The sequence below is a fragment of the Callithrix jacchus genome, chromosome 4, assembly GCF_049354715.1.
Source record: "Callithrix jacchus isolate 240 chromosome 4, calJac240_pri, whole genome shotgun sequence".
Lineage (NCBI taxonomy): Eukaryota > Metazoa > Chordata > Mammalia > Primates > Cebidae > Callithrix > Callithrix jacchus.
In genome coordinates this window covers 35909718-36049351 of record NC_133505.1, presented here as the reverse complement: position 1 = coordinate 36049351, position 139634 = coordinate 35909718, and the positions used below count along the sequence as shown (strand labels likewise).

The following is a 139634-nucleotide window of genomic DNA, read 5'->3' as shown; positions in this document are numbered from 1 at the left end:
CTTTTTTTGTTGTTGTTGTTAAAGAAAACACTTCTTTTTTTTTTTTTTTTTTTTTTTTTTTTTTTTTTTTTTGGGGGGGAGGAAGGCAGGAAGGAAGGGAAGAAGGACGGTAGGGAGGAAGGAAGGGATGAAGGAAGGAAGGAAGGGAGGAAGCGGGGAGGGAGGGAGGGAGGGAGGGAAGGGAAGAAAGGAAATCAAGCAATGAAAGAGACATTGCCGACCTGTATCTAGAGGTTTACAAGTTGATTTCTTTTTTTTTGAGAGAAGGAAAGAAAAAAAAAAAAATAAGTAAAGGAGAGGAAGAAAGAGGAAGAGAAAGAGGGAGAGTAAATGGAAATATTGCTTTATTTTGAAAAAAATTGGGTATTAATAATGGCCAATCAATGTTTCATTTAAACTAATGGGTAGGTGTGATGTGGTATTGACAAGAATGTATATTTTGTGTATTTGAAGTGGAGAGCTCTATAAATATTTATTAAGTTTACTTGTTCTGGATCTGAGTTTGAGTCCTTGATATCCTTATTAATTTTCTGTCTCATTGAATCTAAGTCTCCTATCTGGGTGTTAGGATCGTTAGCTCTTGTTGCATTGATCCTTTTACCACTATATCTTTGTTGCTTTAAAATCTATTTTCTCCTATACGAGAATTGCACCTCCTGCTTTTTATTTATTTATTATTTATTTTTGCTCTCCATTTGGTTGGTCAATCTTTCTCCATCCCTTTGTTTTGAGTCTTTGTGTATCCTTGCATGTGAAACAGGTCTGGATGTAACATGCCGTTGGGTTTTGGCTGTGTCTTTTGATTGGGAATTTAGTCAATTTAAATTTAGGGTTACTGCCATTTGATGTTGACTGGCTGTTTTATCCATGTGTTGGTGTAAATTCTTCTTTATGTTGGTGCTCTTTACTTTTTGGTGTATTTTTAGAAAGGCTAATACTGGTTGTTTCTTTCTGTGTGTAATGCTTCTTTCAGAAGCTCTTGTAAAGCAGGCCTGGTGGTAATAAAATCTCTGAGTTCTTGCTTGTTCATAAAAGATTTTATTTTTCCTTCAGTTGTGAAGCTTAGTTTGGCTGGATATGAAATTCTGGGCTGAAGGTTCTGTTCTTTGAGGATGTTGAATATTGGCCCCCACTCTCTTCTGGCCTGTAGAGTTTCTGCCGAGAGATCTGCTGTAAGTCTGATAGGCTTGCCTTTGTGGGTAATCTGACCTTTCTCTCTGGCTGCCCTTAGTATCCTCTCCTTCGTTTCAACCCTGGTGAATCTAACGATTATGTGCCTTGGGGTTGCTCTTCTTGAGGAATATCTTTGTGGTGTTCTCTGTATTACCTGGGGTTGAATGTTGACCTGCTTTGCTAGTTTAGGAAAATTTTCCTGAATAATATCCTGAAGGGTATTTTCCAGCTTGGATTCATTCTCTCCGTTGCATTCAGGTACACCTATCAAACGTAAATTTGGTCTTTTCACATAGTCCCACATTTCTTGGAGACTTTGCTCATTCCTTTTTATCCTTTTTTCTCTAATCTTTTCTTCACGTTTTATTTCATTAAGTTGGACTTTGACCTCTGATATCCCTTTTTCTGCTTGAACAATTCGAGTGTTTAAACCTGTGCATACTTCTCGGAGTTCCTGTATTGTATTCTTCAGTTCCATTAATTCACTCATACTCCTCTCTAAGTTGTCTATTCTCAATAGGATTTCATCAAGCCTTTTGTCAAAGTTCCTAGTTTCTTTACGTTGGGCTACAACATGTTCTTTTAACTCACCGAAGTTTGTTATTATCCATTCCTTGAAGAGTGATTCTGTCATCAGGAGGCGCTCGTTCTCCATCAAGCCTTGTTCCATTGTTGATGTGGAACTGTGATCATCTTTAGAGGGAGAGGCGTTCTGACTTTGAGTATTCTCAGCTTTTTTACGCTGGTTTCTTCCCGTCATTGTAAATTTATCCTCCTCTCGTCTTTGAAATTACCAACTTTCAGATTAGGTCTCTTGAGTGGACGTCCAGGTTGTTAGTTCCCAGGGCCAGAGCAGCGGCGTTAAAACTGATGGTGCTTTTCTGCCCAGGATTCTCCTGTCGGGCTTCCTTCTTGTTTCCGTAGTAGGCGACTCTGCCTTCCCGGGGCTCCAAACCTCGGTCAGAAGGGGAAGCGGTCCCGTTTACTCTGCTCCGAGAGCTGCCGCGCCGAGGTGCCGGCGGAACCGCTGCGCCGACCACGAGAGTCGCGCTGGCGACCCGTGTGTTTCCACCACTGGGGGATCTTCTGCTCCGTGAGCGACCAGACTTTGTCTGAAAGTGTGGCGTCCTCTAGTTCTCCGCGCCTTCCCTGAGAGCTGCAATCCCGGGATGTTAGCGATCGGCCATCTTGGATCCGGGCAAGAAAACACTTCTTATATGTATTTTGTGCCTGTGAGGTAGGGATTGCAAGAGGAATGAATATGTCTTGATTCCACCTATCTCTGCATTGCTGCAGCCCCAGTGTCTACTTATTTCATGGACCCAGGTGATCACCACAAAGAAATATGTGGATTTTTTTTTTTTTGAGATGTGCTTTTGATATGTTTCTCTGGTGAACTCAAATGTTGCTCAGGCTAAACTCTAACTCTGGACTCGAGACATCCTTCTGCCTTAGCTGCTCTCAAGCTGGAATTACAGGAGCACCTGGCAAAGCCTTAGAGATAAATTCTTGTAGATTTCAATCACCTTTAAACCTGGAAGGGAGTTATTCTGAGGGACATTGACCAGCACAGAGAGGATGGTGCTAAACCATTTATGATAAACTGCCCTGCCCCATGATCCATTCATCTCCCACCAGGCCCCACCTCTAATGCTGGGGATCACATCTTGACGAGATTCAGGCAAGAACAACATACACTCTATATCAGGCATCAGGGTGTTTTATGTTAATGAACCTCTCAAATTACCATAGTGACTGCCATAGGACTGTGTCTCATACAGGTATTCTTTTCATAGGCAAGTTTTTCATTGATCTCCTTAATTATACGGCCAGGCCATTAGTCACTGCCTGTCAGTCAGTAAAAACCAAAACATAGGAGCTTTATCATTGTTCAATTCCTCCACCAGTGCTAAGAAAACACCCTGCAATTCAGTCCACAAGAGGTGTTCTGTTTTATCTTCTTTAATCAAAGTGGTGGACTTCCAAACAGGAGGTTGTGCATTCATTTTGCAAATGCTGTACACAAACAAACCAGCTATGGGTCTTCCTTCCCATAGGAGAATCTGCCACATAGCCATATGCTGTCTCTGTCTCTTTTTTTGTTAAAGAAAACACTTCTTATGGGTAAAGAAAACACTTTGTGGGTCAGATGACTGATATTGCAGTTCAAATCCCAATGTTGTCTGCTGCAGAGTTCCATCTTCCTCCAGGAAGGTCAGTGTTTTGTTTAATTTATACCTTCAAGGAATTGAATGAAGCCCACCCACATTATAGAGATCAATCTGCTCTACTCAAAGCCTAGCTATTTATGCATTAGTGTTATCCAAGAAACATCCTCACAAATCATCTAGAATAATACTTGATCACCTATCTGGGCACCATGGTTCAGCCAAGATGACAAATAAATTGTTTATGACATTCTTCAAGATAAGCATATTTTGAGGAAATTAGCCTTTGACCTAATAAAGCAAGGAGCCAACAACCATTTCTAAAAATGTGCAACCAATAGTCAAAAAGCCCTCCCTGGTCGGGCGTGGTGGCTCAAGCCTGTAATCCCAGCACTTTGGGAGGCCAAGGCGGGCAGATCACGAGGTCAAGAGATCGAGACCATGGTGAAACCACGTCTCTATTAAAAAATACAAAAATTAGCTGGGTATGGTGGCGCGCGCCTGTGGTTCCAGCTACCTGGGAGGCTGAGGCAGGAGAATTGCTTGAACCCGGGAAGTGGAGGTTGCAGTGAGCCGAGATTGCGCCACTGCACTCCAGCCTGGCACCTGGCAACAGAGCGAGACACTGTCACAAAATAAATAAATAAATAAATAATGCCCTTCCTATAGATTGTTGCTCAAGTTCACTCTATAATTGTGGATGAAAAAAACATGCATTGGTCGAAAACCACAGGTGAGAAAATTTAAAGAAAAAGAAAGCTGGGCACGGTGGCTCACGCCTGTAATCCCAGCAGTTTGGGAGGCGGAAGTGGGTGAATGATAAGGTCAGGAGTTCAAGACCAGCCTGGCCAAGATAGTGAACCCTCATCTCTATTAAAAATACTAGCTGGGCGTGGTGGCAGGTGCCTATAATCTCAGCTACTGGGGAGGTGGAGGCAGGGAATTGCTTGAACCCAGGAGGCAGAGATTGCAGTGAGCCAAGATCACACCACTGCACTCCAGCCTGGCTAACAGAGCCAGACTCTGTCTCAAAATAATAATAATAATAATATAATAATAATAATAAAAAGAAAGAAAGTGAAAAAACGACATAAGAATAATAAAGATGACAGCAGTTATTTCATTGGAAACAATGCAAATGAGGAGACAGATGAGCAACATCTTTAAAGTCCTAAAAGGAAAGTGCTGTGAAACTAGATTCTATTCCCAGAAAATAATACCTTTTTCACACATATACATGTACAATTTTAACTGACAAATCATAATACATTCATGAGATATTATGTGATGTACTGATATATGTATACCATATATAATGATTCAATCAAGCTAATTAACATATCCTGAATATATCTACCAAAAAATAAATGGATTTTAGACATATAAGGAGTGAAAAAAGTTATAACCAGCAGGCCTAAACTATAATAAATGTTTCAGTCTTTCAGGCAAAAAGAAAATTAAGGGACTAGTTGGCACAGCATTTAATGATGAAGAGACAGTTTCTTTGCCCCCTCCTACTGAGACAGAGAACACAGCCGAGGGTCCAGGGAATCTCTCAACACAATCCACCACCTTGGGCACCTGAGCACTCCTCCTGGGTACCTGAGGTTGAGTGCTATCACCTTAGCTGTCACCTACCTACAAACATCATCTATGAGCATCCCACCCAGTATATCACAGCTGCTGTTAACAATGAGCACTGTGGCCGGGCGTGGTGGTTCATGTCTGTAATCCCAGCACTTTGGGAGGCCGAAGTGGGTGGATCACGAGGTCAAGAGATCGAGACCATCCTGGTCAACATGATGAAACCCCATCTCTACTAAAAATACAAAACATTAGCTGGGCACGGTAGCGCGTGCCTGTAATCCCAGCTACTCAGGAGGCTGAGGCAGGAGAATTGCCTGAACCCAGGAGGTGGAGGTTGCGGTGAGCTGAGATTGCAGCATTGCACTCCAGCCTGGGTAACAAGAGCGAAACTCTGTCTCAAAAAAAAAAAAATGAGCACTGCTTGGGACCCAGAGAATTAGCCCACCACTGCTACTGCCAGGCTAGCTGCATAGAAGCCCAGGATCCCACCCACCCACCCAGTCAACCACTTCCACCACTGGCATCCAAGCAAGCCACGTGGAGGCCCAGGAATCAGCCCTTCAGTAACCACCAACACAAGTGCCAGCATACACCACCTTAGACACAAAGATAGAAACACACAGCACACCACTGCCACCACTGGAGCTTGAAGACTGTCTCATGTGGCATCCCAGTCCCCAGCACATCTTCACCACAGCTTCACTAATAACCACATCCTAATGCACAGAGGGAATCACAGATACCATTAACACTGTCTACAGTCAAAGAAACTATACAAAGACCGTAGTACTCTGCTATGTATTATACTCAAAATCAAATCCAAAGTACCTCACACAACCAACACCATAGATTTATCTTCAGGAAAATGTTTTACACTATGAAATGAAATTCAAAAATAGGAAGAACTGACTGTTACATCAGATGCAAAAATATTAACATTAGGATACTGATACATGAAAAAGCAAAAGAGAAAAAAAAAGACAGCCCCAAAGGAACACAATAGATCTTAATCAAAAAGAAATGTTCAAGATTCCAGATAAAGGATTCAAAACATTTATTTTATGAAAGTTCAGTAAGATACAAAATAATTCTGAAAAAAATACAAAAAGATCAAAAAATAACTCAGGATATGAATAAGAAATTTACCAAAGATAATAGATTTTTTTAAAACAAAAAACCAAACAGAAATTCAGGAATTAAAGAATTAATGAAATGAAATACCAAATGTATTTGAAAGCTGCAATAATATAGTAGGTCATGTAGAAGGAAGAATTCCAAAGCCTGAAGACAAATCTTTTGAAATAATTCAGTCAGACAAAAACACACAAAAAAGGATGAGCAGAGCCTTTGTGACATTTTGTACAATGTAAACAACCACATACTCAAATTACTGCTATCCTCAAGAGCAAAGAGACAAAGAACAGATCAGGAAGCCTATTTAATTAAAAAATAGATTAATAATTCCCAAGTCTACCAAGTGATTTAGACATTCAGACACAAGATGTTTAACAATCCTGAGAAAAACACAATGAAAAAAGTTCTCCATGGCACATTATTAGTCAGACTTTTCTATAGTCGAAGGGAAAAAGCAAATCCTAAAAACAGTGAGAGAAAAGCGTTTAGACACCTATAAAGGAAATCCCATCAGACTAACAGCAGATTTCTTAGCAGAAATCTCACAGGCCAGAAGAGAATAGGTTAGTATATTCAAAGTCCTGAAAGAAAAGAACTGCTGAGTCAAGAGTGGTAATAATCAGAACAAAATTATTGTTCATAATTGAAAAATACATCATCTTTCCAAGACAGGCAAATGCCGAAAGACTTCATTGCCACTAGGCAGGCTCTGCAGGAAATACTAAAGGGAGTCCTAAACCTGGAAGTGAAAGAACAATATTTTCAACATTTCAACATTATCATCATAAAAACATACACAAGTATAAAACTCACTGGTAAAGCAATCACACAAAAGGGTAAGAGAAAGGGCTCAAATGGTCCTACTACAGAAATCCAGCAAACCACAATGACAAGCAATAAAAGAAAAAGAGAGCAACAAAGAACATAGAAAACAACAATATGACAGGAACAAAGCCTCCTGTTAACCTGGAATGTAAACAGATAAAATTCTCTACTTAAAAGATATAGAAAGGCTGAATGGATAGAAAACATGATCCAACTGTATTCTGCTTACGAAAAACTCCGCTTATCTGTAATACCACTTCATGACAATCCATAGCGACAGAAGGTAAAAGGATGACAGAGATAATCTGTACAAATGGAAACCAAAAGTAAGCAGGAGTAGCTATACTTATAACAGATAACATACACTTAAGTGAAGAACAGTTTTTTAAAAAGGTAAGGAACGCCATCACATAATTATAAAAAGATCAGTCCAGGAAGAGGATAGAACAATCCTAAATATATATGCACTAAACATGGAGCACCTAGATTCATAAAACAAATATTACTACATCTAACAAGGGAGATAGACTCCAATACAATAAGAGAGGGGGACTTCAATATCCCAACCTCAGCATGAGAACATCTACACAAAAAATCAAGAAAGAAACTTTGGATTTAAACTGAACTTTAGACCAAATAAAGTGAACAGGTATTTACAGAGCATTCTATCTAACACTAGAGAATATACATTCTGTTCATGAACACATGGAACCTTTTCCAGGAGAGAGCCTATGTTAAGCCACAAAACAAATCTCAACAAATTTTCAAACTTGAAATAATATTAAATATCTTCTCTGGCCACAGTGGAATAAAACTAGAAATGTACACCAACAGAAACATTGGCAACTAGACAAATGCATGGAATTAAACAACATGCTCCTGAATAACTATTGAGTCAACAGGGAAATTCAGATGGAAATCAAAAAGTTTCTTGAAACAAATGAAAATGGAAACCTAAGTCCAGTCACGGTGGCTCATGCGTGCAATTCCAGCACTTTGGGAGGCTGAGACAAGTGGATCACCTGAGGTAGGGAGTTTGAGACTAGCCTGACACGAAGAAACCCCGTCTCTACTAAAAATACAAAAAATTAGCCAGGTGTGGTGGCACATGCCTGTAATCCCAGGTACTTGGGAGGCTGAGGCAGTAGAATCACTTGAACCTGGGAGTGGGAGGTTGCAGTGAGCCAAGATGATATCACTGCACTCCAGCCTGGGCAACAAAGCAAAACTCCGTTTCAAAAAAAAAGATTAGCAGCTATTTAGGAAAAAACAAAAGAACAAATGAGGCTTCTGCAGGACAACTGACATGATACACTAATAGCAATCCTTCATGAAAGTAACATATAAGCCATCTGAATTTCTGCTTTAAGTTATGAACTCCAAAATGGACTGGCCCCCAATAATTACAGTAGATAGCCCTAAGCCGTAGACCAATAGAGTGGATTTTGGCTTTGTTCATCTGCAAGAACTTAAAGTGCTGAGCATTGGGTCAATTCAAGTCTATTGGATGAGCTGTGAATCTCATAATCATGGAAATGTAGTAATAAAGATAAATATACATAAACCACAGATTACCTAATGCTAAGGTTTTGCTACAGGAAAGGGATCTCGATCCAGACCCCAGGAGAGGGCTCTTGGATCTTGCACAGGAAAGAATTCAAGGCAAGTCCACAGAGTAAAGTGAAGCAAGTTCATTAGGAAAGTAAAAGAACAAAAGAATAGCTACTCGCCGAGGGCTGCTGGTTGCCCATTGTTACGGTTTTTTCTTGATGATGTGCTAAACAAGGGGTGGATTATTTATGCCTCCCCTTTTTAGACCATATAGGGTAACTTCTTGTCATTGTCATGGCATTTGTAAACTGTCATGGTGCCGGCGGGAGTGTAGCGGTGAGGACGACCAGAGGTCATTCTCGTGGCCATCTTGGTTTTGGTGGATTTTAGCTGGTTTCTTTATTGCAAACTGTTTTATCAGCAAGGTCTTTATGACCTGTAGCTTGTGCTGACCTCCTGTCTCATCCTGTGACTTAGAATGTCTTAACCATCTGGGAATGCAGCCCAGTAGAGTTCAGCCTTATTTTACCCAGCTCCTATTCAACATGGAGTTGCTCTGGTTCATATGCCTCTCACAGTTTGAATGACCCCTCCAAAACTCATGTTGACACTTAATTGCTATGCTGATAGTATTAAGAGGGGAGACCTTTAAGAGTTGATTAGGTTGAATAGATTAATGTCATTATTATGGGAATGGGCTCCTGATAAAAAGTATGTTTGGCCCCTTTGCCCTACCACCTTTCACCATGGGATGACACTCTAGGAAGATTCCCCACAAGATGCTGATACCATGCTCTTGGACTTCCCAGCCTCGAGAACTGTAAGAAATACATTTTTAAATAAATTGTCCAGTCTGTGGTATTCTGTTATAGCAGCAGAAAATGAAACCTAGTTTTATGTTATCGTGTTTATTTACTTACGTTCGTTATTCCTGAGTCATAATAGAGTCTTACTTAGATGTGCATTCATGCTTGGCCTCTGCAGGAGGGGCCTGTCTTCAGCCAGGGATAAGCAGAAGAGTATGGTCAGCATCATCCACAAGGTCAAGGGGCCACAGAGCCCCCTAAGGCCAGTGTACTGATGGCCCCTTCAATATTGTATCCTACCCAGCAGGTTAGTAGGACTGCATGACTGACAGCAATCATTTTAGCCTTCATAGGAAAGTTTTATGGAAATGGGAATAAGGAATATTGAAGTCCAGCCATTAGATTAATGTGAGGGCTTACTAACTGTCAGAGACCCTGCTGGGTACTTTTTGTTCCTGTCACAGATGACCTTCACAACAACCTTTCAAGAGAGCTCTTTTTATTTCACTTTTATTGCATGTGAATGTCTAGTTTTTCCAGGTCCAGTTATTGAAAAGACTGACTTTTCTCCATTGTATTGTCTTTGCTCCTTTGTCTGTATTTACATGGGTCTATTTCTTGGCTCTCTATTCTGTTTCCTTGATTTATTTGTCTACGCTTTTTCCAATACCACACTGTCTGTTTTAAATTAAATTATTTTGGTTGACAAATAAAAGTTCTATTTCTGGTGTACAGCATCATGTTTTCATATATGTATACATTGTGAAATGGCTAAAGCAAGCCATTAACATATACATTACCTCAGATCCTTTTTCTGGTCATGTTGGAGAAAGTGAGTTCCTCTTCAAAGGTTCCACTTTTCAACTCCCTCATTTTTTGTTCTCTGTTTTCAAAGCCTAACTTCCCTGCCTCCTTGCCCCTAGTTATGGTAAAGAATCTTCCAGCCATTCCCAATCTGTAACCCACATCCATCCCCAATCTGTAACAACCCACATCTGTTTCTTTCTTTCTTTTTTTTTTTTTTAATATAAGATGGGGTTTCACCATGATGGCCAGGCTGGTCTTGAACTCCTGACCTCAGGTGATCCACCCACCTCAGCCTCCCAAAGTGGCGTGAGCCACTGAGCCCAGCCAACCCACATCTGTTTCTTATTTGGCATCCTTAGTTGCAAAACTACTCTTCCTGCTGCTGTAGCCCCCACCCCTGCTCCATTTGAAGTAGCCAATCGGAATCAGCTTAGATTGTGCAGCCAAAGGGGACTGTACACAGTAGCACGGACTGACTGTGTTAGGGATAAAAAAAAACCCTTTTCTCCTTTGTTCGGTGTGCTCTTGCAGCAACCAGAAGAGTGAGCAGCACCCTTGTGCAGGAGTAAATTTGCTTTGCTAAGAAATCCTTTATTTGATGCTCATTTTCTTTGTGACTCCAAGCTCTTATTTCCAACAGTAATAATGCTTCAAATAATTTATCTTATAATTTTGAAATACACAATATGTGGTTATTAAGTTTAGTCACCATAAAGTACAATAAATCTCTTGTCTTCCTATCTAACTAAAATTTTATCTTCCTATCTAACTGAAATTTTGTGTTGGCTGGGCATGGTGGCTCATACCTGTAATGCCAGCACTTTGGGAGACCAAGGCAGGTGGATCACTTGAGGTCAGGAGTTCAAGACCAGCCTGGTCAACATGGTGAAACTAAAAATATAAAAAATTAGCTGGGTGTGCTGTCACATGCCTATAGTCCCGGTTACTTTGGAGGTTGAGGCACAAGAATAACTTGAACCTGGGAGACAGAGACTGCAATAAGCCAAGATTACACCACTGCACCCCAGCCTGGGTGACAGAGACTCTCTCTCTCTCTCTATTTTCTTTTTCCTTTTTTTTTTTTTTTTTAAGAGATGGAGTCTCAGCTGGGCATGGTGGCTTATGCCTGTAATTCCAACACTTTGGGAGGCCATGGTAGGCAGATCACTTGAAGTCAGGACTTCAAGACCAGCCTGGCCAACATGGTGAAACCCCATCTCTAAAAAAAAAGAGAGAGAGAGAGCGAGAGAGAGAGATGGAGTCTCACTCTGTCATCCAGCCTGGAGTGCAGTGATGCAATCTCAGCTCACTGCAACCTCCGCCTTCTGAGTTCAAGCAATTCTTCTGCCTCAGCCTCCTGAATAACTGGGACTACAGGTGCAAGCCACCACACCTAGCTAATTTCTTTTGTATTTTAGTAGAGATGGGGCTTTACCATGTTGCCCAGGCTGGCCTTGAACCCCTGAGCTCAGGCAATCTGCCTGCCTTGCCCTCCCAAAGTGGTAGAATTATGGATGTGAGCCATTGTGCCCAGCCAAGACTCTGTCAAAAAAAAAAAAAAAAGGAAGGGCCAGGCACGTTGGCCCACGCCTATAATCCCAGTACTTTGGGAGGCCGAGGCGGGTGGATCATGAGGTCAAGAGATCGAGACCATCCTGGTCAACAAGGTGAAACCCCATCTCTACTAAAAATACAAAAATTAGCTGGGCATGGTGGTGTGCGCCTGTAGTCCCAGCTACTTGGGAGGCTGAGGCAGGAGAATTGCTTGAACCCAGAAGGCGGAGGTTGTGGTGAGCCGAGATCGTGCCATTGCACTCCAGTCTGGGTAACAACAGCGAAACTCCATCTCAAAAAAAAGGAAGGAAGGAAGGAGGGAAGGAAAGAAGGAAAGGGGGGAGGAAAAGAAAAGAAAGAGAGAAAGAAGAAAGAAAAAGAAAAAGAAAGAGAAAGAAGGAAGGAAGGAAGGAAGGAAGGAAGGAAGGAAGGAAGGAGGGAAGGAAGAAAGAAAAGAAATTTTGTGTCATTTGACTAACACTTCCTCAGTCCTCCCACCTCCCAGCCTCTAATAACCAACAGTTTACTCTCCTATGAGTTTGGCTTTTATTTGTTTACTTATTTATTTTTGAGACAGAGTTTCACTCTATAGTCCAGGCTGGAGTGCAGTCGCACAATCTCAGCTCACTGCAACCTCTGCTGCCTGGATTCAAGTGATTCTCCTGCCTCAGCCTCCCAAGTAGATGGAATTACAGGCACCTGCCACTGTGCCCAGCTAATTTTTGTAATTTTAGTAGAGGTAGGGTTTCACCATGTTGGCCAGGCTGGTCTCAAACTCCTGACCTCATGATCTGCTTGCCTTTGCCTCCCAAAGTGCTGGGATTACAGGCATGAGCCACCGCACCCAGCAGAGTTTGGCTTTTTTTACACTCTACATATATGTGAGACCATATTTGTCTTTTTACACCTGGCTTACTTCACTTGACAAGTCTTCAAGATTCATTCATGTTGTTGACTGAATAGTATCCCATTGTGTATATATACCACATTTTCTTTATCCATTCGTTCATCCATGGATACTTAGGTTGATTCTGTATCTCACTATCGAGAATAACACTGCAGCCAGGTATGGTTGCTCACACTTGTAACCCAGCTACTCAGGAGGCTGAGGCAAGAAGATCACTTAAGGCCAGCATTTTGAGACCAACCTGGGCAATGTAGTGACACCCATCTCTAAAGAAAGAAGAAAGAATAAGGCTGCAATGAACATGGAAGTGCAGATGTCTCTTCAACACACAGATTTGATATCCTTTGGATATATATTCAGTGGTAGGATTGCTGGATCATTCATGTTGTTGGTAGTTCTATATTTTAATTTTTTGAGGAACCTTCATACTTCTTCCAACAAAGACTATACCAATTACCTGTCTGGATTACTGCAACTTTACAGACAGTCTTGAAGCCAAGTGTGGCAGTACTTTGACTTTGTTTTTCTTCTATACTGTTCTGGCTAGGTCTTTTGCCTCTCCATATAAACTTTTTTTGTATATAAACTATTTATTAACAGACAAAGTCTATAGACTTATTTCTTCTTGAACACACCCACAAAAGAGCCATGGCAGCCAGCGATCTTGTTGTGCTGGCCTCGGACACAGAGTCTCCCATGGGCTCAAATCTTCTTCAGTCACTCCAGGTCTTCATGGAGCTTGTTGTCCAGACCATTGGTTAGGACCTGGCTATATTTTCCATTTTTTACATCCTTCTGTCTGTTCATCCCAGAACTAGTCTGGGATCTTGTACTGGTGTGGATTCTGCATAATGGTGATCACACGTTCCGCCTCACCCTCAGTGAGTTCTCTGGCCCTCTTGGTGGGGTCAATCTTTGCTTTCCTCAACACCACATGAGTGTATCTTCCGCCCACACCCTGAATGGCACTGATGGCAAAGGCTATTTTCCATTGCCCATTGATGTAGGTGTTGAATGCTGGCAAAATGTGCTGGAACTTTTCAGGGATCATTAGAGACATGGCGGCAGCACAAGCAGCAGCATGAAGGCTTCCCATGGAAGCCTTTTTTTTTGAGACAGAGCTTCACTTCTGTTGTCAATGCTGGAGTGCAGTCGTACAATCTAGGCTCACTGCCAAGTTCAAGTGATTCTCCTTCCTCAGCCTCCTAAGTAGCTGGGATTACAGACATCTGCCACCACACCTGGCTGATTTTTGTATTTTTAGTAGAAATGGGGTTTCACAATGTTGGCCAGGCTGGTCCTGAACTCCTGACCTCAGGTGATCCACCCACCTTGGCCTCCCAAAGTGCTGGGATTACAGGCATAAGCCACTGCACCCAATCTTTCCATATAAACTTTTAAATCAGCTTTGAATATACACAAAATGGCATCCTGGGGTTTCAATTGGAATTGCATTAATTCTATAGATCTGGTTGGGAAGAACTGACATATTAACAATATTGAGTCTTCCTGTTCTTTTTTTTTTTTTTGAGACGGAGTTTCGCTCTCGTTACCCAGGCTGGAGTGCAATGGCGCAATCTCGGCTCACCGCAACCTCCGCCTCCTGGTTTCAAGCAATTCTCCTGCCTCAACCTCCCGAGTAGCTGGGACTACAGGCACGTGCCACCACGCCCAGCTAATTTTTTGTATTTTTAGTAGAGACGGGGTTTCACCATGTTGACCAGGATGGTCTCGATCTCTTGACCTCGTGATCCACCCACCTCGGCCTCCCAAAGTGCTGGGATTACAGGCTTGAGCCACCGCGCCCGGCAAGTCTTCCTGTTCTTAAATCTAGCATCTCTCTCTATCCATTTATTTATTATTATTATTATTATTATTATTATTATTATTTTGAGACGGAGTTTCACTCGTTACCCAGGCTGGAGTGCAATGGCGCAATCTCGGCTCACCGCAACCTCCGCCTCCTGGGTTCAAGCAATTCTCCTGCCTCAACCTCCCAAGTAGCTGGGACTACAGGCGTATGCCACCATGCCCAGCTAATTTTTGTATTTTTAGTGGAGACGGGGTTTCACCATGTTGACCAGGATGGTCTCAATCTCTTGACCTCGTGATCCACCCGCCTCAGCCTCCCAAAGTGCTGGGATTACAGGTGTGAGCCACCGCGCCGGGCTGATTTTATTATTTTTTTTGAGACAGATTCTCCCTCTGTTACCCAGGCTGGAGTGCAATGGTGCAATCTCGGCTCACTGCAACCACCATCTCCTGGGTTCAAGTGATTGTTCTGCTCTCAGCCTCCTGAGTAGCTGGGATTACAAGCATGTGCCACCATGCCCAGCTAATTTTTGTATTTTTAGTAGAGACAGGGTTTCGCCACCACACCTGGCCTATCTCTCCATTTATTTAGTTCTGTGATTTCTTTCATCAGAGTTTTACAGTTTTGTTCACATAGATCTTGTACATCATTGGTTAGATTTGTATTTCACTTTTGAAGGGTACTAGTGTACATTGCATTGTGTTTTAAATTTCAAATTCTACATGTTCATTGCCAGTGCATAGGACAGTGATTGGCTTTTACATATTAATTTTCTATCCTGCAATCTTGCTATAATTGCTTGTTAGTTTCAGGATTTTTTGTGTGTGGATTTTCCTTTTTCTACATAGAAAATTATGTCATCTATGATAGTTTTAGTTGTTCTTTCCCATAATGTATATCTTTTATTTTATTTTCTTACCTTATTGCATTAGCTAGGACTTCCAGTATGATGTTGGAAAGCAGTGGTGAGAAGGTCATCACTGCCTTGTCCTGACCTTAGTTTCTGCATCTATTGATGTGATCATGTGATTTTTCTTCTCTAGTCTGTTGATGTAATGAATGACATTAACGGAGTTTCAAATACTGAACCAACTTTGCATACCTAGGGTGTATATTTGTTTTTATATATTGTAGATCTTGTTTGCTTGTGTGTTGTTGAGGATTGTTCATGTTCTTGAAAGACACATGTCTGTGGTTTTCTTTTCTCAGTAAAGTCTTTGGGAATCAGGATAACACTGGCCTCATGAAATGAGTTAGATAATATTTCCCCTCTGTCTATCTTATCTTTTTCCTCAAATGTTTGGTAGAATTCATTAGTGAAACCAAATAGGCTGATACTTTTGGTTTTGAAATGTTACTAATTTACTGGTTCAGGCCGGGCACAGTGGCTCACACCTAAAATCCCAGCACTTTGGGAGGCTGAGGCAGGTGGATCACGAGGTCAGGAGATCGAAACCAGCCTGGCTAATATGCTGAAACCCCCATCTCTACTAAAAATACAAAAATTAGCTGGGCGTAGTGGCGCACACCTGTAGTTGCAGCTGCTTGGGAGGCTGAGGCAGGATAATGGCTTGAACCCAGGAGGCGGAGATTGCAGTGAGCCAAGATCATGCCACTGCACTCCAGCTTGGCAACAGAGTGAGACACCGTTTCAAAAAAAAAGGTGGGAAGAGGTGTTACTAGTAAGCATGTTCTGGGTGGTCCTCTGGGTGCACATGTACAGTCGCTATACATGCTTGTTCATGCGGCTCATGTCTCATAACCATCTTAAATCTCCATCCAGGGATGTGTTTCTTACTATCATAATGAGCAAAAGGTCAGTCTGAGGACAGGTGAAATCAAAATGCGCATGCTCTCTACACGGTAAATTCCTTACTGGAGATAGCTTTGCTGGTATGAGCTGGTCTACATTGTGAATGCTGGAGCTTATTGTACTGACTGCATGGTTGTCACTGTTGCTGTATCCCAAGGACATAGTTGCTTCCTTGACTCCCTATCCTGCCTCAATCCCCCCTAAAAGATCTTAGGAGCCATAATCACATGGGAGGATGAGAGGCTAGGTCATTTCTCCCAGAGCTGCTTCCTGCTGAGTGCTGCATTGTCCTTGCCTAACCTGGGCCCTGAAGTCTTTTCCTGCCTAACAATGTGGAAGCCATGTCATTCAGGGGACTGGTGGGCAAGATGTGAGATAGCTCTTTAGCAGCCAAAGGTTGGAAGCTTTGCAAAACCATTACATGAATCAGGATTTGCTATAAGTGACAGAGCAAGAAATTAGCAATTTTTTTTTTTTTTTTGAGACAGAGTCTCACTCTGTCACCAAGGCTGGAGTGCAGTGGATTTCAGCTCACTGCAACCTCCACCTCCTGGGTTCAAGCAATTCTCCTGCCTCAGCCTCCCAAGTAGCTGGGATGACAGTCACCCACCACCACACCCAGCTAATTTTTTGTGTTTTTAGTAGAGATAGGGTTTGGCCATGTTGGCCAGGCTGGGAAATCAGCATTTTAAACAAAGTTGGACCAAAAGTTAGAGCTAAATATATGGTAATGACAGGCATTGTTAAAGGGAGCAAGAGAGAAAGTAACCATTGCTTCCAAGTTCCCATGGAAGCTCCTAAATATTCAATTTTGTCTGCCTGGATAATGATTTTCTTGTTCCAAGAAAATACTATTGGCCAGGCACAGTGGCTCATGCCTGTGATCTCAGCACTTTGGGAGGCCAAGGCTGGTGGATCACCTGAGGTCAGGAGTTTGAGACCAGCCTGGCCATCACGGTGAAACTCCATCTCTGCTAAAAATATAAAAAACTTAGCCAGGTGTGGTGGTGGGCACCTGTAATCCCAGCTACTAGGGAGGCTGAGGCAGGAGAATCGCTTGAACCTGGAAGGCAGAGGTTGCAGTGAGCCAAGATTGCACCATTGCACCCTAGCCTGGGCAACAAAAGCAAAACTCCATTTCAAAAAAAAAAAAAAAAAAACACTATTAATTTTTATTTGAATAACATTAATTTGTATTTGTAATTTGAATTGATGCAGTAAACCACATTCTTTTAGATACAAACATGTTCCTCACTGTCCAGCTGTGAGATCTAAGGCTCTTGGGTTTTGTAGGACTACAGCTGCCAGGAAGTCCAGCTGTTGCTGAAGTCTAGCGAAGCTCTCTGCTGTTTGTCAGAGGGCCAGTGTGGGCTCCTCATGCTCGATTCCCAAGGCTCCGTTTCTGTGGCTGGCTCTACTAGTCCCGATAGAGAGGATAGCACTAATCCCAAGGGAACAAGGAATCTGATTTGGAGGTGGATCTTGTGATGTTAGTACATGGGGAAGGGAGAGATTTGCCAATACAAAATGTAGATAAGGGGAAATGTAAGTGATGGGACATCATTCCTTCCATCGTGGAGGGTGTTGAGATATGCTAAAGATCCACAAACACAAACAAATTCTATGTGATGGTGAAATTTGTGCTGCACAAGTATTTTGCATTGAGGTGGTAAAAGTAATGGAAATTCCGTGGTCACAGACTAATTAGAGGATGGTGGAATGGAGTGGTGTTAAAAAGTTTTTGAAATAAGGTTCTGCTTCAGGGTTCTATCATGAGGTGTATAAATGATTCTGTGAGAAAGGTTTAGATATACCGACTCTCTTGGAGTTTTTCTATAAAAGGAGTGAAACTGGCATGATTGCTATAAAGGCAGAAAGGAATTGCTCCAGGTAAAAAGTAAGGTAAGAAGCTGGGCATGGTGGCTCACACCTGTAATCCCAGCACTTTAGGAGGCCAAGGCAGGCAGATTATCTGAGGGTGGGAGTTCGAGACCAGCCTGACCAACATGGTCCCCAACTCAAAGGGAGGAGGGGCTCCTAATTCCTTAGTGTTCCTAGCTAAAGACTACAGAGACCCAAGGCAAACAACAGCTCCTATGGGGCAATCAGTCCCAATCACAGCAATGGAACCTTGGGTGACCCTGAACATGACAGGCAAAAATATCAATCTTTTTTTTTTTTGAGATGGAGGTTTGCTCTTCTTGCCCAGGCTGCAGTGCAATGGTGCAATCTCGGCTCACTGCAACCTCCACCTCCTGGACTCAAGCAATTCTCCTGCCTCAGCCTCCCAAGTAGCTGGGATTACAGGCATGTGCCCCCATGCTCGACTAATTTTTGTATTTTTAGTAGAGACGGGGTTTCACCATGTTAGTCAGGCTGGTCTCAAACTCCTGATCCCAAGTGATCCATCTACCTCGGCCCCGCAAAGTGCTGGGATTACAGGCATGAGTCACTACACCTGACTGGTATATTTCTTATTATAAAGTCATTAGTTATGTTAGATTTCCCCAAATTATTTTGAATAACATGGGCATAATATATTTGGTATTGGTCTTTAAGAGACTTGTCTTACTATAGAGCTGTCTGGTTAGTAGGTGAAATAACGTCAGGTTCCCCTGGGCCCTTGGGGAATTCCTGATCATCTTCCTTTCTTTTTATTTAAAAAAAAAAAAAAAAAAAAAAAACCCGGCCAGGTGTGGTGGCTCACACCTGTAATCCCAGCACTTTGGGAGGCCAAGGCGGGTGGATCACGAGGTCAACAGATCCATACCCTCCTGGCCAACACGGTGAAACCCCCTCTCTACTAAAAATACAAAAATTAGCAGGGCATTTGGCACACACCTGTAGTCCCCACTACTGGGGAGGCTGAGGCAGAAGAATCGCTTGAACCCAGGAGGTGGAGGTTGCAGTGAACCAAGACTGTGCCACTATGCTCTAGCCTGGCCACAGAACAAGACTCTGTCTCAAAAAAAAAAAAAAACCCTCTAATTCTAAAACAGTATTGTTTGGGACCATGCAGTGTTGAAAAGACCTAATCATGGAACATTTATTTATCTTTTTTTTCAGGTAAATAATGGCCAACCTTATATGTGCCTTTAATGTTTTAATTTTGGCCTTAAAATAACAGCGTAGGAGGTGTAAGTAGCTGTGTTCATTAGGCTTTCTAGGTCTCATAAGGGGAATTTGGTAGAAAATATGTTTCACCCAGCAATTAAAGTTTTCTTCCAAAGCCAGGCACGGCTGCTCATTCCTGTAATCCCAGCACTTTGGGAGGCTGAGGCGGACAGATTGCCTGAGGTCAGGAGTTTGAGCCAGTCTGACTAACAAAGGGAAACCCTGTCTCTACTAAAAATACAAAAAAATTACCTGGGCATGGTGGCATGCGCCTGTAATCCCAGCTACTCGGGAGGCTGAGGCAGGGGAATTGTCTGAACCAGGGAAGTGGAGGTTGCAGTGAGCTGAGATCACGCCACTGCACTACAGCCTGGGCAATAGAGAGACTCCATCTCAAAAAAAAAAAAGTATTAGAGTAAATCTTTTTGCTCTCACCAAAGGCAGAGGAGCCCTGACATACACAGCAGAAAGAAACTTGGGAGGGAGGACGGATGGAAAAAAAAAAGAAACTTTAGAACATTTTCATCAGCCTTAAGGGTTAGAGATAAAAAGAAAGCAAATGAAAGTGTATGAGAGATAAAAAAGGAAAATAAATTTTCATGGAAGGACAGCACTCAAAGGAGGTGAAAAGCCAAGAAGTGCAAACATAACAAGATGATCATCACTAGCAAGGAAAATTAAAATCTCCAGACATTGCAAATGAGGATTTCCAGACTGTGCACAGCCTGGACTGAAGCCCTGCCCCCTCACAAGCCTCCTGTCAGGGAGGGCCACAGTGACTCAGATCTACTTGGTGTGGACTTCGAAGTCTTCTCACCTCTGCTTGTCACCCGTCAGGACATTAGGATGAACTGAGAAATCAGCCAAAGGGAGCAAAGTCACAGTGAGTGAGAATCGTTCTGGAGATTTTTAAATGGAAGAACAAGAAGAAAGGGAGAGACTCAGAGATGGAAAAAAAACCTTCATCTTTAAAGTGGTGCGGATAGTATCAAGAGTTTTATTCTTTGGCCATTGTTTATTATCTTTGAATTTATGCAGTTTTAAAATATTCCAAATTTTAGTATACATGCTAGAGGTGTTTCAGTGAGAACAGAGGAGGGGGCTCCTTAGGTGCCATGTTTCAGTGAGAACAGAGGAGGGGGCTCCTTAGGTGCCGAGAGAATCCTGCAACGACAGAAACATGTACCAAAATCCAGGAGGTCAAGGGCATCCCCATGGGCTCAGCTGGACAACGATGGAGTCCAGGGTGTTCCCTTGAATCCCCATGAAACTGAGGCCCTAGGAGGTCATGGGCATTTGTCATGCACCATTCTAGGTCTCCCTGGTGCTGGACATCTCCAGGCTGAGCTGAAGTGGCACCTGCTGCCAACAGGGGGGCCAGGATGTCTCACCAACAAGCCCTTCCTTATTTCACTGATTTACCTTTTTTTTTTTTTTTTTTTTTTTACATTGAGCCTCGTTCTGTGGCCCAGGCTGGAGTGCAGTGGAACAATCTCAGCTCACTGCAACCACCACCTTCTGAGGTTCAAGCTATTCTGCCTCAGCCTCCCAAATAGCTGGGACTACAGGCACCTGCCACCATGCCTGGCTAATTTTTGTATTTTTAGTAGAGATGGGGTTTCACCGAGTTGGCCAGGCTGGTCTCAAACTCCTGACCTTGTGATCCGCCCACCTCAGCCTCCCAAAGTGCTGGGATTACAGGCATGAGCCACCACGCCCAGCCCTGACTTGCCATTTTTAATGCCCGATCGTCATGCTTGGAATGCCTGGTTGTAGTCCTCACAACTACACATCCATGTGGCCACACATCCTGCACTCAACATGGATGCCCTCTTGAAACGTCTCCTGAAGGAGTCTCAGAACACACAGAGCCTGGAGGCATGGGGCACTGTTGGCAAAAGTAGATCTAAAGTGCCCCTCAAGATAAGCAAAAATATTTGAAGAGATTACTTGATTAGCAAACAAGTTACAATAGCCAATAAGTACTGATCAGATGCAGTCCTGGGAGGGACAGCAAACAAAAGGTGAAACAGAAGCAGCAAAAGAGTCCAGAGGCTGAATAATCAGGGCCTTCCATCCAAATGTGGTTATTATTAACACTGCAAAAGCAGAAGCCAATTGGAAAGCAATCACAATTAGTTGCTCAAAGAATGTGAGTGATTTGCTGGGTGCGGTGGCTCACACCTGTAATTCCAGCACTTTGGGAGGCTGTGGCAGGCGGATCACCTGAGGTCAGGAGTTTAAGACCAGTCTGGCCAACATGGTGAAACCCCATCTCTAAGACTCAAGAGAATGAATTTAAATTTAATCAATAAAAAAAGAGAAAGAAACCTCATCTCTACTAAAAATACAAAAATTGGCCAGGTGTGGTGGCACGCCCCTGTAAGCCCAGCTACTCAGGAGGCTGAAGCAGGAGAATTGCTTGAACCCAGGAGGCAGAAGTTGCAGTGAGCTGAGACTGCGCCATTACACTCCAGCCTGGGGGACAAGAGCAAGATTTTGTCTCAAAAAAAAAAAAAAAAGAAAAAGAAAAGAAAAAAAGAATGTGTGTGATTTAAAAGGTCCTCCCCAAAAACCTTAATGGATCTGGGGAAAGCAATGATAGTCAATCAAATAGTCTGCGGCTGCCGTAGTTCTCACCACGAGTGAAAGGAAACTGAAACCATGAAGCAGACAAACCTCTATCTGAGTCATGGCACCGGAAATGTTGATTGCCGTTGTAATACCTTGGTCCCTGACTTCTTCATTTAAAAGGATTTAAACAAGAGGCATGCAGCAAAGGAGATCAAGTACAAAGCAATTTATTTATTTATTTTGAGGAGGAGTTTCCCTCTTGTTGCCCAGGCTGGAGTGCAATGGCGCGATCTCAGCTCACCGCAACCTCCGCCTCCTGGGTTCAGGCAATTCTCCTGCCTCAGCCTCCTGAGTAGCTGGGATTACAGGCACTCACCACCATGCCCAGCTAATTTTTTGTATTTTTAGTAGAGGCGGGGTTTCACCATGTTGACCAGGATGGTCTCGATCTCTTGACCTCGTGATCCACCCGCCTCGGCCTCCTAAAGTGTTGGGATTACAGGCATGAGCCACCGCGCCCGGCCCCAAAGCAATTTATTACAAAGGAAAAATAAAAAACAACACAAAAAGAAAGAAAGAAAAAATAACATTTTGAAAGTTAAGTCCAAAATAGACCGTACCCTGAGAGGGAAAGGATTGAAGGCAGGCTGCTCCTAAGGATGAGTCGGCATTGACTGCTGCTGGAGAAACTCCCTTTACAGGAGTCTTTTTTTTTTTTTTTTTGAGACCGAGTTTAGCTCTTGTTACCCAGGCTGAAGTGCAATGCCACGATCTCGGCTCACCACAACCTCCACCTCCTGGGTTCAGGCAATTCTCCTGCATCAGCCTCCTGAGTAGCTGGGATGATAGGCACGTGCCACCATGCCCAGCTAATTACAAAAAATTTTTAGTAGAGACGGGGTTTCACCATGTTGACCAGGATGGTCTCGATCTCTTGACCTAGTGATCCACCCACCTTGGCCTCCCAAAGTGCTGGGATTACAGGCGTGAGCCACTGAGCCAGGCACAGGAGTCTTACATGATTATTCATAGGAGGTGGGTGGGAAGAGAAGTTACTAGCAAGCATGTTCTGGGAGGTCCTCGGCATGCACGAGTGCAGTGGCTGTACATGCTTGTTCACACATCTCATGTCTCATTAGCATCTTAAATCTCCACCCGGGGGTGTGTTTTTCACTCCTGTGATGAGCAAAGGGTCAGTCTGAGTACAGGTGAAATCCAAATGCACATGTTCTTTGCCTGGTAAATTCCCTGCTGGAGATAGCTTTGCTTGAATGAGCCGGACTACAAGGCGAATGCCGGAGCTTACTATGTTGGTTGTATGGTCATCACCATCGCTATGTCCCGAGGACATGGTTACTTTCTTCATTACCCAACCTGCCTCAATTCCAACATCTGCTTGAACTCACACAGGCAAATAAATGTCATTTCAGCACTAATTTAGAGCTTATTCAGTGCAGCCTTTGACATGCCTTAGAGGAGTTTTGCAAGCATGATTTTATTCTGTAAAGCTTTTGCTTTTTCAGTCTGCAGAGCTGAGATATTGATAATTTTATTCTCAAATATTTAGGGACTTTCTTATAATAAGATTTTCATGTCACCATGAACTTCATATGGAACCAAAAGAGAGCCCGCATAGCCAAGTCAATTCTAAGCAAAAAGAACACAGCGGGGGGCATCACACTACCAGATTTCAAACTATACTATAAGGCTACAGTAATAAAAACAGCATGGTACTGGTACCAAAACAGAGATATAGATCAATGGAACAGAACAGAGGCATCAGAGGCAACACAACATAGCTACAACCATACAATCTTTGATAAATCTGACAAAAACAAGCAATGGGGAAAGGATTCCCTGTTCAACAAATGGTGCTGGGAAAACTGGCTAGCCATGTGTAGAAAGCAGAAACTGGACCCCTTCCTGACACCTTACACCAAAATTAACTCCAGATGGATTAAAGACTTAAACATAAGACCTGGCACCATAAAAGCCCTAGAAGGAAATCTAGGCAAAACCATCCAGGACATAGGAGTAGGCAAGGACTTCATGAACAAAACACCAAAAGCATTGGCAACAAAAGCCAAAATAGACAAATGGGACCTAATGAAACTCCACAGCTTCTGCACAGCAAAAGAAACAGTCTCTAGTGTGAATCGGCAACCAACAGAATGGGAAAAAATTTTTGCAGTTTACCCATCTGACAAAGGGCTGATATCCAGAATTTACAAAGAACTCAAACAGATTTACAGGAAAAAAACAAGTCCATTCAAAAGTGATCAAAGGATATGAACAGACACTTTACGAAAGAAGACATATATGAGGCCAACAATCATATGAAAAAATGCTCATCGTTGCTGGTCATCAGAGAGATGCAAATCAAAACCACATTGAGATACCATCTCACGCCAGTTAGAATGGCGATCATTAAAAAATCTGGAGACAACAGATGCTGGAGAGGATGTGGAGAAAAAGGAACACTTTTACACTGTTGGTGGGAGTGTAAATTAGTCCAACCATTGCGGAAGACAGTGTGGCGATTCCTCAAGGCCTTAGAAATAGAAATCCCATTTGACCCAGCAATCCCATTACTGGGTATATATCCAAAGGACTATAAATCGTTCTACTACAAGGACACATGCACACGAATGTTCATTGCAGCACTGTTTACAATAGCAAAGACCTGGAATCAACCCAAATGCCCATCGATGATAGACTGGATTGGGAAAATGTGGCACATATACACCATGGAATATTATGCAGCAATCAGAAATGATGAGTTTGTGTTGTTTGTAGGGACATGGATGAATCTGGAGAACATCATTCTCAGCAAACTGACACAAGAACAGAAAATGAAACACCGCATATTCTCACTCACAGGCGGGTAATGAAAAATGAGAACACATGGACACAGAGAGGGGAGTACTAAACACTGGGGTCTATAGGGGGGAAAGGGGAGGGCCAGTGGGAGGGGGAGGTGGGGAGGGATTCCTGGGGAGAAATACCAAATGTGGGTGAAGGGGAGAAAACAAACAAAACACACTGCCATGTGTGTACCTATGCAACGGTATTGCATGCTCTGCACATGTACCCCAAAACCTAAAATGCAATAAAAAAAAATAAATGAAATAAAATATAAAAAACCAAAAAAAAAAAATTTTCATGTCTTGGTAACAAATTTCACTTACAAATTTGCCAAAATAGGCAAAAAAAAAAAAAAAAAGAGAGAGAGACAGCTGGAGGGATTACTTATATTTTTCTTTCCTATGGAGTATTTCACTGTTCCTGCTTCTCTTTTCACTTCCCGGGGCCTGGGGAAAGGACAGTTCCCTTGGACCATGAAAGAAAAATGATATGGAAACATCTGTCTTTATCGCCTCCCCCAACCCTTTCACTTCTGCTCTGGCTGTGCCCATTCTCCCTCCCACGACCTGACCCATAAGCCTTCTCCTTCTCCTAACCTCGCTAAGAGTCCAGACTCTCATCTAGAGTTCACTCCTCAGTGGGAAGTGAGTCATTACCCACTAGAGGGTAGAAGAGGAGAGAGAGAGGCCAGAGCTAGGGGCTGGGGCAGAAGGTGCAGAAGGAAGGAGGTTAGAGCAAGAAAAACTTCCAAATGAGGAGTGCTGCGTGAGTCAAAGGGTGACTGAGGACATCCCCAGTATCTCAACCCTGGTCCTCTGAAAACACCTCACCCAGTCACACTGAGGAGCCCCTCCAGGCCCAGGAGCCCCTCCAGGCAGGTGTATCTCAGCTCCTCTCTGGAAGGACTCCCACAGCTGCTCAGACTTGGTATGTCTCATCTCCCTGAGTCGGGTCCCTTTGGGTCTTGAGTCCAGGGTCAGTTTCTTCCCTTCCTGCAGCTAGGTCAGTGTGAGGTTGGCAGATGAGAAGCCAGATGCTTCTGGTGTGGTGGCCCTCAGGGTCCTCCTTGTCAGGCAACACAGGCCTTGGGGAGGGAGGCACTCGATAAAGGAGAAGAGAGAGCAGAGAGCTGGAGTGAGTGTGGGGCGCACTTCATTCAGCCTCCCCTCCTCTCCTAGTCTTCCTCCACACGCCAGTGCCTTCCCCACCCCAACTCCAGGACTTGTAAGAGCCACTGCAGGAAGGGGAGACCTGGGTCCCCACCACTCTCTGAAGAAGTCTTTCCATAAGTGTGTCCACCCCCTTCCCACTCCAGCTTTAGGGTCTGCCTCAGTGCAGAGCCCTGGGTATGTACAGAGCATGGGTGTACATGAGGGTGATTCTGGGAGGTTCTTCCTTCACACACATCGGCATGGCTCCGTTTCTCTCCTCTCGAAGTCTGCTCAAATGGCACCTTCATGAGGCCCATCCTGAACACCCTACTTAAAATGCTGCCTGTATTACTTTGCATTGGCTGTCAACTTCGCATTATTTTTTCTATCACTTATCAACTTTCTAAGTGTAAAAGTCCTTTTCCAAAGATGGCCTCAACAGTATCTCCCATCCCACATGCTCTTCAGCAATGTGACCCTGTCATCCCCTATCAAGAGCTGATCCTAATCCCCCTCTTTTTGGATCTGGGACTTGCTTTGGTGACCAGAACATGAGGAACATGATGCTGCCTGACTTCTGAGGTTTCAGCATAAGATGCTTTGAGGCTCTGGCTTGGCTGCTTAAAACACATGGACCCCAGCTGTGGAGCCAGAAGCAGCCAGGTCACATGGAGCAGCAGGTGGATGAGAACCCAAGTCACCTGGTTCATAGCCTCAGTGAGTTCCCAGCCAACAGCCAGCGCCAACTGCAGCCCTGTGCAGGAGCATCCTGAATGTGTTGCACCAGCTGGGCTCCAGATGATGGCAGCCCCAGCCCATGTCACATGGAACAGAAGAGCTGCCCAGCTGAGCCCAATCAGCCCACAGAATAAGAGATAATATAAAGGTTTTTCTTTGAGAAAGAATTATGCTCTTGTCACCCAGGATAGAGTGTGATGGCGCGATCTCGGCTCACCACAACCTCCACTTCCCAGGTTCAAGCGATTCTCCTGCCCCAGCCTCCCAAATAGCTGGGATTACAGGCATGTGCCACCACGCCAGGCTAATTTTTTGTATTTTTAGTAGAGATGGGGTTTCACTGTGTTAGCCAGGATGGTCTGGAGCTCCCGACCTCAGGTGATCTGTCCACCTCGGCTTCCTAAAGTGCTGGGATTACAGGACTGAGCCACCGTGCCCATCCAAAGGTTGGTTTTTATATGTTAAGATTATTTGTTACCCAGCAATAAATTGCTGGAACACATCCATAGAATCCACTACTGTTATTGTATTTTTCTTTGTTGTCTGTTTTTCAGACTGTAAGCACCAGGGAGCAGGCGTTAGTGTCTTTTGATTAAATGATCACCAGGCCTAGAAAAATATCTGGCACAGAAGCACTTACTAAATATTTATTAAATGGATGAGTAAACGCTGTGATCAGAATTCCTTAATACTGGGTCTGAGACTGGAAAGGGGGAGTTGCTGGTTTGATTTTGGTGCTTGTTTAGTGAGCTTGGGCTACCATAACACAGCACCACAGATGGACTGGTTAAACAACAGACATTTGTTTCTCACAATTCTGGGCCCTGGAAGTCTGAGGTTAGGGAACCAGCAGATACAGTTCAGGGCAAGGGCCCTCTTCCTGCCTGGCAGACAGTTGCCTTCTTGCCATATCCTCACGTGGTGAAAAGAGTGGGAGCTCTAGTCTCTTCTTCTTCTTTTTTTTTTTTCTGCCTATGTTTCAGAGGATCTCCCTCTTCTTAAAAGGATACTAATCCCATCATGGGGGCCCGGACCTCTCAACCTCATCAGAATCTAATCACCTCCCAAGATGCCACCAGTCTCAAGGAGTTTACTGTCAAGGTGGAAGCAAAGATGCTATAGCAGATTGTAAAAATAGGTGTCGGGCCGGGTGCGGTGGCTCACGCCTGTAATCCCAGCACTTTGGGAGGCCAAGCCAGGTGGATCATGAGGTCAGGAGTTCGAGACCAGCCTGGCCAATACAGTGAAACCCCCTCTCTACTAAACATACAAAAAATTATCCGGGAGTGGTGGCAAGCTCTGGTTTCAAACCAGCCTGGTTTCGAACTCCTCACCTCAAGAGATCCGCCCACCTCAGCCTCCCAAAGTGCTGATATTACAGGTGTAACATTACAGCCACCTGGCGCACCCAAACTCCTATTTTTAAATCACTGCATAATAGTCCATAGTTCATTGAATGAACTATAACAATAAACATTACTACATATTTTGAACCTCAACTGTCTCTTTTTCTTTCTTTCTTTCCTTCTTTTCTTTCTTTTTCCTTCTCCATCTCAAAAAAAATAAAATAAAATAAATACATGTATAAATAACAATAATATGTAAAGTTTCTACCAAGGCATTTTGAGGTGATGGCAGGCAGAAACAAAATCATTCCCACCCTTTCTGGGCTAGGGAAAGCCGAGATGGTCTTCGGCTCCCGGTGAGCCCACTTGACCGGCTCCTTTTCCAGCCTACCTCCAGCCCCTTCTGTTCTGACACATCAACTACTTTTGCTTCCTCAGCGCTTGCCTTAGACACCCAGACTCACGAGCACAGCAGCGACTTCCTCCTCACAGACTTGAGGCTCCACTGCTGGGTCCGGAAAAGAAAGAGAAACAGCCCAGCGTGGTCGCTTAAGTAACCCAGGGCGGAGCTGCGCTCGGCGTCCACAAGCGTTTAGAATTCTGCAGCCTGAAGTTCACTGCGACGACTGGGATCACCCGTCACCCCGCCCTGGTCTACGGAAAATGACAAGTTTTACTGACACAGAAACGGAATAACTGCGCTGCGGGCTGGGGAGGGTGGAGCTGCCTTTCGACTTCTGGTCTCCAGCTGCGGGGCACTCACACCTAACGCTGTAAAATGCAGACCCGCGAGCAGGAATTCCGAGTCCAGGATGGAGCGCGATCTGGAATCCAACTCGCTTGAAACAGCACCACGGTGGATTCGGAACCCGGCAAATAGGGAAATGTGCCTCAGCCCCTCCCACCAGCCGCCCACGGATTCTAGGATCCGAAAACACTTCCTGCTGCTTTGTCACCCCAGGAAGGCAGCGCCCGCCTCTGGGTGGTTCCGATGGAAACGGGCTCCGCCGCGCGGATGAAAATCCAAGACCAAGGGGCCATGAAAAAGCCTCCCATGGTCCCGCCCCTTCAGTGAGGATCCTAATTTACACCCCCGAGTGTGGCCCCCATCAAAGTCTGGAGTGACAGCCGAGCGCAGTGGCTCATGCCTGTAATCCCAGCACTTTGGGAGGCTGAGGCGGGTGGATCACTTGAAGTGAGGAGTTCGAGACCAGCCTGACCAACATGGTAAAGCCTTTTCTCTACTAAAAAAGACCAGAATTAGCCAGACGTGATGGTAGGCGCCTGTATTCCCAGCTCCTCGGGAGGCTGGGGCAGAAGAATCGCTTGAACCCAGTAGGCGGAGGTTGCAGTGAGCCGAGATCCCGCCACTGCACTCCAGCGTGGGGACTGAGCGAGACTCTGTCTCAAGAAAAAAACGTCTGGAGTGGCTTTCACTGAAATGATACAAGACCAGCAGGGCCAAGGGCGCTGCGGCTCACAGAATGAGGTGACAGCGCCTCCTCGTGTCCCTTCCCTTACCTGCCCCAGGCGGACGTCATCACGTGTGTTGGCGTCGAGTCTGGAATACACCGAGGATCAATGCAAAGAGTGGAGAGAGGATCTCATGAGACTACCACGAGAGAAATTCAAATTTTTTTGTTGAGACGGAGTTTCACTCTTGTTACCCAGGCTGGAGTGCCAGGTGCGATCTCGGCTCACCGCAACCTCCGCCTCCTGGGTTCAAGCAATTCTCCTGTCTCAGCCTCCTGAGTAGCTGGGACGGACCACAGGCGTGCGCCACCATGCCCAGCTAATTTTTGTATTTTTAGTAGAGACGGGGTTTCACCATGTTGACCAAGATGGTCTCGATCTCTTGACCTCGTGATCCACCCGCCTCAGCCTCCCAAAGTGCTGGGATTATGGGCGTGAGCCACCGCGCCTGGCCCAAGAAATTTAAATATTTTTTTTAAAGGCTGGGCGCAGTGGCTCACGCCTGTAATCCAAGCACTTTGGAGGCCAAGGCGGGCGGATCACCTGAGGTCGGGAGTTCAAGACCAGCCTGACCAACATGGTGAAACCCCGTCTTTAAAAAAAAAAAAAATTTTTTTTTAAGTGAGAGTGGAGAAAGGAGAGAAGGATGGGAGGACGTGTTGAAGAAAGGAACAGCAGGCGCTATGGATCATACCCTATAAAATTAGCGTTTTCTATTTTCTCATAATGCAAAAAGAAATTTTAAAAATTAATTTTAAAAAAACTAGCGTTTTTGGGAGGCGAGACAGAAGGCTCCTCTGATTCCAGGTTGCAGTGAGCCACGATCGCACCACTGCACTCCAGCCTGGGTGACAGAACGAGAACCTACTTTTATATACTTTTCATATTTTCTGTAATTAAGCAAGTTTTACTTTATCTTAGGATAAAATATCTATTGTGAATTTTAAAAACATTTAAAATAAAATTTTAATTAAGGCCAGGCGTGGTGGCTCACACCTGTAATCCAAGCACTTTGGAGGCCAAGGCAGGCGTTATCACCTGAGGTTGGGAGTTCAAGAGCAGCCTGACCAACATGGTGAAACCCCATCTTTAAATAAAAAGAAAAAGAAAATTTTAAAAATGTTTTTTTAATTAAAAAGCCCAAATGTCCTTTTCCAACATAGCCTGAAGGAAATTCCTGTTAACGGCGCCTGTAGAAGGAGGAAAGGAACTCTTCCTTACAATGCCTGACTTATCCCTGGGTTATAGACATCAGCGGAGGGATAAAGGCAACACCGAGAATACCATCAACATAGAGATTACTGATTGTCATATAAAAGTAATCTCACTACACCTGAGAAATGGAATAGATTGTCTCATTTTCACAGTTTGGGCATCTGAGTCCCTGAGATATGAATACCTGACATGGATTCCCCAAAAATGTAGGTCGTGAGACTTACAGAGCACTCGGTCTCCTGTGAAGCCCTCTATGGGTGCATCACACCCACAGAGGCTCCACAACAGCAGAAAGAGCACCCAGGGTCAGAGCCCAGGCAAGTTCACACTCAAGGACCATCCACATCCAGGGCGTGCAGAGGAGGGGCTGAGGTGAGAGCCCAGCCCCTGCCTAGGCTGTGGGTGACAGGTGGGCGGGACAGTCATCAAGTGAGTGCAGGTCCCATTGCTCCTGGAGTTATCAACCTTGTTCATCCCCTGAAGACCTGAGCCCTGAGCATATCAAAACTGTACATTCCTTGTGGAGCAGTCTTCTTTTTTCAAAGTAAACACTACTTTTCTAATCTTAAAGCCAGCCATTGTCACTCCTAGTGACACCTCCATTGGACAAGCTCCTAACTCCCACTGAAATTGGCCTCAGAGTTGCAGCTGAGTATTGGGAGCCAAGACAGGAAGTCACTGTGGGTTCTGCACCTGGCTGATGTGGAAGGTGGTCCTGAATGGTAGTGTGTGACGAGGTGAGCGCTGGAGGGCTGGGATGTGCCTGGTGAGAGAAGAACAAGACAAATAAGAAGGTTTCAAGCAAACTTCAGGGGTGCCCAGCACCAGGATTTAGAAAATCTTCTCCCAGCCACTTTTGGCCTGTTTCATTCTGCTTTCCTATCTATCAGGCCATTGAAGGCAGTCCCTTCATTGAGTAATATTTCTCAACTATCTACCACGTGCCAGGTATGTGTTTAAGGAGCTGGGGCTGAGGTAAGAGGAAACAAACCTTCCTTGTGCTCAAGGTTGTCCCAGTCTTGCTCAGGCAGAGTTCAGTAAGGAAATTATAACACTAATGGTTGGCAGGACATGTACACATGCTTTGCAAACTCACAAGTAGACCATCTTCTCTCAAGTAGGAGTCACATTCATAAAAGAGACAATGTTCAAGCTATGTTTTGAGGTATAAGTAAGAGCCCAACAAGCACCTGGGACAAGAGAGCATTGCTCAGAATCCAGGACATGAATTTCTTTCCCTGGGCCAGGTTAAGAATCAGACTAAGCTGATTGAGAAGCCAGGTGCTTCCTGGCAAGAAAGGGTGTCCCACATCTGACTATTCCAAAATCACAGCTACTCAATATTGAGACTTAAGACAGAGAGAGAGAGGACTGATTTGAAAAGCAGAATTTTCCAGGGGTTTGGGGGGGAGGTTAAAATGCAGTTTCTGATACAATATATGTGGGCAGGGCCAGAAAAATTGCACTTCTAACAAGTTTCCAGGTGATGCCAATGCTGTTTGTCTACAAACAGGACTACAATTTGAGAACCACTGCCCTAAAGCAATCTGGTTTGATCTCTAATATCAGAAGAGGACTGGGAGAGTGCTATGAGGCAGAGGTGTAGGATAAACAAGACCATGCCTGGCCTATCCTGGAGAACTCACAAGCCCAAGGCTACAGCGTTTGAATTCCATGGGAGTCTGGGGAATGGCAGACACCCAGGAAGAAGCTGCATGTGGTTCAGAGGGTAATGCATGTTCTCTGCTTCACACAGCACCTGGGGTTCCTGCCACTCCACAATCTGGCCCCAATACCCTCAGTCTTTCCCACCCCTCCTCAAAGCTTTGATCCACAGGCCTTGCTCTATTGCTCTCAGCTGTTTGGCGCTGGGATATGACCCTAGGAGCTCCTAGTGTACCTTCTGATCCAAATACAGGGTGACCTAGTATGACAACTACAAGCGTACTCATAGGGATAATAGAATGGGCCAAGAATGAGAACCTTTGGTGGTGCACGCCTATAATCCCAGCTACTTGGAAGGCGGAGGTGGAAGGATCACTTGAGCCGTGGGAGGTGAAGTTTACAGTGAGCCGAGCTCAGGCCACCAACACTCCAGCCTGGACGAAAGAGTGAGACTCTGTCTTAAAAAAAAAAAAAAAAAGAGCTCAGATGTAGTGATTCACGCCTGTAATCCCAGCACTTTGGGAGACTGAGGCAGGTGCATCACCTGAGACCAGGAGTTCTAGACCACCTTGGCCAACATGGCAAAACCCCATCTCTACAAAAAATACAAAAATATGAACCTGTAGTCCCAGCTGCTCCAGAGGCTAAAGCAGGGAATCGCTTGAACCAGGGAGGCGGAGGTTGCAGTGAGCAAAGATCGTGCCAATGCATTCCAGCCTTGGTGACACAGCAAGACTCTGTCTCAAAAAAAAAAAAAAATGAGAATCTTGAAAAGTTGGAAATGGCTTCAATTACTCATCCTCCAGAATTACTGGTGTTTTTTCTAAATACCACATCCTTGACCCCATATGGACACCAGAGGGCGACTTGAACTCACTGAAGCCACAATTGTTGCATTAGGCCATTAGAATCCCTTATAAAGGCCGGGCAGAGTGGCTCACACCTGTAATCCCAGCATTTGGGAGGCCGAGGTGGGAGGATCATCTGAGGTCAGGGGTTCGAGAACAACCTGAACATGGTGAAATCCCATCTTTACTAAAAACCTGTAATCTCAGATACTAGGGAGGCTGAGGTAGGAGAATCACATGAAACCAGGAGGCAGAGGCTGCAATGAGCTGAGATCACACCATTGAGCACCAGCCTGGGCAACAAGTGCTAAACTTCATCTCAAAAATATAAAAAGAATCCCTTGTAAAGATTGAACTTTGGCCAGGCGTGGTGGGTCACGCCTGTAATCCCAGCACTTTGGGAGGCTGAGGTGGGTGGATCACGAGGTCAAGAGATCGAGACCATCCTGGTCAACATGGTGAAACCCCGTCTCTACTAAAAATACAAAAAATTAGCTGGGCATGGTGGCGCGTGCCTGTAATCTCAGCTACTCGGGAGGCTGAGGCAGAAGAATTGCCTGAACCCAGAAGGTGGAGGTTGCGGTGAGCCAAGATTGCGCCATCGCACTCCAGCCTGGGTAACAAGAGCAAAACTCTGTCTCAAAAAAAAAAAAAAAAAAGATTGGACTTTGTCTGGGTGCATTGGCTCACGCCTGTAATGCCAGCATTTTGGGAGGCCGAGCGTGGGCCATGGTGGCTCACTTGAGGTCAGGAGTTCAAGACTAGCTTGGTCAACATGGTGCAACCCTGTCTCTACTAAAAATACAAAAATTAGCCAGGTGTGATGGCATGCACCTGTAGTTGGGCATGGTGGTGTGCCCCTGTAGTCCCAGCTACTCAGGAGGCTGAGTCAGGAGAATCACTTGAGCTCTTAAGGCAGAGGTTTCAGTTAGTTGAGATCATACCACTGCACTCCAATCTGGGCAACAGAACAAGACTCCATCTCAACAAAAAAAAGGAGTGATAAAACTTTTAGACAATTTTTTTTCCTCTTAATGAAGGTAAGAGAAATCTATCAGGGTGAGTTATTTTTCCTTGAGTTTTCACTATGAGTTTTTTGGTTTTTTTTTTTTTTCCTCCTTGGAATTATCTTTCACTTTGTTTTCATTTTGTTCAAAATTCAAAAGGCAAAAATTCTGTCTTGGCCAGGGCGGTGGCTCATGCCTGTAATCCCAGCATTTTGGGAGGCCAAGGTAGGTGGATCACCAGGTCAAGAGATTGAGACCAGCCTGGCCAATACAACGAAACCCCATCGCTACTAAAAATACAAAAATTAGCTGGGCATGGGCACTTGCCCATAATCCCAGCTACTCGGGAGGCTGAGGCAGGAGAATTTCTTGAACTCAGGATGTGGAGGTTGCAGTGAGCTGAGATTGTGCCATTGCACTCCAGTCTGGGCAACAAGAGCAAGACTCAGTCTCAATAAATAAATAAATAAAAACAGACATTTGGCCGTGCGTGGTGGCTCACACCTCTAATTCCAGCACTTTGGGAAGCCAAGGTGGGCAGATCACCTGAGGTCAGGAGTTGAAGACTAGCCTGGGCAACATGCTGAAACTCCATCTCTACTAAAAATACAAAAAATTAGCCATACATCATGGCAAGAGCCTGTAATCCCAGCTATTTAGGAGGCTGAGACAGGAGAATCACTTGAACCCAGGAGACAGAGGTTGTAGTGAGCCAAGACCGCACCATCTATTGCACTCCAGCCTGGTGACAGAGTGAGAATCCATCCAAAAAAAAAAGTAGATCTTTTATGCATATGCAAGGAAATATAAATGTGTGTATATATGTGTGTGTGTATATATATATGTAATTTCCCTCTTTTCACATACATTTTAGCAAACTACATATCCTTTCCTGCATCTTGCTTTCTTTTTTCTTTTTGACACAAGGTTTCACTCTGTCACCCAGGCTGTAGTACCCTGGTACAATCACAGCTCACTGCAGGCTTGAACACTTGGGTTTAAGGAATCCTCCTACCTTGGCCTTCCCATTAGCTGGGGCCACAAATGTGAGCTACAACACGTGGCTTTTTTTTTTTTTTTTTTTTTTTTTGAGACAGAGTTTCACTCTTGTCACCTAGGCTGGAGTGCAATGGTGTGATCTTGGCTCACTGTAACCTCTGCCTCCAGGATTCAAGTGATTCTCCTGCCTCAGCTCCCCCCATCTCTGCTAAAAATACAAAAATTAGTTGGGCATGGTGGTGCACACCTGTAGTCCCCACTACTCAGGAGGCTGAGGCAGGAGAATCATTTGTACTCTGGAAGAGGAGGTTGCAGTGACCTGAGATGTCACCAATGCCCTTCAGCCTGAGCAACAGAGTGAGACTCCATCTCAAAAAAAAAAAAAAAAAAAAAAGCTGGTCACACTGGCTCACACCTAGAATCCCAGCACCTGAGGTCGGGAGTTCAAGACCAGCCTGACCAACATGGAGAAACCCCATCTCTACTAAAAATACAAAAAATCAGCTGGGCATGGTGGCACATGCCTATAATCCCAGCTACTTGGGAGGCTGAGGGAGGAGAATTGCTTGAATCTGGGTGGAGGTTGCAGTGAGAGCAGAGATTGAGCCATTGCACTCCGGCCTGGGCAACAAAAGCAAAACTCTGTCTCAAAAACAAAAAAAATGGTGCAATAACATGGATGGATCACATAGATATTATACCAAATACAAAAAGCCAAACACAAACGAGGCCATACCCTATGCATGCATTTATAGGAAGGTTTTTTTTGTTGTTGTTTATTTTGTTTTTTTTTTTTTAAGACAGAGTTTCGCTCTTGTTACCCAGGCTGGAGTGCAGTGGCGTGATCTCCGCTCACCACAACCTCCGCCTCCTGGGTTCAGGCAATTCTCCTGCCTCAGCCTCCCGAATAGCTGGGATTACAGGCACGCGCTACTACGCCCAGCTAATTTTTTGTATTTTTAATAGAGGTGGGGTTTCACCATGTTGACCAGGATGGTCTCAATCTCTTGGCCTCGTGATCCACCCGCCTCAGCCTCCCAAAGTGTTGGGATTACAGGCATGAGCCTCCGCGCCCGGCTTCTTTTTTTTTTTTAAGACAGGGTTTCACCATGTTGGTTAGGCTGGTCTTGAACTCCCGACCTCAGGTGATCTGCCCGCCTTGGCCTCCAAAGTGCTTGGATTACAGGCATGAGCCACCACACCCAGCCTTATAGAAAGTTTTAAAACCAGCAAAACTTCTCCATAGTGATAGTCATCAGGATCCATGGCTACAGAGGGGTAGGGCAGAATCGAAGAGGGCAAAGGGAACTTTCTATATCTTGAGAGGGGTGTGAGTGACATGGTTGTATTTGTCAAAATTCATTGATAGATTTGCTAAAGATGTGATTATTTTACTATATGTAAGTAGTGCAACTTTAAAATAAAATTTTAATAAATTTAATAATTGTTTAAAATGAAAATATTTTCATAGGGGTGGTGGTTCACGCCAGTAATCCCAGCACTTTGGGAGGCCGAGGTGGGCAGATCACTTGAGGTCAGAAGTTTGAGACCAGCCTGGCAAACATGGCGAAACCCTATCTCTACAAAAGATACAAAAATCACCCAGGTGTGGTGGTGAGTGCCTGTAGTCCCTGCTACTCAGGAGGCTGAGACAAGAGAATGGCTTCACCCTGCGAGGTGGAGGTTGCAGTAAGCCAAGATAGCATCACTGCACTCCAGCCTGGGCAACAGAGAGAGACTCCATCTCAAAAAAATAAAATACAGCGGGGGACAAGCGGAAGGAGAGGATTAGGTCAAATACCTAATGCATTCGGGGCTTAAAACCTAGATAACACATTGATAGGTGCAGCAAACCACCATGGCATATGTATACCTATGTAACAAACCTACACATTCTGTACATGTATACCATAACTTAAAGTTAAAGAAAAAATAAATAAAATATTTTCATGTTAATAATAAAAAATAAAATAATTGGGCCAGGTGCAATGGCTCACACCTGTAATCTCAGCACTTTAGGAGGCTGAGGTGGGAGGATCACCTGAGGTCAGGACTTCAAAACCAGCCTAGCCAACAGGGTGCAACCTCGTCTCTACTAAAAATACAAAAATAATGGTCAGACACAGTGGCTCATGCCTGTAATCCCAGCACTTTGGAAGGCTGAGGTGGGCAGATCACGAGGAGATCAAGACTATCCTGGCTAACACAGAAATCCTGTCTCTACTAAAAATACAAAAAATTAGTCAGGCATGGTGGCACATACCTATAGTCCCAGCTGTGAAGGAGGCTGAGGCAGGAGAATCACTTGAATTTAGGAGGTAAAGGATGCAGTGAGTCCAGATCGCACCACTGGAGTCAAGCCTGGGAACAGACACTGTCTTAGGAAAAAAAGAGAGTGAGAGAGAGAAAGAGAGAGAATTAGGGGCAAAGTAATGTATGAAGACACCTGTCACAACACTGTAAAGGCAAAAATGAAACAGGCAAAAATTCATTAATAAGGGGCTGGTTAAGTAAATTAGAATACAATGGGTTTCTCAATTTATGTACCTTTTTCTTTTCTTTCCTTTTTTTTTTTTTTTTTTAGACCAAGTTTTTGCTCTTGTTGCCCAGGCTGGAGTGCAATGGCAAAATCTCAGCTCACTGCAACCTCCACCTCCCAGGTTCAAGCAATTCTCCTGCCTCGGCCTCCCAAGTAGCTGGGATTACAGGTATATGCCACCATGCCTGTCTAATTTTTTTTTTTTTTTTTTTTTTGAGACGGAGTTTCGCTCTTGTTACCCAGGCTGGAGTGCAATGGCGCGATCTCGGCTCACCGCAACCTCCGCCTCCTGGGTTCAAGCAATTCTCCTGCCTCAGCCTCCCAAGTAGCTAGGACTACAGGCGTGCACCATCATGCCCTGATAATTTTTGTATTTTTAGTGGAGACGGGATTTCATCATGTTGACCAGGATGGTCTTGATCTCTTGACCTCGTGATCCACCCGCCTCGGCCTCCCAAAGTGCTGGGATTATAGGCGTGAGCCACCGTGCCCGGCACCTGGCTAATTTTGTATTTTTTAGTAGACATGGAGTTTCTCCATGTCAGTCAGGCTGGTCTTGAACTCCCAACCTCAGGTGATTCACCTGCCTCGACCTCCCAAAGTGCTGTGATTACAGGTGTGAGTCACTGCACTTGGCCTACCTTCTTTTCTTTTCTTTCTTTCTTTTTTTTTTAAATGAGAGACCGGGCTTCACTCTCTTGTCCAGACTGAAGTGCAGTGGCATGATCATAGCTCACTGCAGTGTCTAACTCCTGGGCTCAAGAGATCCCCCAGCCTCAGCCTGTGAAAGTGCTGGGATTACAGACCTCAGCCACCATATCCAACCCCACTTTTCTTAGAATGTATCCTTGTATTGCTGTGTATCTTGATAAACAGTTATCCATATCCAGTTGGCTACAGACTCTGTGGAGGTAGGTACCACCCCATGCTTTGATAGCCTAAAAGTCATCATTTTTCTTTTTTTCTTTCTTTTTTTTGAGACGGAGTCTTGCTCTATCGCCCAGGCGGGTGTGCAGTGGCTCGATCTCGGCTGGCTGCAACCTCTGACTCCTGGGTTCAAGCCATTCTCCTGCCCCAGCCTCCCTAGTAGTTTGGACTACAGATGCACACCACTATACCCAGCTAATTTTTGTCTTTTTAGTAGAGTCAGGGTTTTACCATGTTAGCCAGGATGGTCTGGATCTCCTGAGCCTGCCTCAGCCTCCCAAAATGCTAGGATTACACGGGATTACAGACGTGAGCCACTGTACCCGGCTCTTTTTTTTTTCTTTTCTTTTTTTGGGGGGTGGGGGTCGGATACAGTCTTCCCTGTTGCCAAGGCTGGAGTGCAATGGCGCGATCTCGGCCCAGTGCAATCTCCACCTCCCGGATTCAAGTGATTCTCTTGCCTCAGCCTCCCGAGTAGCTGGGATTACAGACATGCGCCACCATGCCCATATAATTTTTGTATTTTTAGTAGAGACGGGGTTTCATCAATTGGTCTCCAACTGCCGACCTCAGGTGATCCGCCCACCTCGGCATCCCGAAGTGCTGGGATTACCGAGCCCGGCCAAACCCCAAATTCTTCTTCCCCCAACCCCAAGACGGAGTCTCACTCTGTTGCTCAGGCTGGAGTGCAGTGGCAAGGTCTCGGCTGACCGCAACCTCCGCTTCCCAGGTTCAAGCGATTCTCCTGCCTCAGCCTCCAAAGTAGCTGGGATTACAGTCTCCTGCCACCACACCAGGTTCAGTTTTATATTTTTAGTAGCGATGGGGTTTCATCATGTTGACCAGGCTGGTCTTGAGAACTCCTAACCTTAAGTAATCCACCTCTGCCCACCCTCGGGCCTCCGAAAGTGCTGGCGTAACAGGCGTTAAGCCAGCGCGCCGGGCCCCAAAGGCCAAATTCTAAGTATAGGTGAGCCAAATCACCCCCTCCCCTTGCAAAGAAGAGACTCCTGTCTCGGACTAGACTTAACCCAATAGAGTTCAAGGAAAAGGGAAAGTCCCGCCTCCATAGCAGCTTCGGTCCAATGGGAGCCTCCCCATACGCGCAGCTTGGAGCAGCGCAGGACTACGCCGGGTGGGAGCTCGGCCTGTGATGTCTGCGGAACTGGTTGCTGAGGAGCTGCAGCTCAGCGAGAAGCACTACCCGCGGTGGCCCGCCCTCTTGCACACCCTCGTCCTACTGCTGTGCTTGCTGGAAACGGCTCGTTCGGGAAGTCAGGCCAGTGAGTGCAGGGCTCTGCTCCGCCCTCCATAGCTGCTAAGTGTGCCCCTCCCCCACGGCGCCTGACCCCCGTCCCCCCTCCCCACCTCCCACCCCCCACCCCCACCCCCCACCCCCGCCTTTCAGCGAGAGTCCCGTCCTCGAGGGAAACTGAGGCCGGATGCCACCACGACCACCACTGTAGGCCTGACGATGCCTCACGCTGCTGCTGAGTCTTATGGGGACTTAATTATGTAGCACCTCTCCCCTTCCTGAGTCATAACTTTCCCCAAACTGTGGCCTTTATCAGGCTCCTTGGGAGTGCTTTCTGGAGCCCAGGGAGGTCTGGGACGATGGAGATTGTGAGATAAGGTCAGGAGTAGGGGGTAGGGCTTCCTCTGAAACTGGTTGCCTCTGGTAAGCAATTCTCCCATATCTCCAATTTAAGCTTAAACTTGGCCAGTAATCACAGGACTTTGGAAGGCCAAGATGGGCGGATTGCTTGAGCTCGGGAGTTTGAGACCAGCCTGGGCAACATGGTGAAAACCTGTCAATACAGAAAATACAAAAAAAATTAGCCAGGCTTGGTGGTGCATGCCTGTAGTCCCAGTTACTCTGGAGACTGAGGTGGGAGGATCGCTTGAGCCCATGAGGCAGAGGTTGCAGTGACCTCATGATTGTGCCACTGCCCTCCAACGTGGGTGACAGAGTGAGACCCTGTCTCAAAAAGAAAAAAAACAACGAGAAGCTGGGCGTTGTGGTGGCTCACACCTGTGATCCCAGCACTTTGGGAGGCCAAGGAGGCCGGATCACCTGAGGTTGGGAGTTCAAGACCAACCTGATCAACATGGAGAAACATTGTCTCTACTAAAAATACAAAATTAGCCAGGCGTGGTGGCGCATGCCTGTAATCCCAGCTACTTGGGAAGCTGAGGCAGGAGAATCGCTTGAACCCCGGAGGCAGAGGTTACGGTCAGCCAAGATCATGCCATTGTACTCCAGCCTCGGCAACAAGAGTGAAACTCAGTATCAAAAACCAAAAAAAGAAAGAAAAAGTACCAATGATGGCTGTGTGTGTGTGTGTATTTAGAGACGGAGTCTCTGTTGCCCAGCTGGAGTGCAATGGTGTAATCTCGGCTCACCGCAACTTCCGCCTCCCGGATTCAAGTGATTCTCCTGTCTCAACCTCCTGAGTAGCTGGGATTACAGGCCTGCACTACCACGCCCAACTAATTTTTGTATCTTTTAGTAGAGATGGGGTTTCCCCTTATCGCTATTTTTTGTTTTTTGTTTTTTTTTTTTTTTTAGCGGCTTTTATCTCCCGACTTATTGCTGTTTTTAACTGCGCCCGGCTGTTAAAAATACATTTTAACATTACTACCAGCTATGTTTTTTGGTATGACCGCCAATCCCCTAAAACTGGTGTGATTTTCTCACATATGAGGAATGTGAGGCTCAGAGTTAAAACCTTGTCCAAGGTAGTATTTCTTAAAAGAATCATCTGAGGTGATTGTTAAAAATACAGATTCGTGGCTGGGTGCGGTGGCTCAAGCCTGTAATCCCAGCACTTTGTGAGGCCGAGGCTGGTGGATCACGAGGTCAAGAGATCGAGACCATCCTGGTCAACATGGTGAAACCCTGTCTCTACTAAAAATACAAAAAACTAGCTGGGCATGGCGGTGCGTGCCTGTAATCCCAGCTACTCAGGAGGCTGAGGCGGGAGAATTGCTTGAACCCAGGAGGCGGAAGTTGCGGTGAGCCGAGATCACGCCATTGTGCTCTAGCCTGGGTAACAAGAGCGAAACTCCTTCTCAAAAAAAAAAAATACAGATTCGTGCCGGGCGCGGTAACGCGTGCCTGTAGTCCCAGCTACTCGGGAGGCTGAGGCTGGATGATTGCTTGAGCCCCGGAGTTCTGGGCTGTAGTGCGCTATGCTGATCGGGTGTCCGCAGTAGGTTCGGCATCAATATGGTGACCTCCTGGGAGCAGGGGACCACCAGGTTGCCTAAGGAGGGGTGAACCGGCCCAGGTCGGAAACGGAGCAGGTCAAAACTCCTGTGCTGATCAGTAGTGGGATCGCGTCTGTGAATAGCCACTGCATTCCAGCTGGGCAACATAGCGAGACCCCGTCTCTATTTAAAAAATAAAAAGAAAAGAAAATACAGATTTGTGGTTGGGCACGGTGGCTCACGCCTGTAATCCCAGCACTTTGGGAGGCCGAGGTAGGTGGATCACCTGAGGTCGGGAGTCCGAGACCAACCTGACCAATATAGAGAAACCCCGTCTCTACTAAAAATACAAAATTAGCCAGGCATGGTGATGCACGCCTGTAATCCCAGAGGCAGGAGAATCACTTGAACCCAGGAGGCTGAGGTTGTGGTGAGATGATATTGTGCCATTAAACTCCAGCCTGGGCAACAAGAGTGAAACACCATCTAAAAAAAATAAACAGGGCCGGGCACGGTGGCTCACGCCTGTAATCCCAGCACTTTGGGAGGCTGAGGCGGGTGGATCACGAGGTCAAGAGATCGAGACCATCCTGGTCAACTAGGTGAAACCCTGTCTCTACTAAATACAAAAAATTAGCCGGGCATGGTGGCACATGCCTGTAATCCCAGCTACTTGGAAGGCTGAGACAGGAGAATTGCCTGAACCCAGGAGGCAGAGGTTGCGGTCAGCCGAGATCACGCCATTGCACTCCAGCCTGGGCAACAAGAGCGAAACTCCATCTCAAGAAAAAATAAAAATAAAAATAAAAAATAAAAAAAATAAACAAATAAACAGATTCTTGGCTGGGCCTGGTGGCTCACGCCTGTAATCCTAGCACTTTGGGAGGCCAAGGCTGGCGGATCACTTGAGGTCAGGATTTTGAAACCAGTGGTGGCCCACATGGTGAAACCTCACCCCTACTAAAAATACAAAAAAAAAAAAAAAAAATTAGCCTGGGGCGGCAGTGAAGTTTGTGGTGACACGTTATGGCACCACTGCACTCCAGCCTGGCCAACAGAGCAAGACTCTGTCTCAGAAAAAGAAAAAAAAAATGCCGGGCATAGTGGTGTGGCCTGTAGTCCCAGCTACTTGGAAGGCTGAGGCTGGAGGATCCCTTGAGCCCAGGAGTTCTGGGTTGTAGTTCACTTTGCTGATTGGGTGTCCGCACTAAGTTCAGCATCCATATGGTAACCTTCCAGAAGGGCAGGACCACGATGTTGCCTAAGGAGTGGGATCACGCCTGTGAATAGCCACTGCATTCCAGCCTGGGCAACATAGCAAGACCCCGTCTGTAATAAAACAAAACAACAAAAATAGGCGGGGCATGGTGGCTCACGCCTGTAATCCTGTAATGCCAACACTGTGGGAGGCCAAAGTGGGTGGATCGCAAGGTCAGGAGCCTGGCCAATATGGTGAAACCATGTGTCTACTAAAAGTGCAAAAAAATTAGCTGGGCATGGTGGCTAGCCTTTTTTTTTTTTTTTTTTTTTTTAGATCACTGTAACCTCTGCCTCCTGGATTCAATCGATTCTCCTGCCTCAGCCTCCCAACCGAGTAGCTGGGCTATAGGCGTCTTCCACCACACTCAGCTAATTTATATATGTGTGTGTATATGTGGTGTGTGTGTGTATGTGTGTATATATATATATGTTTTTTGTTTGTTTGTTCTGAGACAGTCTTGCTCTGTTGCCCAGGTTGTAGTACAGTGGTGCAATCTTGGCTCACCGGGAGTAGCTGGGTAGCTGGGATTTCTTTGAAATCTCATGTGTGTCTTGCACTTAGGAGCACATTTGAATTTGGACTAGCCACATTTCACATGCTCAGTTGCTGCATGTGGCTAATGGCTACCATATAGGACAGCACAGACCTACTGCAGAGTTTGAGAGATCTTAGCAACAAATACTCATCTTACATCACATGTGTCTCAAGAATATTATTATTATTATTTATTTATTTATTTTTTGAGACGGAGTTTCGCTCTTGTTACCCAGGCTGGAGTGCAATGGCGCAATCTTGGCTCACCGCAACCTCCGCCTCCTGGGTTCAGGCAATTCTCCTGCCTCAGCCTCCTGAGTAGCTGCGATTATAGGCACGCGCCAGCATGCCCAGCTAAATTTTTGTTTTTTTAGTAGAGGCGGGGTTTCACCATGTTGACCAGGATGGTCTTGATCTCTTGACCTTGTGATCCACCCGCCTCAGCCTCTCAAAGTTCTGGGATTACAGGCTTGAGCCACCATGCCCGGCCTTATTATTTTAAGATGGAGTCTCTATTGCCCCGGCTGGAGTGCAGTGGCGTGCTCACCTCACTGCAACCTCTGCCTCCCAGGTTCAAGCAATTATCCTGCCTCAGCCTCCCAAGTAGCTGGGATTACGGACATATGCCACCACGCCCAGCTAATTTCTTGTATTTTTAGTAGAGATGGGGTTTCACCCTGTTAGCCAGGATGGTCTGGATTTCCTGACCTCGTGACCCCTCTGCCTCAGCTTCCCAAAGTGCCAGGATTATAGACGTGAACCACCGCGTCCAGCCAAAAAAGACATATTCTTGAGCTAGGTACGGTAGAATGTCCCTGTAGTTCCAGCTACTAAGGAGGCTAAGGTGGGAAAATTACTTGATCCCAGGAGTCCCAGGCTGCAGTGAGCTATGATCATGCCTCTGCATTCCGGCCTGGAAAACATAGCAAGACCACATATTTTTTTAGAGATGGGGTTTCACCATGTTGGCCAGGATAGTGTCCATCTCCTGACCTCGTGTTTCGCATATCTTGGCCTCCCAAAGCGCTGAGATTATGCCACTCTGGCTTTTTTTTTTTTGAGACAGTGTCTCTCTGTCGCCAGGTGCTAGGCTGGAGTACAGTGGTGCAATCTTGGCTAGCTGCAACCTCCGCCTCCCCGGTTCAAGCAATTCTCCTGCCTCAGCCTCCCAGGTAGCGGGGACTACAGGCGCATGCCACCACACCCACCTAATTTTTTTCTTTTTTAAGAGACAGGGTTTCACCATGTTGGTCAGGCTGGTCTTGAACTCCTGATTTCAGTTGATCCGCCCACCTCGGCCTCCCAAAGTGCTGGAATTACAGGCGTGAGCCACCACGCCCAGCCCCCCCCACTAATTTTTTTTGCAGCCTGGTCTTGAACTCCTGACTTCAGGCGATCCACCGGCCTTGGCCTCCCAAAGTGCTGGAATTACAAGCGTGAGCCAACACGCCCAGCACCCCCCCCACCCCACTAATTTTTTTTTTGTATTTTTAGTAGAGACGGGGTTTCACCATGTTGGCTAGGATGGTCTCCATCTCTTGATCTCATGATCCGCCCACCTCAGCCTCCTAAAGTGCTGGGATTACAGATTTGAGCCACCACGCATGGCCCATCTTTATTTTATTGTATTATTATTATTATTTTGAGATGGAGTTTTCGCTCTTGTTACCCAGGCTGGAGTGCAATGGCGCGATCTCAGCTCACCGCAACCTCCGCCTCCTGGGTTCAGGCAATTCTCCTGCCTCAGCCTCCTGAGTAGCTGGGATTATGGGCACGCGCCACCATGCCTAGCTAATTTTTTGTAATTTTTAGTAGAGACAGGGTTTCACTATGTTGACCAGGATGGTCTCGATCTGTTGACCTCGCGTGATCCACCCGCCTTGGCCTCCCAAAGTGCTGGGATTACAGGCTTGAGCCACCGTGTCCGGCTATTATTATTATTTTTTAAAGACGGGGTTTCACCATGTTCGTCAGGCTGGTCTTGAACTCCCGACCTCATGTGATCCGCCCGCCTTGGCCTCCAAAGTGCTTGGATTATACGCGTGAGCCAGCACGCCTGGCCTCTTTTTGTTTTTAATGGAGTTTTACTTTTGCCCAGGTGGAGTCACTGCAACCTCTGCCTCTTGGATTGCAACCTCTGCCTCCCCAGTTCAAGTGATTCTCCTGCCTCCGCAAAACAAAAAAATAGGCTGGGCACACTGTCTCACCCTTGTAATCCTAATACTTTGAGAGTCTGAAGTGGGTGGATCGCCTGAGCCGAGGAGTTTGAGACCAGCCTGGCAAACGTGGCAAAACCCCATCTCTACAAAAAATATGAAAATTAGCCAGGTATGATGGCACACATCTGCAGTCTCAGCTACTCAGGAGCAGAGGTGGGAGGATCACTTGAGACCAGGAAGTGGAGGTTACAGTGATCCGAGATCTTGCTGCTGCTACACACTAGCCTGGGTGATAAAGCCAGACCCTGTCTCAAAAAAATAAAAATAGGCCAGGTGTGGTGGCTCTCTCTCTCCCCTGTGTTGACCTACCCCAGCACTTGCCTCCTGATTCTCAGAACTGAGCATTTAAATTTGATTCATGAGCTTTTTTGTTCCACGACCTCTCAGATAGCTTCATGCTATTGTCCCAGGAGAGTACATGACATCAGGTGGTTGCCCACACCTCAACCTAGTTATGGCTTGAGTAAGCAGGCGAGTGAGAGGATGATGCCACCCACCAGAAGTACAGGATGAGAAGCAGGTTGTTCCATGGCCAGGGCCAAGAGGAAATGCTCAGTTTGGGATGTGTCAGATTTGAGGCCATATGGAACCCTAGGTCCAGATGGCCAACAGGTAGTTGGATATACCAATGTGAAGAGCAGGGATGTAGAGATATGGGAGTCATTACTATTTAAAACAAGATGAGGCCTAGATGAGGCCCTGCAGGGAAACAGGAGGTGCTCTTGCTCTTCCCATTGTTGAGTCTGCATTCCCCTTTGGTGCCCTCAAAAACGGTCACTCAGCCTCACCACATGGGCACCTCTAGTATCTCCTAGGCAAGACTCTTGTTGGAGAATAACTCTTTCCCATCATTCTCTTTTCCTCAGCAACCCACTCTCTGCGCTATGACTTCATTGCTCTTTCCCAGCCCAGCCCTGGGCAAATCCCTTATGAAGTCTCAGGCTACCTGGATGACCAGCCTTTCTTATGGTGCTGCAAGGAGGGCAGGTGGGCAGAGCCCCGCACATCCTGGGCTCAGGCCAGGGACCCAAGAGCTTGGGAAAAGCTGGTTCTCAGACTGAAGGCCAGAGCCCAGCACCTTGTCACCATCCTGAGGAGCATCATGGCACACAACAACCAGAGCCAAGGTGGGCTTGGGGGCTCAGGAGGAGGCAGGAAAGAGAGAAGAGCTCAATGGAGGCCTGAAGATGTACAGCTGCGTTCGTTATCGTTCAGCTAAGATGCATTCAGCTCTGCACGGGGCACTGTGCTAGGCACTCTGGATACCACCCTGCTTCCTTGACATCCTAATGCTATCTCCTCCTGCCTGGGAGAATTCATCTCTGACTCAAACCTTGTTTTATGTAACCAGTGGTACCAAAAGGACTGGGTCTTAGGTATTAGCAAGGGTAGGACAGAAGTATAAGACTCTCACCCTTTCCCCACGTCAAGGAATAGGTCTCTAAGATAAAAGCCACTGTCAAACTCCGAAGCCTTCTCTTCAGGTGAAAAAAAATTTTTTTTTCTTTCTGAGACAGAGTTTTGTTCTTGTTTCCCAGGTTGGAGTGCAGTGGCGTGATGTTGGCTCACTACAACCTCTGCCCACTGCAACCTCCACCTCCCAAGTTCAAGCGATTCGCCTGTCTCAGCCTCCCCAGTAGCTGGGATTACAGGCACCCACCATCATGCCTGGGTAATTTTTAGATTTTTAGTAGAGACTGGGTTTCACCATGATGGCCAGGCTGATCTCAAACTCCTGACCTTGTGATCCCCCTGCCTCAACCACCCAAAGTGCTGGGATTACAGGCATGAGCCACCATGCCCAGCCAGGTGAAAAAATCTTACCCAATTTTCTCAAATCCAGGAAATGGGAAAAACTGGCCTTTTTGTGACAGTCACCTGCCACCACCACCAGTAGTTAATAAGAACCCTGGTGACCTGAGCAAAATATATTTCTAACCAATATGATTTTCTTTTCATCTAGCAAACATTTGAGCCTAATAAGTGCTGTTTATTTTGCTGTTACCAATAACATACCTTACAATAGCAGCTACTTTTTTTTTTTTTTTTTTTGGAGACGGAGTTTCGCTCTTGTTACCCAGGCTGGAGTGCAATGGCGTGATCTCAGCTCACTGCAACCTCCGCCTCCTGGGTTCAAGCAATTCTCCTGCCTCAGCCTCCCGAGTAGCTGGGACTACAGGTGTGCGCCACCATGCCCAGCTAATTTTTGTATTTTTAGTAGAGATGGGGTTTCACCTTGTTGACCAGATGGTCTCGACTTCTTGACCTCGTGATCCACCGCCTCGGCCTCCCAAAGTGCTGGGATTACAGGCTGAGCCACCATGCCTAGCCCTTGAATTCTTGTTGGTAGGTCCTACATTAACACTGGCAAGGATTATCTCATGTAATCTTTACTCCTCTGGTAGAGACTCTGATTATCTCCAGTTGCCAAATGAGGAAAGAAAGCAAGGCTTGGAGAGGTTCAATTATATTTGCCATGGGCATCTAGCCCGTGGCTGGCATTTAGATCAGGGCGGAGGCTGCGGTGAGGCCCTGTGTTGGGCCTTCAGCAGGGTGGGTGGGTGTATATGGAAGGAGGAACTGTGGCTGAACAGTGCGTGCTGGGTACATGGGAGGGAGCCGTTTGCTGCAGGGGAGAGAGGGTGGGTGCAGCGTGACTTTGGTGGGGATGTACATGACAGAGAAGATATGTCTTAGAGAATGAGTGAAGGTTTATCAGTTGGAGAAGGGAATTTCAGGCATTTTGGGAGGAGGTAGGAATAGAAGTGGAGAGAGCCACTGTTTTACCCTCTTGTAACTTTGGAGTTCTGGGATTTTGGCTTTTCAGAGTCACACACCCTCCAGACCACAGTGGTCTGTGAGTTGTTGGGGAACCAGAGCAGCTGGGGACACTGGCACTACAACTATGATGGCCAGGACTTCCTTCTTAGCACACTTGAGTCTTTCAACGCCAGCAAAAGCCAACCAGAACCAAGCAGAGCTGCAGAAAGGGAGAAGGGAAGGGAGCAATCCTTCCTGACCCAGAGCTGCATCTACCCTCTCTGGAAGTACCTGGAAGCTGGGGTGGGACCATGGCCCACCGTAGCTGTGATAGGTACGGACTGATCAGTGTGGAGAAGGTGGAGGAGCTGAGGGCACTGTGGGAGGGACAGAGTGCAGGCCCCTCCGCCAGCCTTCAAAACTCCATTTCGGTACCCATGTCCTAAATGAACGCAGTTCTGTTGCTGACCATCCAAGCCACTGCACTTTCCATCTCTCACATGCTTGGTCAGCCCTTTTTCCACTTGGTGTTCAAGTTCTGACCCAGGGCTGAGCACTCAAGTGTCTCAGGGTGGGGCATCACCTACAGTCACCATGGAACACAGTGGAATGGTGCCTAATGGTGGCCCCGACCCTGGTGTGGAGGATGTACGGCAGCTTGATAAGACCAGAGGCAGCCAGTTTGTCTAGGAGGTCTTGAGGTCTCCTTTGCCACTTTTCCCTGTCCCACCAATCCCCTTGGTGCATGGGACTCTCTGCAAAGCCCCTGGAGAGGAGCCCATAGGTCCTTGACTTCTATCCTCCAGTGTCCAGCTAACTTAGCAGAGGGATGGGCTGCCCCAGCCTCCGAGTCCCTGGGGCCCTAAGACACTTGCCCCTGGGGGCAAGGTGCTGCTCAGAGCCAGCAGTCTGCTGTGATCCCTTTGACATGAGCGTGGGCTCTCCTCTGTGGTGATATGCCAGGCTGATGCTGAGTCTCTGTTTACCCTCAGATGAGCAGCTAGGGTTCAGAGGCATGCAGCAAAGGTAGGGAGCACAGCTGGTCTGACAGAGACCCACATACCCTCTTGCCTTTCAGAGCCTCCCCACACAAAACACCCCCCAGTCTGGATCTTCTGTGGGCTCCTGGCTTCTGCAGTGGTTGCTGTGGGAGCTGCCAGTGCCTTCCTCTGGAAGAAGTGGAGAAAGAGCAGGACAGCAGGTATGCTCTGTATATTAGAGCTGGAAGCAACCTTAAACATTGGACATCTCTCTCTCTGGGAGACTGAGGTTTGAGAAAAGAAATTTCAAGAAGAGCAGCCTAGGGAATATTGAAAAGAGAAGGGAGTGGGTTAGCAGTCCTGTTTCCTCTCTAGCTGACCTGGGTTGCCTCCTCCCAATATATACACACATTGGGTCCATCTCTCTCTGTCTTTGTTTCTCTCTCTCTCTTTGTCTCCTTCCTCCCACATCTTACCCATGAGAAGTTTTGCCTCCTGAAATATGTTTCTTTTTTTTTCTTTTTTTTGAGACACAGCCTCACTTTGTCACCCAGGCTGGAGTGCAATGGCATGATCTCACCTCACTGCAACCTTCCCGTCCCGGGTTCAGGTGATTCTACTGCCTCAGCCTTCCGAGTAGCTGGGATTACAGGCACCCACCACCATGCCCAGATAATTTTTATATATTTTTTTTTCTTTTTTTTTTACATGAATTTCACATGAGATGGCTGATCAATTTTTGTATTTTTAGTAGAGATGGGTTTTCACCATGTTGGCCAGGCTCATTTCGAACTCCCAACCTCGTGATCCACCTGCCTCAACCTCCGAAAGTGCTAGAATTACAGCACTTTACAGGGATTACAGCCACCACGCTCAGCCTGAAGTATGTTTCTTATAAACATCCAAGCAATGAAAACCAAATCAAACCAGGCTCCCAAACCCCTCCTATCTCTCTCTTTTTTTTCCTTTTTTTTAGAGATGGGGTTTCACCATGTTGGCCAGGATGCTCTTGATCTCCTGACCTCATGATCCACCTGCCTTGGCCTCCCCAAGTGCTGGGATTACAGTTGTAAGCTACTGCGACCAGCCAGCATTTTTTTTTTTTGTTAGAGTCTTGTTCTGTTGCCCAGACTGGAGTGCAGTGGCTTGATCTCAGTTCATTGCAACCTCTGCTGCCCGGGTTCAAGAGATTCTTGTGCCTCAGCCTCCTGAGTAGCTGGGATTACACGCATGCACCACCACATGCAAAAAAATACGACAATATTTTTGTATTTTTAGTAGAGTTGGGGTTTCACCATGTTGGCCAGGCTGGTCTCAAACTCTTGACCTCAAGTGATCTGCCTACCTCAGCCTCCAAAGTGCTGGGATTATAGGCATTAGCCACCACTCCCAGCCTGGCCTCCTCCTATATCTCTTGACCAAACTTCAGGGGAAACCCTCCAAGATTTCCCAGGAAGGCTTCTTGGAGGTAGGTGGTGGGTACAGGGAGGTCTGTGCCAAAATCTCATTGAACAGCACTCCCACCTGTCCCACCCCCATTTCTCTTCACAGGTATGCAGAGAGACGTCTACATTCCCATGTCAAGTAAGTGGGCTGGGTAGATGGGAGGGCATATGAGAGTGGGGCAACAATTTTATGTCTGAGTTGGAAGGAAATTTAGAGTTCATTTAGTTCAAATCCTCTTTACTAGGTGAGGAAACTGAGGCATAGACGGGGGAGGTACCATTAGCCGGGGAATCAGAGCCAGGACTTAGAACATGGTCCTTGGCCTCCTAGTTTGTTCCCCACTTTTCCCAGCTCATCCACCTCTCTTGCTCTCACCTCTGACACCCTGCAGGCTACAACCAGAGAGCTGATTCCTCTGTTTGAGGTAAGAGTGTCTTTGGGATAAGATGACCTCAGGGCCGGGCACGGTGGCTCAGCCTGTAATCCCAGCACTTTGGGAGGCCAAGGTGGGTGGATCACCTGAGGTCAGGAGTTCAAGACCAGCCTGGCCAACATGGTGAAACCCTGTCTTAATTAAAAAAAAAAGAAAAGACGACCTCACTTTGCACATCTCATGGAGGAGATCAGAGGGTCCGTTGTTGAGAAGAGGGGATTTGGTTCACAGTGAGCAAAGGAATCTGTCTAAATTGTTGTTAAGGGGGATCATCTCCCAAGGTGGGCCAAGCCTGAACCCTCACTCAGCCCTCCATTTCTTCCCTTTCTTTTGCCTTCAGATAGACAAACCTCAGATGTCAAAATAAGTGGTTTTCTAGACCTGGTCGAGAAGTCTCCATTGGGCCCAACTGAGTTTTTTCAGCTGGTTTCTCAACCAAACGGCACCCCATCTCCGAGTGACGGGAAGGAAGGCTGGGCTGACAGCAGCAAGTCTGCTCCTTTCAATTCTCCCCACCCAGCCATGCCGGCCTCCACACCTGGTGGGGAGAGGTGTACATCATCTGGGTCTCCTGGCAGTGCTCTGTGAAGAGTCTTGACATTGTACTGCAATAATAAAGGTGTGCATGGCTGGGTGTGGTGGCTCACGCCTGTGATCCCAGCACTTTGGGAGGCCAAGGCAGGCAGACCACCTGAGGTCGTGAGTTCGAGACCGGCATAGCCAACATGGTGAAATCCCATCTCCCCTAAAAATACAAAAAATTAGCTGGGCTCGGTGTGCATGGTTGTAATCCCAGTTGCTCGGCAGGCTGGGACAGGAGAATTGCTTGAACCCAGGAGGGAGAGATTGCGGTGAGCCGAGATTACAGCACTGCACTCCAGCCTGGGTGACAGAATGACACTCTATCTCAAAAATTTTAAAAATTAAAAAAAAATAAAGTTGTGTGTGTGAAGTATCTGTTTATGGTGACATTCTAAGACCCAGGGAGTCATGGGACCAGTTCTGATGACTCATCCTGACTTCCAGATTCCTCCAGGCCCAGTGGTGGCCCTCAGAACTGGTCAGGGCCTCAGAGAGCTGGCCTTAGTAGAAGTGAAACCACCTACCCTTCAGATGTAACAGGACAGTGAGAAGGAAGGAACACATGCCCCAACCTCCGATCAGCCATGAGCTCCCCAGCAGGGGGCCGGCTAGGACTCCAGGCATGCAGAGGCTGACCCGTCTCATATCCAGCTACAAGGCAGCCAGGGACCCAGGCACCCACCCCTTGTCTGCGTCCCTCTCGGGAATAGGCCAGAAACACATCACCTACAGTACGAATTGTAATTTAAAAACAAGGGTGGTGTTGAGTGGGGAAATTGAGGAAGGTGTTTTAGGAGCCACTAGGAAAATGGGCAGCAGGGACACTCTTGACTGGCTTGGGGAGAGCAGTTTTGGGGAACCTGGACAATGGCAAGCTGAGAAACACTGGTGTGGAGATTCCAGCCAAATCCCAGGCCTGCTCCTCCCCCTCCTCTGGAAGGCTGTCTTCTTGGCAGACAGCAGAGAGATGCATGACAAAGGTGCCGTGAATGGCTCTGTCCTGGGGGTTGAGATGGCTGGGCAGGGGCCCCCTCCGGTTCTGAAGCCTGTTCCTCCCACCCCCACTAGGCCCCATAAGCTACCTGCCTTTTGAGCAGTAGAGGCTGAGAGATGAACACAGCTCCAGCTCCACTGCCTTGTAGACCTTCAGGCAGACCTATGGCAGGTATTGAAATGCACGCATACAATTAGGCTCGAAAAGTCTACAGACAGGAGATGGGTGCATGACACAGTCAAAAGACTCACAGATGCCACCAAGATTGAAGACAGCTGGCCACGGGACACCCAGCCCCTCAGAAGGCAGAGTCGCTGACCCCAGCAGACAAGCCCAGGCAGGGCTGAGCCTGGAAGCCTTACTTAAGTGGACAGAGGTCAGTGTGCCCAGTGCAGACTTGGCCTTCAAAGCTGTAGGAGCCCCCAGACTTACCCCAGGCCCTCCACTGGGAGCGTTTTGGAAGCAGACAGACAAACGTCAACACTCACAGACAGGCATTCCTTGGTGCTATTCTCTTGCAAACAGAATCAAGCACTAGGCCAGCAGCATGAGCCTCAGGATACTCAGGCCAGACCCAGAAAAACAGACCCTGAGAGGGAGCTTCAGGCAGCCTTCTTCACCCCTCTGCATCTTTCTGCCAGCCAGCCCCTTAGTGGGCACATCACTCAATCTGGGAGACTCGGGGAGGAATGCACGATGAGGCTGGACGCCTGAGTCCCCCAGAGGAAGGAGGAACTAGAAACCTAGGTCCCTGTGGGGGGCCGTTGGTGCCCGTCTGAGGCTCAGCCTTTGAGGGGACTGCAGAAGGGGGTTGCTGGAGCTCCTTTTAGTGTCTCTGAAGGGGATTCTGTGTGAGGGGATGGGGACTGGGGGGTTGGGGAGCAGGAAGCAGTCCCCAGGGGAGCCATCCAAGCCCATTCAAGGGTTGAGCACTTGTTTAGGGTTAGAGCTGCCCCCTCTGGGGACAGGGATTGTCCAGCCAAGGCCATTGTCCTGCCCCCTTCCCCCAGTCCCTCCCAGGCTTCTTTGAACCTGAAGTCAGATATTTTTTTCTCTATACCCCCACCCCTTGGTTTTCCCCACCCAGGGCCTAGGGCTAGAGGCCTGGGCCAGGGAGGTGGGGGAGGGAGAAGGTGTTTTAGGAGCCACTGTGATATTAGATGTCTGAGTTTTGGTCGAGAGGGGAGCAAGGAGCCTGAGGTGCTGCAGTGAACGGGGCCCGGAGCGGGTGTCTGATACCTCTGTTTGAACAAAGGTTGGGAAACTCAGGCCCAGTCAGTCCAAAGCCTGGTCCCTTGAAGGGGAAGTAGGGGCCAACTCCTCAGTCTGTTAGATGAGGAGACTCCGGAGTCTGATTCTGGAAGACGGGGATACGGCATAGAGGCTTTGTCTGGCAGTCTACTCTTGGAGATAGGGTGGAATTTGGCAGGGTGGGCAGATGGTGCCGGGCACCCACACTTCGGGGTGGCTGGGTTTGGCCAGTATCTGGAAGGGAATGCCTAGGGTTCAGGATGGATGGGTCAGGGGGAGGGCATAAGGGAGCAGCTGGCCAGGATGCTTATGGCTACTGATGCATTGAAGGATAGCCTCACACACACGTTCAATAAATTTGAGGAGCTGAGAGGGTGACTGGGCCTCAGTGAAAGGACAGTGCCAGAGGTCTTTAGAGAGGGGGTCAAGCACCTGGGTTCCTGAAGAAAGCGGAGGTGTAGGAGGGATTCCAGACAGGTGGGGTGAGCAGAGCCTGAGAGAGTGCCTGGGAGCCTGTTGGGAGTTTAAAGTTGGGTGTGGTGGCCCACAATCCTGACACTTTGGGAGGCAGAGGCAGGAGCATCGCTTGAGAACAGGAGTCCAAGACCAGCCTGGGTAATATAGAAAGACTCCCTTCTCTACTAAAAATAAAAAAATTATTTTTATTTTCAAGTGCTATTTGAAAATTTTCCCAGCCACTCAGAAGGCTGAGGCAGAAGGATTGCTTCAGCCCAATAGATAGAGGTCGCAATGAGCCATGATCATGCCACTGCACTCCAGCCTGGGCAACAAAGTGAGACCCTGTCTTTTAAAAAAAGGGGGAAAAAAAGTTTCCGTGGAAGACCTGCACCGAGGTCCTGGAGGGGCACTCACTGTGTCTCCCGGTTTTCCCCTTCCACAGACACCACTGCCACCACCATTAGGCAAACACCCTTCGCCTCAGTTTCTCCCCCCACCTCCCTCTCCTCCACCCATCCAGGGGGCGGGGCCAGAGGTCAAGGCTAGTGGGTGGGATTGGGGAGGGAGAGAGGGGTTGAGCAGTCCCTTGGCAAGCCCTCATTTCACCAGGCCCCCGGCTTGGGGCGCCTTCCTTCCCCATGGCGGGACACCTGGCTTCGGATTTTGCCTTCTCGCCCCCTCCAGGTGGTGGAGGTGATGGGCCAGGGGGGCCGGAGACAGGCTGGGTTGATCCTCGGACCTGGCTAAGCTTCCAGGGCCCTCCTGGAGGGCCAGGAATCGGGCCAGGGGTTGGGCCAGGCGCTGAGGTGTGGGGGATTCCCCCATGCCCCCCACCGTATGAGTTCTGTGGGGGGATGGCATACTGTGGGCCTCAGGTTGGAGTGGGGCTAGTGCCCCAAGGTGGCTTGGAGACCTCTCAGCCTGAGGGCGAAGCAGGAGCCGGGGTGGAGAGCAATTCCGAGGGGGCTTCCCCGGAGCCCTGCACCATCCCCCCTGGTGCCGTGAAGCTGGAGAAGGAGAAGCTGGAACAAAACACGGAGGAGGCAAGTGAGCTTTGACGGGGGTGGATGTGGGGACGTGGTCATGGCAGGGCAGCCTGAGTGGGAAGTGGTCACCTGCAGCTGCTCAGACCTGGAACCCAGGAGAGGAGCAGGCAGGGCAGGGAGGGGTGTGTATCGACTGCAGGCAGCCCTGGGAGGCAGGGGCCAGGTGGGAACTGGAAGCTGGAATTTGAAGAGACAACCGCAGGTGAGGGCCGGGCGGCCTGGGGGAGTCGGAAGCTGGCCCAGCCCTTGTCAGGATCGCTCTCATTTCCTAGGCCTGCCCAGGGTCAGGTCACTCATTACTGGCCCAGCACTCAGCTTGGGATTGGTTTGAGCCTCTTCTCCCACCCTTAGTCCTGCTTGAAAATTTGACCCTTATCAGACCCAAAATCTTGGCCTTAGGGTTAAGTATGGCCTAAGGGTAAAAACAGTGATTGTCAGGGGTTTTGTTCCTGAAAGTCTAGGGTGTGACTGGTTTCTGATAGGAGCTCCTGTTTGGTCTGTGTGTGTGCACGTGTGGCGCTGAGTTTACTTCAGTCCAGTATAGGGCTTGTCTTCCCTTGACCTCTGCTTGCCTCAGCCTGTGACTCACCACTGTTTAAGGTGCACACCCTGGCATCCCTTGTAGAGAGCTGGATTTTTATTGATTTCATAAGTTGTAAACAAGAAAAAGAAATGGTGAGAGATTTCTCCAGGCCATTCCCCAGATGTAGAGCTGCTGAGGGATTGAAGGCATCCAGCCCTGCTGAGGAGTATTAAAGATGTATCTTCCAGTCCTCCAAGGTGACAAGTGTAAGCAGTTGGAAATCAAGTACTAAGCCTTGAGACCTCACAAAAAGGTGTGACTGGTTTCAGGAGTGACCGAGAGGCCCCAACCTCTTCGCAGGAGGTCACTGCTGGGCCTTGAATGATAATGGCTGCCAATTGCAGTCCACTAACTAAGTGCCTGGCTGTGTGCTCCGTTTATACATCATTATCTCATTAACCAGCACAAAATCTCCTAGGGGGAGGTATTATTATCCTATTTAACGGGTCTTAACTGCTAAATGATGAAACAAGGATTTGGACCGGTGTTTACTTTATTCCAAATCCCCAGAACATAATTTGGAAAATCCAAGGTAGCAGAGGGCAGGTTTGAGTTACTGGCTGAGCACAAGTTGAGAATGAAAATCAGCCTATTTGAAATTGATATGATTGAGCACCATTGAAACACTTCCTTGAGCCCTCAGGACTACACAGACATTGTTTTTTTCTTGCTAGCTGTGCTCCTCTGTCCCCCAGCAGCCTCACTGGCGTGCCCCAGGGCTCAGTCCTTCAACCTCTCCTCTATCTACCTTTCCTTCCTGTCACCCACCCTCAAGACTTAAATGCCATTTAGACACCAGATGACTACTACCGAATTTTCTGTCTCCAGTGATGGCTCCCTCAACTGCTCCACCCTAATATCCCAGTTGCTCAAGGCCAAGCCCAGTCATCCTCAGCTTCTTTAACGTCCTACGTCCTATCCTTAAGAAACATCCTGAATCAATCACAACGCAATCCCGTGCCCCCATCACCTCTGCTGGGATTACTGCAGTAGCTTCTTGACTGCTTCCTCCCTACTGTCTGTGGCCAACATGTCAGAGTTAGTGTTTTTTATTTTATTTATTTATTTTTATTCATTCATTCGTTCATTGATTTATTTATGGGACCGAGTCTTGCTTTGTTGCCAAGGCTGGAGTGCAGTGGTGTGATTTTGGCTCACTGCAACCTCCGCCTCCTGGGTTCAAGCGATTTTCCTTCCTCAGCTTCTCAAGTAGCGGGGACTACAGACATCCATAACCATGCCCAGCTAATTTTTTGTATTTTTAGTAGAGACAGGGTTTCACCATATTGACTAGGCTAAAGTTGGTCTCAAACTCCTGACCTTGTGATCCACCTGCCTTGGCCTCCCAAAGTAGTGAGTGGGATTACAGGTGTGAGCCACCACACCTGGTCAGTGTTTTACAAGGTGAGGCTGGGCGTGGTGGCTCAGGCCTGTAATCCCAGCGCTTTGGGAGGCCGAGGTGGGCAGATCACTTGAGGTCAGGAGTTCAAGACCAGCCTGGCCAACATGGTGAAACCCCACATCTGCTAAAAATACAAAAAAATAGCTGGGCATGACGGCAGGTGCTTGTAGTCCCAGCTTACTTGGGCAGCTGAGGCAGAATAGCTTAAACCCAGGAGTTGGGAGATTGCAGTGAGCTGAGATCAAGCCACTGCACTCCAGCCTGGGCGACAGAGATTGTCTCCAGAAAAAAGAACAGGCGAGAGATCATTTCACTTGGACTAAACCAAAGTCACTAGGTCCACAACAGGATCTGCCCAGCCGCAAGACCAGCTTTGGGCTCTTGCAGGCCCACTTCAGGGCCTTGCCACTAGACTCTTGTCCTTTGCTTAAGTAATCACCTTTTCTGTCTTTAAAATTGTCACCCTCCCTCCTACATAATCTCCTTACCTCCTTTACTCCATTCCCGGAGACTGCTTTACTTTTTTTTTTGAGATGAAGTGTCACTCTGTCCCTCAGGCTGGAGTGCAGTGGCATGATCTTGGCTCACTGCAACCTTCACCCGCTGGGTTCAAGCAATTCTCCTACCTCAGATTCCCAAGGAGCTGGGATTACAGGCCTGTGCCACGATGCCTGGCTAATTTTTGTGTTTTTAGTAGAGACGGGGTTTTGCCATGTTGGCTGGCCTGATCTTGAACTCCTGACCTCAAGTGATTTTACCCACCTCAGCCTCCAAAAGTGCAGGGATTACAGGCATGAGCCACCGCACCCTGCCTGCTTTACCTTTTTCCATAGCGCAGAGGGAGGAGGCAGCACGGGTCTCACTATGTTACCCAGGCTGGTCTCAAATTCCTGGGCTCAAGCAATCTGCCTGCTTGGGCCTTCCAAAGTGCTAGGATTACAGATAAGAGCCATTGTGTCTGGCCACTTTTTATTTACTTTTTTATTTTTCAGAGCATGAGTGGAAGTTTATTATTATTGTTATTTTCCTTTCAATTGCATTTATTCTAATGCTGAATTTACTCCATGCCATGAGTTTTTGTTTCTTCAGTTTCTTCCTGGACAACCTCCTCTTCTGGTTTAGGAACAATCTGTTCCTTTTCAGGAAGGATCATCCCAATGTGGCAGGGAGAGCTCATGTATGGGTTAATCCGACCGTGAGCTCTGTAGGTCTGTAGGTCCAGTGGCCCATCTTAGGTGCTTCGTTCCCTTGGATATGCTCAATGTCCAGAGAATCTACATCTAAACCCTTAAGTTTGGCATTACTCTCCACATTTTTAAGCATGTGCAGCAAAATTTCAGCACTCTTTTTGGGCCACCAACCTTGTGTCCAGCCCCACGGCTTGGCCTGAGCACACCTGTCAACTCCACCATTGTAACATTGGAATGCTACATATTGTTTGTGTAAAGTGACATCTTTCAGATACTTAGTGGCTTTTCATATATGCACACCCTTGATGGCCTGGGCAGTTCCACAAGTGTTCTTAAAGTTAACACGAAGATTGGAACCTCTTGATTTGCATGATTTTGTGGGTCAAGTGAAGAGCGAACCATTTTCACGAATTACCTCAGGCTGCTTAGGGAAAGAGTGGAAGTTTATTATTAAAAAGCTTTAGAGCAGGAAAGAAAAGGAAAATGCACTTGGAAGAGATCCAAGTGGGTGACTTGAAGAACAAGTGCCAAATAGCACTCTGTCATGCTGGATGTCAGGGCTCTTTGTCCACTGTGTATAGCCGCTGGCTTATAGAAGGTGCTGCATAAATCTGTTGAATTTAAAAATCAATGAGGATGCCTCTATAGTGAAAAAGATACAGTAAAAATGAGGGATAATCAATTTTTTAAATGAGCATTAAGTACACACAAAGCGTGTTATTCATTCTGCTGACACCTGTTCCTTTTTTGCTGTTTGGGCATATGCATGCCATGTCACAGTGTGTGGGGCCCCAAAGCAAGCTGCGGAGAGTAAATTGGATTTAGCTTCAGAGACATGATGCTCTTTCTTTTTAATTAACCCAGAACTTAGCAGCTTATCTATTTCTCTAGTCACAAAAGGTCCTTAAACTGGGGGTAATACTGAACTGAAAGAGACTTTTGCAAGTAACAAATGAGCTAGTCAGGTGGGAGCTTCTAACCTTCATAACCTGACTGGTGTTTCCATCCTTTCACAGTGCTCTGCATCCCCTGGATTTGCAGTTTCTGGGGGAAGAGCAGTCCCTTGTTACAGGCATGAGTCAATGAACAGGGAATGATGGGTGAATGACATTTGCGGATGGGTTATTTCTAGAAGTTAGGTGGGCAGCTTGGGAGGCAGAGGCACTCCTACAGAGCATTCCTTGGGGCCACAGGCATGCTCTTGAATCTCAAATGAAACAGGGATTGATAACTGGTGCATTTATGTTCTTACATGTCTTCTGTCTTTTAAAATCCAGTCCCAAGACATCAAAGCTCTGCAGAAAGAACTCGAGCAATTTGCCAAGCTCCTGAAGCAGAAGAGGATCACCCTGGGATATACACAGGCCGATGTGGGGCTCACCCTGGGGGTTCTCTTTGGTGGGTTCCACTCTGCTTGTTGTGACCACATCTCCCCTCTCAGGAACATTCCTGACCCTAGGCCTTTCCTCCCCATCAAGGGAGTGGGGGAGGAGCAGGGGCAGACGCTACCATCACCCATGAAGAGAAGGGGGGAGGGAGATGCTTGGGCTTTGAGCTCCCTCTGGGAAGAGGTGGGAAGTCTGGATCTTGGAGTCAACAGGGGCCTGCGTGTTCCCTCATTTTGCTTCTCTTTTGACTTGCCTCCCCCAGGAAAGGTGTTCAGCCAAACGACCATCTGCCGCTTTGAGGCTCTGCAGCTTAGCTTCAAGAACATGTGTAAGCTGCGGCCTTTACTGCAGAAGTGGGTGGAGGAAGCTGACAACAATGAAAATCTTCAGGAGGTAAGGGTGGGAGGGGGATACACGAGGACCTTCCCTTTCTTGGCCCAGTTTCCATTGCTTCCATTCCTGGCTTGTGGCTCTCCCTCTTTGGTGCAGTTCTCAGTGAGATGGAGTAAAATGCCTCCCTTCTGCTTGGAGAAGGTCCAGAGTCAACCTTTCCAGGATCCTGCCTTTACACACCACCTGGCTCTGCTGACACATCTAGTCACAGACCCCGGTGACGCTGTTACTCAGCAAGTCCAAAGCTTGCCCTTGTACCCCCTTCCCACCTGCACAGATATGCAAAGCAGAAACCCTCGTGCAGGCCCGGAAGAGAAAGCGAACCAGTATCGAGAATCGAGTGAGAGGCAGCCTGGAGAATTTGTTCCTGCAGTGCCCGAAACCCACACTTCAGCAGATCAGCCACATCGCCCAGCAGCTTGGGCTCGAGAAGGATGTGAGTGGCGAGCCTCTCCATCTCTTTCCTCTGTCACCACCTCTGCTTTCTCTAGCTCTGGCTCCTCCTCCACTCTAGGGCTGTTGGCTTTGGGCAGAATGACCCGGTAGGGTCAGGCCCGTCTCTCCGTTCATTGTCTAATGTCACTCCTCTGTGTTGTCCACTCGCAGGTGGTCCGTGTGTGGTTCTGTAACCGGCGCCAGAAGGGCAAGCGATCAAGCAGTGACTATGCACAACGAGAGGATTTTGAGGCTGCTGGGTCCCCTTTCTCAGGGGGACCAGTGTCCTTTCCTCTGGCCCCAGGGCCCCATTTTGGTACCCCAGGCTATGGGAGCCCTCATTTCACTGCACTGTACTCCTCGGTCCCTTTCCCTGAGGGGGAAGCCTTCCCCCCTGTCTCTGTCCCCACTCTGGGCTCTCCCATGCATTCCAACTGAGGTGCCTATCCTAGGAATGGGGGACAGGGAGAGGAGAAGCTGGGGAAAGAGAACCTGGAGTTTGTGCCAGGGCTTTTAGGATTAAGTTCTTCATTCACTAAGGAAGGGATTGGGAACACAAAGGGTGAGGGCAGGGGAGTTTAGGGCAACTGGTTAGAGGGAAGGTGAAATTCAATGATGCTCTTGATTTTAATCCCCACATGTATCACTTTTTTCTTAAATAAAGAAGCCTGGGACACAGTAGATAGACACATTTATCTTGGTTTGGCCTCCTTTAGTTACTGAGGTGGGGATGGGAATATCCAATGCTCATACCCAAGTGACCCTAAAACCAAGATGCCATTTAAACTCCTTGAGGTCACACAATGTCAGAGGAAGAGCTAGGATTGGAGCCAAGTTTATCTGCATAGGATCCCTTTATAGCTAGTTCATGGAAGCCTGTGACATGGGATCTGGACACCACACTTTTGCCCATATTCATCACCATGTAGCTGTTACGGCTCAGAGCTGGCTTTTTGCTTTCCCCACCCTACTCTGGAATTCTTAAATGGCTTTATACTTATAATCAAGTCTTATTTCTGTTGTACCTAAATCACCCCAACTGGAAACTTCTATTAATATTTTGTGCTTTCTTGGTACCAGGGTCTATCTGGTTTCCACTTAAGGTTTTTGCATACCCTGCCCATAAGTGACTCACCAAATACATAAGGCTTTATTTCTGTACAAATGATGCTTTGACAATAGCTTGGCTTGGTGTAAGGCTCACAAAGGAAAATCACGTGTACCACGTGTGGGGTAAGCAGTTGGATTCATACTGGACCAGGCCAGCCCACTTGCCCTCTGCTGTGTCCACCCATGGAGTGGAGCTGTCACAACAATCATGCTGGTAAACTGCTATAGCTGGTTTACCAGGCTTTCTCTTGCCCTGATGGTAAGGGTGAAGCCTGTAAAACTTCTGCTATCTTTGTGAACTTGACCAAATCCTGGCTACCTTATTTAAATGGCAGTAGGTCTGTTTAAGGGAAAACTAGAAAATTACCTGTATTCCTACCTCCCGCTCAGCCCATATATTTGTACCTTTCCAATAAGCAGGTTTGAATTTGGCTGTTCCTATCTACTCCCCTTCCACTAAGATTCTGAATTAGTTCTCCAGACCTTGCCAAGTGCATTCTCCCTGGAAAGCAAGGAATACCACAGACCCACAAGAAGAGTAAATACCCAGGAATGAAGCTGCTTGTCCTTGACTTGGAAATAAAAGCAAAGCTCTGAAAAGCCCAGTCCTTATGATTTAGTCAGTGGCAAGACTAGCCACAGAGTAGGGAAGTTTTGGGGCCAGGCTCTAGGTTTTCCCAGAATGCCTTAGGTGATGCCACCAAGAACCTTAAGAACTCCCTCTTGCCGGGCGCGGTGGCTCACGCCTGTAATCCCAACACTTTGGGAGGCTGAGCAGGGTGGATCACGAGGTCAAGAGATCGAGACCATCCTGGTCAACATGGTAAAACCCCGTCTCTACTAAAAATACAAAAAAATTAGCTGGGCACGGTGGCATGTGCCTGTAATCCCAGCTACTCAGGAGGCTGAGGCAGGAGAATTGCCTGAACCCAGGAGGCGGAGGTTGCCATGAGCTGATATTGCGCCATTGCACTCCAGCCTGGGTAATTAGCAAAACTCCATCTCAAAAAACAAAAGAACTCCCTCTTACGGCAGGAAAGATAATTTTTTTTGAACTCCCTTAGTTTTCCATCAGTTGCAGGCATGGCTTTTGCAACTGTTCAGTGCTCTGACTACAGATATTTTGGTGTCCATGGCAACATGGTCTTGTAGCTTGTAGCAGTGGGAACTTCCAGGTCACTGGCAATTTCCTGGAGGTGGCAATATCTTTGGCAGGAAGCCATTTCTTTGTCACCTTGGCCACCAGGCTCTGCTCCAGGCCCTGAATGAGTCACATCAATCCACCCTTCGTCCCTGTAATCATTCCATCCTGGGAAGGGACCGGGGCATTTATCAGACACATTTGCTCACTGCTGTCTACTGATGGGCAGCTGTGTCCGAGGGTGCCTTCATGGTTGACCTTAGGTTTGGATGCCAGCACAGCACCCTGGGCATCGAAAGTCAGCCTCCCTTGCAGCCTGGATGCTGCAGCCAACACAGACCACATGGAACCAGAGGTCACAGCCATCACACTGAACCCAGGCCACTGTCTCTTCCTGGGGCAGGCAGCAACAAGGAGCTGCACAGGGCTCCCCGCCCCCAACAGCAGTTGGAGCCATGGGGGCACTCGCTGGGTACTTCCAAGGACGAGGATGGCCACATCGATTTCTGAAGGAAGTAACACAAATACAAGAGTCACTGGAAAACTGTAGGAGACGACCTAGACTTTGCCACCCTATGGCTGGTCATAGGGTGAGTCCACAGAGGCACAGTGGTCTGAGGACTAAGGTTAGTCTAGACCCTGTCTTTAAAAACACATAGGGTGGGTCTAAAAACCTCTAGTGTGAGCCTGGAAGTTCCCCATCCTTAGGCACTAGAAGAATGGGGTTAAAGCTAGATGAATGTAAAAAGTAGGATGTGCCCACTCCAGCTGTTATAACCATTGCCCCACCCACCTCTCATTTTCTCCTGCACATATTTTGCTTTTCTTATCAGAGCTAACCCAGGTCTTGCCACTTCATCTATTCCACCTCCCAGCCTAGGGATAAAAGGAATCAAAAGGCAGTAAAATACTATGAGAGCCAAGTGAGGTCTCTACTTACCCAGTGGGAGTCAGAGGGGCTTTGTCTACACGGAGTTTCTTCCTGGGCTCCATAAGGACTGGTGGTGGGCTCTCAGGAGGCTCACTCTCATCCAGTTCTGCTAACACTTGGTGAGCAGATTTCCTCCGATTGCGTGGGGGTGGAGCAGAAGGTATGATACCCACTTCCCCAGGTGGGGCGGAAACAGGCAAGATCTTTGGTCTACCCCCCCTAGGGGAGAAGGTGAGGGGCTGGGGCCGGAGCTTGCTGAGGCTGCCAATGGAGTTCAGGATCAGTGTGGCCTTGGGGGTAGAGGACAAGGTGCTAAGAGGCCGCTGTGGAGCCCCGAGGGAGGGCAGCATAGGGCGGAAGCCAGCCCCAGCCCCAGCCTGGGCTTCTCCCCTAGACCGTGGGATGGTAATGGCAGCAAAGTCCTGAGGTTTGACTCGTACTTGTTGGAACATGAAGTAGAACTCTGAGGGGCTGGTCCCTGGGGGCCCTTCAGGGCCAAAGGTCAGGAGGTCTCCATCACTCAATTCCAGCCTGTGACCTCTTGGGATTCGGACATTATTGACCAACGTCCCTGTTGATGGTGGGGCACCAGACAAATATGGAGAACAAAAACAGAAATAACCAGAGTCAGGTGGGGAGAAATCTGGCTCTTGTCTGATTTCTGGGGAAGAACCTGAAATGGTGATCAGATTCTCCCTCACATCCTAAGCCCCTCAGCAGGTGGTAGGTACCAGGTAGTATGCTCCTTGTCAGTTGGGAACAAGTCTGTATTTCTTGTGCTTTCCTACAAAGGATCCCTGTCCTCACTCTCCTAAGGTCCAATTCTTCTTTTTTTTTTTTTTTTGAGACGAAATCTTGCTCTGTTGCCCAGGCTGAAGTGCAGTGGTGCAACCTCAGCTCACCGCAACCTCTGCCTCCCAAATTCAAGCAATTCTCCAGCTTCAGCCTCCTGAGTAGCTGGGATCACAGGCATGCACCACCATGCCTGGCTACTTTTATATTTTTAGTAGAGATGGAGTTTCTCCATGTTGGTTAGGTTGGTCTCGAACTCCCGACCTCAGGTGATCGCCTGCTTTGGCCTCTCAAAGTGCTGGGATTACAAGTGTGAGCCACCGCACCTGGCCCCTAAGGTCCAATTTTCAAACATGCTGAGTCTCCCCCAGCTCCAGCTTGTTCAGATCTTAGCTCTACCACTTATAAGCTATGTGACCCTGAGCAAGCCTTTAGTTTTTAAATCAATTAGTTAATTAATTTTTTGGTAGACAGAGTTTCACCATGTTTCCCAGGATGGTATCTAACTCCTGAGCTCAAGTGATCCACCCACCTTGGCCTCTCAAAGTGCTGGATTACAGGTATGAGACACCATGCCCAGACCTGGACAAGTTTCTTAACCTCTTTGTGCCTCATTTTCCTTTACTGTAAATGAGGATAATATTAGTGTCCCTTACATTCAAAACACTTAAAATAGTACCTGGCTCATAACAGTAAGCACTAGACGAATGTTGGCTACTAATACCCCCAACACTCCTAAAGCAGACCTCCAAGAGGCAGAGGTTTTGCCAGGGGCCAGTGGCAGAACTCAAATGTGAATCTAGGCTTTCTGAGGTTAACTGCCTCAAGTCAGGGAGAAAGACACAAGCCCAGATTATTAAAAACATTATTCAACATAGAACTGCCCTAATCCAGGAACAGAGTGCCTCAGCAAAGCTGGAAACTGAATCAAGTCTAAACTTGGCCTCTAGTGGCCCCAGAACATCGCTGCTGTGACACCTTTCTGATGATACCCCAGGTCTTGTATGAGCTAAACGCGACCAACAAGGGTCAGTCTTTCAGAGAGCTTCTGACTGTGCACGCTTCTCCCCCCCGCCCCCCACCCCAGTGACTTTCTTTTAACAGCAGACTGTGCACACTTCTGGTGGGAAGATGAAGGTCTGGACTGTGACTGTCCATCCAATCTGATGGGAGTATGGGAGGCAGGCAGCAGGGTCTTGTGGAGACCCTTCCTAATTCCAGCCTGGAACTTCAACAATACAGGGGCAAAGCTGCCCTGCTTACTGCTCACCTTGGCTGCTGTGGTCTTCCAGGCTGACCCTCCAGTCATCACCCCGGGGCTCGGCATGCAGTTCGGCATGGATGCCAGAGATGAGGCCAGGCTCCTGCTGGGGCCGCAGAGCCACATCACACAGGTCGGCCCTGTGGCCCAAGCGGTAGGTGCAGCCAGCCCCGGCTGGGGGGTGAAAGGTGTAGAGATCCCCGCCCCTGCCGCCCCCTATGCGCAGCAGTTGGAAGCAGGGCAGCATGGGCGGTGCCCACTCTGCACCACCCTTTCCACTTCAGGCATCCATTTCCTTTCCCACTCCTGGGCCACGCACCACTGGCTTAAGTTTGCTTCCCAGTCTGATGCAAACTTGAGTTGTGCTGTGTCCAGTTTCAACTTTGAGCACACTACCTAAGTAGTCCAAATTCAGACTGCAAGCAGTCTAGGACTCAATGCAAAATTTGTTGTGAAGCTGACTTGCTACTGAGAGATTCCAGAAAAGTCTCCATACAATGCAAACTCAGGAACGCATCCTATGGCACCTCACTTGAGCTGGATCCTCAGGTCACAAAATATTTGGAGAACCTCCAATCTGCAAGGCAAGGATATTTTAGGCAGCTCGTTTGTGTGTCGGGGTGGCAGGGCGGGGAGGTCTTGTTACACAAACAGTCTACGTGCAATACGAACACATCACCTCTCTGTAATTTGGAGAAGAGCAGCTTCTTCCTATCAAACTTGCTTATCCTAACAGAGCATTCCTGCTGGCCTGCGCCCCGATCTTCTGGCCAATCCCTCACTCATAACTAGTTTGAACCCCCGAGGGCAATGAATCCACTGTCATCCTCCAAAAGGAATTCCAAACAAGTCCTTAAGTTCTCCAACAAATTGGACCTAAACCCCTGCTTCCCGGCTTCTCTAGGTGGGATTTAAAAAGGAAGGCGCTCCCGCGATCATGCATGGCATACCCGGCCTTTTCCCTCGGCCTCAGCCGCGTTTCGGATCTCCTCTTGCAGTCTCCGAGTGGCCTCCTCTTCAAGCAGTGCCAGCCTGTGCGGCTGCCCCAGGACCCCTTGGGCTCCTCCGCGGGAGCCAACACTTCCGCAGCTGTTTGACAGCCAAGAAGCCGGGGCCTGGAGGGGCGCGGCCTTGGGGCGCAGGCAGCCTACCCCTCCTTCGGAATTCCCGGGCCCGAACTTCGCGCCGAGTGAGCCCGCCCCTGTGCCGTTTCTGATTGGCCAGATTATTTGTTCTCTTCTGCGCCATTGGACGGTGACCCAAGCTCCCCTGACTTCCGCTTTTTCTGATTAGTTCACAAGTTTTCCCGGGTTCCCGCAGTGGGGAGGAGCCGCCTGGGCGCGGAGACTCTCAGACGCATTGAGCCCAGCTTTCGACGCCATTGCGCCTGCGTGGACCTTTCCTGTCCTCTGAGTGAAATGGGGGCTTCAGAGCGCCCGTCTTGCGCAGGCGCGGTCGGGGCCGAGGCGGGGCCGGGAGCGAGGCGGAGGGGGTGTGGCCAAAGCGCAGTAGGGTGCTCTCGCGGTGGGTAAGGGACGTTCGGGAAGAGTCGGTTAGGGGCGGGAAGGGTCTGAGAGAGGGTGCTGGGAGGGTGTAAGGGGTCCAAAGGGGAAGGGGGCACAGGGGTCCGGTGAAGGGACAGATGAGGAGATCAGAACAGCCTTAGAGCTCAGGGGCCAACAGGGTGAAGCCTCGGGTATCTGAGGGAACGGTGCGGGGAGAGCAGAGCCGGCTAGCGTGCCGGGGATATTGAGAGATGGGGGTGAGGGTGAGGACCAGAATAATTCCTTCAGAAAAAAGTAGATTAGGATGTAAAAAGGGACAGGAGTAGGAATTCCAGATTCGGGTAACAAATAGATGAATGAGGGTGGGAGGAAGATCTTAAAGTACCCGCTGTGTTAGGACTCTAGAAGGAGGGTTTGGGCGGCGGGCATGGAAGCTGAGGGAATAGTAGAGAGAAGCTAAGAGGACAGCTCCAGGAAAGATTTGGATGAGATGTCAGGAAACTGGCTTTTCTGCTTGGGGATCTAGGCTGCCTGGATTCCCAAGGTCCTGGGGAGGGGTCTAACCCTGCATGTGGCCACATTCAACTGGGGCCAGGCCTTGGGCCAGCGCTTTAATAGGGAAGGACCCAAGAGTCATGGCCTGGTGGTGTCTGGATGGGCTTCCCCCAGGCCTTGCTGAGCCATGGAGAGAATTGTGGAGATGGCGCTCAAGACCCCTGCACTGTGTACCTCCTTTCTCACCTTTGGCTAGGAGCAGCAGGGACCATAGAAACTTAAGGAGGATAAAGGCATTGCCCAGAATCCTGAAAGTATGAGTAAAGCCTCAGAGCCCCTCTCATTCTCTCTTTCAGTAAATTCTCTCCACTGTGTAGTTAGTTGCCTGAGTTCTATCAGGAACCAGGTTGAGACAAGCAAGTGAATTTGGGGTATCTCCTACTTCTTTGGGGAAGTAGGAAAAGAGCTGAGCATTGGGTGTAATTCAAGGATTACACCTGGCTGTAATTCTAGGATTATAACTTTGTTATTGTAGGGGATTTCTCTTTGGAAGGTGGCCTGAAAATTGAATTGGAGTGTCCATGTTTCTCCTATTGTCCAGGGGAATATAGATCGCTGGAGACAGAATCTAGAGCCTTCAAATAATGTGAAGATGTTTCCACCTTCAGGTCAGTGGGACCAGGCAAGGGGAGTGGTGGTTGCCTCTGCCTGGGAAACTAACCATCTTTGCTTTTGTAATTCCTCAGGTTCCACTGGGCTAATTCCCCCCTCCCACTTTCAAGCTCGGCCCCTTTCAACTCTACCAAAAATGGCTCCCACCTGGCTCGCAGACATTCCCCTGGTCCAACCCCCAGGCCATCAAGATGCCTCAGAGAGGCAGACAGACACCCAAAGACCTCAAGTGACGATGTGGGAATGGGATGTTTCCAGTGACAGACAGGAGCCAGGGCGGAGAAGCAGGTAAGGATCCATCCTTGCCATTTTCTCAGGCTTGCTTGCTGGTGAGCCTTCCTCACTGGAATATCTTATCCTGTTTTGGCCCGTGTTTCCATAACTTATTCATTTTTATGTAAGCAATTATTAGTTCCTACAGTGCATAAACAATAAAGCAATGTGCTAGGTGCTAGGGATGGGGATGACAATAGTGAATAAGACAAACTTGACTTAAATTTGTAATTAATAAGGAACCTAAAACCCTAAGAGGGGAGATAAATTGACCACCAGCTGATTGTAAAGCATAGCATGAGGCAAGATGAAGAAGCGCAAACTGGAAGTAGAGATCCAGCACTGTGGCAGTGTGGGTTGATTCTGATGGAAGAAAGCCTTTGCAGAGGACATGCTATGGGAGCTGGCCATGCTGTCCGTCATACTGTCTGTAAACATTCTTATTCTTGCTTCATGTGCCTTTTCCCAGATGTACTAGGATATCATTCTGCCATTTTGCTGCAGAGTAGGATTACAATAGAAGTGGCAGCATGATTAAGAAAGGAATACACCGGGCGCGGTGGCTCACGCCTGTAATCCCAGCACTTTGGGAGGCCAAGGTGGGTGGATCACAAGGTCAACAGATCGAGACCATCCTGGTCAACATGGTGAAACCCCGTCTCTACTAAAAATACAAAAAATTAGCTGGGCATGGTGGCGAGTGCCTGTAATCCCAGCTACTCAGGAGGCTGAGGCAGGAGAATTGCCTGAACCCAGGAGGCGGAGGTTGCAGTGAGCTGAGATCACGCCATTGCACTCCAGCCTGGGTAACAAGAGCAAAACTCTGTCTCAGAAAAAAAAAAAAAAAAAGAAGGAATACTAGACTGGGTGTCAGGAGACAGAGACTGTTTCTAGTTTGGCTACCAGCTAGAGGACATCTGGCAAGTCAATTTACCTAGACTACAGATCCCTGCTACTTTTTAAAAAAAAAGAAGAAAGAAAGAAAAAGCCAGGTATGGCAGCTCACACCTATAATCCTAACACTAGCACTTTGGGAACTGGGGCAGGAGGATCCCTTGAGCCCAGGAGTTCAAGACCAGCCTGGGCAACAAAGCGAGACTCCATCTCCACAGAAAATAATTAGCTGGCTGTGGTTACATGCATTTGTAGTCCCAGCTACTTGGGAGGCTAAGGTGGTAGGACTGCTTGAGCTCAGGAGTTAAAAGAGGCAGTGACTTACGATCTAGCCATTGCACTGAAGCCTGGGTGACAGTGATGCCCTTTCTCTAAAAACAACAATCTGCTGTGGTCCAGGGTCTCAGAGAAAGAGCTGCGTCAGGAGCCATGTTCCAAACTGGATTAAACTTTCCGTGACATTGGTAGATGATATTCTCCAAAGGTTGGCACTATGTTATTTATATACTGTTCTCTCAGACACCTCATAAAGTATACTTAACACTCGATAAATGCCTTTAACTAGCACCTGGCCTCACCATATTGATACTGGAAGCTCGTGACCTTTTTATTTCCATTCCTCCCTCAAACTTCTTGCCTTTAAATCAGAATTCAGAAGTCTCTGTGTTCGTCCAACTTTTCCACTTAAAATATGTGGCCTAAAAAATAAAACAATAAATAAGACAAACACCAAAAAACAAAAAGAATGTGGTGGCCTAATGGTACACACATTTGATGTTGAATCTGCCTGTATGTGGCGCTCTCTAGAGAGATCATGTTTCATGATCTCAGCCAGACCTTAGGTCCTGTGAGTCCAGGCACTGGACTTAACATGCTCAATAGGGCTTTGATGAATGATGATGGTGTAAGTGCAGACATCCCCATGCCCCAGCTTCAGCACCCCCTTCACCTCCCAACATGAGTGCAGAGGGGTCTTTTGCTTCTCCTGACTATGTTTATGCTCTCAACTATCCTTCCATCTCTGGAGACAAGTTTCATCTGCACTAACCTGTCTTTGAAGGTGCCGGGAGTTGGACGGGTCACAGGCCCTGAGCCAGCAGGCTGAGCTGATCTCTCGTCAGCTGCAAGAGCTGCGGCGGCTAGAGGAGGAGGTCCAGCTCCTGCGAGAGACCTCACTGCAGCAGAAGATGAGGCTAGAGGCCCAGGCCATGGAGCTGGAGGCTCTGGCACGGGCGGAGAAGGCTGGCCGAGCCGAGGCTGAGGGCCTACGTGCAGCTTTGGCTGGGGCTGAGGTTATCCGGAAGAACTTGGAAGAGGGGAGCCAGCGGGAGCTGGAAGAGGCTCAGAGACTGCACCAAGAGCAGGTGAATCCAGAGGTGGAAAGGATTCAAATTCATAATGGAGAGCTGGGCAGTAGCTTCCAAGCAGGTATTGCAGAAAAGACCCCCCGCCATGAGTAGTAAGCAGTGGAATGATGAGACCTTTTGGTGAAAGGAAACACACATGGCCTAGAGAGATGGAGAACTTGGGTGCTTTGATCTTAATTCAGATTCTACTTTTCCCCCAAGACTCAGGTGGCCTCCCACCACTTGAAGCCCTCCTTTCCTTTCTAGTAGGAAGTAATTTGCCTCCCTACTTTACTGCAGGTACCAATTCATTGGGGGTATTGTGGAGGGCAGTGTGGAAGGTGGGTAAGGAGGCTGTGGTGGACTGGGATAGAGATTATTCAGTCCACAGTGCTTACTCTTTGCCATCTATGAGACTTAGTGACCAAATTAGCCTGAGTCCTGCTTTCATGGATGGAGCTGACAGCCTTGTGGGGGATACACTCGTCTATATTTAATTTAATCATAAGTAATTGCAATTGGGGGAGTGCCTTGAAGAAGGACTAGAGAGCGCTAACTTGGTCTGGGGTTCAGGGAAGGCCACTAACCTGTCGGCATGTCAAGAAAAGTAACCATAGGGCTGGGCATGGGTGGCTCACGCCTGTAATTCCAGCATTTTGGGAGGCTGAAGTGCGTGGATCACAAGGTCTGGAGTTTGAGACCAGCCTGGCCAACATGGCAAAACCCTGTCTCTACTAAAAATACAAAAATTGGGCCGGGCGCGGTGGCTCACACCTGTAATCCCAGTACTTTGGGAGGCCAAGGTGGGTGGATCACGAGGTCAAGAGATCGAGACCATCCTGGTCAACATGGTGAAACCCCGTCTCTACTAAAAATGCAAAAAATTAGTTGGGCACGATGGTGCATGCCTGTAATCCCAGCTACTCAGGAGGCTGAGGCAGGAGAATTGCCTGAACCCAGGAGGTGGAGGTTGCAGTGAGCCGAGATCGCGCCATTGCACTCCAGCCTGGGTAACAAGAGTGAAACACGGTCTCAAAAAATAAAAATACAAAAATCAGCTGGATATGGTGGTGCGTGCCTGTAATCCCAGCTGCTCGGGAGGCTGAGGCAGGAGAATCACTTAAACCTGGGAGGTAGAGTTTGTAGTCAGCCAAGATCATTCCACTGCACTCCAGCCAGGGCAACAGAGCTAGACTCCATCTCAAAAAAATAAAAAAATAAAGAAACCATAAAGGAACTGGGAGAAAACAAGGGAGAATTAAATTCCTTATAACCTTGTAGTGTACAAGGCCTTTCTACCTATGAGTCAAAATCCAAAATCTTGAAGCCATAAAGGAAAAGATTGACTCATCGACTTTATAACATGAACATTACGAATAGCAAAAAAAAAAAAAAAAAGCTATATTTATAGCTCAGATTACAAGAAAAGGGTACTATCCCTAATATATAATGTGTGTATAGAATTTGGTAACGGAAAGACCAGCAGTCCAATCAGAAAATGGACAAAGGAGATTCATGAAAGAAACTTAGCAATAAGAAGTTAGGCCAGGCACGGTGGCTCATGCCTCTAATCCCAGCACTTTGGGAGGCCAAGGCGGGTAAACCACTTAAGGCCAGGAACTCGAGACCAGTCTGACCAACATGACGATACCCAGTCTCTACAAAAAATACAAAAATTAGCCAGGTATGGTGGCAGGTGCCTGTAATCCCCCATCTTCTTGGGAGGCTGAGGCAGGAGAATTGCGTAAACCCAGGAGGCAGATGTTAGGATGAGGTGAGATCACTACTCTCCAGACTGGGCAGCAGAGCAAGACTGAAAAAACAACAAGCTACCATTTGTGCTGAATAAGGAGTTGGCCAGTGAAGAGGTGTGTGGGGTGCAATGGTAGCTGGTGGACACTCAGCAGGACAGCAGATGGAGATGGGGACAGGAGGAGGCTAGAAGGCTGGAGCACAGAGATAAAGGGCCCTGAGTGTGTTGCAGAGCACAGGACCCAGGGTGCAAGGCCTTGGTCAGTTCAGAACTTGATACTTTCCCTTAAGAGTAATGAGCAGGCGGCCGGGCATGGTGGCTCAGGCCTATAATCCCAGCACTTTGGGAGGCCGAGGCGGGTGGATCACGAGGTGAGAGATCGAGACCATCCTGGTCAACAAGGTGAAACTCTGTCTCTACTAAAAATACAAAAATTAGCTGGGCATGGTGGTATGCGCCTGTAGTCCCAGCTACTCGGGAGGCTGAGGCAGGAGAATTGCTTGAACCCAGAAGGCAGAGGTTGCGGTGAGCCGAGATCGTGCCATTGCACTCCAGTCTGGGTAACAAGAGCAAAACTCTGTCTCAAAAAAAAAAAAGAAGAGTAATGAGCAGGCTGGGCACAGTGGCTCATATCTATAATCCTAACACTTAGGGAGGACAAGGCCAAAGGATCACTTGAGCCCAGTAGTTTGAGACTAGCCTGGGCAACGAAGTGAGATCCCCGTGTCTATTTTATAAAATAAGTTAGGGCCTGGCACGGTGGCTCACACCTGTAATCCCAGCACTTTGGGAAGCCAAAATGGGTAGATCACTTGAAGTCAGGAGTTTGAGACTAGCCTGGCCAACATGGTGAAACCTCATCTCTACTAAAAATATAAAAATTAGCCAGATGTGGTGGCTCATGCCTATAATCCCAGCTACTTGGGAGGCTGAGGCAGGAGAATCGCTTGAACCTGGGAGGCAGCGTTTGCAGTGAGCTGAGATCCAGCCTGGGCAATGAAGTAAAACTCTATCTCCAGAAACAAAAAAAAAGAAATTAAAAAAATTTTTTTTCCTTTTTTTTTTTTTTTGAGACGGGGTTTCGCTCTCATTACCCAGGCTGGAGTGCAACAGCACGATCTTGGCTCACTGCAACCTCCGCCTCCTGGGTTCAAGCAATTCTCCTGCCTCAGCCTCCTGAGTAGCTGGGACTACAGGCGTGTGCCACCACGCCCAGCTAATTTTTTGTATTTTTAGTAGAGATGGGGTTTCACCATGTTGACAAGGATGGTCTCAATTTCTTGACCTCGTGATCCATCCGCCTCGGCCTCCCAAAGTGCTGGGGATTATTGGTGTGAGCCACCGTGCCGACCCAAATTTTTTTTTAAGTAGTAAGTAACTGTTGAAAGGTTTTATGCAGGGAAATGATATGATTAGATTTATATTTTATGTCTTAAAACTTTTGTGATTTTTTTTTTACTTTTTTTTTTTTTAAAGACGGGGTTTCACCATGTTGGTCAGGCTGGTCTTGAACTCCCAACCTCAGGAGATCTGCCCACTTTGGCCTCCAAAGTGCTTGGATTACAGGCGTGAGCCACCACACCCAGCCAAGTTTTGTGATTTGTGTCACCCAAATTAACTTTATTTTATGGAGACAAGACTAGAGGAGGGAGACCAGGAAGCAGGGTGGCCACTGTGCTCTCATGGACTATCCCATGACTCTTGGTGGCTCTGACACCCCTACAACCCTTTGAGGTATCATGAGCAAAAGACAAAATTCTTCCTTTTCCTTCCAGTATGGCCCAACAGACCGTAACACATACACATAAGCAAGACACAGTCAGTGCTAAGTGCTCGGGAGTACATGAACAGCTGATGGGGCAGAGTAGGGTGGCAGGGGGTATTAGAGAGTCCAGCGAGGCCATCCTGAGGAGGGGCTATCGCTAGGGGTCTGTAGAGCAAGGAGGGGCCAGTGTCTGGTTCTCAGCAGACTCCCTGCAGCTGGAGTGGAGAGCAGTGGGAGAGCCTCCAGGGGTGAGCTCAGGAGGCAGGCAGAGGCCGGGTCACCCAGCCCGCAGGCGTGGAGAGGCGCCTGGGTTTTGTTCTGAATGCTGTAATAAGCCACCGAGGAGATGGTTGCTGTCACCCAGGCAAGAGATGAAGGTAGCTTACCTTGGGTTGGTGGCAGTGGAGACAGAGAGAGGTGAAGATATGTTTTGGGGGAGATCTGACAAGAACTGCTGATGGGTTGTGGGGCAACTGCGGAGAGTGAGTTACCAGCTCTCCATTTGCTGTTGTTTTTTCATATTTTTTGAGACAGAATCTCACTGCTGCCTAGGCTAGAATTGCAATGGTGGGATCTTGGCTCACTGCAACCTCTGCCTCCTGGGTTGGAGCAATTCTGCCTCAGCCTCACAAGTAGCTGGGATTACAGGTGTATACCACCAAGCCTGGCTAATTCTTGTATTTTTGGTAAAGACAGGATTTCACCATGTTGGCCAGGCTGGTCTTGAACACCTGGCCTCAGGTGATCCACGCACCTCAGCCTCCCAGAGTGTTGGGATTACAGGCGTGAGCCACTGCACCCAGCCAACAGCTCTCCATTTGCTATGCGCAATAGGGTGATTGGTTGGGTCCTTCTCTAATGTCACAGAAAGTGGGAGTGAAGGGAACAAGGAAGGCCCCCATGTGGGGTCAAGCCGCTGCTGAGCCCCCTCTTCTTTCGGTAGCTGTCCTCTTTGACACAGGCTCACCAGGAGGCCCTTTCCAGTTTGACCAGCAAGGCCGAGAGCTTGGAGAAGTCTCTGAGTAGTCTGGAAACCAGGAGGTCAGGGGAAGCCAAGGAGCTGGCCGAGGCTCAGAGGGAGGCCGAGGTGCTTCGGAAGCAACTGAGGTAGGTGGGCAGACACCAGGGGGACCAGCAGTTGGTGATGTGGTGGGTCTGCAGGGTGCCCCACTGATGGCTGTTCCATTCCCACCCCGACGCTAGCAAGACCCAGGACGACTTGGAGGCTCAGGTGACCCTGGTTGAGAATCTAAGAAAATACGTCGGGGAACAAGTCCCTCCTGAGGTTCACAGCCAGACGTGGGAACTAGAGCGACAGAAGCTTCTGGAAACCATGCAGGTGAGAGTGCAGGAGTGCATCTGTGTGGGGACTTGGGGATCAGGTTGGGGGGCAAGCGTGGCCCTTGGAGGAGTGTGTAGAGTATAGCCCCCAGGAGAGAAGGTGGTACCTGAGGTGGCATGGATGCCCTACAGAGGCGCTGCTTCCCTCCGCCCACAGCACTTGCAGGAGGACCGGGATGGCCTGCATGCCACTGCAGAGCTGCTGCAGGTGCGGGTGCAGAGCCTCACGCACATCCTCACCCTGCAGGAGGAGGAGCTGACCAGGAAGGTACAGCCTGACCCCCAGCCCCTCACCCTCAGCTGCATCCTGCACCTACTGTCCCCCTGCTCCCTCCCTGTGGGCGGGAGAAGTCTATATGCCCCAGAACCTGCTTGAATCTCTTTCTTCCTGTGAACTCCTTGCTATAGCTAATATTGCCCAGGCAGGACAGGAGAAACAAAGACACCACCTCCTTCCTCTCCTTCCCCCTCAGGTTCAACCTTCAGATTCCCTGGAGCCTGAGTTTACCAGGAAGTGCCAGTCCCTGCTGAACCGCTGGCGGGAGAAGGTGTTTGCCCTCATGGTGCAGCTAAAGGCCCAGGAGCTGGAACACAGTGACTCTGTTAAGCAGCTGAAGGGACAGGTCACTGCACTGTCTTTTCTCCCTGTATTCCCTCCCAGCACCTTGCTCCTTCCATGAGGGTGGCATCCATTCAACCAGTGTTTATTGAGTGGTTACCACATGCTGGGCACACAGCCCTGAACAAAACAGAAATGTGGAGCTTGCATTCTAGAGAAGACACACAGAACATGCAAGTAAGCAGGTAACACTGAGTAATTAAGTGTGTTATATACAAAGATTCAAGCTGGTGCAGTGGTCACGCCTGTAATGCCAACACTTTGGTCTCAAACTCCTGATCTCAGATGATTTGCCTGCATCAGACTCCCAAAGTGATGGGATTACAGGTGGAGCCACTGTGCCAAGCTGAGTAATGGCAACGGTTTGGGAGACTGAAGCAGGTGGACCACTTGAGGTCAGGAGTTGGAAACCAGACTGGGAAACATGTGAAATCCTGTCTCTACTGAAAATATAAAAGTTAGCCAGGCATGGTGGCTCATGCCTGTAGTCCCAGCTACTATGGAGGCTAAGGTGGAGGATGACCTGAGCATAGGAGGTCAAGGCCACAGTGAGCTGTGATCCCATCCCTGCACTCTAGCCTGGGTAACAAAGTGATATCCTGTCTCAAAAAAAGAGAAAGTAGTAAGAAAGAATCAAAAGATAATGGGATGGAGAGACCGTGGGGTGGGACAGCTTCAGGTAGGATGGTTGGGGACAGCCTCTCTGAGGAGGTGACAGCATCTGAGGAGGATGGCATGGTCAGTTGGGGGGTCCTGTGGAGTGGGTCAAGGGCTAGTCCCATGTTCAAGGAGGCACATGGAATGTGAAACATGGAAGGAACACTGGGCTCAGACCTAAGCTTCGGTCTCCTGCGTGGCATTCTTTCTTTCTCTTTTCTTTCTTTTTCTTTTGAGAAGGAGACTCTCTCTGTCACCCAGGCTGGAGTACAGTGGCGTAATCTCAGCTCACTGCAACCTCCACCTCCTGGGTTCAAGTGATTCTTCTGCCTCAGCCTCCTGAGAAGCTGGGTCTACAGGCAGGTACCACCACACCCAGCTAATTTTTCTATTTTTTGTAGAGATGGGGTTTCACCATGTTGTCCAGGCTGCTCTTGAACTCAAGTGATTCATCTGCCACAGCCTTTCAAAGTGCTGGGATTACAGGCATGAGCCACCTCGCCTGGCCCCTGCATGGCATTCTTGCAGAGATCTCTGTACCTGCCACTTTGCTTCCAGTGCTCCCCTCAGCTTTTAGCTCTAGAAGGCCTTGCCCAGCTCCCTCTCCTCTCCCAGGTGGCCTCACTCCAGGAACAAGTGACAGCCCAGAGCCAGGAGCAGGCCATCCTGCAGCAATCCCTGCAGGACAAAGCCGCAGAGGCAGAGGTGGAGCGGATGGGTGCCAAGGTTGGTGTCTAAGCCCAGTAGAGACTCTGGGAGGGCAAGGGAGCCCCTTGTCTGGGGCTGCACCCAGGACTCAGGGAGAGACCCTGTCCTTTGCTGCATTCTCCCCAGGCCTTGCAGTTGGAGCTGAGCCGTGCTCATGAGGCCAGGCGCTGGTGGCAGCAGCAGACAGCCTCAGCCGAGGAACAGCTGAGGCTTGTGGTCGATGCTGTCAGCAGGTATCAGGGATGGAGGGGTGGATGGAATACTGTTTCTGCCACTTCAGTTTTCTGGAGCCTCAGACAAGAGGGGCTGGAAAGCTGGCCACTGGAGGCTACAGGAGGCTACAGCGCTGGGCACATTTAGCCCTATCAAAGTTCCTGTGTTTGTTTCTTTTCCTGGGGCAGCCCCCTCTGCATTCATACCTGATTACTTGTTATGAATTCCCCATTGCATGTTGGGCTGGAGGTGAGACCTTACTTCCTCCTGCAGTTCAGTCTAGTAATAGCTTGAGCTACATAGAGCACCTGGGAGGATCTTCACTTGCAGCATTGTTCAAGGATGGAGAGTGTGGACACTTCGTCATATTCCTTTCCTTCTCTAAAATTTTACAGGCATTCCCTGTTTCACTGCAGAAAAATTTAGTCTATTTATTTATTTACTTATTTTGAGACAGAGTTTCGCTCTATCATGCAGGCTGGAGTGCAGTGGTGCAATCTCAGCTCACTGCAACCTCCGCCTCCCAGGTTCAAGTGATTCTCCTGCCTCAGCCTCCTGAGTAGCTTGAGACTACAGGCGCCCAGCACCGTGCCCAGCTGATTTTTTTTGGAGTTGGAGAGTTGCTCTATCACCAAGGCTGGAATGCAGTGGCATGATCTCGGCTCACTGCAACCTCCATCTCCCGGGTTCAAGCAATTCCCCTGCCTCAGTTGCCTGAGTAGCTGGGACTACAGGCATATTCCACCATGCCCAGCTAATTTTCTTTTTTTTTCTTTTTTTTCGTATTTTAGTAGAGATGGGGTTTCACCATCTTGCCCAGGCTAGTCTCAAACTCCTGAGCTCAGGCAGTCCACCCACCTTGGCCTCCCAAAGTGATTACAGGCATGAGCCACCGTGCCTGGCCTAATTTTTGTATTTTTGGTAGAGACAGGGTTTCACCATATTGACCAGGCTGGTCTTGAACTCCTGAACTCAGATGATCCACCTACTTCTGGCTCCCAAAGTGCTGGAATTATAGGTGTGAGCCACTGTGCCCGGCTTAGTCTATTTATTTAAAGCTTTGTACTTACTTGGTTACTAGATATTCCCTCTAAAATGTAAGCCAGTTAGTTTCCTTCTAAATCAATTGCCAGCCTTTGTCTCTCATACCAACTGCCTAGCTGTTTCATTACCAACAATTGTTCTGTGACCTTCAGAAAAACCTCTAAGGAAACAGCAAAGCTTCTTTGTGCTGGTGATGACTTCCCCTCAGCCTTAGACATTGAGATGCCCAAGGCAGGCAGTTCTTAGCACAGTGTCTGGCTTGTGCATGTTTACTGTTATCTTTGAGGCTCTTCTTTATGGGTTAGATAATTGAGATAAAGATAATTTTTGGTTTAGTGAAATTAAGATGCAGGATGAGTTCTTGCCCACCACTTCCTTCTCTTGGATTTGTACCTTGGGAACTGATTCAGCTTAAAAAATTATTGAAAAATTTCAAACATGCACAGAATTAGACTAGTTATGATGACCTGCCACCCAGGTTCAATCCGTTGCATGTGCCTCCTATCTCCAGAACAGAAACATGTTCTGTGGACAGGGTTTGACTTTGGTACCATGAGATCACAGAAGTGGTTGTGTGTAATGATGCACTGCCAAAAGTCCTCCAGGCTTAAAGCAGTCCAAACTTGGATTGTTTCTGGGTTTATTAGATTGTCTCTAGGTAATTGGAGACTTCATTAGAAAATGGCTTTAATAAGAGCTGTGGTAGGTGTTGGAAGCTATTCAATTTCCAGATCAAAGTGATCTTTGCTGTGCTGCTGGGAATACAACTGCCAGCCTTCGTCATCATGTGTTTTTCTGTGGATGCAGACCTGAACTCTGTGAGGAAACCCCAGCCGGGCCCTAGACACTCCCTTGGCCTCCTCCCACGGTCTGTTTAAGCTGCTCGGTTTTCGTGAGCCAGGTTGGTCCTGCTTTTGGCACAGCCAGCTGGTAAAAGCTGGTAAAGCACGTGGACCTGCCCATCATTGGTGCTAGAGGATCGACACCCTGGGCTTGTTGGAGAGGATAACTTTGTTTTGTTTTTTTGAGACAGAGTCTTGCTCTGTCACATAGGTTTGAGTGCAGGGGTGCAATCTTGACTCACTGTAACCTCTACCTCCCAGAGTCAAGTGCTTCAGCCTCCCGAATAGCTGGGATTACAGGCGCACACCACCATGCCCAGCTAACTTTTGTATTTTTAGTAGAGACAGAGTTTCACCATGTTGGCCAGGCTGGTCTCCAATTCCTGACTTAACATGATCCTCCTGCCTCAGCCTCCCAAAGTGCTGGGATTACAGGCGGGAGCCCCCACCCCTGCCAAAGAGGATGACTTTGATCTTTGATGCATAATAGTGTGCAAAACACAGGTTGTAAGAAATAACCTTAACAGTTTGCTTGAAAAGATACAGTCATTTAATGCATTCTTGGGGCAAGGACCCTTTAGAAAATTGACAGAAGCTGTGCATTCTTTACTTGTATAACAGGATAGGATAAAGGGAATTGTCTATACAAGACACAGCAAGTCCTTTGGGAATGAGGGAGGCATGGAGGGTCAGTGACCTGTGCCCTCTCCAGCTCTCAGATCTGGCTCGAGAGCACCATGGCCAAGGTGGAACAGGCTGCTGCCCAGCTTCCCAGCCTCAGCAACCGACTCAGCTATGCTGTCCGCAAGGTCCACACCATTCGGGGTGCGTAGGGCGACTGCGAGCCACATCCTGCTCCTGCCCCACCAGCTCAGACTTCCTTCTTCCTGGCCCAGCTCTCTGATCCCATATCATCCACCTTCTTCTTTTCACCAGTCCTTTCATCTCTTTTTCCCTTACTCCCCAGTCCCCCACTTTCTCCCATGCAAACTTCATGTGTTTCTCCCTGCCTTTTCCCTCCTAGGCCTGATGGCTCGAAAGCTCGCTGTTGCTCGGTTGCGCCAGGAGAGGTGAAGTTTGTGCACTTTGAGGATGGGGCTTTAGGGTGGGGTGGATGGGGCTTTAGGGCATTGGCTGCTGGGACCCCTAAAACAATGAGGACTGAGGCGGGATGGGGGCTTAGGGGTCAGGAAGCTGGGTGACTTCTCCTGACTCTTTCTCGTTCCCATCCCAGCTGTCCCCTACCCCCACCCGTCACAGACGAGAGCCTTGAGTTGCAGCAGCTTCGTGAAGAACGGAACCGCCTGGATGCAGAACTGCAGCTGAGCGCCCGCCTCATCCAGCAGGAGGTGGGCCGGGCTCGGGAGCAAGGTACACCTGGTTGCCAGGGGGTGAAGAGGATGAAGGATGACCTGGCATCCAGGGTGCCAGGAGAGGCCTGAGCCAGCACCCCCTCCTTTTAGGGGAGGCAGAGCGCCAGCAGCTGAGCAAGGTGGCCCAGCAGCTGGAGCAGGAGCTGCAGCAGACCCAGGAGTCCCTGGCTAGCTTGGGACTACAGCTGGACGTGGCACGCCAGGGCCAGCAGGAGAGCACAAAGGAGGCTGCCAATCTGCGGCAGGAGCTGACCCAGCAGCAGGAACTCTATGGGCAAGGTGTCCAGAGGGGAAAGGGGTGCTTCCCTTGGAGGGTGGAATGGGAACTGCAAATCAAAGTTCCTGCTGATACGCCCCATCTTCACCTTCACCCCAGCCCTGCAAGAGAAGGTGGCTGAAGTGGAAACTCGGCTTCGGGAGCAACTCTCGGACACAGAGAGGAGGCTGAACGAGGCTCGGAGGGAGCATGCCAAGGCCGGTGAGCTTTGCCAGGGTGGATAGGGCTTTCCAGGAAGAAGGAAGTGTTCAGACATAAGGTTATTATTTCCCCCTCAACGTTTTTTCAAAGCTTCATTACAGGAGGTAATGAAGGTATCCAGGAATGACACAGATGAATTCTCACATCATAAACACACCCATGTAGCCTGCACCAGATTAAGAAACAGCATATGAGGCCGGACGCGGTGGCTCACGCCTGTAATCCCAGCACTTTGGGAGGCCGAGGCGGGTGGATCACGAGGTCAAGAGATCAAGACCATCCTGGTCAACAAGGTGAAACCCCGTCTCTACTAAAAATACAAAAATTAGCTGGGCATGGTGGTGTGCGCCTATAGTCCCAGCTACTCGGGAGGCTGAGGCAGGAGAATTGCTTGAACCCAGGAGGCGGGGGTTGCAGTGAACCGAGATCGCGCCATTGCACTCCAGCCTGGGTAACAAGAGCGAAACTCTGTCTCAAAAAAAAAAAAAAAAAAGAAACAGCATATGATCAGCTTAGGACCCCCACTTCCATACCCCTTCCAGTCATACCTCTTTACAGAGGACACCACCTTTCAGATGTCTAACACCAGCAATTACCCTCTAGCAAAAATTTCTCACACCTGAACAAGTTAAAAGAATTGGGACCAGCACTTTGGGAGACCAAGTTGGGAGGATTGCTTGAGTTCAGGAGTTCCAGATCAGCCTGGGCAACATAGTGAGACCCCATCTCTTAAAAGAAATACAAAAATTAGCCAGGCATGGTGGTAGGCACCTGTAGTCCCAGCTTACTTGAGAGGCTGGTGCGGGAGGATCATGTGAACCTGGGAAGTTGAGGCTGCAGCCAGCCAAGATTGTGCCACTGCACTCCAGCCTGGGCAATAGAGGAAGACCCTGTGTCAAAAAAAGAATTGTGTGATGAATATTCATATATCTTCTCTAACTGTAGCGGTTAACATTTGCCACATTTGATCTCTTACCTATATATATATACATATTTATACACTTTTTTGAATCACTTAAAGTAAGTTGTAATCATTTAATGTTTTTCTTTGTTTTGTTTTGAGATGGAGTCTTGCACTGTCACTCAGGATGGAGTACAATGTAATCTTGGCTCACTGCAAACTCCTGGGTTCAATCGATTCTCCTCCCTCATCCTCCAGAGTAGCTGTGATTCCAGGCGCCCACCACCACACCTGGCTTTTTGTATTTTTAGTAGAGACGGGGTTTCACTATGTTGGTTATGTTGGTCATGAACTCCTGACCTTGTGATCCGCCTGCCTCAGCCTCCCAAAGGGCTGGGATTACAGGTGTGAGCCACTGTGCCCGGTGTAATCATTTAACGTTTTAAGTAAGCTGTAAATATAAGTCATTCAGCTGGATCTCCCAAAACCAGTGAATTATCCTATATAGCTATCATCACACTTTAAGAAATGAACACTAATTGCACAAAATCTAACCCAGTCTATATTCAGATTTCTCCTGAGGAACTCCAGGATGGATCAGGGATGAGGAAGGTACTTAGGTTCACAGATTCCCAGGCTCCTGGAGCATCAGCTCACTCCTCCAACTGTACAGAAGAGACAGATCCACAGAGCAAAACAGCCTTCCCAAGACAGAGCTGGTGACCCAGTGTTCGTTCCTGTTTTCGTGGTGCCTGGCTGCCTCTGGGCTGACTCACACCTGCCCCCTCTGTGCCCCAACCTCTCTGCAGTGGTCTCCTTGCGCCAGATCCAGCGCAAAGCTGCCCAGGAAAAGGAGCGGAGCCAGGAGCTCAGGCGTCTGCAGGAAGAGGCCCGGAAGGAGGAGGGGCAGCGACTGGCCCGGCGCCTGCAGGAGCTAGAGAGGGATAAGAACCTCATGCTGGTAGGAGACAGGATTACAGGGACTAGGGCCCATCCTGGGCTGGTTCCCGGGCTAGAGGTGTAGAAAGAGGATGGTGGGGGAGGCTCTACCCGGGCTAGGTGGCATTTAACCCTCTCCTTCCCAGGCCACCTTGCAGCAGGAGGGTCTCCTCTCCCATTACAAGCAGCAGCGACTATTGGCAGTTATTCCTTCCCTACTGGATAAGAAGAAATCTGTGGTGTCCAGCAGCAGGCCTCTAGGGTGTTCAGCATCTGTACCTGTAGCAGCAGCAGTGCCCACCAAGGAGTCTATAAAAGGTCTTGGCCCAAGCATAAAGGGACAAGGGATAAATGGGGACACTTCAGGAATCTCTACTCCAGACTCTTGCATGATGAGTGTTGTTCTCTGTGATCCTTCCAGGCTCTTAGCCTCTTAGCCATGCCCTGCTTGGACCAAATGGCCTCCTCCCTCTTAGTTTCCCTTATGTCCTGTGCCAGCCCTATTTCCTCCTCTGGTGCTCATCCCCTATCTTCTTTCCCAGGGTCCCTCTCGGTCCTACTCGATGACCTACAGGGCCTGAGTGAGGCCATTTCCAAAGAGGAAGCTATTTGTCAAGGACATGACCTCGATAGATGCTCCAGCTCCAATCCCCAGAAGAGCAGCTAAGCAGCTGAGAACTGGAGGGAAAGCCAGCCTGGGGCTGGGAAGATCTGGAGAAGTGGGTGGGGACAGACTAGCCCTTTCCCAGCCAGCGGGCCTGCCCTGGAGGATACAGCTGAGTCTGAATTCTGCTCTAAATAAAGATAACTACAGTAGGAGCCATTGTTTGGAAATGTTATGTCTGGGAATCTGTGGGATTTCTCCCCTCAGAGTGAGAAGTGGTCACCCATAGCTCTTTCTCTAGGTGGCACCTTTTCAAATCCTTTTTCTAGGCAGCTCTGGAAATTTTGGGGGAAAGCTCCTGTTTTTCTTTATTCTCAACTTTTGTTAAAACTCTCCTTCTGGAAGATGATAAATGCCAGAAAGATGAAACATTCACTCAACAGCAACGTCAGAGCCAGGCACTGTATTAGCCCAAGGGGCCACCATGGTGGGCCTGGTGTGCCCTGAGAGCCTATGTCCTAGTGGGAGAGAGAGGGCAGACAGGACCTACACGGATGAACAAGATCATTTCAAGCAATCTTAAGTGCTTGAAGAGAAAGTACAGTACAATGATGTGATAGAAACTGACTCTGTGGGGAGAGGCCCTGGAGCAGGGGACCTTGTGCTGAGACCTGCCTGAAGCAGGCTCCTGTGGCAGCCAGGAGGGCTCTAGAGAACCGTCACAGGATGCTGCAGCAAGGCCAAGTTTGGATTTTACTCTACGTCAGTAGAAAGCCGTTGAAGTGCTTCTTTAAAAACAGGAAAGAGGGCCAAGTGCTGTGGCTCCCACCTGTAATCCCAGCACTTTTTTTTTTTTTTTTAATGCTCCATTTTAGCTCACTGCAACCTCCGCCTCCTGGGTTCAAGTGATTCTGCTTAGCTCACTGCAACCTTCACCTCTTGGGTTCAAGCAATTCTCCTGCCTCAGCCTCCTATGTAGCTGGGATTACCGACATGTACCACCATGCCCAGCTAATTTTGGTAATTTTAGTAGAGACGGGGTTTCACCAGGCTGGACAGGCTGGTCTTGAACTCCTTACCTCAGGTGATCTGCCCACCTCATCTTTCAAAGTGCTGGGATTACAGGCGTGAGCCACCGTGCCTGGTCTTTATTTCTTTTTGAGACACAGTTCCATTCTTGTTGCCCAGGCTGGAGTGCAATGGCATGATGTCGGCTCACTGCAACGTCTGCTTCCCAGGTTCAAGTGATTCTCCTGTCTCAGCCTCTGGAGTAGCTGGGATTACAGGCATGCACCACCACACCCAGCTAATTTTGTATTTTAGTAGAGGTGGGGTTTCTCCATGTTGGTCAGGCTGGTCTCGAACTTTCAAACTCAGGTGATCCACCCACCTTGGCCTCCCAAAGTGCTGGGATTACAGGCGTGAGTCACCCCACCCAGCCTTTTTTTTTTTTTAATTGTAGAGGCGGGGTCTCATAGTGTTGCCCAGGCTGGTCTCCAGCTCCTTGAGCTCAAGTGGCCCGCCCGTGTCGGCCTCCCAAAATGCTGGCATGAGCCACTGTGCCTGGCCTGATGTATATTTTAAGAGCTCCTTTGCTGGTTGTGGAGGGCAGGTTTTGTGCTGGGGAGAGAGATAAAGAGTGGGAGCAGGGGGGACAATTAGAAGGGTGTTGGGGCAGAGGAGGAGGAGAAAAAAAAAACAATGTTGGGGAGGCTGGGGGGAGATGGTGGCTCAGGTTGATGGGTTGGATTTGGACAGGGCATGGAGGGGCTGGCAGGTAGATGGGCTGTGGATGGTGTATGAGAGAAATGAAGGTTTCTGTGTGAGTCCTGGAGGGGACCGTTGTGTCCCTCACTCCAGGGAACAACCTGGAAGGAATCAAATATTATTTTAGACACCCTACTTCTGAGAGGCTTACAGACTACCAGGCAGACAGGTCCTCAAGGGAAACGTTCTAGGCTCTCTGGGAGGCTTAGACCAAACAGCTGAGACTGAAAGGAAAATGGGAGGGAGGAGGCAAGCACAGCAGAGTTGGAGCCGAGGTCCTAGAGGCAGACAGGAGGATTCCTGAGGGAGGAGGATGGGGCTGAGGTTGCTGGAGCCCGGCAGCTTCTTCCGGAGCCACTGGCGGGACGGATGCAAAGAGCTCTGGGTGTGAGGAGGGGACCAGGATATCCTCCTGTGTCCTTCCTCTTCTGCAGTCATTGGGGTGGCTCCCGGATGGAATTCCTTGGATGTCACTGTTTGGAGGTCCCCTGCATGCCTGAAGGAGGATATGCTGGAGAGCAGGATGCCTGGATCCTGGGGGAGGGAGGTGCCCAGGAAAGAACAAAGCCCCAGGGGAGGGTTCAGCGTGGGGGCGAGTGGGGAGGCTGGGGTAGTGGCTGACACTGTCCCAGCTGCATCCCAGTTTTGAAAGGCACCCCCTTCCCCAGCACGGGCATCCTGCCTCCCAACCTTTAATTACGGTGCTTCCCAACGCCTGTTTTGCTCCCATTCTTTGGCTTCCAATAGTTGCAAGGGGTGAAGGTGAACATCTCTGTGATTACAGAGATGCCAAGTGGGTATTGACTGCTGCAGGGTGTGGATGGAGGGCGTGAAAACCAGGATGGGGTGACACAGTGTCTGGGTCATGATAGGGAAAGCAGGCAGCTGGGTCCTGGGCTGAGGGACTAAAATGAGGGACGCCATCTTCAGAGGTGACACATTAGCCCGGGCCTTCCCAACGGGTCTGACCAGTTCTGTTCCGATGGTATTCCTGTGTCACTGGTCTGGCCTCTCCTCCCCTCCTCCCCTATAAAACCTCTTGGAGTTCCCAGGCACTCAGACTCACCCCACCCCAGCTTTGGGGGCCAGTACACAGCCATGATGCTCAACTGGAAGCTCCTGGGGATCCTGGTCCTTTGCCTGCATGCTGGAGGTGAGGCAGGAACAGAGGCAGGGAGTGCAGTTTGGGGTGATGAGGGATAGTCAAGATGGAGGAGGTGAACTGGATGTTTGGGGTGGGGTGCAGAAGGTGCGTTTGGCTTTCACCAGAAATGGTTTGCTGCCTGGGCGCGGTGGTTCACGATTGTAATCCCAGCACTTTGGGAGGCTGAGGTGGGCATATCACGAGGTCAGGAGTTCGAGACCAGCCTGTTCGATATGGTGAAACCTCATTTCTACTAAAAAATACACAAATTAGCTGGGTGTGGTTGTGCACACCTGTAGTCCTAGCTACCCAAGAGGCTGAGGCAGGAGAATCTCTTAAACCTGGGAGGCAGAGGTCACAGTGAGCTGATCTCATGCCACTGCATTCCAGCCTGGGCAACAAAGTGAAACTCCGTCTCAAAAAAAAAAAAAAGAGAAAAAGAAATGAGAAATGGTTTGGTGGCTCCATGTGGTGAAGTGGGTCAGGATTAATGTGTGGGGGATGAGTTTCCTCGGAGCTGGGATCTGTGTTGAGGAGCTGGGGTCACTGTAAAGATGGGGTCTGTGTGCTGGGGTCACCAAGGTGTAGCCCACTTTGGGGTGCAGGTTGGCCTGAGGGCAAAGCCTGTGGGGTACCCCAACCAAGGGTGATGGGGCTTATCTGGAGAAGTCTGGTCAATGTAAAGTGGGTCAAGTGAATGGCCCAGATCCATCGGGGGTGGGTGTTTATGCTATTTTAAGATCTGTTAAGTATTTATAAACATATGGAGAGCTCTTTGAGAGTGACTTTTTTGGTCCGTTTGTGGTCAGTTCAGGCTCTGTCCATCCAGAGAGGCTCTTCCTCCTCGGCTAAGGCTGGGCTGGGGTGCAGGACAGAAGCCCTCACCACCTCTTACTTTTCTCCTTCGTCCTCTACAGGCATCTCAGGTAGCAAGGACCACCCCTCTCTGCAACCCACAGAGGACCGGGAGGAGGCAGGCTCCCCAGCATTGCCTCAGGGCCCCCCAGTCCCCGGTGACCCCTGGCCAGGGGCACCGCCTCTCTTTGAAGAACCTCCGCCTCCCAGCCCCAGTCGTACCTGGAGAGACCTGCCTGAAACTGGAGTCTGGCCCCCTGAACCGCCTCGAACGGATCCTCCTCAACCTCCCCGGCCTGATGATCCCTGGCCGGCAGGACCCCAGCCGCCAGAAAACCCCTGGCCGCCTGCCCCTGAGGTGGACCACCGACCTCAGGAAGAGCCAGACCTGGACCCACCCCGGGAAGAGTACAGATAGTGGGGTCCCCCCAGCCATTCTGCTCCCAGGCAACTCCAGGCACCCATGCCCTCTCCACCCTCTGATTCCCCGTGAATTCTCCCCAATTTAGCCTGCCTCCTTAAACCTCTTGCTCATTCCCTCAGTTTTATTCTGAACCCAGAAGGTTGTTTTCTCAGGACTTCCTGCCCCCTCCTGAGATCCGTACTTAGTCCTCACCTCGCCCGTTTTTTCCTCTGCCAGCCTAAGCCTACCTCACCTCCAGGCCTCGGTCCCACCTACCTCCCACCCCTCTTCCCGCCCTCTCGGTCGCTGGGGCAGTGTTGCGGTACTGTGTTCCCTTCTGCCACCTGGCGGCCAGCGGCAGGAACTATCAGCAGACAGCTGTTGTGTCCACGAAATGGAAAAATAAAAATCATGTTTTCTTAATACCGAATTTAGGCTGCTTCTTTAACTAACACTTAGGGTTTTGACTATTCGGGTGCCCGCCTCACAGTCCTAAACTTACAGAGACCTGGAAGTAACTTGAGTTCTTATCTTGCTCATATCCAGTGCGTGGGGCTATGACACTCAGCAGGAGGAGGGTTGGAAATGACACTACCCCAGTCACAAGAACATTCAGACACACATTTCTCCCTTTCTGGGAACCTTGTATTGAAAAATGGGAAGGCAAGTTTCATCTGATTAATGGCCTATGGCTTGGATACCCCGGGTGGCAGATGCAAACCTTCCCAGGGGCATGTCAGCAGGACCTGTTTTAAGAGAATCAGTTTCCAGATGAACATGTGCCCCTCCCGAGAATGAATCTCCTGCCTGTCTTGGACCTGACCAGAGTGCCCTCCCTAGAGCTGCCAGAGGTCAATGGGAAACAAATTGACCCTTCCCATCCCATTAAGAGATGGATTTTTCTTTTTCTTTTTTATTTTTGAGACAGAGTCTTGCTCTGCCCCAGGCTGGAGTGCAGTGGCACCATCTCAGCTCACTGCAACCTCCACTTCTGAGGTTCAAGCTATTCTCATGCGTCAGTCACCTGAGTAGCTGAGATTACAGGCATGTGCCACCACGCCCTGCTAATTTTCATATTTTTAGTAGAGACAGGATTTCACCATATTGGTCAGGCTGGTCTCGAACTCCTGATCCATCTGCCTCGGCCTCCCAGAGTGCTGGTATGAGCTCCGTGCCCGGCTCCCTTTTTTCTTTCTTTTTGAGATGTCGTCTCACTCTGTTGCCCAGGCTGGAGTGCAATGGCACAATATCGGCTCAGTGCAACCTCCACCTCCTGGATTCAAGCAATTCTCCTGCCTCAACCTCCCAAGTAGCTGGAATTACAGGTGCATGCCACTGTGCCCTGCTAATTTTTGTATTTTTAGTAGAGATGGGATTTTGCCACGTTGGCCAGGCTGGTCTTGAACTCCTAATCTCATGTAATCTGCCTGCCCTGGCCTCCCAAAATGCTGGGATTACAGGCATGAACCACCACACCTGGCCAAGAGATGCATTTTCTTTTTCTTTTTTTAAGATGGAGTTTCACTCTTGCTGCTCAGGCTGGAGTGGAATGATGCAATTTCGGTTCACCACAACCCCTGCCTCCTGGGTTCAAGGGATTCTCCTGCCTCAGTCTCCTGAGTAGCTGGGATTACAGGCATGAGCCACCTCACCTGGCTAATTTTGTATTTTTAGTAGAGATGGGGTTTGCTCCATGTTGGTCAGGCTAGTCTCGAACTCCCGACCTCAGGTAATCCTTCCACCTTGGGGTCCCAAAGTGCTGGAATCACAGGTGTGAACCACCTTGCCCAGCCAAGAGATGCATTTTCAACAAGTTACTTTTCATATCGTTGTGTGTCTTTGTTTGAGACAGGGTCTCCATCTGTTGTCCGGGCTGCATTGCAGTGGCACGATCATGTCTCACTATAGCTTCAACCGCCTGTGCTCAGGCTCCTGTCTCAGCTCTGGAGTAGCCAGACTACAGGTGCTCCATGCATGACTTTTTGTTGTTGTTAGCGATGGGATTTCACCATGTTGCCCAGGCTTGTCTTGAACCCCCGAGCTCAAGTGATCAGCCCACCTTGGCCTCCCAAAGTGCTGAGATTACAGGCATGAGCCACCACGCCTGGCCAACTTTTTATGTTTAATTGTTGTCAATATTCCTAGTTTTGATTAATTGCAATACACACCCAATGTAGAATAACTCATACTACACTGGGTTGAAAATACAAACACTTGAACAGTGTTTCTAACACTTGTTCAAGGGCTCGTTCATGTATTTTTTAACGGATGCTAACAGATATGAAAATTCTATGGCATTACATTCCATTTGCTACACTTTGTTTTTTTTTTAGACGGAATCTCATTCTGCTGCCCAGGCTGTAGTGCAATGGTGCAATCTCCACTTATTGCAACCTCCGCCCCCCAGGTTCAAGTGATTCTCCTACCTTAGACTCCTGAGTAACTGGGACTACAGGTGCATGCCACCATGCCCGGCTAATTTCTGTATTTTTAATAAAGACCGGCTTTCACCATGTTGGCCAGGATAAAGACTTGACCTTGTGATCTGCCAGCCTCAGCCTCCCAAAGTATTCGGATTACAGCTGTGAGCCACTGCGCCCAGCCCATTTGGTGTACTTACAGCGATGTGCAGTCTCTGAGTGAGTCAGCATAACAAATTGCTTTTTGTTTTTGTTTTTTGAGACGGAGTTTCGCTCTTGTTACCCAGGCTGGAGTGCAATGGCGCGATCTCGGCTCACCACAACCTCCGCCTCCTGGGTTCAGTCAATTCTCCTGCCTCAGCCTCCTGAGTAGCTGGGATTACAGGCACATGCCACCATGCCCAGCTAATTTTTTGTATTTTTAGTAGAGACGGGGTTTCACCATGTTGACCAGGATGGTCTCGATCTTTTGACCTCGGCTGATCCACCCGCCTCAGCCTCCCAAAGTGCTGGAATTACAGGCGTGAGTCACTGCACCCGGCCACAAATTGTTTTTAATTTTAAAAAGTGATATGGCCAGGCACAGTGGCTCATGCCTGTAAGCCCAGCATTTGGAAGGCTGAGGTGGGTGGATTACTTGAGGTCAGGAGTTCGAGACCACCCTGGCCAACATGGTGAAACTCTGTCTCTACTAAAAATATGAAAACCTTTACAGACAAGATGACTTAGAGAAAATTTTTTAAGTAAATAAATAAATAAAACCTTAGCTGGGTGTCTGTCCCAGCTACTTGGGAGGCTGAGGCACAAGAATCACTTGAACCTGGGAGGCAGAGGTTGCAGTGAGCTGAGATTGCACCACTGCACTCCAGCCTGGGTGACAGAGTGAGACTCCATCTCAAAATAATAATAATGATAATGATAATAACAAATAAATTAAATAAATAAAAAGTCATGTAATTTTTAATATGTATTTGCAATTCCCTGAAAAGCATACCCTTTACAATGCTATTAAATGATTATAAATGTTAAATGTTGACGTAAAAATGTGCAAGAGGCCAGGCGAGGTCACTCATGCCTGTAATACCAGCACTTTGGGAGGCTGAATGAAGTAAATTGCTTGTGGCCAGGAGTTCAAGACCAGCCTGGGCAGCATAATGGAACTCTGACTCTACAGAAAATTTAACGTATTAGCCAGGTGTGGTGGCCCGCGCCTGTAGTCCAGCTACTCAGGAGGCTGAGGTGGGAGGATTGCTTGACCCTGGGAGGTTAAGGCTACAGTGAGCCGAGATGGCACCACTGCACTCCAGTCTGGGCAACAGAGTGAGACCCTGTCTTAAAACAATAAAATTGTTCAAGGGACATAGTTTTTCAAAATTCTTTACGGAGGCAGTCAGGTTAGAAGGGCAGAAGCCCAGAGATCCCAATGCTCTATTGTCAATCAAGTAACTGACCAGGGTTGGGGATGAAGAGGGCTTTAAAGAAATTGAGGTTGCAGGGCCGGGCACTGCACTTTGGGAGGCTGAGGCGGGTGGATCACTAGGTCAAGAGATCGAGACCATCCTGGTCAACATGGTGAAACCCCATCTTTACTAAAAATACAAAAAATTAACTGGGCATGGTGGCACATGCCTATAATCCCAGCTACTCAGGAGGCTGAGGCAGGACAATTGCCTGAACCCAGGAGGCGAAGGTTGCAGTGAGCCGAGATTGCGCCATTGCACTCCAGCCTGGGTAACAACCGCGAAACTCTGTCTCAAAAAAAAAAGAAATTGAGGTTGCATAACCTTAAATTTCACCCCTTAGAACCCAGTTTGCTTATGTGATAACTCCCATTAAAAACTACAAGTGAGGTCGGGTGCAGTGGCTCACGCCTGTAATCCCAGCACTTTGGGAGGCCAAGATCGGGTGGATTACCTGAGATCAGGAGGACGAGACCAGCCTGACCAACATGGTGAAACCCCGTCTCTACTAAAAATACAAAAGAATTAGTTGGGCACGATGGTGGGCGTTTGTAAGCCCAGCTACTCGGGAGGCTGAGGCAGGAGAATCCCTTGAACCCAGAGGCAGAGGTTGCAGTGAGCTGAGATTGTGCCACTGCACTGCAGCCAGGGTGATAGAGTGAGACTCCAGCTAAAACAAACAAACAAAACCTACATGTGGCCCCAATGAAACAGAACTAAGCCTAGGGTTTTGGAATAATGTGAGAACACATAAGAACTGTAGGGTGCGCCTAGTAGAATTTGGTAGGCCCAGGCTGGACTGGATTCACCCATGTATTCATTCATTCATTCGCTTACTTCCTTAATATGTCCACCAATACTGGGTGCATGGGAGAATATAAGAATATAAAGATTAAAAATCTGTAGTTTCCACTCAGAGGAACTTAAAATTGTGAGAGATAGGATTTATAGGCAAGGTTAAATAACATCAAAGACAGTAAAAATGCTTATGTCCTAATAATGACATGAGTAAGCACCAATGGAATAGCCTTGGCAGTAAAAGCCGTGAGTTCAGAAGAGTCACGGTGAGCTGGACTAGGCAGGGGAGGCTTCTGGGAGGAGGGCCTGGAGTGGGTCCAAGGGAAGAGCCAGTGGTGTGTCTGGAGGACGACGGTTCAGGAAGGGAGGACCGAAGCCTCATGCAGGGCCCAGACGCATAAACTGCCCCCGGGTGATGAGCTCTCCTGGCCAGACCCACCAGCCCTGGGGACCAGCCCTTGGGCCTCGGTGCGTCAGCCTTCCTGTGTGCTGTTCGCTATGTGTGGAATGGCCTTCCTCTCCCAAACCCGCTGTATATCTCCTCAGGGACGCCCCTGCCTGCAGCTCTCCCTCCCACAGCCCCGCCCGACCCCCAACACCCTTCGCCCTGGTCACCCTGTGGCAATGATTTCTTCATGTCTGTCTTCCCTTCCCAGGCCATGAACCTCATGGGGCAGAGACTGTGTTCTGCATGCTTCTTCTTGAACCCCTTTACCATTTTTGTACCTATGGACTCCCAGAGTGAAATAACCCACACCAGCCCCGCCTATGCCTCCACAGGGACCTTTTCCAAGAGCAGAGAGCTGGAAGCACTTGGAAATTTTTCTCTCCCACATCTTCACATACCACCAACCCTCCCACTCCCCCAGCCCGCCCCAGGCCTTAACCAATGATGGGCAAATATGAAGGTGTCAACAGCCCAGCCCTGTGAGCTGAAGTGGCCCTCCATGAGACTTACCTTGGCTCCACTCACGACCTTGGGTCCCACTCTCCCACTCCTTTTCCACTCTTCCCCATCCTCATTACACTTTTTTTTTTTTTTTTTTAAGACAGTTTCCCTCTTGTCGCCCAGGCTGGAGAGCAGTAGCATGATCTCGGTTCACTACAACCTCTGCCTCCTGGGTTCAAGCTATTCTCCTGCCTCAGCCTCCCGAGTAGCTGGGACTACAGCCACACGCCACCACACCCAGCTGATTTTTGTATTTTTAGTAGAGTCAGAGTTTTACCATTTTGGTCAGGCTGATCTCCTGACCTCGTGATCTGCCCACCTCAGCCTCTAAGAGTGCTGGGATTACAGGTGTGAGCCATCGCATCTGGACTTTTGTTGTTGTTGTTTGTATTTTTGGTTTTTTTTGGAGAGGGAGTTTTGCTCTTTTTGCCCAGCCTGGAGTGCAGTGGCATGATCTTGGCCCACCGCAACCTCCACCCCCTGGGTTCAAGTGATTCTCCTGCCTCAGCCTCCCAAGTAGCTGGGATTACAGGCATGCAACATCATGCCCAGCTAATTTTGGATTTTTAGTAGAGACGGGGCTTCTCCATGTTGGTCAGGCTGGTCTTGAACTCCTGACCTCAGGTGATCCACCCGCCTCAGCCTCCCAAAGTGCTGGGATTACAGGTGTGAGACACCGAGCCCGGCCTTTTTTGTTGTTTAAAGACAGGGTCTCACTCTGTCACCCAGGCTGGAATGCAGTGGCACAATCATAACTCACTGCAGTCTGGACCTCCTGGGCTCAAGTGGTTCTCCTGCCTCCACCTTCCAAGCAGCTGGTACTACAGATGCACTCCACTCACAGGGCTAACTTTTTAATTTCTTGTAGAAATGATGTCTTGCTATCTTACCCAGTCTGGTCTGGAACTCCTGGACGCAAGCAATCCTCCTCCCCTGGCCTCCCAAAGTGCTGGGATTATAGGTGTGAGCCATCATTCCTGGTCCCCTCATGACTTCTTTTTTTTTTTGAGACAGAGCTTCACAGTTGTTGCTCAGGCTGGAGTGCAACGGGGCGATCTCGGCTCACCACAACCTCTGCCTCCCAAATTCAAGCAATTCTCCTGCCTCAGCTTCCTGAGTAGCTGGGATTACAGGCATGCGCCACCATGCTTGGCTAATTTTGAATTTTTAGTAGAGATGGAATTTCTCCATGTTTTTGTCAGGCTGGTCTTGAACTCCTGACCACAGGTGATCTGCCCACCTCGGCCTCCCAAAGTGCTGGGATTACAGGCATGAGCCGCCTCACCCAGCCGCTGCCTTCTTTAATTCTACAGCACTGTGTGGATTTCCATGTCTTTATTTCCTTGGAAAGTATGAGCTTCTTGAAGGCAGAGACTGTGCCTTGTCTTTCTTTGTATCCCTTACTTCTCTCCTAGTACCTGACCTAGAAAGCACTCAATAAAACAAATGCTTAGCCCCATTTCACAGACAAGAAATCTCCACTGAGAGAGGTAACTCACCTGTGCAAGTGATATCACAATTGAATGCAGCACTGCCTGGCTGCAAACCAATTCCTCCCAGACTGACATGACAGGTGGGTGAGTGGGGAAAAGAAGGCATGAGGTAACTGGAGATTTTAGTACCTATTAATAGGCAGTGGATCTTGGCACTCAAACAGGCTGTCTTTATTAGCTGGGGAGGAGACCGAGTGGGCCTGGGTGGCATGGAAGTATTTTCCCAGGGAAACCCATTGTGCAGGCTTATCCATTCAGATTAGACAATGCCGGTTCCTCTACACCTGCCTTGGCTAACCTCACCTAGGAGTGAATGCAGCAGGGACACCGTCACATCTATGTCAACACAGAGTCATGGAATTCAGTAACAGAATAGGATCACAGATCTACGGAACAATAGCCGGGAACCTCGGACATGACCGATAGTTATTAAATGCTTGGCCAATGAAAAAAAAGAACCTAGAACAAGTATCACAGTAAAATCTAATTATAGAAGCTGAGTTACTTTGAGAAAGCACCAGGCACAGCCCTCAGCCTTTGGGCAGCGAATGTTGTCTTTGGACTAGACAGAAGAGATGGTTGTCTGCCCTGCTTTGAAGCTCTCTAGCCAGGAAAACTCCAAACCACTCATTTGTTCATCCCTTTGCCCACACAATCAACATTCATTGAGCATCTGCTGTGTGGGGTGCTAGGTGACAGTGACAGTCCCAGGAAGCAGTTTCAGTCCTCCCTGCCCTCAAGGGGCTCTGCATTTAGGGAGGACAAACATACATCATGGCCATAAAATTTGATAAAAAATTAAATTAGAGAGGGGCACACCCTGCAGTGGCAGCAAAGGAGGGACTCCTGACTTCTCTGCCAATTGCATGTTTCAAAATCATTTAACCAAAGACTTGCTTTGGTATGAACTTAAGCTCTCTTACTGTGCATTTTTTTCTTCTACTAATCTTTTTTTTTTTTTTTTTTTGAGACAGAGTCTCGTTCTGTCACTCAGGTGAGACCTCATCTCACTGCAACCTCCGTCTCCCAAGTTCAAGCAATTCTTCTGCCTAAGAATCCCAAGTAGCTGGGACTACAGGAACCCGCCACCACGCCTGGCTAATGTTTTGTATTTTTAATAGAGGGGTTTCACCATATTGGCCAGGCTGGTCTTGAACTCCTGACCTAGTGATCTACCTGCTTCGACCTCCCAAAGTGCTGGGATTACAGGCGTGAGCCACCGTGCCCGGCCTCCTCTGCTAATCTTTAATTAAGTGCTCACCAGGTGCCTGACACTGACTCAAAAACTTGGTGAATTAAACCAAACGCACCTCCTAAGGGTTTTCCTGTCTCATATCCTCAGAGGCAGTATTCAATTCCCTCCCCAACAACCCCCAGTCCCCACCCCACCCCCACCTTTCCTTTTGCCGCATAATCTTAACTGCTGTAGTGAGGGCAGCCAGGATAGCATGGTAGTGAGATCATCAGACTGTGACTTGGGTTCTTGTCCCTATTTTGCCATTCGTTCTCTGTGTAAACTTGGGATGGGACTTCAGGGGGATTCCTTTAATAACCTCTAAACTTGCAATGCTGAGAGCCAAGGTAGCGGCTCTCAGGTCTTATTCCAGGAACTGCCACCAGAGGGCAGCCTAGAGACTCCTCGCAGGTTTTTTCCTCCAGAGCCTTTACTCTTTCCGTCACTAATGTCATCCACTCCCTACGGCCACCATTAAGGCACGCAGGTGTCCCCTTAGCTGTCAGGTGAGCCAGGCATGTGAGGTGAGGCGAGATAGGCTTGGAGCCCTCAGGAAAATTCAGGCACAGGCTGCTTGTCCAAGTGGACCTCACGGTCATCACTCACACATTACCTGAATATTTCATAAGCCTGTGGTCTAGAGGCGAAGATACCACAGTCAAAGGGATCGGGGCCCTGCCCTCAGGGGGCTGCCTTCCAGCAGGGGAGGAGAGGAACACACAGATGCTTACCTGTATTGGGTGATGAATGGTGTGATGCCGTGTAGGCAGAGGGAGGAAATAGGGATGGTCCAAGCATGTGGATTTTTTTTTTTTTTGAAACGGAATCTTGCTCTGTCGCCCAGGCTGGAGTGCAGTAACAGAATCTTGGCTCACTGCAACCTCCGCCTCCCAGGTTCAAGCGATTCTCCAGCCTCAGTCTCCCGAGTAGCTGGGACTACAGATACCCACCACCACGCCCAGCTAATTTTTGTATTTTTAGTAGAGATGAGGTTTCACCATGTTGGCCAGGATGGTCTCGAACTCCTGATCTTGTAATCCGCCCACCTCAGCCTCCCAAAGTGCTGGGGTTTCAGGCGTGAGCCACCACACCCAGATTTTTAAAAAATTATTTTTGAGACCAAATTTTGCTCTTGTTGCTCAGGCCCGAATGCAGTGGCATGATCTCAGCTCACTGCAACCTCCACCTCCCAGGTTCAAGCGATTCTCTTGCCTCAGCCTCTGGAGTAGCTGGGATTATAGGCATTCACCACCACACCAGGCTAATTTTTGTATTTGTAGTAGAAATGGGGTTTCACCATGTTGGCCAGGATGATCTTGAACTCCTGACCTCAGGTGACTCACCCGCCTCAGCCTCCCAAAATGCTGGGATTACAGGAGTGAGCCACTGCACCCAGCGAAGTATGTGGATTTTTACAAAATAAATATAAATTTTATTTTATTTTTTGAGACAGGGACTTGCTCTGTCACCCAGGCTGGAGTGTAGTCGCACAATCACTGCTCACTGCATCCTCCACCTCTTGGCCCCATGTGGTCCTCTGACCTCAGCCTCCCAAGTACCTGGGACCACAGGTGTGTGCCACCATGCCCAGCCTGGACACACTTTTAAATAGGAAAGTCAGAGAGGGCCTATATGAGATGACATGTGAGAAGAACTGAATGAAATGAGGGCGCAAGCCAGGCCACAGGAGTGTCGAGGGAGAAGAGGCAAATACAGCTTGGTGTAGTGTAGGATACGGCCTCAAGATTCCAGGGTACCCCAACTCCTGGTAGTAGCCATCGTGCTTAGCTCCCTGACTTAGTGCCTGCAGCTCCAAAGGACAAATAAGAATTCCTATGTTGGCTGGGCTCACATTTGTAACCCCAGCACTTTGGGAGGCCGAGTTGGGCGGATCACTTGAGGTCAGGGAGTTTGAGACCAGCCTGGCCAACATGGCAAAACCCCATCTCTACTAAAAATACAAAAATTAGCTGGGCATAAGGGCAGACACCTGCAGTCCTAGCTACTTGGGAGGCTGAGGCAAGAGAACCACTTGAACCTGGGAGGTGGAGGTTGCAGTGAGCAGAGATCGCACCATTGCATTCCAGCCTGGGAGATGAGTGAAACTCTGTCTGAAAATAATAATAATAATAATTATTGGCGCCAGCCTCTGGTGAAGTTGTTCTAGTCCCATAGCCCAAGAGAACTGAGCAGGACACCAGATGCCTCTTCAACAATAGTCTGTGTTTCCCGGTCACCTCCGCATGCTGGGTGCTGCCTTGGGTGCCAGGGAGACACTGAGCAGTGGGAGAAGCTCCCCCTGTGAGGACCTCTCACCCAGAGGCACTCAGACAGCCCAGAACACAGGAGAGAAGATGGGCCACCACAGTCCCAACCCCAGGTGGTCCAAGGGCCAGCCCAGCCTAGAAATCCCTCCTGGTACAAGTCTTTCCCACCTCTCCTCTCCCGAAAGCACGTTCAGACTGCACCCTAGCCCTCTCTTTCATCCTCTTGAGGGACCTGGGACTCTAATTCTGGGTGACCGGTAACAATAAAAACCACTAATAGCCCTAGTGGAAGGAATGACCATTTAATAGGTGCAGATAACAAGCAGACAAGGAGCGCTCTTTTCCCTCTCGCTCACTCCGAAGAGCAGAGACGGAAACATTCTTGTTACTCTGAGAGCTAATCACAGCCTCTGTGCGCCTCCTCGTAAGATAGACATTTTCTACATGTCAGATCCACCCGCCTCCGTCGGCCACCTCGGGTGTGACTGAAACAGCCATGAAGGCATGGGCTGGGGAGCACTGCCCTGCAGCTGACTCCCTGCTGCTTTGGGGAAGTGGGGGTGAAGGGGAAAGACCTGGGGGGAAGATAGGTTGGTGGGAGAACCCCACTTGCTGAATTCTTCCTCTTTCAGGATTCAGTGCCCAAAGGTGTGCCTGGCTCTGGCCCAGTCCTCACTGGCATTGCCAGTGGCGGTGCTCTGGGGCCCCAGAGGCTGGCAGGGCTGCTGGGAGGTGAGGGCAGGGCATGGGGAGAGTGGAAAGTGGGGGCTGACCCAGCCAAGCTCCAGGACGCCACTCCATAGAGTAGAGAGCCTGGGACCAGGAGCTGAGAAGGGAAGAAGGAAGGAAGGATAGAGCGGAGCACTGGCCACACCAGGAAGACTCTCAGAAAGAGGACGGTGTGGCCCCACCCCAGGACAGGGCTTCTCAGCGAGGGGCAACTCACTATGTTGCGGTAGGGGCACCTAACAGAACCCCCTAGGGGGTTGTTTTGTTTTGTTTTGCTTTTTTGAGACAGAATCTCACTCTGTCACCCAGGCTGGACGTGTAGTGGAGCAATCTCGGCTCACTGCAACCTTGGCCTCCTGGGCTCAAATGGTTTTCTTGCCTCAGTCTCCCAAGTAGCTGGGACTACAGGCACACGCCACCACACCTGGCTAGTTTTTGTATTTTTAGTAGAGACAAGGTTTCACTATGTTGGCCAGGCTGATCTCAAACTCCTGACCTCAGGTGATCCACCCGCCTCCGTTTCCGAAAGGGATGGGATTACAGGTGTGAGCCACTGCGCCCAGCCAGGGGTTTTTTTTTTAAGGTATACAGCACAGTCCTGCCCACCCCTGGCATCAGATTAATGCCATGTCCAGGGGAAACCCCAGTATGTCCTCATCACAGCCACGTGAACACTGCTGTTTGTTCATAAAAATGTGTTGCATCCCTGGCAGCGGGGAAGAAAGGAGCTAATCCAATAAAGAGAAGAGTGGCTCAGGGGAGACAGTCACCCTTGAGGAATGATGGCAGGACACACAGGCCCAGGCCAAGATTGCACAGGGAGTCACATGAGTGGCTGTGTCAGAGCCAAGTGTGCGTGCCCACTGCCACCTCTGCCAAGGCCATCAGTGAATCCTCCCAGCACCCACAGGGGCTTGGCACATAGGTGCTAGCACAGGGCAGGATACCAGAGGGGAGGGCACCATGTCCCTGAGAAAGGTAGAAAGGGGAAGCATGGCCTGGACACATTCATCCATTCCTTTATCTCAAAATATCACCAAGTGCCCACCACAGCTTCATGCTGGGGACTCAGTGAACATGGCTATGCTTTGCCCACTGGCATGGAGCCTGTGGTCCAGGGGAGATGGTTTATGCATTTCTTTTTTTTTTTTTGAGATGGAGTCTTACTCTGTCGCCAGGCTGAAGTGCAGTGGTGCAATCTCGGCTCACTGCAAACTCCACCTGGGTTCAAGCGATTCTTCTGCCTCAGCCTACCAAGTAGCTGGGACCACAGGCGCGTGCCACCATGCCCGGCTAATTTTTGTATTTTTAGTAGAGACGGATTTTCACCATGGCCAGGATGGTCTCGATTTCTTGACCTCCTGATCCGCCCGCCTTGGCCTCCCAAAGTGCTGGGATTACAGGCATGAGCCACTGCGCCTGGCCGTCTGTTGCATTTCAAAGCCATGGAAGTGAGTGGGGCATTCCCAAGAGGGAGGCAGAGAATTAGAGGTGAAAACTGAGTCAAGAAGTGCAGCCAGTCCCATGGGAGCACCTGGGCTAGCGAGGGCTCACCCTGCAGAGCTGGTTGGAACGGCGCCCTGTGGGGATGTGCTCTCTCCTATATGTTCTTGGTCACCAGAGGAACCAGGTGAAGAGTGTGAATGACTCAGGCCACCCCTCCCCACACAGGAAAAACAACTCGGAGGACATCCCCTACTGGGAGTGGGCCAGGAGCATCAGGTTCCACGCCAGGGAGAGAAGGGTGTTGTTGTGGCTGCCGAGCTGAGTCCACAGGGAAGCGTGGGCGTCATGGAGACAGAGAGAGGAGAGGAAAGGCCTCCCGCAGCCAAGCAGAGGAACAAAGGAGGGAAAGGGCCCACAGGAGCTGGAGCCGCAGGTGGCTCTGGGTGGCCCCTCTCCTTCTCTTCCCAGTACAAATGAAGCTGCTTTTCTAGGCTTCTTCTCTTCCCTGGGCTCCCTCCCGTTTCTTCTCCCAAGCCTAATCCCTGGTCTACCAAGTACACCTATGTGAAATTCTTGTTACAGAACTTCTCTCCTGATTCTCAGGCCCCCAGAGTAGGAAAGCTGCGGAGGAGGGACCTCATGAGTGGGTGACTCTCAGTTAAGAATTTTTAACTTTTTTTTTTTTAAGACAGTCTCACTCTGTCATCTAGGCTGGATGTAGTGGTGCGATCTGGGCTCACTTTAGCCTCTACCTCCTGGGTTCAAGCAATTCTTGTGCCTCATTCTCCCGAGTAGCTGGGATTACAGGTGCCCACCACCATGCCCAGCTAATTTTGTATTTTCGGTAGAGATGGTTTCGCCATGTTGGCCAGGCTGGTCTCAAACTCCTGACCTCAAGTGATCCACCCGCCTCAGCCTCCCAAAGTGCTGGGATTACAGGCATGAGCCACCGCACCAGGTCAGGGATTCTTAACTTTAGCAGGTTTAATAGAAGTGGAAATCTTCTCTCTAGAAAGATACATACACATAGGAATTTTGCACACCTTACAGGGTTTAGGGAACCTCTGAAGCCTGTCCACGAGCCGCTGCCATTCATCTGTAGCATGAGGTCAGCTGCCGAATAACAGGATCTGTGTGCGCCTGGAAGTCCAACAGGCCTGGGTTTGAGTCTTTCCAAACATTTTGTTGCTTGTCAGCAGCTGGTTTGGACAAATAATTTCAACTTCGTTTTCTATTTTTTTTTTTTTTTTTTTAAGATGGAGTTTTGCTCTGTCACTCAGGCTGGAGTGCAGTGGTACGATCTCGGCTCACCACAACCTCTGCCTCCTGGGTTCAGGCGATTCTCCTGCCTCAGCCTCCCCCTCCCGAGTATCTGGGATTACAGGCGCACGCCACCACGCCCAGCTAATTTTTTTGTATTTTTAGTAGAGACGGGTTTTCACTATGTTGACCAAGCTGGTCTTGAACTGCTGACCTAAGGTGATCTGCCCGCCCTGGACTCCCAAAGTGCTGGGATTACAGGCATGAGCTACCATACCAGTCACCATACCAGTCACCATCCCACACAGTGCCCGGCCTCAACCTAGTTTTCTCATCTGTGAAACAGGGAGAAAAAGCACTTACCTGTGGGGCTGTTGTGAAGACTGAATGAGACAACACACGTTGAATACCCAGGCACACTGTCTGGCTGCAGTAGGGAGTCAGTACGTGGTAGATCTCTTGCCCCACGCCTCCTCTTTATGCAGTCCCTCATGATGTTGCCTCACCTGGCCTCCGATTCCTCCCACCTCTACCTCCTGGGTAGCTGGAACTACACCACACTATGCGTCAGCCCCCTTTTTGATCACTCAAATCCCTTTGGTTCCATGCACCTTCTCATATTTACTTCAATTCCTATAGAATCCAAATTCTCTTTTTTTTTTTTTTTTTTGAGACGGAATCTCACTCTGTTGCCAGGGCTGGAGTGCAGTGGCACGATCTCAACTCACGGCTACCTCCACCTCCTGAGTTCAAGCAATTCTCCTGCCTCAGCCTCCCGAGTAGCTGGGATTACAGGCATCCACCACTATGCCCGGCTAATTTTTTGTATTTTTAGTAGAGACAGGGTTTCACCATGTTGGCTAGGCTGGTCTCGAACTCCTGACCTCATGATTCGCTGGCCTTGGACTCCCGAAGTGCTGGGATTACAGGCCTGAGACACTACGTCCGGCCCATAATCCAAATTCTTTTAACCTGGTGTTGTAGGTCATCTACAAGCCTGATCCAAGCAGCTGGTCTATTCTCCCACACCACTGTTCCTCCACCTGCGTGTCCCACACCAACCCATGCCATCCACTGGTTCTAAATACACCTGAAGTGCCTCGAGGCCCTGAGTCTGGCTGCCTGCTCCATGCTCCTCTCATCATTCCTCAAGAACGAGGGAAAGTCCTGCCACCTCCCTGAAGCCAAGTGCCTTCCCCCTCTCCACTCTAGGCCGCTCTCTATGCTGTGTGTCCCCAGCTGGATAGCAGCTCCTCAGGGCAAGGAACAACTCCTCTTCCTTCTCAGTGCAACTTCCAAACCACAGCAGAGGAGCGTGCACTGGGAGCCAGGCCTGGCACAGAAAACACAGCAGCACAGGGCTGCCGGAGGGTGGAGGGGACAGTGACCTGCCTGCTTCATAATACATGCCAGGGATCCCCACCTTTTGCCTATGGAAGGCAAGTGCTTTAAACTTGATTTTCTTGGGTGGGGGGTGTCTACGCCACCCACACTTTCTCACCCAGACCAATGCACAGACAGGGACAGGGACAGAATCTGCTGCTGCGGAACACAGCAGAGCCGCCTGCACTCCTGTGGACATCACCAAACTGGCAGCTTCACCGAAGGTGCCCCCGGCCTGTGCAGGCACTCAGCTGATGCCCCTTCTCTTCCCTCCTCAACCCCATTAGCTTTAGGTCTTCCCTGCCTGTGCTGAGAGAAACATTAATGGTGAGCACCAAAGTAAAATCCAGCACAGCAGGTAGAGCTTCAGTAAAAACCTGAAAGCGCGATTGGAGCTCAGAGTGCCCAGATGTGGGCAGGACAATAGAGGAACTGGGCAGCCCAGGGTGGCAGGATAGGGTGGATAGGAGTGGACAGGGGAGAGTAGCCAGGAGGAGGGACGTGGCTGCGCGACCAGCCCATGTGAGTGGCTGGAGACCGGGAGAGACCGTGCCTCCTCCAGCCTGGCTGTTTTGGCCAAATTCTGACAGCAGCCAGGAGGAATGTGAGAAAGAAAGCAAGACAAACTTTGCTACCTCTGGCTGGCCAGGGGAAGTTTGTGTTGGAAAAGAATAAGCCACAGGCCCCGCCGTTCCGCTGCCTTCTCCCCTCCCACCCTGGGGGATGGCCCGCACCTTCTAGTCCACTCCTCCCTGCCCTCTGCCACTCTCCTTGATGCCCAAGAGCCCCCTCCCTCCTGGCCCAGGTGCTCCAGGGAGCCAGGCCCGAGAGTCTAGGGAGGAAATGATGATCGGAAAGGGCAGTGTCACTTTCAGTGTATCTCCGTCTCACATTCATGCCTGCAGCTCTGTACGAGGCAGGAAGGGAGCGGAAGAGACTCTGTTAGCGTTGGCTGGGCTGGAGACTCAGGAACGGGAGCCTGGGCTGTGGGGGTGAACCTGCCCTATGTGTTTTCCCCCAGTGGAAAGGAGGAGGACAGGAGCACCTGCAGGGCTCCGTTTGCTGGGCTTCCTGCTGGGGACTGCACCCCTTGTCCATTTAACCTTTCTCGTAATTTCCCATTTGAAAAAACCTTGCGAGGTGAGTGTTAGCTAAAATATCCCCATTTTACAGATGAGGCAATGGAAGTTCAGAAAGGTTTGATGAGCCAAAAGCCAAGAGGTTAGCCGGGACTTGAACCCACGTCATCTCGATTCTGAAGCCAGTGTTTTTTGTTTGGTTGTTGTTCAGGGGACCCTGTCCTATCACTTCCTCTCTCCATGGCTCCCTCAGTCCCTCTCTCCTCCCACTCCCCTTGTGAGTGTCACCAGCAAGACCAGATGTAGCCACTAGCTGCACGTGGCCAACCTCATCATTACAATTAATTAAAATTAAAACTCCACTTCTTCGGTGGTTATAGCAGCCCCATGTGGCCCATGGCTACCCTATCAGACAGCACAGACAGGAAACATTTCCATCCTCCTGCCGGTCTGGACTTAAAGGCCATTCAGGAGGTAGAGAGAATGGGAGAGGCCAGCCAAAGGGCCTCAGGGACAGAGCTGCCTTTGTGAGGAGATGAGGATGTTTTGGAAGTGACTTTGGGTGAGGAGAGCAGGGGTGTCTGAGGCCTGGAGGAGGAGAGGACAGCTTGCTGGACTCCCAGGCACCTCCCTCCGATACTGATACTCCAGCAATACTAGTGAGCAATTAATTGGCTGGGGCGGGGCCAGGGCCAGAGCAGGAGGAAAGCAAATGCAATGGAGAAGCCACCACCCTCTCAGCAGATGGCAGGGCCCCGGTCCTCCCGGCCTCCTTTCTTCCTTTGAGGACCCAGGAGCCTGTCTGACCCTCCTTGACCTGCCCAGAGCTGGCTGCTGCTTCCTGCTCGCTCATCCAGCCCAGGGCCAGCGGGTGGGCTACAGGGCCACCACCTTCCCAATTAGCCTTCTTAGCCTCTTGCTCACCCTTGAGGTCTGGGTCACCAGCCATGGGGAGAGGCTGTGAATGGCTTGTGAGTAACCAAGGCCCAGCTATGACAGAGGTCATCAGACCAGGCCTCTCCCCTGGCTGAGCCCTGGCTCCCAGCACCGCTCCCCACCCCCCAATCCCCCACACCATGCTGTCCCCAGAGAGCCCAGAAGCGACAGGTCAGGGAGTTAGTTTTGGCAATGCAGTGCTCCATTTCTGAGAGTGAGAAGACTCCCCTGGTGATAGAACACGTAACAGGTGTATGGCTGGCCTGGTACTTGGGCAGTGGTGGGAGGAGGAGTCTGGAGGGTGGGGCAGGACTCATTTGAAGGAGGAAAGTGGAGGTGGAATGATGGGGTCCCAAGGAAGAAGCAGATTGAGGGCTGTGAATGGGACCTTACTGGGGTTGGGCGGTAGGGCTGGAGCAGGCACCCAACCAAGTGCAGAAGAAAAAGCTGAAACACCCATGTCTGTGAGTGGAGGGCTGATGGGGAGACAGGCCAAGCCGGGTAGGGAGGAGAGGGAAGGAGCCAGGAGGCTGGGTTCCATAGCAAGAGTGGCCGCCCCAGAGTGGGTGGCCGTGGGGCAGAGCGCCTGGTTCCAGGTTAGGCAATGAGGAGCCAGGGCCAGGCCTGTCAGGTGGCAGGATCGTTAGGGCCCCATGGCCATGGGTACCCCACACTGCAGCCACTGTTGCTGCTGAGTAGGCAGATGCACCAGGCTGATTACCATGCTCCTCCCAGCCACACCAATTTCCCCCGGGGCTCCCTCCCCCTCCATCCCTCCTGCCCTCCCCACAGTGACTCCTGCCCAGGGAATGTCCAGCTCTGGCATAAAGGACCCGGGTGTCCTCGAGCTGCTGTCAGTTAGGAGGCTGTGCAGTCCGAGATGGGCTCATCTCGGGCACCCTGGATGGGGCGTGTGGGCGGGCACGGGATGATGGCACTGCTGCTGGCTGGTCTCCTCCTGCCAGGTAGGAGGCTGGGGGCTCTGGGAGCAGGAGGGAGATGGGAGGGAGAGTCTGGGAGGGGACAGGCAGGGGCCCTGGAATCTGCCTTTTGAGTCTGAGGGTTGCTCCTCACTGCCTTGTCACCTCAGGTAAGTTACTTAAACTTCCTGAGCCTGTTTCTGAAACTCTAAAGTGGGGTTAATAATAACACCCAGCACTAGTCTATGTGTTTCAAACTAACTAATGTATGTGACATGTGCTTTGAAAATTCTAGAGGTTTACATAAATGTTAGTGGGGGTGATTTTTATTATGAGAGCAGTACAAGATAATGATTGGACATTTAGTAGTAATAATAACTGTTAACATTTTGTGAGACTTTTTATGTGCCAGACTCTGTTTAAAGCACAATTTGGATTATATATTGGCACCTTTCGTTTGTTTGTTTGAGACAGAGTCTCACTCTGTCTCCCAGGCTGGAGTGCAGTGGCGTGATATCAACTCACTGCAACCTCCACTTTCAGGGTTAAAGTGGTTCTTGTCCCTTAGCCTCCCGAGTAGCTGAGACTACAGGTGCCCACCACCATACCCAGCTAATTTTTTTTTTTTGTATTTTTAGTAGAGACAGGATTTCACCATGTTGGTCAGGCTGGTCTTGAACTCCTGACCTCAAGTGATCCTCTCGCCTCGGCCTCCCAAAGTGCTGGGATTACGGGTAGGAGCCACCATGCCCAGTCTAGGTTAGCACTTCTGATCATTACAAGAATGGTATGAAAGAAAATTTGCTATTTCCACTCTACAGATGGGGACACTGAGGCTTGGTGAGGTTAGGAAACCAGCACAAGACCATGCATTAGGAAGCAGTAAAGCCAAGACTCCAACCCAGGCCAGGCGACCACTGGACCTGTGTTGTTGGCCACCGGGTACTTACAGCCCTTGAGAAATTTCTGTGACCTCCTCATGGCCTGGTGGGTGGTTGGTGTCTGAGGGAATAGAGAAAGAGAGAGGCAATCCTTGGTGGATTCGTGCAGAGGACTGAAGGGAATTGCCACAGCTGGGGTTTGGCGTGGTGGTGCATGCAAATAATTTCTTTTTGAGGAGAGAACAGGGACATCACAGATGATGGAAGTCTGGTTGTTGTTGGAGGGATCAGGATGAATGGCAGTAATGAAGCATGATGTATAATGCTTTATGCTTTCTAAAACATCATCCGGCGGGGCCTGGTGACTGGCGCCTATAATCTCAACACTTTGGGAGGCCAAGGCGGGTGGATCACCTGAGGTCAGGAGTTCGAGACCAGCCTGGCCAACATGGTGAAACCCCATCTCTACTTAAAATACAAAAAATTAGCCAAGTGTGGTGGTGGGCACCTGTGGTCCCAGCTACTTGGGAGGCTGAGGCAAGAGAATCCCTTGCACCCAGGAGCAGAGGTTACAGTGAGTTGAGACCCTGCCGAGGCAACAAGAGCAAAACTCCATCTCAAAAAAAGAAAAAAAAAACCTTCCATGTGGATGCTCTCATTTAGTATTCATAGTAATGCCGTGGGAAGGCAGGACAAATTTGGCTCCTCTGAATATATAACTAAAGCTCAGAGGTTCAGTAACTTGCTGATAGTGGCTCTGTCTGTGACTCATGGGACCTGGAGGGGCTGGGGTAGGCAGAAGGAACACGTGTGAAAGAGTCATAGAGGAAGGATGTGGTAAGTTGGGCCTGCGGGTTTGAGCAAAGGCAAGGAAAGGTAAGGAGAGATACGGTCCCACATCCCCAAGGGAAGTCAAGGCAGCAGAAGTCAGATGAGGGGCTGGATGGAAGCAGGCGGGCTCAGAGAGGGAAGCTGATGGTGGCCAGGAGCCTCAGAGGCTCTCGGGGTTTCGTCCTGGTTCTCTGGGCTGGGCCAGGGAGAGCAGGGCTGGCTCAGGGTGCGGTGTCCTGCCACACTGGTACCAGCAGGTTCTGAAGCAACAGGTGGTGACCCCACATCCTGGCCCCCACCCAGCTTTACTGGCATGGTCAGTGCTGGGATGGGAAATAGGGTTTCCATTCCTGACCACAGCCTGGGCTCTCACGAAGAAGCTGGTGACCAAATCTTAGTCCTCGAGTGCTCTTTCCTTTAATTCAGCGCCTCTGCCCCCAGGCTTCTTTTTCCAGTGTCTCCTGCTATATTTTTTCTCCGCTTCTCAGCCCTTCGTTGTTTTGCCTTTTGTCTTCTCCTTCCCTTTGGTCCCCCCATCCGGCCCAGGATTTTTCCCTAAGAATTTATGCCTGCACTTCTCAGAGCCGTAGTTTCCCCAATTCTCTGTCTCTTCAGGGCCCTTTCTTTTAGACCTACTTGTTCCTGCCACTTCTCCATTCCTTCTTCTTTTTAAAAAATTTTAAATTAAAAAACAAAATAGAGATGGGATTTTACTATGTTGCCCAAGCTGGTCTCGAACTCTGGGGCTCATGCAAGCCTCCCACCCTGGCCTCCCAAAGTGCTAAGATTACAGGGATGAACCACTGTGCCCAGCTCCCTCTTATCTTCAATGTATTCCTTTGAGGTCCCCCACTTTGGCACCTAATTTTCTATTTTTTCTGGTTGGTGTTTGCCCACCCTTCCCAAATAATGGAACTGCCTTTATTCTGTCACCTCAATATCCTTTAGAGACGATAGCCAGTTCTCCCTTCTCTCTCCCTCCCCAAACTCTCCCTGGGCTCCTCTTGGGAGAAATCTGAGAGGCAGATGACTGAGCTGGAGCTGAAGGGTGGGGGAGGAAGCCAAGTTTCCCTGGCCCTTACTGACCACTCCTTTCCTCCCCAGAGACCTTGGCTAAGAGCATTGCCACCTTCTCAGACCCCTGTAAGGACCCCACGCGTATCACCTCCCCAAACGACCCCTGCCTCACTGGAAAGGGTGACTCCAGTGGCTTCAGCAGCTATAGTGGCTCCAGCAGTTCTGACAGCTCCATTTCCAGCGCCAGTGGCTCTAATAGTGGCTCCAGTGGATCCAGCGTCGCCCAGAGTGGCTCTTCCGGATCTTTTAAGCCAGGAACGGGGTATTCCCAGACCAGCTACTCCTCTGGATCTGCCTCTAGTCTACAAGGTGCGTCTGGATCCTCCCAGCTGGGCAGCAGCAGCTCTCAATCTGGAAGCAGCGGCTCTCACTCCGGAAGCAGCGGCTCTCACTCCGGAAGCAGCGGCTCTCACTCCGGAAGCAGCGGCTCTCATTCGTGGAGTAGCAGCTCTCATTCGAGCAGCAGCAGCTCGCATTCAGTCAGCAGCACCTACCACGTAGGGAATGGCTCTGCTCTGCCAACCAACAGCGATTCTTCCCGCATTATAAGACCTTCCCAGACCTCTGGGGCGTCCATCAGTGGCGGAAGTGCCAGCTCCAACCTGCGTCCCTGTAATTCGGACATCCCTGAATCTCCTTGCAGTGGCGGGCCTGTGGTCACGAAGGACTCCAGCCCCTACATCCCCAGCTCCCACTCTGTGTCAGGGGGTCAGAGGCCCGTGGTGGTGGTGGTGGAGCAGCACGGTTCTGGTGGTCCCGGAGTGGTTCCAGGTGCCCCCTGTAGCAATGGTGGCCTTCCAGGCAAGCCCTGCCCCCCAATCACCTCTGTAGACAAATCCTACGGTGGCTACGAGGTGGTGGGTGGCTCTTCTGACAGTTATCTGGTTCCAGGCATGACCTACAATAAGGGGAAAATCTACCCTGTGGGCTACTTCACCAAAGATAACCCTGTGAGAGGCTCTCCAGCAGTCCCTTCCTTTGCAGCTGGGCCCCCCATCTCTGAGGGCAAATACTTCTCCAGCAACCCCATCATCCCCAGCCAGTCGGGAGCTTCCTCGGCCATTGTGTTCCAGCCAGTGGGCACTGGTGGGGTGCAGCTCTGTGGAGGCGGCTCCACAGGCTCCAAGGGGCCCTGCTCGTCCTCCAGTTCTCAAGTCCACATCAGTTCTAGCGTTTCCAGCAGCTCCGGTTCACCCTACCATCCCTGCGGCAGTGCTTCCCAGAGCCCTTGCTCCCCACCAGGCACCGGCTCCTTTGGCAGCAGCTCCAGTTCCCAATCCAGTGCCAGAATCATCCTTCAGCCTTGTGGCAGCAAGTCCAGCTCTTCTGGCCACCCTTGCATGTCTGTCTCCTCAGTGACACTGACCGGGGGTCCCGATGGCTCTCCCCATCCTGATCCCTCTGCTGGTGCCAAGCCTTGTGGCTCCAGCAGTGCTGGAAAGATCCCCTGCCGCTCCATCCGGGATATCCTAGCCCAAGTGAAGCCTCTGGGGCCCCAGCTAGCTGACCCTGAAGTTTTCCTACCTCAGGGAGAGTTACTTGACAGCCCATAAGTCAGCGTTTGCATGTGTGCATGCCTGGGGCAGACACAGGCACATACATTGTATCTCATTTGGGAGAAGACCAGTGCCCAGGCGTAGGGTTAGCTCAGTTTCCCTCCTCCTTCCCCAAAGAGTGGCTCTGCTTCCTCCACTACCCCAAGGTGGCAAACTCTCGTCACCCCTTCCTCCTTCCTCTTCGTAACATTGTAGATTCAAAGCTCCTCTCCGATTCTCTCCTACTGTTTAGATTCCCATTCCACTGCAGTGCCCCCTCAGCCAGATAATCACCCCTTTCAATTCCCTCTGCTATGTCTTTGAAATGGTCCACTGAGTAACCCCTGCCCCCATCAGCTTCTCAACTGGGAAACCCCTGAAATGCTCCCAAAGCACCTCTGACACCTGGAAAAGCTCTGCCTTCCTCTTCCACTTTACCAAATAAAGCAAAGTCAAACCATCATCTGGAAACAGTGGCCACTTTTCACTGACCTCTCTTCAACTCACTCTGTGAGTTCACATCTGGTCAACTCACTCAATATACTGCTGGGCTCTCGCTCCCAGTTTCACCCCACCCTCCATTACAGAGCTCACCACGCCCTCCTACGTCACCATCCTCAATACACCCATCGCCTCTTAAGTCCCTATCTCAGCCCCTTCCCTCAGTGCTCAGATGCTTCCCTGGGTGAGGGAGACACTGGGGCACCCACAGAGGTTGGAGCAGGCTCCCTGCTCTCTCTGGATCCTGGACAGATGATCCTGGCTCAGTAAACTGTGGGGACTAGGTGCAGACTTTTTGCCTTCTTGGAGTCCTGGGTCTCCTCCGAGAGCCTGGGTCGTACTCCTCCTGCACCTCTAGAGGTCTCTGTGTCCCTAGTTTTCCTTCAAAAGAGGGCCATATTTCCCTTCTACCTTCCAGCTCCTCCCACAGGGGAGGAAGACAATAAATATTTGTTGAACTGAAAGCAGAGATTGCCTGGTCTCCCAGATCCTTCCTCAATTTCCCTCCTCTCTCATTGCTCCAGGAAATCCATTCTCTTCCCATTCCTCATTCACCATGGGGTCCCCTCTCCCCTTATTTAGGGCCCTTAGTGCTTCTTCTCAGTCCCCTCCCCATCCAAGCTCCTTTTCTTCCACCATTAGCGTGCCTCACCTTGTAGACGCCATCCTCTCTGGGAGTCGGGAGTCTCGATTTCCTGGGTTTCTGGGACACCTGGAAGCTTGGGAAGGCTGAGACACAACAACTCCAACCAGATTCCTGTCAACTGAGTAGGAGCTCAGGTGGGTGTTGCTCCTGGAGCTGGGGGTGGAGAGAGAAAAGGACTGAGAGGATGGAAGCGGGACAGGGAGTGTAGCCAGCAGGGTGACTCACTGGCCTAGATAAAGAGGCTCGCCTGCAGCACAGCAGAGCCAGCAGTGGCCTCTCCATCTTCACAATCCCTGCTCTGCTGGGGTCCAGAGTGAGAGTGGGAGCAACATGGCTCTCGGGTGAGGGCTGAGAGGGCAGAGTGGCCTCCATTGGAGAAAAGAGAGAATGTGGAGACCGTGGTGAGGTTCATACGACTTAAGTCCTGAGACAGGCAGGGAGAGGCTGAGGCTGACAAAGTCCCACATCCCAAGGAGGCCTGTGCTTGTCCCTGTAGGAGTCCCCTCCATCACCCCCAGCACAGGCCAACTCGCAGAGCCTCTGCTTGGCTCCAAAAGAATTCACCCCTACCCTAGTGCTTAACCCATTCTCTCCTATCAGGATGGTGCTGTCTGGTCCTGAACTTAGAACTGTTGAAACTCCAAGTCTAGAATCAGCAGAAATGTATCACATCGACAAGATGTGATTTCCTCTACTGTTACTTGGAAATAGCCACTTTCCCCCAGTGTGTCTTATGTTCTGTGGCACATCTGACCACCTGTGGCTGGCAGAATGACGTCCCCAACCCTAACACCATCAAAGATGTCCACATCCTAGTCCCTGGAACCTGGGAATTAGGTTACATGACAAAGGGAAGTTAAAGTTGCTGATGGATTAAGGTTGCTAGTCATCTGACCTTAAAGAGATTATCATGGATTATCCAGGTGGGTCCGGTGTAGTCACTGGGTCCCTTAATGTGGACGTGGGAGGCAGAAGAGGAAGTCTGAGTGACACAGTATAAGAACTGGCTGATATTGGCTTTGGAGATGGAGGAAAGGGACCATGAGCCAAAGAACACAGGTAGCCTCTAGGAGGTGAAAAAGCAGGGAAAGGGATTCTCCCCTGAGGCCCCTAGAAAGAAGCACAGCCCTGCTGACACCTTGATTCTAATCCACTGCAACCTATTTTGGACTTCTGTTCTCCAAAACTGTGAAGTTTAATAAAGCCATGCTGTCGTGAGCCATTCGGTTCATGGTGATTTGTCACTGCAGCAGCAGGAGTCAACCAGCATCTCATAAGGATGGATCCAGCCCCATTTCCCCTGCTAGATCCAGGGTCTCATAGGAGCAGCTCCTCCGATGGGGCCACTTCTGCACCCCAGAGCCTCCTGCAGGTGGGGGCCGAGGTGAAGATGTGAGGATGCAGGAGAAAGGCGTGCTGGGAGTGAACAGTCTGGACTCCAAAGAGAACCAAGAGTTTCTGTTGCTGAGTGTGGCGATTAAGAGAGTGGGACCCCAGGGTGGAGGTCCCTGTGCTGAGGGAAGCAGGGTGGGGGACGCTGGCAAGCAGGGATGGGCTGTGAGCCTGGACACCTGGGCCAAGAAGGGGCAGGGAGCTCAAGGAAAGGCGCCAGGGCAGGAGACACCCAGCTTCCTCTGGGACATTCATTCAAGTGGCACCTGTTGCCACAGACCACATTAGGAATGAGGGTGGAATGTGGAGGTTCATTGTCTCCATAGCTACTAGCCCAGCCTGTTTCTGCTGTCCCCCGCCCCGCTACCAGGATAAAAGCTGGCTGTCTTGGGGCTGAGGGAGATGCGGGTGCTGAGCAGGATGCAGGGCCGCGTGGCAGGGAGCTGCGCTCCTCTGGGCCTGCTCCTGGTCTGTCTTCATCTCCCAGGTACGGAGGCCATGCTTGACCCTTGGGCAGGAGGCACTGGAGGTCCCCCAGGAAAGAGGAGTTAAGGGAAGAAATAAAGGCAGGAGTGTACACATTTGGGTCCCTGAGGGAAAAGGAAGAATAGGCATAGGGGAAGCAGAGGGAATGAGGGAATCCAGGAAGGGAGACCATTGGTTGCTTTATCTTCTCTTTCCCTCAGGCCTCTTTGCCCGGAGCATCGGTGTCATGGAGGAGAAAGTTTCCCAAAACTTGGGGACCAGCTTGCCTCGGGTTGGACAGCCTTCCTTGACAGGCCCCTTTAACTCTGAACATCCTCAGCCCTCCCTGGACCCTAGGTCTAATGATTTGGCAAGGGTTCCTCTGAAGCTCAGTGCACCTCCACCTGATGGCTTGTCCCCTGCAGGAGGTTCTGGGGTGCAGAGGTGGCCTCCATCCCGGGGGCTGCCTGCCGTGGATTCCTGGCCCCCCGAGGATCCTTGGAAGATGATGGCTGCTGTAGCTGAGGATCACCTAGGGGGAGTGATGCCTGAAGAACTCTCTTACCTGTCCAATGCCGCGGCCCTCCCTCCAGGCAGTGACCCTTTGCCTGGGGAGTCCTCTGCCGACCCCACTGACCCCTCGTCCAAGGCTTTAGTCCTCTACCACGACTTGGAGTCCAGACGACTGCCCCCTTCTAATCCGCTGGGAGCCAGGGGAAAAATCCTTTCCCAACACCCTTTCTGGTCTCTTATCCACAGGCTTCTGCCTGGTCACCCCTGGGGGACCCTGAATCCCAGTGTGTCCTGGGGAGGTGGAGGCCCTGGGACTGGTTGGGGAATGAGGCCCATGCCATACCCTGGGGGAATCTGGGGCATCAATAATCAACCCCCAGGTACCAGCTGGGGAAATACCAATCGATATCCAGGAGGCAGCTGGGGGAATATGAATCGGTATCCAGGAGGCAGCTGGGGAAGTATTCATCTATACCCAGGTATCAATCATCCATTTCCTCCCGGAGTTCTCCAGCCTCCTGGCTCTTCTTGGAACATCCCAGCCAGCTTCCCTAATCCTGCACGCCCTGGGTTGCAGTGGGGCTAGAGCACGACAGAGGGAAACCCAACACTGGGAGTTAGAGAAGGAAGTCCTGCTCCCGCCCCTGTTGTGTGGGCTCAATCCAGGCCCTGTCAGCGTGTTTCCAGCATAATCCCCACTTTTCACTGCCTCCCCTGCTCATCTCCAATAAAATAAAAGCACTTATGGAATTTGCTTCTCCTCGGTGTCTTTGTTTCTGGGCATAAGCTGAAGTGAGTCTGTCCATTCCCGTTTTCTAGCCATCCCCACATCCCTCCAGGGGCCCCTGCAGACGCTCTCTTGCTATCCCATCCTTTGTAGAGGATCAACACCCGGGTGCTTGAAGGTGGAGCCTCACAGTCTCACCTCAGGCAGGTGGGAGACTGTTCCAGAACTGTGCTGGAATCTGAAAGGGGGAGGAGGCACAGCAGGACTGATTGACATGGCACCTACAGCAGGGGGAAGGGTGAGGTCCCTGAAGGTGGCTCCAGGACCAGGTGGACAGAATTCCTTGCAATTCACAGAAACAGAAAGCCAAGTCATAATGTCTGCGCTTCGCTTCTTTTCTTCCCCGGAAAGTCAAGCTTCTTGGAAGCGGAGGATGCATTGATCTCCTCCCTTACATGCATCATTTAGCACATTGTGTCCAAGAGAACCACAGACTTTGAACATTTGCTGAGTAAACAGCAGACCTTGATAAAGGAAAAGAGAAAAGGGAGAAAGAAAAGGGAGAAAAAACGTTGGAGCCAACAGTCCCACCTGGGGTGGCATTTGATGCTTTTATTCCCAAGCGATGACACAGTCTCATCCTTTGGTCACATTATGGTCTCGCCTGCTCTCCCTTTGGTTTTCCCAGGAGCTCAGCATCCTCACACAGGAGTTGGAGTGAGGGCAGTGAAGGGTCAGGCTACAAAAGTGCAGACGAAATTAGCAGGTGTGGGTGGGAGGTGGTTTGGTTCTGGATCCTCTTTTCCCCGTGCCACGCCTGCAGTGGTCCAGGTGTATGTAATCTCCACCCAGCCAGGTCCCTGGGAGTTGGGCAGCTTGTGGGAGGGGAGAAGGGAGTAGGAAAAACACCAGAACTCAAGGGATTTCCAGAGAAGATGCCCGGCCCCAGCGTCTGCCATAAGGCTCCACCCTGCACTGAGAAGTCCCTCCTAGAACACCTTCCCCAGAGCCCACCTTCCCCAGAGCCCACCTTCCCCATCAGCAGCCACACTCCCTTCCTCATCACCTCAACCTCTTCACCTGATTCTTTTCCCACTTTGGACTCTCTTGGTTTCTCCCTGCCCTAGGGTGAGGGGTGTCGTGCTGTTTTGAGCACCTGCCTCTTCCACAGCCCAAGGTCATTCTCTCTAGCCTGGAGTCTCATTTCTCTCTGTTGCTCCTCCTGGTTGCCTCCTCTCCGTAGTCATTCCTATTTGCACATTTACACTTTGTCCACAGTCCCCTGCTCTGTTCCCCAGACTCACTAGAGCATAAGCACCACGGGGACAGAGGCTTTGTCTCTTTTGTTCACTGCTGCACCCCCAGCACTGAGAACAGGGTCTGGCCCAGGGCAGGCACTGAGCAGGCACTGAAGGAATGGCTGATCCTGTCTCTCTCTCTGTCTCTCCCCACTCTCCTCCTCTCTCTTCTTCCACTCAGTTCCTGAGCCACATGGCTGCATGCAGTCTAATCTACACTCCTAGGTAGACTGTGGGCCTCCCGGAGCCTCCCTGACATTTCTCACGAACCTCATGAGCCCTTCTCAGCCCCAAAATACTCTGTGCCGTTCATCATTTAATCCTCATTACTCTCTGTGAGGAAAGTATTATAAGATTTTTGCGGCTGGGCATGGTGGTTCAAGCCTGTAATCCCAGTACTTTGGAAGGCTGAGGCGGGTGGATCACCTGAGGTCAGGAGTTTGAGACCAGCCTAGTCCAACATGGTAAAACCTCGTCTCTACTAAAAATACAAAAATTAGCCAGGCATGGTGGTGGGTGCCCGTAATCCCAGCTACTCAGCAGGCTGAGGGAGGAGAATCACTTGAACCCAGGAATTGGAGGTTGCAGTGAGCTGAGATCATGCCTGGGTGACAGAGTGAGACTCCATCTCAAAAAAAAAAAAAAAAATAAGATTTTTACAGATGGAGGAACTAAGACTTAGAAGGATTAAGCAACTCACACAGGGTTACAAGTGACAGAGGCGGTGACTCAAACCTCATTTTTCTCATTATCTGCCCAGGGATTGTTCAAGTACAATATGCAATTACCAGAAATAACAATAAACTTTTATTATACTTACATATGGGCCAGGTTCTGGACAAGGCACTTCCACATACATTCTTCCAGCAAATCCTCACAAGAACCCCATTGGGTGGGCGCTGCTGGGCCCACTGCACAGGGGAGACACTGAGGCCCAGAGAGGGTGGGGAGCCAAGGCGCACACACAGGCAACACCGAGCCAGAGCAGTGAAGTTCATCTGATGCTCGGGTGCTGGTGGCTCAAGGAAGACAGACCGCAAGGATAGAAGATCCGGGGGATGTGGCCAGTCCCCCCGGGTGGTCTTTGGCTTAAGGTTAGTGGTTGCTTTAAAGAAGTGGAACTGAGCATGGTGGCTCACGTCTGTAATCTCAGCACTGAGGTAGAAGGATTACTTGAGCCCAGGTGTTCTAGACCAGCCTGGGCAACATAGGGAGACTTCCTCTCTACAAATAGTAATTAAAAAATTAGCTCGTGCACTTAAAAAAAATTAAGAGTAGGCATGGTGGCTCACACCTGTAATCCCAGCACTTCGGGAGGCTGAGGCAGGCGGAGATCAGCCTGGCCAACATGATGAAACCCCGTCTCTACTAAAAATACAAAAATAAGCCAGGCATGGTGGTGCACGCCTATAGTCCCAGCTACAGGGGAGGCTGAGGCATGAGAATTGCTTGAACCTGGAAGGTGGAGGTTGCAGTGAACTGAGATTGTGCCTCTGCACTCCGGCCTGGGAGACAGAGAGAGACTCTGTCTCAAAAATAGTAATAATCATCATAAGAGCAAAAATAAACTAAAAAATTGGACATTAGCTTGGCATGGTGGTGTGCCTGTGGTCCCAGCTACTTAGGAGGCGAGGTGGGAGGATAACCTGAGCCTGAGAGGTTGAGGCTGCAGGAAGCTGTGATCATTCCACTGCACTCTAGTCTGGGTGACAGAGCAAGACACTCAAAATAGAAAAAAATGCCAGGTGCGGTGGCTCACGCCAGTACTTTGGGAGGCCGAGGTGGGCGGATCATCTGAGGTCAGGAGTTCAAGACCAGCCTGGCCAACATGGTGAAACCCCATCTCTACTAAAAATATAAAAATTAGCCTGGCATGGTGGCAGATGCCTGTAATCCCAGCTACTTGGGAGGCTGAAGCAGGAGAATTGCTTGAACCCGGGAGGTGGAAGTTGCAGTGAGCTGACATTCTGTCACTGCACTTTAGCCTGGGTGACAAAAAGGAAACTCTGTCTCAGAAAAGAAAAACCCAAAAACCAAACAACAACAACTACAACAGAAAGAGGGGGAGTGTTTTCAGTAATCTGTGATATAAGAAAGGTCCTAATATTTGCAACAGGGACCCCTGCTGGCATTCGGATCTTTACATTTTTATTAGTGGTTAATTGGTGGAAGCGGTGGCTGGAGTACAGGACTCATTCATTTCTCCTGTCCTAGGAGTTAGGAGACCAAGTTTCTCCTCCTGCCATGCAACCCTCTGTACTAGGTCACCTCAGACAAGTCATTGATCTCTTTGGACCTTGGTTTTTCTCAGCCTCCCTCACAGGGTTGCTAGGAAGAGTAGGTAAGATAATGATAAGGGGCCTTAGAGACTGGAAAACCCTGAACCATCATAAGGGATGGATCCTAATGTACCGCACTGTCCCAGTGAGGCGGTCCCCGCAGGACCACAGGATAGTTCCGAGTCCCACAGAGGAAGGCTGGTCTGGTGCAGTGGCTGTAGTTGACACCGCAGTCGACTGATAAGGTTGATGTGATGCTTTGGACTTGGAATTACACTTGAGAGAATGACTCCAAGATCAAGAGGAAGAGTTGAGTTGGCTTCTCATTTAAATGTTTCATCCTGCAAACAAACTGCATTCACTCAATCATTTGTCAGTAAAAAAGACATTTTTTACACACACACACTGTTGGGTGATAATAATAATAGATTCCTTTATGTATTTACCATGAACTAAATGTTACAGGGTTATTTATTTCAATTCTTGCAATTCTAAGATGTACTTACTCTTTTTCTTTTCTTTCTTTCTTTCTTCTTTTTTTTTCTAGCTCTGTCACCAGGCTGGAGTGCAGTGGAATAATCTTGGTTCACTGCAAACTCCAACTCCCTGGTTCAAGTGATCCTCCTGCCTCAGCCTCCTGAGTAGCTGGAATTACAACAAATTTTTATATTTTTTAGTAGAGAAAGGGTTTCGCCATGTTGGCCAGGATGGTCTCCATCTCCTGGCCTCATGATTCGCCCATCTCAGCCTCCCAAAGTGCTGCATTTACAGGTGTGAGCCACTGCACCCGGCCAGAGGGTGGTTTCTTTAGCACCTCTTCCTCTGTCCCTCCCTTCTCTGAATTCTGCGTTTAAACCACTCCCTGGCTACTCAAGACCATGATCCCTCTCGCCTCACCTAGTTAAAACCCACTTCCCCTGAGTCTTCCTGTCCACTAGGACATTGTCCTATGATGAATTCAGCAGAACTAACTCGGTTCATGATTAATAGGTGCAAAGATGATGAGTCTAGGAAGATAAAACCCATCTAGTATGTTAGTGACCCCTTAAATATCTGTCTCCTGCCTTCAAACTCAGGTGTCCCCCTCTTTTCCTGGGACACCCTCTCAGTGTCTAAAGGACGTTAAGGGATTCCTACTTAATGCAATTTTGTTTATCTTATGAATTTATTAAACAGCATTTGAGCATTAAATAATATTCTTCTATATATACACTACTATACAACTAATACATATAAATTTATGGATTTAATCCAAACTGACCGGGCGCGGTGGCTCACGCCTATAATCCCAGCATTTGGGGAGGCTGAGGTGGGAGGGACACTTGAGCCCAGGAGTCTGAGACCAGCCTGGGCAACATAAGGAGACCATATCTCTACAAAAGAGAAAAAAAAAAGGACAGGCAGTCTAGGACACAGGTACTGGAATTCCTAGACAACTCCTCATGCTGGGCTGGACTTATAGCCAATGGACTAGGGTGGCACTTGACCTAGGGAGATGCCAGCTGGCATGGCTACGAGAGGGTTTGTGCCACCCCTTCTCCAATCCCAGGCAGTGCAGCTCCTAGTAACAAAAGTGACTCCTTCCCTCTGCTTAAGGAGAGGTAAGCAACGGATAAAGAGGACTTGGTCTTGCATCTTGGATACCAGCTGAGCCACAGTAGGATAGGGCACCAGGCAGAGTCATGAGGGCCCCATTCCAGGCCCTACCTCCCAGATGACATTTTTAGACACACCTGGTCCAAAAGGGAAGCTGCTGCCTTGAAGAGAAGGGCCCAGTGCTGGCAGGATTCATCACCTGCTGACTCTAGTTTTGCCCTGAGGCCCTGAATAACTAGCAGCAATAACCAGGTAGTACACTGTGGGCCTTGGGTGGGACTCGGCGATGTGTTGGCTTCAGGAGTGACCCAGCACATTCCCAGCTATGGTGGCTATGGTGAAAGACAACTGTGGTTTGAGAAAAGCAGAGGGAAATGTCCAGGGGACTTTGTCTTGTACCTTAGGTACCAGCTCAGCCATGGTAGGTAGAGCCATAAGCAGCCTCTTGGAGTCCCCAAGTCTAGGCCTAGGTTCTGTTCTGGACCTGCCCCTCCAACTCAGGGCAGGTCCAGAGGGGAGCCTGCTGTCCTGAAAGGTAAGTCTCAGGCCTGACAACATTCCCCACAAGCTGACGGTAGAGGCCTTGGGCTTTAATTTTAATTTTTTTGAGACAGAGTCTTGTTCTGTCACCCAGACTGGAGTGCAGTGGCACCACCTGGACTTACTGCAATCTTCACCTCCCGGGTTCAAGCAATTCTCCTGCTTCCCAAGTAGCTGGGATTACAGGCACCCACTACCACACCTGGCTAATTTTTGTATTTTTAGTAGAGACAGGGTTTCACCATTTTGGTCAGGATGGTCTTGACCTCTTGACCTCAAGTGATCCAGCAGCCTCAGCCTCCCACAGTGTTGGGATTACAGGCATGAGCCACTGCACCCAGCCGCCTTTGGGCTTTAAGTGAACATTGGTGGTGACCTGGCAGAATCACGGTGGACTAGTGGTGGTGCTGCCGTAGGGAGATACTCCTGCCTGAGAAAAGAGGAGGGATGAGTGAGAGGGACGTTGTATTGTGGTGTGAGTGAGAGGGATGTTGTATTGTGGTGTGAGTGAGAGGGACGTTGTATTGTGGTGTGAGTGCCCGCTTAGGCACAGTAGAACAGAACATCAGGTAAATTACCAAAGTTTTTGACTTCAATCCCTGGCTCCCAGACAGCACCTGTGGACAAGCTCTGGGCCTAGGGTAACTTGTCACCCTGAAGGGAAGGCCCTTGGCCAAGACCCAGTGCTGTGCTGGCTTCAGGTCTGACCCAGCGTAGTCCCAGTGGTGGTGGCCACAGGGGTGCTTGCGTCACCACACCCCCAGCTCCAGGTGGCTCAACACAGAGAGAGAGATTCTGTATGTTTGGGAGAAAGTAAGCAAAAAGAACAAGAGTCTATGCCTGATAATCCAGAAAATTCTTCCAGATCTTATCCAAGACCACTAAGGCAACACTTCTAAGATTCTAGAAAACCAGAGTATTACTGGGTTTCCCAAGAAGGACAGGCACAAACAAGCCCAGACTGTGAAGACTACAATAAATACCCAACTCTGCAGTGCCCAGATACCGACAAACATCCATAAGCATCAATACCATCTAGGAACACATGACCTCATCAAATGAACTAAATAAGCTATCAGGGACCAATCCTGGGGAAAAAGAGAGATATGATCTTTCAGACAGAAAAATAGGTGTTTTGAGAAAACTTAAACAAATTCAAGATAGTACAGAGAAAGAATTCAGAATTCTATCAGATAAATTTAACAAGAAGATTGAAATAATTAAAAAGAATCATGCAGAAATCCTGGAGATGAAAAATACAATTGACATGCTGAAGAATGCATCAGACTCTTTTGAAATTTTTTTCTGTTTTCTTTTTTTTTTTCAAACAGAGTCTCAGTCTGTCACCCAGGCTGGAGTGCAGTGGCACAATCTCAGTTCACTGCAGCCTCTGTCTCCTGGGTTCAAGAGGTTCTCCTGCCTCACCCTCCTGAGTAGCTGGGATTACAGGTGCCCACCACCATGCAGCTGGCTAATTTTTGTATTTCTAGTACAAATGGGGTTTTGCCATGTTGGCCAGGCTGGTTTTGAACTCCTGATCTCAGTTGATCTGCCCGCCTTGGCCTTTCAAAGTGCTGGGATTTCAGGCATGAGTCACTGACCCAGCCTTTAAAAAATTCTATTTACTTTAATTTTTCAGAAAATACAGAGTCTCTGAATAGTAGAATTGATCAAGCAAAATAATTAGTGAGCCTGAAGACAGGCTACTTGAAAATACAGTCAGAGGAGACCAACAAATTCAAGATCGTACAGAGAAATAATTCAGAAGTCTATCAGATAAATAACATTCTACCAGACAAATGAAAAAAGAATAAAAACAATGAAGCATGCCTACGAGATATAAAAAACAGCTTCAAAAGGGCAAATCTAAGAGCTATTGGCCTTAAAGAGGAGGTAGAGAAGAGATAGAGGTAGAAAGTTTATTTAAAGAAATAACAGAATTTCCCAAACCTATAGAAAGATATCAACATTCAAATGCAAGAAGGTTATAGAATGCCAAGCAGATTCGACTCAAAGAAGACTACCTCAAGGCATTTAATGATCAAACTCCCGAAGCATCAATAAGTCTGGCAGCAGACTTTTCAGTGGAAACCTTGCAGGGCAGGAGACAGTGGCATGACACATTTGAAGTGCTGAAGGAAAAAAACTTTTACGCTGCAATAGTATATCCAGTGAAAATATCCTTCAGGCATAAAGGAGAAATAAAGACCAAAAAAAAAAGCTGAGGGATTTCATCAACACCAGATCACCCTACTAGAAATGCTAAAGGGAGTTCTTTAATCTGAAAGAAAGGGATGTCAGTGAGTGAGAATAAATCCCCTGAAGGTACAGAACTCACGGTGATAGTAAGTATATAGAAAAACACAGAATAGTGTAACACTGTAATGGTGGGAGGTAAACAACTCTTGTCTTCAAGTGGAAAGACTAAATGATGAACCAATAGAAACTAATAACTATAGTTTATTGCGGTACTGTTCACAATAGCCAAGATTTGGAAGCAACCAAAGTTTCCATCAACAGATGAATGGATAAAGAAAATGTACATATACTCCTCATTAGTGTAGTAGTGAGAAAACGAAGAAAAAAAAAGAAAAGATACGTATACATAATGGAGTACTATTAGGCCATGAAAAAGAATGACATCTTGTCACTTGCAACAATATGGATGGAACTGGAGGTCATTTGTTAGGTGAAATAAGCCAGGCATAGAAAGACAAACATCACATGTTCTCACTTATTTGTGGGATCTAAAAATCAAAACAATTGAACTCATGGACAGAGAAAGTAAAATGATGGCTACCAGAGGCTGGGAAGAGTAGAGCTGGGGGTGACATGTGGGGATGGTTAATAGGTCCAAAGAAATAGTTAGAAAGAATGTATAAGACTTAGTATTTGTCAGCACCACAGGGGACTATAGTCAATAATAATTTTTCTTTTTCTTTTTTTATGATGGAGTCTCCTTCCATTGCCCAGGCTGGAGTGTAGTGGCACAATATCTCGGCTCATTGCAGTCTCTGCCTCCTGGGTTCCAGAGATTCTCCTGCCTCAGCCTCCTGGGTAGCTGGGATTACAGCCATGCACCACCACGCCTGGCTAGTATTTGTATTTTTAGTAGAGATGGGGTTTCACCATGTTGATCAGGTTGGTCTCGATCTCCTGACCTCAGGTGATCTGCCTGCCTCGGCCTCTCAAAATGCTAGGAGTACTGCATGAGCCACTGTGCCCAGCTGGTAATAACTTAATTGTACATTTAAAAATAATTAAAAGAGTGTAATTAGATTGCTTGTAACACAAAGGATAAATGCTTGAGAGAATGGATACCCAGTTTTCTATGATGTGATTATGACACACCGCATGCCTGTACCAAAATATGTCATGTATCTCATAAACACATATACCTACAATGTACTCACAAAATTAATAAAATAATCAAATGAAATAAAAATAAAGAAATGTACAACCCAGGGAGTAGTTTTTAGTATAGCGAGGTGGGCAGATCATCTGAGGTCAGGAGTTCAAGACCAGTCTGGCCAACATGGCAAAACCCTGTCTCTACTTAAAAACAAAACAAAACAAAACCAACACCATAATTAATTTCAGAACATTTTCATCAACCGCAAAAGAAAGCCCAAAGCCATGAGCTGCCACTCCCAATTTCTTTCGAAACCCTTCCCTACTCCACCCCATCCCTAAGCAGCCAATCATCTATTTTTTGTCTCTAAGGACTTACCTATTCTGTACGTTTCATATAAATGAAATAATACACCATGTGGTCCTTGTGACTGGCTTCTTTCATTTAGCACAATGTTTTCAAGGTTCATCCATGTTGTAGCACATATCAGTACTTTATCCCTTTTTATTTTCAAATTCCTTTTTATTCTAATATATGGATGTATATATTACATTTTATTTTCCTTTCATCAGTTGATGGACATTTTAGGCCATTTCCATTTTTGTTGTTGTTGTCATTGTTATTGTTTGGCTATTTATTACGAATAGTGCTGCTATGAACATTGGTGAACAAGTTCTTGTGTAGACATAGATTTTCATTTTTCTGGGCTATAAACCTAGAATTAGAATTGCTGAGTCATAAAGTAACTCCATGATCAACCTTTGGAAGATCTGTCAGACTATTTTCCAAAATGCTGTACCATTTCACACTCTAACAGCTGGGTATGAGAGTTCCAATTTTTCCCACATCCTTGTCAACACTTATTATTATCTCTTTTTTACTATAGCCAGCCTACTGGGTGTGAAATTATATCTCACTGAGAAATATAACTGTTTTTAGGTAAACATCTTTTACATAAATTTTAGAATTTTTCAGGCAGGGCAAGGTGGTTCACACCTGTAATTCCAGCACTTTGGGATGCTGAGGTTGGCGGATCATCTGAGGTCAAGAGTTCAAGACCAGTCTGGCCAACATGGCAAAACCCCGTCTCTATTACAAAAAAAAACAAAAATTAACTGGACATGGTGGTGCGTGCCTGTAATTCCAGCTACTCAGAAGGTTGAGGTTTGAGAATTGCTTGAACCCAGGAGGTGAAGTTTGCAGGGAACTGAGATTGTACCATTGCACTCCAGCCTGGGTGACAGAGTAAGATTTTGTGTCAGTTATATATAAAAAAAGAATTTCCCAACCTATTTTCTCCCCCCAATATAACACATTTTAATAATCTCTCTTGACCATTATTATGTAATCAATTTTTCTCTCATTATGATATACTAACTTGGTCTGTTAGCAATATTTTTTTTTTTTTTGAGACAGAGTCTCACTCTGTCACCAGGCGCCAGGTGCCAGGCGCCAGGCTGGAGTGCAGTGGCACAATCTCAGCTCACTGCAACCTCCGCCTCCTGGGTTCAAGCAATTCTCCTGCCTTAGCCTCCTGAGTAGCTGGGGCTACAGGCACGTGCCACCAGGCCCAGCTAATTTTTGTATTTTTAGTAGAGACAAGGTTTCACCATGTTGGCCAGGATGGTCTCGATCTGTTGACCTCGTGATCCACCCGCCTCAGCCTCCCAAAGTTCTGGGATTACAGGCTTGAGCCACCCGGCCCAGCCCAGTCTGTTAGCAATATTAAATCTCATGCATATCTTATTTGTATTTTATTATAACTAGTAGGGCAATTTAAATATTGAATATTCTAGAAGATAAAGGATTGGGTTAGCTTGATTAGCTCTTCTTTTTAGTGATCTTTTTTGGTTAATTTATTATCTTGGTACCTACAATTGAAACTCCCTTCTCTTTCAGTATTGCCTCTGACAGCATCTCATGTCAGACATTCTTATTTCTGCTAATGTTCATACCTATAGCGCTGCTGTTACTGGCGGTGATCTGTAGGGGTTGCCGCAACCTCAATTCTTACCTCCTCAGAAGAAAGAATTTGATTGAGGGGCATAAGACAGAAGGAGAGAAAGGCAAGTCTTAGAGCAGGAATGAAAGTTTATTAAAAAGCTTTAGAGCAAGGCCGGGCACGGTGGTTCATGCCTGTAATCCCAGCACTTTGGGAGGCCAAGGCAGGTGGATCACAAGGTCAGGAGTTCGAGACCAGCCTGGTCAATATGATGAACCCCTATCTCATAAAAAAAAAAAAAAAGAAGAAGAAGAAGAAGAAGAAGAAGAAGAAGAAGCTTTACAGCTGTAATGAAAGGATGGAAAATACACTTGGAAGGGGACCAAGGGGGCGACTTGATAGATCAAGTGTGCAGTTTGACCTTTAGACTTGGGTTCTGTTTTGTTTGTTGAGATGGAGTCTTGCTCTGTGACCCAGGCTGGAGTGCAATTTGGCTCAATGAAAACTCTGCCTTTCAGGTTCAAGCTATTCTCCTGCCTCAGCTTCCCAGGTAGCTGGGATTACAGGTGGGCACCACCACACTTGGCTAATTTTTGTATTTTTAGTAGAGACAGACTTTTGTCATGTTGGCCAGACTGGTCTCGAACTCCTGACCTCAGGTGATCCGCCCACCTCGGCCTCCCAAAGTGCTGGGATTACAGGTGTGCTACTGCGCCCTGCCTGACTTGGGGTTTTATACATTGGCATGCTGCAAGAGTCTCGGTTTTCCTTCTTCCTTGATTCTTCCCTTGGGCTGGGCTGTCCACATGTGCAGTGGGCTGCCAGACCTTGGAAGGGACTGCATGCACAGTGTGTTTGCTGGAGTTGTATGCACCCTCACTCGAGGCATTTTTCCTTTGCCAGATTAGCATTCCTAGAGAAAGGACATATACCAGTTAAACCCCGCCAGTTTACCACTTAGTGAGCATGCTTGACTCCACTCGCCCGACTTCTGAGATCTTAGCAGGAAGCTGCTGATCACCAGTTTCAGGTTTTTCCTATGTATTGGGAGGCTGCTCTCCCTGGCGCCAGCTGCTACCAGTTATTATTTTAGAGAAACAGTTAATAACCGCCTGGCCATCACCTGATGCTCCCCTGAGATTGCTGGTGGGTGTGTGTGGCAGGAGCCCTCTCCTGCTTCGCTCAGGCCTGATTAGCTGCCTACTATAACAGGGCTAGTTGGCTTTCTCAGCATTCCCTGCGGCTTTTCTGCTTACACAGACGAAAGCAAGCACCTATCTTTGCTTTATAAACAGACACATAATTAATAGAAGAGACAAAATGAATAGTTCCCTTTTTATTAAAATAAAATTTTAAAACTCAGTTCTCCTCTATTATAGCCATATTTGTGCCCTTTATGTTCATTTTTATGTTATTATCATGATTAAATGGCCTGCCACAGATTCAATTTACTTCATTAACTCTAATTATCGTTTCTCCCTCCATCTTCTTTCTTTCATGCCAAATTGTCAACTTGAAAAATGGGAGCTCTTCTAAGTTGGCTCCTTAGGCTGGGCAGGGTGGCTCACGCCTATAATCCTAGCACTTTGGGAGACCGAGACAGGCGGATCACAAGGTCAGGAATTTGAGACCAGCTTGGTCAACATAGTGAAACCCCATCTCTACTAAAAATACAAAAACCAGCCAGGTGTTGTGGCAGCACCTGTAGTCCTAGCTACTCAGGAGGCCGAGGCAGGGGAATTGCTTGAACCCAGGAGGTGGAGGTTGTAGTGAGCTGAGATCATTCCACTGCACTCTAACCTGGGCAACAGAGCAAAATTCGGCCTCAAAAAAAAAAAAAAGTTGGCTCCTTTGTCCTTTTTAGCACTGTCCTTGACATTTTCATTTTTTTCTTGTTCTTTTTTTTTGAGACACTGTTGCCCAGGTTGGAGTGCAGTGGCACAATCATGGCTCACTGTAGTCTTGACCTTCCCAGCCTCAGATACCCTCCCATCTCAGCCTCCCGAGTAGCTGGGACTGCAGACATGCATCACCATACCCAGCTACTTTTTGTATTTTTTGTAGAGACAGAGTTTCGCCATGTTGCCCAGGCTAGTCTTGAACCCCTGTGCTCAGTGATCTGCCTGCCTTGCCCTCCCAAAGTGCTGGGATTACAGGCATGAGCCACTGTGCCCAGCCTGTCCTTCACATTCTTGAAGTCATCCTTGCTCTCTGGCGACAACAGAACATTCAAGTCCTGTCCTGATTCTTTCCTTCTCTGAGACATGCAATCAGTTCTCATCTAAGCTTTGCATTCTAAGGGGTCCCAGTTTCTTTTTCTTTTTTTTTGAGACAGAGTTTCGCTCTTGTTACCCAGGCTGGAGTGCAATGGCACGATCTCGGCTCACTGCAACCTCCGCCTCCTGGATTCAGGCAATTCTCCTGCCTCAGCCTCCTGAGTAGCTGGGATTACAGGCATGTGCTACCATGCCCAGCTAATTTTTTGTATTTTTAGTAGAGACGGGGTTTCACCATGTTGACCAGAATGGTCTCGATCTCTTGACCTTGTGATCCACCCGCCTCGGCCTCCCAAAGTGCTGGGATTACAGGCGTGAGCCACTGAGCCCGGCCAAGGGGTCCTAGTTTCTATAAGTGAAGAACAGTATTTGAAACCAAAGGATAAGTGCTGGGGGTCCACATGAGAGCTGGTGACAAAACTACTACCTCCTCTGTTGGCCACATTTTTGTTTGTTTGTTTGTTTGAGACAGAGTCTTGCTCTGTTGCCAGGCTGGAGTGCAGTGGCGCCATCTTGGCTTACTGCAACCTCAACCTCCCAGGCTCAAGCAATCCTCCCACCTCAGTCTCCCAAGTAGCTAGGACTACAAGTGCACCCCCATGCCTGGCTAATTTTTGTATTTTTTATTTTTTTTATAGAGACAGGGTTTTGCCATATTGCCCAGGGTGGTCTCAGACTCCTGGGCTCAAGCCATCTGCCCATCTCAGCCTCCCAAAACTCTAGGATTACAAGTGCAAGCCACTGCTCCTGGATCACCTTTAAGTTGACCACTTTTAAGATAGATGTTGATGTCAAGTTTGCTAACTTAACATGCTGCTTGTTGTATCCTACTCGCATTAGAGAAAGCAGGGTAGCACTCATCATGAAAACTTTCCACATCATGGGCCAGGAGCAGTGGCTCACACCTGTAATCCCAGCACTTTGGGAGGCCACGGTGGGCAGATCACCTGAGGTCGGGAGTTCAAGACCAGCCTGGCCAACATGGTGAAATCTCATCTCTGCTAAAAATACAAAAAATTAGCTGGCTGTGGTGGTGGGCATCTGTAATCCCAGCTACTAGGGAGGCTGAGACAGGAGAATCAATTGAACCCAGGAGGCGTAGGTTGCAGTGAGTCAAGATCATACTATTGCACTGCAGCCTGGGCAACAAGAGCAAAACTCTGTCTCAGAAAAAACAAAACACTTTCCACCTCACTGAGAGACAGTGAGGAGACCATACCCAGCTTTACGCAGGAATGAAGTGAAGGAACATGTGGAAGTTAAAGTCTACTGGGGAAGGCTGGAGAGTGTGAATTAGGTAACACTCCATGTAAGGGGAGGTCAATTGGGAAACCGGTCCACTGTGGAATTCTGAAGTCATAAATTTGAGAGAAGATGAAGTGCTCAGTGATTTTTCCACCTGCTATTTTCACCCAGCAAAGACCTGTTTGAGCTACAGTCATTCAGGATATGACTGTGTGTCCCCCACCCCCAAAACATATGTTGAAGTCTTAATCCCTGGTGCCTCAGAATGTGATCTGATTTGGAAATAGGGTCTTTATAGAGCTTATCAAGTTATAATGAGGTCATTGGGGTGAGGCTTAATCCAATAGAATTTGTGTCTTTATTAAAAAAGCAACTAGCTGGGCATGCTGGTGCATGCCTATAGTCCCAGCTACTCAAGAGGCTGAGATAGGACAACTGCCTGAGCCCAGGAGTTAGAGCATGCAGTGAGCTATGATCATGCCACTGACTGCACTCCAGCCTGGGTAACAGAGCAAGATCTCTTCTCCTATTTTTTTTTTTTCTGAGATAGAGTTTCACTCCTGGTGCCCAGGCTGGAGTGCAATGGCATGATCTCCGCTCACTGCAACCTCCGCCTCCCAGGTTCAAGCAATTCCCCTGCCTCAGCCTCCTGAGTAGCTGGGATTACAGACATGGGCCACCACTCCTGGCTAATTTTGTATTTTTAGTAGAGATGGGGTTTCTCCATGTTGGTCAGGCTGGTCTTGAACCCCCAACCTCAGGTGATCCACCCACCTCTGCCTCTCAAAGTGCTGGGATTACAGTCATGAGCCACTGCATCCAGACAATCTCATCTCTTAATATACATATACATATATACACACACACACACACACATACATTTTATAAATATATAGATATAGATATATAGAGAGAGGTGGCCCTGTGGGCTTGATGGTGGTGCCATGGCCAGGTCCCCTCCAGACAGGAGTGGTGTGAAACCCTGAGGATGGAGCCTAGAACATCTTCAGGACCCAACAAAGTGGCCACAGAGAGGGGCCAAGGGGTGGGGGTGCTGACACTGCAGAGCCTTCTATGGCTTCTTAGGGATTTGGCGTTTGTATCTGGTGAACCAGGGGTGCCCTGATGTCAAGCCAAGATGCATCGTGTTTGCTAGCGGCTGCCAAGTCGCCAAGAGAGGAAATGACTCTGCAGATGGTTCTGCAAGGCCTGGCACAGTGCAAGTTTCCTGCGCAAGGGAGGTGATTTTAATTGTTAAATTTGTTTCCTGTTTATGTCCTTCTTCTCACATGGGGATGCTCATGGCCTCCTGCCTGGGTGGTGAACAGCAATCTCCTAATTGGCCTTATACCCACAGGCTCTGCCTGCTCCAGCCCATCCTATAAGTCAGCTCGTCAGACCTCTCCCCTGCTCAGGTACCGGCTGGCTGCAGAGCCTGCAGCCTACACATGTTGTTCCTGTGTGGCTGACTACCCCATCCAGGCTCTGTCTCTCTCTTGTCCTCACCCTCGCCCTGGTCCTGCTCTCTGCCGGGCAGATGCTGCTGGTGGAACTATGCAAACATTTGCAGAACCAATGACTGAATGCATCAGGGCCCTGCCAGCTACCCCACCCTGAGCACAACTGGAGCTTGTCACCACATTGCACTTTGGTTCTGTGATTCACCCACCTCCTCCTTCTCTGCCTATTAAATGGGACATTCATTTGCTAGATTCCAGTTCCAGAAGCTTTTAACAGAACTTGGGGAATCCTAGAAGGATACAGTAAGAGGGACGGAAGGAGGAAAGAAGTTAAAGCGTGTTTAGTGGCCAGGTGCGGTGGTTCCTGCCTGTAATCCCAGTACTTTGGGAGGCCAAGGCGGACTGGTCACTTGAGGTCAGGAATTCAAGAACAGCCTGGCCAACATGGCAAAACCCTATCTCTACTGAAAGCACAAAAGTCAGCCAGGCATGGTGGCAGACACTTGTTATCACAGCTACTTGGGAGGCTGAGGCAGGAGAATTGCTTGAACCCTGGAGGTGGAGGTTGCAGTGTGCCAAGATTGTGCTACTGTACTCCAGCCTGGGCGACAGAGTCAGACTCCATCTCCAAAAATAAATAAATAAATAAGTGTGTTTGGTTCTGGGGAAAGACTAAAGCTACTGATTAACCTTTTATGTTAAATAAAAATATAACTTTAAATAGATGTAAGGAAAATCACTAACTAGACTAGAACTAAAGATCTATGTTTTAAACCACTGGAAGGGCTGAAACAGCAACATAGAAAGCAACCCTTGCAGTGAAAATGGGGGAAAATGATACTCAGAAAAAATAAAGTAATATAGACATCAAAGTTGATCTCTTTTTGTTGTTGTTGTTGTTGTTGAGACAGAGATTTGCTCTGTCACCCAGGCTGGTGTGTAGTGGTGTGATCTCAGATCACTGCAACCTCTGACTCTTGGGTTCCAGCCATTCTCCTTCCTCAGCCTCCTGAGTAGCTGAGATTACAGGCCTACGCCGTCAAGCCTGGCTAATTTTTGCATTTTTAGTAGAGACGGGGTTTCACCATGTTGGCCAGGCTGGTCTCAAACTTTGGACCTCATGATCTGCCCGCCTCAGCCTCCCAAAGTGCTGGGATTACCAGTTTGAGCCACTAGCCCGAATGATCTCTTTTTTTTTTTTTTGAGACAGAGTTTCGCTCTTATTACCCAGGCTGGAGTACAATGGCATGATCTCGGCTCACCGCAACCTCCACCTCCTGGGTTCAAGCAATTCTCCTGTCTCAGTCTCCCTAGTAGCTGGGACTACAGGTGTGCACCACCATGCCCAGCTAATTTTTGTATTTTTAATAGAGACGGGTTTTCGCCATGTTGCAGGATGGTCTTGATCTCTTGACCTCGTGATCCACCCATCTCGTGATCCACCCATCTCGGCCTCCCAAAGTGCTGGGATTATAGACGTGAGCCACCATGCCTGGCCCTGATCTCTTTTTTAAACAGACTATTCACGTTCAATGAAACTTGATAATTTTTTAAAGTGGATTCATGAAGAAAGATCTGATAAGATGTTATTCAGTGATTATTCCTTGGTGGTAGAAGCTTTTCGGGACTTTTCAACTTTTTACTTTGTTCTTTTATAAAGACCTATATAGTACTAGGTTTACAATAAAAGCAAAACACACACAAAAGCCCATTCATCTGCAAACAACTCTTTTCTGACCCTCCCACTGAACTCCCAGGCTGAAGGTGCCTTTCTCATGACATTGAATAATTATAGTTATAACTACTGTAACTAATGGGCCAGGCACTAAGCTCTCTAAGCCATATCTTCCTTATCTGGAAAGTGGGGATAGTCAGAGTTCCCATGTGATAGGGTCGTTGAGATGACTCAACCAAATATTTGTGTATAAAATTCTTTTTTTTTTTTGAGAAGGAGTTTCGCTCTTGTTACCCAGGCAGGAGTGCAATGGCGTGATCTCGGCTCACCGCAACCTCCGCCTCCTGGGTTCAGGCAATTCTCCTGCCTCAGCCTCCTGAGTAGCTGGGATTACAGGCAGGCGCCACCATGTCCAGCTAATTTTTCTTGTATTTTCAGTAGAGACGGGGTTTCACCATGTTGACCAGGATGGTCTCGATCTCTTGACCTCGTGATCCACCCGCCTCAGCCTCCCAAAGTGCTGGGATTACAGGCTTGAGCCACCGCGCCCGGCTGTATGAAATTCTTAGCATCATGTTGGGCACAATAAGAACTCAATAACCATTTGCTATTGTTACTATTCTTATTTATTTTTTGAGATGGGGTGTCACTCTGTCCACCAGGCTAGAGTCCAGGGGCAGGATCTTGGCTGACTGCAACCTCCACCTCCTGGGTTCAAAGGATTCTCCTGCCTTAGCCTCCCAAGTAGTTGGGGCTATGTCCCCAGCTAATTTGTTTTTTTGTTTTGTTTTGTTTTGGTTTTTTTGAGACTCACTCTGTTGCCCAGGCTAGAGTGCAGTGGTACAATCTTGGCTCACTGCAACCTCTGCCTCCCAGGTTCAAGCGATTCTCCTACCTCAGCCTCCCAAATAGCTGGGATTATGGATACCCACCATCAGGCTCAGCTAATTTTTATATTTTTAGTAGAGACAGTGTTTTACCATGATGGCCAGGCTGGTCTTGAACTCCTGACCTCAGGTGATCCACCCACCTCGGCCTCCTAAGTGCTGGGATTACAAGCATGAGCCACTGTACCCAGCCTAATTTTTGTACTTTTAGAAGAGACAGAGGTCTCACCATGTTGGCCAGGCTGGTCTAGAACTCTTGACCTCAGGTGATCCACCCACCTCAGCCTCCAAAAGTGCTCAGTCTCCAAAAGTGCTGGGATTACAGGTGTGAGCCAGTGCACCCAGACTCTAACTTACTTAAATTCCAAACATCTTGCCAAGATAGGCATTATCAACTTTATCAATGATAAAAACATGGCCCAGAGAGGTTAAGTAATTTGCCTAAAGTCATACAGCTAGTAAAGCGTTTCCTGGGACATTCCGTGGCAGTTAATCAGCTATGACTGAGAGTTGTGGGGAATCTGCACAGTGAATGAGAGGCACTGTCTGGGAAAGGCACTGTAGGTGGTGCTAAGGAAATTGGGGATTAAATAAAGCTAATCAAAGGTAGCCCCCAGGAAGCATGCGCGGATAAAGACTAGACCTAAGGAAGCAACAATCAAATCCATGGTACTAGGCTCCAACTGAAGAACGCGGCTGCAGTAGAGGGTGGCCTTTATGGAATCTAGGAAAGTGGGGCTCAAGGACAAGAACCGTGAGCTGTTGAGTCATTTGTCCCATGCAGGGGAACATGCAGATGGGCATGTTCTGGCCGTGAGTATTCTGTTCTGGCCAGAAGTTTCTATTAAAGAAAATTAAGAAAATAAAATAAAAATCGGTTTAAATTTTTTTTTAAAAAAACCTATTTTTAATTTTATTTTCTTAATGTTCTTTAATAGAGACAGGGTCTGTTTTGTCCAGGGTGATCTCCGGGGCTCAAGTAATTCTCCCACCTCAGCCTCCCAAAGAGATTACAGTTGTGATCCAGCACACCCGGCCATAACCTACATTTTTTTTTTTTGGAGACGGAACCTTGCTCTGTCGTCAGGCTGGAATGCATTAGTGCAATCTCAGCTCACTGCAACCTCCGCTTCCTGGGTTCAAGCAATTTTCCTGTCTCAGCCTCCCAAGTAGCTGGGACCACAGGCACATGCCACCATGCCAAACTAATTTTTGTACTTTTAGTAGAGATAGGGTTTCACCACCAATCTCTTGACCTTGTGATCCGCCCGCCTCAGTCCCCACAAAATGCCAGGACTACAGGTGTGAGCCACTGCGCCCAGCCCATAACCTGCTTTTAATCAGTAGCATCAACATGGCTGTGACATCAAGTGTATAATAGCATTGAATTCACAGTCATGCTCTACATATCAAAAGATGGGTGGAGAGAGACCTCTTATGTCAGTTTGGTGGAAGAATACGCGTGCCACCTATTTCATGTATACTAGAATCCATCCCTGGATTAAGCCAGACCAGTAGCAGGGGCAAGCAGCATGGGATCGCACCGATCTGACGGCTTCTGCCGGAACATGGTGCCACCAGCTGTAGCAGGAATATTGGAAGAAATGAATAAATCCTATGAAAACTTGTATTTACAGTAAGGGTATGGTTGAGAGGTTGTTCACTTTATCACACCCCTTCCAGTCAAGGGAGACCAGAAGGAAACTGCTTCCGGGTCTCAGGGAAAGGGATAGTTGTGCTACTGTTTCAGGACTCTTCCGTAGTTCAGCTAAAGACGGAGTTCTTTGTCCCACAGTCATGAAAATTCAGGCTCACAGACAATTTGATCGGTGAGTGAGACAGGGTTTTACTGGGTGAAAAGGAAGAAAAGGGGGAACCAGGGACTCTCACTAGGCCAGAGTCCCTGCTAGAGGGCTTCCCACCTGCCATTCAAATCCCAGGCTCCACACACCAAGAGGGGCCAGGCTGCTCCCCGATGCAAAGGGCGGGAACTTCCTGAGGCTCCACCTCAGTGGGCAGGCTGGTTGGAGTTTCTCCAGGGAACCCCTCCACCTGGCTGTCGCACTGCTTCTGAGACTTTGGTCCCTTTTTACCTTATGGACACTGGAAGCCATGTAATGGTTGTGTTTCCCTCTTTGAATTGACTTTTAGAGAGCTCAGTTCCAAATCTGTGACCCCCACCCCCCACATAGCATGATGTTTATACTAATCTCATTGGTTTTCTCTGATTTTTCTAACTTCACTTGCCTTCATATTTTCTTTTCTTTTTTTTAGAGATGGGGTCTCACTCATAGTTAACTGCAGCTTCAGACTCCTGGGCTCAAGTGATCCTCCAGCCTCAGCCTTCCAAGGAAGTAACTGGGACTACAGGTATGTTCCCCAATAGCCTCTCTAATTCATTTTATTGTTTTTTAGAGATGAAATCTGGTTATGTTGCCTGGGCTGGGCAGTCTCAAACTCCTGGTCTCAAGCAATCCTTCTGCCTTAGCCTCCATAGTAGGGGCGGGTTATAGGCAGGCACCACCAGGCTCCGCCCTAGTTGTGATTTTTAATTCTATTGCACTGTGTTTAAGCTATTTTAGATTTTTTTTAAAACAAGGAGGGTATAGATATATACAATGTTTTATTCCCTTGATGAAAACATTGATGAAATACTCCTAAAATATCTACCTCTCTTATCTTTGATTTCTTGGTCACCCAACAACGTATTTTGACTGGCAGTCAATGTTTCCTTCCAGGTATCTTGCTGCTAGAAGGTAGGCACCCCGGATAGTGGACAAGAGTGTTTTGGCTGGGCAAGGTGGCTCACGCCTGTAATCCCAGCACTCTGGGAGGCTGAGGCAGGAGAATCACATGAAGTCAGAAGTTGGAGACCAGCCTGGACAACATGGCAAAACTCTGTCACTACTAAAAATACAAAAAATAGCTAGGCGTGGTGGTACATGTCTGTAATCCCAGCTACTAGTGAGGCTGAGGCAGGAGAATCGCTTGAACCTGGGAGGCGGAGGTTGCAGTGAGCCGAGATTGCAACACTGCACTCCAACTGGGGGAAAGAGTGACACTCTGTCTTAAAAACAAACAGACAAAAACCAGTGTTGTGTCTCTGGAGCTAAGTGGTTCCCACACTTGAGATCCAGCAATAATATCGTGTTGGTCCCAGTTCCTTTCCTGGGAGGAGGGGTTGCTCTAGAGCTCAGAAGGGAGCTGCCTGGGCAGGATACTCAGTGCAGCCAACTCCCTTGACTCATTTCATGTGAGACAAACCCATTTGACATGAGCCACAAGGATGCTTGCCAGGAGAAGACAAGGGAAAGGAACCGGCACTCAGGAACCAGGGCTCAGAATACTAGGCAGTCCATAGTAGAAACACATTTAATTCTGGCGGTAGGAGCTGTTGAGCCGGGACAGGCCAGAGAAGCTCTCTAAGTATTACTTTCCTCATTTGTAAATGGGGATAATAATATCACCTGCCTTCTTGTGTGGATTAAATGAGATGACCCACGTAAGTCATTTAGCACAGCTGCTGCAACGAATGTCACCCCTATTACTACCAAGACTGTTATCATTAGTTATCGTCGCTGCAATTCTGCCAGTTGTGTATGATCAGTCCTGTTTTTTTATTTTGTTTTGTTTTGTTTTTGAGACGGAGTTCTCTGTCGCTCAGGTTGGAGTGCAGTGGCGCGATCTCGGCTCACTGCAACCTCCGCCTCGCGGGTTCAAGGACTCTCTTGCCTCGGGCTCCTGAGTAGCTGGGATTACATGAATGCACCACCACGCCTGGCTAATTTTTTGTATTTTTAGTAGAGACGGGGTTGCACCGTGTTGGCCAGGATGTTCTTGATCTTCTGAGCTTGTGATCCTCCCGCCTTGGCCTCCCAAAGTGCTGGGATTACAGGCGTGAGCCACCGTGCCCAGCCTGATCGTTCTTAATTTGTAAGTGGGGAAATCCGGAGCCCCGCGCTCCAGCTACACCGCAGCCTTCCGCTAGAGGGCGGGCTGAGGCTGGGGAACGCGCAGGCGCCGCAGTCTCAGCGAAGCTTTGTAAGCAGGAAATGGCGGCGACCGCAGGGGTGACGGCAGACATTCGTAGTCCAACCCGGTTTGTGCGAGCCCAGACATCCAAAGGACCAGCCAGGGCTCCACCTCCCTCGCCTGCTCCGTCTGCTCCTGAAGTCACTGTCCTGCAGGTCCCTTGTGGACACAGCTTCTTTCCCTACGACGCTGCTCACAGTGACACCTAAGGCCACCTCCTACCATCCCTTTCCCCACGGAAATCCCAGCTTCTCCCCACACTCTGAGATTTAAGGGCTGGATCCCCTCCCCCCGTGATTTCTTCCAATCGAATAAAAGAGAGACAGCAAACCGACAATCCCCTGAGGCGATTTGGTTCTCTCCTCTACGCAGAAGAACAACAAATATCTTTCATGTGCAGCGCGGCAGCCCGTGACCTCATCTGCTTTTGATCTCGGCATTCCAGGCAAGGGAGCTTGGCCGAGCCCCGCCCGCCCGAGCCCGAGCCCGAGCCCGTTGCGGGTTCTTGCACTCGCTGGGGATGGGTCAGGGGGCCGCAGGGCAGCCCACGCGGGGTCTGGTGGAGATCAGGGCGGGCTTGGGCGGGTGCCCTTTCCAGGAGAGGAGCGGCGACACCGAATTCCAAAACTTACCCTTAGGGATCGGGTTGAGCGCAGACAGGCACAAAGCAATGTCTATTGGCTTCCCTTCTCCGGGTTCGGACCTCCCACGTCCTCCCAGTTGCCTCAAACTTCCCAAAATGAGATCCAGTCTCCAAAGCTCAAGAACCAGCTATAGCAGCTGCCCTGCTTCCAGTTGAGATTTTTTCTTTCCATCTCTAGTTAAGGCATTTGGGACAGCCTGGGGATCTCCAGAAGGGGAAGGCCTGGCAGCTGTCCACGGAGCCTGTCTGGGTGGACAACAGGCTTTGTGGTCTGGTCTCTCCTTAGCGCCTCTTTATTGCCTTTTTTATTATTTTATTTTATTTTTTGATACAGGGTCTCACTCTCTTACCCAGGCTGAAGTTCAGTGGCCCGATCTTGGTTTACTGCCACATCTGCCTCACGGGCTCTAGCGATTCTGGTGCCTCAGCTTCCCGATTAGCTGGATTACAAGCGTGGGATTACCACCACCCCCAGC

At 48.7% G+C, this 139634-nt stretch overlaps 8 protein-coding genes and 2 long non-coding RNA genes across 40 annotated transcripts; 6 read left to right on the top strand and 4 right to left on the bottom strand.

Annotated features, from left to right (window-relative positions):
* The first annotated feature begins 39711 nt into the window (after positions 1-39711).
* On the top strand, positions 39712-52394 carry LOC100895482 (hereditary hemochromatosis protein homolog). Of its 16 annotated transcripts, none has more exons than XM_035297542.3 (8): positions 39712-39882; positions 43344-43451; positions 46690-46950; positions 48651-48917; positions 49662-49784; positions 51115-51147; positions 51401-51433; positions 51787-52394. In XM_035297542.3, exons 1-7 carry the CDS (start codon positions 39753-39755, stop codon positions 51430-51432), a joined length of 954 nt encoding a protein of 317 aa, XP_035153433.3. In that variant the 5' UTR covers positions 39712-39752; the 3' UTR covers position 51433; positions 51787-52394. The 16 variants fall into 16 exon arrangements, with proteins under 16 accessions (XP_035153433.3, XP_035153432.3, XP_078224686.1 ...); XM_035297541.3 differs by having other exon boundaries at positions 51783-52394; XM_078368560.1 differs by having other exon boundaries at positions 51361-51433.
* A 2972-nt stretch (positions 52395-55366) lies between these two features.
* Positions 55367-61603, top strand: POU5F1 (POU class 5 homeobox 1). The gene is given in 5 exon segments (NM_001265584.1): positions 55367-55771; positions 60227-60347; positions 60600-60730; positions 61008-61166; positions 61337-61603. Coding segments are annotated over 5 exon segments (1083 nt in total).
* Positions 61604-62292: 689 nt separating this feature from the next.
* TCF19 (transcription factor 19) lies at positions 62293-67591 on the bottom strand. Its single transcript, XM_008994132.5, has 4 exons — positions 67351-67591; positions 66410-66977; positions 64357-64918; positions 62293-63922 (listed from the first exon to the last, which is right to left on the bottom strand). The coding sequence occupies exons 2-4, from the start codon at positions 66645-66647 to the stop codon at positions 63676-63678; spliced, it is 1047 nt and encodes a 348-aa protein (XP_008992380.5). The 5' UTR covers positions 66648-66977; positions 67351-67591; the 3' UTR covers positions 62293-63675.
* Positions 67592-67863: 272 nt separating this feature from the next.
* On the top strand, positions 67864-85037 carry CCHCR1 (coiled-coil alpha-helical rod protein 1). Of its 16 annotated transcripts, none has more exons than XM_078368556.1 (19): positions 67864-67924; positions 69002-69068; positions 69147-69360; positions 70639-70723; positions 71300-71603; positions 76047-76210; positions 76307-76442; positions 76602-76712; positions 76918-77067; positions 78336-78446; positions 78555-78661; positions 81240-81352; positions 81552-81597; positions 81762-81898; positions 81991-82179; positions 82277-82378; positions 84089-84240; positions 84365-84536; positions 84761-85037. In XM_078368556.1, exons 3-19 carry the CDS (start codon positions 69321-69323, stop codon positions 84883-84885), a joined length of 2244 nt encoding a protein of 747 aa, XP_078224682.1. In that variant the 5' UTR covers positions 67864-67924; positions 69002-69068; positions 69147-69320; the 3' UTR covers positions 84886-85037. The 16 variants fall into 16 exon arrangements, with proteins under 16 accessions (XP_078224682.1, XP_078224683.1, XP_035153380.3 ...); XM_078368557.1 differs by having other exon boundaries at positions 67864-67928; XM_035297489.3 differs by lacking the exon at positions 70639-70723.
* A 1639-nt stretch (positions 85038-86676) lies between these two features.
* On the bottom strand, positions 86677-87456 carry PSORS1C1 (psoriasis susceptibility 1 candidate 1). The gene is given in 3 exon segments (XM_008994130.5): positions 86677-87030; positions 87033-87279; positions 87427-87456. Coding segments are annotated over 3 exon segments (513 nt in total). The 3' UTR covers positions 86677-86794.
* A 191-nt stretch (positions 87457-87647) lies between these two features.
* Positions 87648-89414, top strand: PSORS1C2 (psoriasis susceptibility 1 candidate 2). The gene is made up of 2 exons (XM_008994138.5): positions 87648-87742; positions 88651-89414. Exons 1-2 carry the CDS (start codon positions 87688-87690, stop codon positions 89004-89006), a joined length of 411 nt encoding a protein of 136 aa, XP_008992386.3. The 5' UTR covers positions 87648-87687; the 3' UTR covers positions 89007-89414.
* A 6197-nt stretch (positions 89415-95611) lies between these two features.
* On the bottom strand, positions 95612-112956 carry LOC144582076 (uncharacterized). The gene is made up of 2 exons (XR_013533902.1): positions 112843-112956; positions 95612-108367 (listed from the first exon to the last, which is right to left on the bottom strand). It is a non-coding gene; the product is annotated as an uncharacterized LOC144582076 (long non-coding RNA).
* On the top strand, positions 107299-112160 carry CDSN (corneodesmosin). Its single transcript, XM_035297521.3, has 2 exons — positions 107299-107410; positions 110182-112160. The coding sequence occupies exons 1-2, from the start codon at positions 107326-107328 to the stop codon at positions 111705-111707; spliced, it is 1611 nt and encodes a 536-aa protein (XP_035153412.2). The 5' UTR covers positions 107299-107325; the 3' UTR covers positions 111708-112160.
* A 1671-nt stretch (positions 112957-114627) lies between the features above and the next one.
* Positions 114628-115956, top strand: C4H6orf15 (chromosome 4 C6orf15 homolog). The gene is made up of 2 exons (XM_035297553.3): positions 114628-114715; positions 114915-115956. Exons 1-2 carry the CDS (start codon positions 114631-114633, stop codon positions 115790-115792), a joined length of 963 nt encoding a protein of 320 aa, XP_035153444.1. The 5' UTR covers positions 114628-114630; the 3' UTR covers positions 115793-115956.
* Positions 115957-118018: 2062 nt separating this feature from the next.
* On the bottom strand, positions 118019-139357 carry LOC128931931 (uncharacterized). Its single transcript, XR_008481045.2, has 3 exons — positions 139148-139357; positions 120017-120155; positions 118019-119851 (listed from the first exon to the last, which is right to left on the bottom strand). It is a non-coding gene; the product is annotated as an uncharacterized LOC128931931 (long non-coding RNA).
* Positions 139358-139634: the final 277 nt, after the last annotated feature.

Bases quoted from the DNA above. Each gene is read 5' to 3' on its own strand.
- TCF19 (XM_008994132.5), bottom strand. From the start codon at position 66,647: ATGCTGCCCTGCTTCCAACTGCTGCGCATAGGGGGCGGCAGGGGCGGG. The intron at 64,919-66,409 runs GTGAGCAGTAAG...CACCATCAACAG, and splicing joins GGAAGACCACAGCAGCCAAG to GGACGTTGGTCAATAATGTC. The intron at 63,923-64,356 runs GTAAGTAGAGAC...TACTTCCTTCAG, and splicing joins GCCCCTCTGACTCCCACTGG to AAATCGATGTGGCCATCCTC.
- CCHCR1 (XM_035297485.3), top strand. From the start codon at position 68,475: ATGTGGCCACATTCAACTGGGGCCAGGCCTTGGGCCAGCGCTTTAATA. The intron at 77,068-78,335 runs GTCACTGCACTG...CTCCTCTCCCAG, and splicing joins TTAAGCAGCTGAAGGGACAG to GTGGCCTCACTCCAGGAACA. The intron at 84,241-84,364 runs GTAGGAGACAGG...TCTCCTTCCCAG, and splicing joins GGGATAAGAACCTCATGCTG to GCCACCTTGCAGCAGGAGGG.
- C4H6orf15 (XM_035297553.3), top strand. From the start codon at position 114,631: ATGCGGGTGCTGAGCAGGATGCAGGGCCGCGTGGCAGGGAGCTGCGCT. The intron at 114,716-114,914 runs GTACGGAGGCCA...TCTTTCCCTCAG, and splicing joins GGTCTGTCTTCATCTCCCAG to GCCTCTTTGCCCGGAGCATC.
- PSORS1C2 (XM_008994138.5), top strand. From the start codon at position 87,688: ATGATGCTCAACTGGAAGCTCCTGGGGATCCTGGTCCTTTGCCTGCAT. The intron at 87,743-88,650 runs GTGAGGCAGGAA...CGTCCTCTACAG, and splicing joins CCTTTGCCTGCATGCTGGAG to GCATCTCAGGTAGCAAGGAC.
- CDSN (XM_035297521.3), top strand. From the start codon at position 107,326: ATGGGCTCATCTCGGGCACCCTGGATGGGGCGTGTGGGCGGGCACGGG. The intron at 107,411-110,181 runs GTAGGAGGCTGG...TTTCCTCCCCAG, and splicing joins GGCTGGTCTCCTCCTGCCAG to AGACCTTGGCTAAGAGCATT.
- LOC100895482 (XM_035297535.3), top strand. From the start codon at position 39,753: ATGTCTGCGGAACTGGTTGCTGAGGAGCTGCAGCTCAGCGAGAAGCAC. The intron at 48,918-49,661 runs GTACGGACTGAT...CTTGCCTTTCAG, and splicing joins GCCCACCGTAGCTGTGATAG to AGCCTCCCCACACAAAACAC. The intron at 51,148-51,782 runs GTAAGTGGGCTG...TTTTGCCTTCAG, and splicing joins CGTCTACATTCCCATGTCAA to ATAGACAAACCTCAGATGTC.